Source organism: Buteo buteo, chromosome 9, assembly GCF_964188355.1.
Source record: "Buteo buteo chromosome 9, bButBut1.hap1.1, whole genome shotgun sequence".
NCBI lineage: Eukaryota > Metazoa > Chordata > Aves > Accipitriformes > Accipitridae > Buteo > Buteo buteo.
Genome location: NC_134179.1, coordinates 30,854,340 through 30,998,518, shown reverse-complemented (window position 1 = coordinate 30,998,518; position 144,179 = coordinate 30,854,340). Strand labels below are relative to the sequence as shown.

At 41.2% G+C, this 144,179-nt stretch overlaps 1 protein-coding gene across 1 annotated transcript; it reads right to left on the bottom strand.

The window, feature by feature from the left end:
- Positions 1-23,630: 23,630 nt before the first annotated feature.
- CNKSR3 (CNKSR family member 3) lies at positions 23,631-86,721 on the bottom strand. The gene is made up of 13 exons (XM_075035962.1): positions 86,494-86,721; positions 55,475-55,638; positions 47,965-48,167; positions 46,552-46,639; positions 43,664-43,705; positions 41,695-41,814; positions 35,368-35,427; positions 32,545-32,613; positions 31,640-31,786; positions 29,711-29,835; positions 27,055-27,263; positions 26,487-26,576; positions 23,631-24,946 (listed from the first exon to the last, which is right to left on the bottom strand). Exons 1-13 carry the CDS (start codon positions 86,543-86,545, stop codon positions 24,648-24,650), a joined length of 1,668 nt encoding a protein of 555 aa, XP_074892063.1. The 5' UTR covers positions 86,546-86,721; the 3' UTR covers positions 23,631-24,647.
- Between the last annotated feature and the right edge of the window lie 57,458 nt (positions 86,722-144,179).

Genomic DNA, 144,179 nt, shown 5'->3' with positions numbered 1-144,179 from the left:
CTCCAAACAGATCAAAGAGGTGACTAAAAGTCTTAACAGAAAATCAAAATTCATTCTGGACAGAGAAATATCCAACCAGAGGTTTTTCTCAGTGCTAATTTGCACACTTAAGTTTTTCGTGTTCTTCATTAAGTACAGTTCAGATGAATTCTCTGCAGACACAGGAACCCCATCAAGCAGAGGTAATTTCAAGAACTGAATAACTGGTAGTGACAACCACCATGCACTACTGAATGATCCACAGCCACTGAATTGTTAAGAGATTGACAGCAGGGAAGATAGTCAAGCTGTAGAAGAGCACTAATTTACAATTCAAGGGCTTTCCATTCCCCCATTTTCTTTGCAGTGCTGAGCAAACTTGGCTTACCTCCATCTCAGTTCCCCAAATCACCCAAGGAAAGTGACAGCAGTTCTCTCCTGCAGATGGAACCGTCGTGAAGAGCAGACAAAAGTCCACTAAAAGCTATAGGGAACTTTGGCTCCCCAGCTGTGGGGACTGCAGTCCCCACGTACCACCCAAAACAAGTATTTGTTATTAGACGCCAGTCAAGATCAATCTACCTTATTAATAGCAGCAGTTAGCCTTTTAACCAGAGGAACTAAAAACATGCAAAGACTACTAATTGCTGACCAGTCACGATTTTAAATTAATAAAGCTGGTGACAATACCATAGCTACAATGACATAGAAGTCAGTTCTCCGTGGGAGAACCGGAGGCACCCTCTCACAGAAACACCTCTGGTCCAGGTGCTACCAGCACTCCAGTTCCCAGGAGCTGCCACATAACATTAATGCTGACGCATTCTTGACAGTCATTTTCCTTAGGGTTATATACAGCGTCCGCTTATGATCTCCAACAGCAGAGCCTAAGGATAGAACTGAACTTGCTAAACATACCAATTCTTCTCCTGTAGCAAGAGTTCCCAACACCAAGCCTCCAGCTTGCAGGCACTTACAGGATAAACTCATACTTCCTTTCCAGAGAAGCCAGGTGATAGAGCTGAACCTGTATGCTCAATTCTAGTTTCACAATGTGGTCTCAAGAAAACACTTGCTTTTACCCCCTCTATTTAAAAGTTTCAGACATTGCTAGACAATAAGGGATTTTCCCCAGCTTACATAATGCTTTCCCTTCTCCTCCTCTTCCCTCACATCCTCCAAGCCAGTGAAGAAGAGGACATGCACAAAGCCCCAAGAAGTCTGCAGGAGGAAGAGCAGTGGTCCTTGCTACATTCTTGTCAGTCATGCTACCGGCCTCCCAGACCTCACCAGGAGATGAGGCGAGCACTGGACTTTCTCTACCACGTGGGGATGCTCCACATCAGAGACAATTACACCTCTGCTCAGTGATTCTCTTCAGAGAGACAGAAGGAAAAGACAGCTCCAGACAAACATACACAGTTGCTTTGCTTGCTTTCTTCAGACCTAGTGACATCCCCTTTTTCTACTCTTCACTTCAAAGGAATGTATTTTACCTGCTGTCCTTACTCCAGCTCCAGGAACACCTGGGTCCGAGAAGCAACAGATCTTTCTGGGCAGCTACTTTTTCCAAGCCTCCAGCAGCCCAGCTGCAGCTGAGTTTAAGTTGCAAGTGTGACAACCGAGCAGAGAGAGAAGCTCTGAGAGTTTGCTCTGGCGTAGGCCAAGGGTGGGAGGACTGACATACTAATGCCTGTATAAGGTCTTGTGACAACCAGCAGTTATCTCGGTGGTTTTACAAGTATCAGTTGTATTTACTCTAACTGAAGCGTTGCTGTCTGCAAAAGAAATTCAGGTTTCCTATGGCTGCTTCCCAATTCAACATTCATGAAACAGCCAACACCCTTGGTCAGGATCAAGGCCTCATCATGGTAGATATTAGGTAGATAAAGAAGATGACATCACCCTGTCTCAAAGACTTGGCAAAGATAAAGAGGGAGTAAGATGATGGCAACATTCCTGGAAAGGGAAAAATCAAATCCAGCCATGCCCCCTGTTGGCCTCTATCAAAATAATGATTATGTGTAAATGTATGCATACACGTAAATAAAAATCAAGACTCAAACTCAGAGCCGGGAAGTTGTTTAGCTGAAGCCTGCAAACTCCTGCCTGTAATAATCCTCCTGCCTTCTGATTAGAGCCAAAAAAAGGGTTTAGTGTTTTTCTTCTTCTCTAATCTAATACTATTTGTAAATGGATTTTTCCTCCCGCCTATCTTTCCAGTTGGTTTTATTTATGTAGACATGCCAGTGTGGTAAATTTCAGACCTATAATTTGTGGCTTCCTGACTTGGGGATGGTTCTGAAGTAGTTCTCATGTGGCAGTTCCTCCAGCTAAATATTTACACACGTATACACTGTGCATAGCTTTTACTTATGTGCATGAGCAAGGGTTCTGCATGCTTCACATAATTTTTCAGAGTCTACATGTGTTTCCGATCATGACAACACATTGAAAATATGTGCCTACAAAACACATTTTAAATGTATTTATACAAAACAGTATGTGCTTACCCTTGAGGTGTTTTCTATATATAGAAAAGCTGAAGATTAGACTTCCTGTTCTCATTCTTTCCCTTCAAGTTCTTCTCTTGTTATTCATTGTATCCAGGTTCCCATTACAACTTGGCTACACATTATTTTTCACTGGCATGGAATCAATTCAAATGTGAATTCTGACAATACACATGTACATGATAATGCATGAGACTATCCCCCAAAAAGACATCTGGGCTTTCACATTTCAGTCAGTTCAACAACAATGATGATGCAAGAATGAGCATCATTCTCCTGCTCAACATCTACTGAGAGACCACAGCTTACAAGTCTTCCAATGTATCAAAAAGAAGTATAGTTATAAATGATTACCAATGTTCATTGCCATGATATTTAACATATACATACTTTAAATCTCTTTTCTTCAAAAAAAAAAAAATTATAATAAATTCAATCTTGTCTACCAGAGTAGTTTTAAACAGTCATTTAGTTTCAAAGCCCTTTTTCTTTGGTTGTTTTAGCTTGTGGATGAGGCCAAACAAGTCATTCTCAGTTTTATTCCTGACGGCAAGCCTGAAGGCATTTATTAGAAGTCTCACACACGAACCTTGCAATAAGCTACATGCATTATCAAATGTTAGTCACCCTGTTGACCCCAAATAGGAAATATAAGAGCCATGGCTAGTTCTTGATTGCCTCACAGTTTTGAAAATATTCACTCTTATAAGACTTTGTAATATGAGAGTTAAGCATTACTTTCTCTACCATGACTTCCCTTTTCCTACTGCCAAGATGCAAGACTGCAGGCAGGCTGTAGCAGCCCTGGGACCTGGGCTCACAACTTACAAGTTCCCAGTTAACAGCTATTCACCTCTGGGATAGCCTTCCCCTGCCTATGAAATACAAAATACACATGACCACAGCCTGAAGACAGTAACACATTAAAATAGATGAGATTGAACAAAAGGACTCTGGGTATTTCATAGCCTTTGGACTAATCTTATAAACTCAAGCAGTCCTCTAAGTCAACAGTGCTACATAAATGTATTCACATGCTGATAAACGCTTGCAGGACCAGGGCCTAAATTAAGTGCTTTCTACAGACTTCACTATTATCTGGATTTACAGAAGATGATCTATTCGACTTATGTATGTTCTTTTTTCATCATCATTATCTTGAATGGATTTTTATTTATGTACATGACTGGACAGTCAGTGCTTTGTATGAATACCCGTATTCATCCACAGAGGACAATAAATCATCTTTCTCCCACTGCAAAAGTTTGTCAGGGAGCAGAGAGAAACCCACACAGCTCAGCTAGGCAGTTAAATGTCACAAATAACAAATAGGAAGCCATGGAAGCAAACAGTTTCTGAAGGACTTGTACACCAGGCTGTTATACATGAGCTGCTTGTCACACTGTTACAAACAAGTCAATTTGTAGGATTCAGAATCTTTTCACAAGGTATTTGAGATAAAACAAAAGAGAGGGCTGAGCAGACCAGAAAATCCAACCAGCGCTAGTCACCACTGACAACTCCTCAGTAGCCCAGCTAGCTGGATATTTACTGTTGTGCTCTCCTACAGCAAAGTCATACAGAAAAAAGCCTGACTGCCCAACCAGTCTGACTGCAAGTGCCATCTGCTCACAGTGGTATTAGAAAAAAATGTTAAATAATACAGCAACAAAACATTTTCAGAAATTCCAGATGAGGGCTGGCCCTTTGCATGGATCTATTTGAAATAAGTCTGGAGAAAGTGATATGAGAATATGCTGGATAAATAATACACATTTCAGTAGCCAGTGTCTGCAGATTCACATAAAGTTCCCACCTTGGCCAAAACCAGCAGAGACTGATGTACGGTCTGCCAGGGTTACCAACACAAGATGCTGCTGCAGTTTGCAGAAAACCACCAGATCTCTCCAGCTGTACCTCTAATGGACTCATATGCTCTGGGAAGGGGGCAGGGTGAGGAGGCTCCAGCAGGTGAGCACCAAAGAATATTGCATCCAAGAGAAAGACCTTTCTCAAACAGACCTCCTGACTAAGGCCACAGGCACAAACGCCTCAGGGTGCCAATGCTGGGAAGTCACTTGTTGCCAGCCTCAGAGGTACCACTGTGCCTGCTTTCACCTTGCACGATGATAGTGCTGTGTGGATAGAGTCTGCAAACATCAAACGTGCTTTGGTGCAGGGTATCTTCTTCCTTGCTGTAATCTATAGTCCTCCTCAGGGGTCTTCAGCAACACCCAGTGCTCCTGGCACAGCAGGATAATCAGACAGACACCCCAGCTCCTCCAGCCATGGTCCAGTCCCTACCACGGCAAAGAGGAGGCACCATTCTTCCTCCACCTCCACCCTCGTGAGCAGGACCCGGCACTGCTGCAGCTCTTTCCTGCACTAGGAGGAGTCCAGTAGAGAACCACAGATATGGGGAGGACAACCAGCTCACTCAGGAGCTTTCTTGCAGCCCGTTGGTCCCAAAACAAACTCTGAACTACACCCTCTCTCACCCATCAAGTATCTCTTCCTAAAGAAAATGCTGGACCCAGGACCTGCTGATAGGGTGATTGGGAAGAGGAAGGTACTGATGAGGAACCATTTTGGGCAGCAAGGAGGCAGAAAGGCACACGATGGCATGTTTAGGAGAGAAAGGCTTAAGCATGTCCTGAATGCCCAAGTCTTCTTGACAAGTGTCCCTGTGCTGGCTGTGTGTCCCTCCCAGCTGTGCTACAGGCTCCTAGCACCAGTCAGATATCAAAGAGGCAGAGACTGAAGGTAAAAATAAATAAATAACCCAGTCTCAAGCCAGAAGCCATTTGGGGCAAGTGTTTTGTTCCCTGAAACATTTACCATGTTTGAGTCTTGTTTTAAACTGGGAAGGGAAATTTAGACCACTGTTTTATCCAAATTTTATCCAAATCTGCAAATTCACAGGAAAACTAAAACAGGAATTTTAAGTTAAAGTCTCTGCTAATAAAACCAAGCACAACTTTAATCTGGTTTCTCCCCTTCTGGCAAACCCACAATTTGATGCAGTCTCTAGTATTACAAATTTAATCCAGAATAATCCACTTTTTCTGTTCATTCTGATGGGGGTTTCTCGAGAAAATAAATGCATCTTTAAAACAAAAGGAATTGAAATAAAACATTTTTTTAAAAAGGTTAAGTGGCGCCTGATAGTCTACAACCTGTCGAGTTAAGCAAACAAGGAGGGGGAGAAACCTTACCTTGTAAATAAAGCAATTACAAATCTAGTTTCTACAATCTGGAATGAAGCCAGGATCTAAGTGTGAAGGATTGAGAGGAAAATCTGTTGTAAATTCCTTCAAGTGAAAGTCCCTATTTAAAAGGCAGAGAACACCAGTTTTAGAAAGGTCATGAAGTCACAGCAGTTTTTTCAAAGCACAACTCTAAATGTCAGTTTGACCTCTTTTTAAAGGCAGACAGACACAGCTGCACTTAGAGTATAACCCTTATACTAGAAAGAGCAATGATTAGCAAGATGTTTTGCACTGAACTTTGTGTAGACAACCATAAAAAAATTTAAATACCTACTCAGTAGGCATCACAACCTCAATGACTGTGAAAATTTATTGTATATTCTCAGTTTAAAGAAAAAAAAAAACCAAACCAAAAGCAAGAGAAATATACCTCCTGTACAGGCAGAAAATTGCACATGAACTGCATCATTAAAGCTTTCACCTGAGCCTGGTTTTACCCCTTTTCTAGGTAAGGGGACTTGCTGTAGGGACAGTAAAATGTGGCAACTGGCAGACCCCTGTGCCTTGACTGTAGTTTGTAAGTCTAGGCTCTTTGGAAAGGATTGCAGCAAAGGTGAAAGAGTGACTCTGAAATACAGAGCTGACAAGTCCTGCCATTCCACCTCTGATAAACATTATATAAGAGTAGTTTAAATTCAGGCAAGATTCAAAATTACATGGGTATATATACATGTACCCACAGACATAGGCACATGAAAAAGCACTCAAAGCTCAGGCAAATTACACTGAAACTAGGAAGCCAGACTGGAAGATTCACTTTACATTAAGCCTTTACTTTTTATTCATAAATTAAACAGGCTGCGGGTGTTGTGACTAACTGGCAGACGGTAAATTGAGGCACTACATGGTGTTTACCATGGGGTAAACTGTTGCTTCTCCTGATTTTTAATTGGAGGTTAATTGAACTCTGGCTCACTCCACTATAAAGTCCTGACACTAAAAACAAAAAGACAAGGAATAGTTTCATGAATGTATTCCCATAGTCCATCAAACATTCATCACTTACACTGCCCAGATATACTGTCACAGGTGATAAACACACACATATCAATAACAATAGTCTGATATTCTGCACCATTCCTCATCACAGAGGTACCTAATCCTGCTTTCCAAGGGAAGCAAAAGCATAGGGTGCAACCACGTTCAAGAACGTGAAAGATCTGACTCTAACTTTCCAAAGCCTTCCTGAACATGTAGAGCATAACACAATACCTTGATCCTGGCCCTCCATTTCTATTCACCTTACATGCAATTGTACACACATGCAAAAGCAACTACGAAGTAGATATAAAATGACCTAGCAACATTTGATGCACATCTCCTATGTAATACCAGAAAGCCTAGTGGCAGATGCTCCAGCGTTACTCCCAGTCAGGATGCTAGCAGATCACCCCCAAAAAAAACCTTTGCAAGAAAGAAGGGTCCTGGCAGAAAAGTGGTAGTAAATCCTAGAACAAAACTGCTATAGCACCATAGGACATGTAGGGAGACTCAAACAGCAACCAGCTGGCAAAGCTGCCACATTTTAGGCAGTACCTATCCAAGCATCCCCAACCTACTGGGAGTTGCACTGTGGCTCAAGCAGAGACGGAGACACAGATATCTCATTTGTAGCTTTCTGCATACTTTGAAAAACAGAGATTATTAGTTATTGTTTTTTAGCTTATCAGATTGTTATTCTTTTGCATTGCTACTTTGCTATGTATATTATTCCCCCCTCCCCAAAAAACACAGCACTTACAGGTTGTTCCCACTAATAAATTACCTATTTGATATGTTTATATAGGCTCTCTTCCATAGTACGAGTCATGTTGAAATTGCCCTAATTAAAATATCTCCATTTATTTGCATGACTAATCAGTAGTTATCAGTAACATGACACTTTATAGCTTCAAAGCACTTTAATTGCATATAAATGGATTATCTGAAAACTTGCCCAAGAATATATCTTGGAATCTGATGCACAGACTCAGCTATTGCTTTCTAAAATAACTACTGGCTTTACATGTGCATTGAATCACAGTAAGGGTAATAGTGACAGGCCTGAAGAAGCGTATGTGTTACTTACAGAAAGAATGAATAGTCCATAGAAGAGGTAAGACAGCAGACCAGAGAGTGTTCAGTAATGACATGGAAAAGCAGATGGCTCAGTCCTTTGAGTGGTACAAAAGACACAGTCTATCCCACTTCCCACCATGCTTTTTGCTGAAGAAAGCTGTCATACTTTTGTGCAAATGAAGTCCCACATCTCTAAAATTTCTTGCAAGAGAATTGCCACCATTCTTCCACTTCCTCCTCTTTGGAGCTTTCTACAGACTTGCATGCCAAAATATTCAGGGCATCTGGTGCTGCTTTCTGGAGACTCTGACCACTGACGACTTGCACTGTGTGGGAAATTAATTTCTCAGTGTAACGTCATCACTGTGTCTCCCCACAAAGCTCTTGATTGAAAGAAGATGAGGGTAGGTACTTTTTGCTTCACAGCTTGTTTTAACAAGGAACTTGTATACAGAAACAAGCTACTTCCATAAGCACTGAGCTCCCCTGCCTGCCCGCAATTTGTCTTCTTTTTTAAAAATTAAGGATTACAATAGGAACGGGGTGGGAAGGGAGGGAGGTCTTTCAACTCTATCATATCAAAGGAAGCAATATAAAAGAGTAGATTTTGTAAATCTGTTGGTTTGGTTTTCAAAGACTAAAATATCTTTTAGAGCTATCAATATGCTTTCCCTTGAAAGCTCAGAAGTGTAGTGCCATCCCTAACACTTTCCTTTTGTTAAGGGGGAAAAAAAATGCATAGTTCTTTAAAATAACTAACTATGTTTTTCCAATGTTCTGCAAGTGCCTTGACTGAAGGAATGACAATAATAATTGCAGAAGATGATGACTTTATTTTAGATAACTACAAAACTGCAAAAGTACTGATTTTGTATGTTACTGCTCCCTGTCCTTTTTTCCAGTATGGTGCCACTGAACTGAATCTTCTCATGCATTCATTCAATTGCTTCAGGCTCCTTTAAACCTCAAAACTTCACTATGGTTATAGTGATTTAAAATGCGTATGGTGGCTGTTATCCAGAATGACCTGAAAGCGCTTGATGAACTCTACCAGGATGCAATTATATACAGCCTACTCACATCTCTGCAGATTCATAAGGGTGGAAAGAGACATCAGGAGATCATTAAGTCTGTCCCTCCCAGCAGGATCAATTATACTTGGGCTATTCCTGACAGAGACTGCCTAACCTGTTCTTAAAGACATCAAATAATGGAGGTCCCACAGCTTCCTTCAGCAGCCTAAACCAGTGCTTAACTCTCCTTGACATTAGGTTTTTCTACCAACTTCAAGCTCCATGCTGTAATTTAAGCCTATTGTCTCTTGTCCTATAAAAATCTGTCCTATAAATTTCTTACATAAATCTTTATCACGTTTGTTCTTATGACACCAATTCAGTCACCTCTTCTTAAGACTATGCAACATAATTTTATTTAATATTTCCTCAAAGGCCAATGCTTTCTAAACAAAGAGCCCTATAAGGGGGCTGTTGCCTCCCCATTAGAACTACCTGCTGTGCTGAGTACTTCAGGTTGTGTGACAGGCACTGCCAGCCCTAAGATGACAGTCACCAAAAGGAATGGACATACCCCCCTAGCACAGTCAATGAAAGACTCTCTCAAAGACCCTGCTGAGAACAAGAGCCCCGCCCCTTTTTTCTGTTCTGTGTTGGTTAGAAATACAAGCAATTTACCATCATTTCCCAGGCAGGTTATTATTCATACTGACACAGTCACAGAGTTTGATATAGACTCAGAAGAGGATTTGAATGTCTGCTGGTTGTGTCCCTCTTCAGCTTTGGGGGGGGGGGGGGGGAGGGGCGGGGAGAGTCAAGCCAACAAGAAGATCTCTGAGCAAAGCTTCTTTGTGTTGTTTTTTCCATGCTGCTGCTCTTCAGGCCTTTTGAACTGTATTATTACTATTTAGTACAAAAGTGCCTAGAGCCCAATTAAATCACTGACCCAGCACACTCAGGAAGTTACAACTGTAAGAAATGGCTTGCTACAAAAAACCCTACAATCTAAATAGATAAGACAGACTGTAATAAAGGGATAGAGCATAAAAACCAGTTAACTTGTTTGCCAGTGTCAATGTAAACAAAATACCCCACAGAAAACTAGATACATCCTATATGTGGAAAACTAAAGATGTAGCTGCAGGGAGTGCATGGGGGTTGTCTGCAAAACTACTGCTCCCCCCCAACCCTATCACCTGGGTGTCCCACTCCTTAGCTGGGAGATTTTCTAGCATTAAACAGCCCCTCGTTACCGTTGAGCCTAGGTAGGTAGACATGTAAATTAAGTTTTAAGTTTACAACATGGGCAGCATAAGAGGTAAGTTGAATTACCATTTTCTGGCTCGTGGCTGAGAGGCACCAAATCTCAGTTCACCTCCAGATTTCAAGAGGGGAGCAGGAGACACAGAAGCCACCCAGTCAAGGATCCTCAGCCCTAGCACAACTCCCATGTCCTCCCCATGAAGCACTGCTTGAAACATAACTTATACTAAGAAAATCATGCCTGAAAAGTGTATAAAGCATTATTACTTTAAAATAAAAACACTTTATAACCTAGTTGTAATATATATATTGCCTCTTCAATCTTCTGAATATAGTTTTAACTTACCACAAATCTAGAGATCTCTCAGGAAAATCATAAAGTTTGCACATATGAACCAAGAGGGCTCCCCCCCCACGGAGACTCCTTCCTGTCTTCCTTTTCTTCCCCCACCCCGAATACAGGAAGAGAGATCACCAGCTGCCTGCTGAAGAAAACAACCACCGAATAGTGTGCATCATTCAGATGGCTTGGATGATTCAGCTTTTCCACGTGAACTTTACTGAAATTGCACACAAATGGTGCTTTGTGCATTTCTGAATCAAACGCGTAATTAATAGTCCAAGTGCATATCAACACAATTTCTGTTTGAAGAACAACTTTTCCTCTAAAATGCAGCAGTGTATCTGTTACCTTACAAGAGCTCCAGTTCTCAAACCTATTAATAATTACATCTACCTGTGCTTATATACTGCAGTATCTCCAGCCTTTAAAAATCCATTTTATATTGTTTTCAAAGGTTGCACCAGTGAAAAGAGGATCTAGTGACGAGCTCATCATTTTGAAAGCCACCTGATGTGATGTGCATTGGGTTTAGAGTGGGAGGGATGGAAAGGAACAGAAAAGCCAGATGTTGCAAACAGTCTGCTCTCCCAGATAGAGCAGCACAATAAGCAGCAGCTTGATCTTAAATGTGCCAAAGTTACCTGCAGCCACATTTTGAAAGTTCAAGATATTCTCATTGTCTAGAAACTTGCAGAAGAAAAATACTAAAAGTTTCCAGACAGTAGGCTGAGAGAAAAAAAACACACACAAATGCAAAACTCACACATGTTTACTTGGTGTCTTTTCGGCTTAGCACTGCTCAAAGATGAAGGAATAGTGCCTGTTTTTACTTCTCTAATTTCCTTGGCCTTTTCTCATTTGTTCAAAAGTTCTCTTGAATCCTCTTCATCAACAGGATCCAATTTTCATTTCACCCCTGCAGCCATAAATCAGAAACAGCTCTAATAAACCAAATAGATTTGACACAAAAAGTAAAAAGAAGAACCAGACCTAGTGCTGCCTTGGCCAGAACCTCTTGCTAGGCAAGCCCCGTTTCCTTAGTGGGAGAAACACTTATTTATCCTAGAGTAGCAGCACAGGCATGTCAAACACAACTCTGCCTTCTGCAGGCGCACAAGTGTGGCAATGTAGAAACTGCCCAAGGTGCTCAGCAAGGGCAGCCAAACTGGAGCCATCTAGAGGAACACACAACTGTTGCCTAAGCGCACGTGCAGCACCCGTGCCACCACAGGCCACCTTGCTTAAGCAAAGGGAAAAGGTGGCAACAGATTGAATGGACTGGTCATCACTGGAAGTCGCTTGAGACCTAGAGGAAAATAACAGAAACGTTGCTTGGCCTGGTGCTTTGATCAACAGAAGGAAGCGCTTGGGGTCACCTAGTGTGCCCCTTTCCATTAGGGCACCACCTGGGATTTTGTCTTATGGGTGTAAGTTAGGAAAGAGTAATGGAAAGCAACCAGAGAACCACGCATCTCTTCTTCCACTATTGGCTTTTGTTTCTGTGCTTTTATAGTTGACTTCCACTTCATTTTAAGATGTAGACTTGTTATGCATGTCCTACCAGAAGAGCTTGTATCAAACTAGTCAGACTGGTGCAGATCTCACCTTGCAGCTCCTGCCCTGACACAACAGTGCCAGACTCACCCACCCTTGCCAAGATGTCTCCGATCACACCCAGCTACATGAGCAGCAAGCACTGTGAGAGACCAGAGGGTACCTGAAATCTTCTGCATTTTGAAAACATGTCAAATACTTCATTAGAAACTAGACAAAAAATCTACATTTGCAGGAGTGAGCTATGGGAGATGTCATGTTTTTTGGTTACCAGGGGTGGTTCAGGTTTTCTGAACTTCAAATTTCTGGTGATGGCTTTTTCATTCCTTGTTATTTCTTGATAGCAACAGGAGTACTTCTCCTCACAGCTTCCCATCACACTCGCCCCTCTTTCATCAAACACGGGGAAAACAAGTCATGATACTGAAAGCTGAACCTCTTCCATCTCCTCCTAGAGGCTTTATTCCCCACACACAGACCACATCCATTCCAAGCACAACAGCAAACTCCAGTCAGTAGCAAGTCAAATGGATTTCTTGTGGCCAGGGTCACCCATGCATGCGCACCCCTGGGTGTCTGCCTCAGTGCCTCACTTCAGTCTCTCCCAGACAACCCCAGCTTACTTGCCCACTTTGCTTTAATAAAGGCCTTTCTGTACAGCACTCGGTGAATCATGCCTGTGCCATACAAGGAGCTCATACACTGCCAAACCTTTTTTGGTTTTTAAATAATGGCTCCCTCACATTATCTGCGCGTTAACACCGTGCTGCAGGACACATCATCCCCTGTTCCCACACTTTCACAGGAAAACAAGCTTTGCAAATCAAAGAATAACTCGTGTATCTCATCACATTAGCCTTTTATCCTGGTTTTTAGTTTTCTAGTCCCACATTCATTTGCTATTCAAGTATACTCATAAGCTAGTTCTGACCTACAGCTCATTGGGACCACAGTCACAGCAATCAAGTGCAGGTTATTCACCCAGGACACCACACAGCCAATGTAGACCAGGTTTATGACCCAGCATAGCACACCAGCCTCTCCCTCTCTCCCTGATAACAGGGAGTGAGTCTCACCTGGCTCCCAGCTCACAAAACAGCCACAGTGGGGGAGGAAGGAAATCCCCTACTTGACTACAGGGCAGCAGGAAGATGTCAGTGTGGATACCTTTAGTAACAATCCAGCCCATCCCTGAAAAAAAGCCACAGAGCAGCCCCCAAGTGACAGCAGGAAAGGGGGCCACAGAGCTCACCAGTGGCCTGCTGCTTCAAGGGTTAATGCCCAGCCACACTGACACCATCCCAGGCAAGCCTTCCCACTGGGAAACAGTTAGGTGCACTCGATCCTAAACATTTGTACTTCCTGCCTTTGAGTTTATTACTTCTAAAAAAAAAAAAAAAAAAAGAAGAAAAAAAAAAACCAAAACCAAAACCAACACCCCCCCCAAAAAAAAGCCACAAACAAACAAACTAAACCACCTGAACAATTACTCATGTCTTCTGCAACCAAAAACTTTCTAAATTTGTATTTTGAGAGCTGAATCAGAGGCCTGTCATTCAGCTCCTGAGCAGGAGGAAGAGAAGAGAGGGACTGCTGGTTTAGCTGCTGGGCTCCCCCTTGTCTTCTTGTCCCTCCGTCCTCCTGAGAGAATGCACAGGCGGCAGGAGAGGGGCATGCAGGAAAGGGCAGGACGCCTGTGTGGTAGGTCCGCACCCATCTCTCCAACAGGACCTGTGAATCTAGTTACAAAACTCAGAGCAAGGAGAAAAAAAAAACCAGACCTTTCTTCCTCTCTAGTGATAACAAGCTGATGCAGTCAGAGCTAAAGGGCCAAGGACTGCTTAGGGTGGTCTAAACAGCTTCAACACAGAGTCCAAGCCAACAGTTTACTAAGCAGAGAGGAATTCTTATGTGAATCCAGAGCTTGGAAATAGTGTCTTGCCGGCAGTGCTATTTTTACTGGAAAATGCTGGCCAAAACTATCTCGGACAACAAAACAAACTAGATTATGCTATAAATATTAAAAGCTCTATAGCTGTTTGTTTGTGCAATAAATTCCTGGAAAGTCCCTTGGCCTTAATGTAGGGAGGAGAAGGTCAGAGGGGAAGAAGGAAGTAGGGAAAGGGAAATAATTCATTTGGGGGATCATTTATTTTTTTCTCATCCTACTTACTTATAGCAACTTACACCAACTTCCCACCAGAAATAAACAGTCAAGAGCTGTGCCAGAAGAAATTAAGACTTCTGCACATTCAATGGGACGTTTGGTGGGCTTGGGGAAGACTGTCTCAGCTAGAGTTGCATTATGCTTAAGAAAGCCTTTATGCAAGTTCTATGGAGAGAAATGTAAACACCACAGTTGCTCTACAAGAATCTACAATACCTGAACTATAGCCCTCACTTCCTACTATCATGTAATAAAATCAAATAAATCACCTGAGATGCAGCCACTACAGTTTGGCTGATCATTTCACCTGGGTGAAAGTCCTTAGTTTCATTATTATTTATCATCATTCATGAAGTTCTCATTCGTAAGGTAGAAAGAGGGTTTCTTGTGTTCTATTTGTTTTGGGTTTTTGCTTGTTTTTTACAGTTTACAGACAAAAATTCACAGCCCATTTGTGACTACTTGGTATTATTAACATTTTCACTGGAAATGTGAGGATTTCATTAGAAGCATTTGCACTAGAAATAGCTAATGGGGGATGGAAGAGGGAAACAGGTTAGTAAGTAGCACTGAGAAGCATGCAATTACTTGGAAAAACCATTAAATACATATATCGGTTTAGACTGTGGCATTTATTATGGCTCTCAGTAAATATTTTCTGAACAAAAAAAGCCTTTAAGCGAAGGTCACAAGGGTTTGAGGCTTATTACCTGCAAAGCCACCCCCAGAGTACATGAAAATGCACGGCGGCTGAGCACCAGCAGCAAGCACAGCCCACTGCTTCATGAGGCTCTCATCAGGTTTGTTACACAGGTACATTTCAACAGCTCCTACTCTGGCCTATCCATACTGAGGGAGGGCTACAGTTACAGGGGAAAAAACCCAACCCCACACAACCGACCAAAAAAAAAAAACCCAAACCACAAAACCCACACCAAACAAGCAGCTAAGCCACTTTGCTGAAAGTGGCACTGTGAATTGGACTTGGTTGTCCTCTGATTCTTTGGCTGCGGCCTAGCTGCCAAACTGCCACGATGTGGGGTGAACATTCAGCCTCACCAGAGACCAGGAACCAAACAGAAACTGCAATCACAAACTGACCCCAAGGATTCTCCCTGGAAATCAGCACTGTCCAGCATTTGTTTGATGGTTAATTCCTCTGTCTCCATACCCAGTTAACAAATCACATAATCTCCTAAGAAAAGACATCATTGGCCCCTCCCAAAACAATATAGCAGGTTAACTCCATAACCACTTAAGGGGGAAAGTCAGTGGCTTACATCATCCTGAGCAACTGAGGTGGCCACACAGAGAGGTTTAAAAAGAAATGTTTATATCTATTCTATGTCATGCTAAAACAAACACATTTCTCCCACTGGCAGGAACTGGAGAACACCCAAAGGTCTGGGTTTTTTTCCTCCACCAAATATGTAATCCTCATTTTTCTTCCTCCTGGCAAACTATGTGCAACAGACAACTCCTGCCTGTTTCATAGTTAGTATGTATAAAAAAATCCCAACTCTAAGTGATATCAGCCCAGCAATATTGTTTTTAAATTTGACTTTCCACTTCTGGACTGAGTCCAGAGTAACCCAAATTAACTAAGCTTTTGGACCACTGCATGAGGCCCTGTAGGAATGACACAATCTCACCAGCAGTTACCAACTATCACAAAAGAAGGCAAAACTGATGGTTATGCACTTGCCAGAAAGCTGGGTTCACATTGTGCAGGCAACAGGATAAAGAGGGGTTACTATTTTAAACTGATGCAGCAGCAGCATAGGCAGTAGAATTTGGTGAAATTATATATTGACAGCAGCTCCTAACTGCTTTTGTCATGCATCTTACAGCTCAAGTGCCATGCGTGGAACTATATATAACTACTTTGAGTGACTGCCCTTGTTTCATATTCCAGCACCACACAAATGTAGCAGTAGAAACAAATGAGCATGTAGCACTTGCGTGGGTTGTTTTCTCTGCAGAGTTACTGCTGCACAGCTGAAATGGTGTTCAGCTCAACACAACACAGACCCATACATTCAGCTTAGCCCAGCCCCTCTTTCTTCATTCTCCGAACTGAATGTTTTTGGAGTGCTCTTACTACATTTTAGTTTAAGTCGATGGCTTTCTTGAGAGCTCTTGTCCGCTATAAAACCTGGCAGCCTGCAAAATGACAAAAGCATTTCTGTGTGATAGCCATGAAGAGTGTGTGCTCCATAACCACAGCATGTGCAAAGGAAAACTCAGACTAAAGAGAGGAAAGAAGCCACAGTTGTACATCAGGACAAAGTCAGTTTACTCCAAAGGACCCAACATTTCTTCCCAATTGGACACAAGCATTTATAACACATGCTCTGAGATGGTGCACTAGGACGTACAGTGGAAGTCAGGGGAAGGACTACTTAGATAAGTGCAGAAACCACAAGCACAAGCCAGCACCCACCCTCCTCCAAGATACCAATCCTGCTGGCAAAGGCATTTCTGAGAATGCACGCACACAAGAGTCTTGCTGCCCAGATCATGCGTAAGAGACTCCAAAAATTGACTGATGAATGCAGAAAAGATCCTGAGGAAGTAAAATCTCCAAAAAAGGTTTGAGCTGAATTTATCATCAAGGTCCAAGTTAAAGCCTGATGAAGGGTTTAACTTGGTTTATGCAGGATGTGGCTGCAGGTATACAGCAGTTTATGAAGACTGCCTGTTGGCAATGTAATAAAACAGGATATAAGGTTTGGACAAAAAAATTATTTTTACAAAAAGAAAAATCTTTATCCTCTTCAACTATAAAGCCAGTCTTCACCATCTGTTTCTGGGTTTGGCTAAGTTTTAGATTTTTTTTTTTTTTCCCCCCTCTTTCTGTTCAATGAGCACCCAGCTTATGGAATATGTTGTTTTTAAAACAAGCCCTACTTAAGAGAAAGAAAAGGTTATCAGTTCATTGATTAGTATAAAATTAGTATAATACTCACAGTACTCTGTCCACCTCTGTTGGTCATCTAGAATTCAAACACTGATTAATTTCATTATCCATAATATTAGAGGAAACATTGCTTGAAGAATTGCCCTGAACTCTGTCTCTACAAGCCATTAGTATTCATTTATATATCTTATTTCCTCTTGCACATTACCATCTACAATAGTATTTTCTCTCAATGGTTATGTAAGGGAACACCCAAGGTATTGGCTTACAAATACTCTACACACTAAAATAGAAGCCTACTCAATATTTCTGAAGTGCATATTCCTGAAACCTCACTATACATATATGCAAGAGTACCAAATATTCTTTTTTTTATTTTTGTGGGGTTTACAGCCTTTTCCAATTAACTGTGTTGTTTTGCCACTGTGACGGAGTATTCAGAGTATTGTGGAGTACTGTACCACGGCAGGATGTCTGGATACGCATGTTGTACTCATTAGGGAAGTCAACCTAGGCATAGTTTTTGTTATAACAGATACATGTACCTTCAATACCAAGAGACGAGCCAAGTTTCTGCGTAATAGCAGTTTCTAACTTGTTACCTACATTTTTCTCAGATTAAGCCAGAAAGATATTGCCCGTGATTTATTCCTAGATCTGTGGGCCTTTGGTTTTTTTTAACCCCTAAGCTATAGAACACCCTCTATATTCATTATACACAGTAAGAAATTAAGCTATCAACATCTTTCAAATTTAACCTCTTGGACAAAGAAAATGCACTAGTTTTTGGGAGTTCAGACTTTTCAGATGTTTCCCCTTAATTTTCAATTAGTATGGTACGAAGAGAAGTAGCAAAAGACATGGATAGGAGAAATTATTCCACAAACACAAGACAGATTTCACCCTCTCCGAATGAGATTAAAATGCAAAAGGAACAATCTGAAAAAGTTGAATTTTTAACTCTTCTCCATACATTATAACTTCTAACAGGAGCTGTTACTGTAAAGAAGAAAAATAACCACAGCTGGCAACATTGTGACATGCACCACTATAGGTCTTCCTTGCATTTTAAACCATTCTCCCAAACCAACAGCAGCATTTCTGCCAAATGGTAACGATAGTGGTAAATATCTGTGCCATGTTGCTATTTGCTAAACATCAGCTGGTTAATATTACACATTGTGCATAGAGAAACCTGGGGGTTTTAATCTCTATTCTTTGCTAGGGAAGAGACATCATGTAGGGAAGCAAACCATCTAAAGTCCAAGTGCTTTTCATAGAACAGTGTAAAAGTTGCCTTTAAAGATCTGTTTTCTACCAGTTCCTTGCAACTTTATTTCTCTTCCCACACCGGTACTTGCATTTTCCCTCTCATTTGTTCATGCAGTAAGAGACTTCAGTGCTTCTTTGAAAGAAAATATAGGATTTTATTAGCTGCCGCTACACAGCTGCAGCAGCTTATTCAACCGATTGCATTATCATCCAGTGGCAACAGTAAACTTGGTCTCTAAACAACACCAAGCCCCTCTGCAGATCAGGGCCTGACTCCCCCATTTAATCCATCAGTTCTCTTGGAAAAACCTTTCTAGTATTATTAACATTTTGTAACAAATATAAAGGAAAAGCAAGAAGAACTACACACTTCCTTCTTTAGTAAAAAAAATATATATATATATCATTTGGACATTATTTCTGCATACCTGAGCCAAGAAACACCCTTGCTTAGTGGTCACCTCTTAGAGCCACATACAACCACTCCACATAGCAAGAGGCTCCACATAATGGAAGAGAGAAGCTTTGGTGTGACACACATAGGCAAAGCAGCTGCCGGAAAGTCCTTGAAGATAAGTGAGGCTCCTGCTGCTAGGGTTACCCATACTGCTTAAGATTAATCTTGATCAGAGGAGGCCTATGGAGCAGCTGTCCTCCCTCAAAATACCTGGGCTGCAGGTGGCTATGGAATTACAGCCTTCCCCAAGTTCTCCAGACCTCCTCCCTGCTCCATGCAGGAAGAGAAGGGAAGTAACAGTCCCCTTGAACTTGACATAATTTATGAGCATATGTCTCCCATAGATACTCCCTTCTTCCTTGCTCTCAGGAAAAGGGACAAAATGGGTCAATTAAAACTCATTTTCACTTTGAATCAAGATTTCTAGAGTGAATGATGACTGCATAACCATAAAGCCCAACAGCAGTTGATAAAAATTTATATCAGAGGAGAATCTTGCAGCCAATACCTTAACAGCTACCCCTGTGTAGCAAGATCAGATCAGGTCTTTAAAAACATGCAGACATTTGGAGGAAGGTCAAGTTACATATGTTAGAGAGCTATACAGCCAAAGGAAAAAGGGGTCTGGTGTTTAATTCACCTTATCAAGTGCTTGAAGTTACAGCTATCTATTTTATTGTTCTTTTAAGTTTTCTTGATGCATTTGCTTTTCAGTAATCAATGTCACTAGCATAGGAAGCAAAAAGCTCTAGATTATAGATATTGAAAAGAGTAGTCTGCTCCTAAGTCTGCTCCCAAGTCTTTCAACTACACTTATCTCCTCATGTTTCAAAAAAACAGAGATATGGCCACATTTTAGGTGACTGTTAAACTACTTGTTCTCATAAGTGAAGTCACTGCATTAAAGAGTTGTGAGAGGTAGAGGGGCAGAGGAAGAGCACATACATCCAATATCTACAATTCACACTGCAACCCAAAATAGCCTGTTACAATTGAGAACAGCTTTTGGAGCTTTTCCATCTGATAATCAAAGAGGGGAAAAAAAACCCTCTGCCAAGGCCAATAAAATGCCAGCTTCCCAGAGAAAGACTCCTACATACCATACATTACATAAAAAGATTTGCAGCATAGTGAGCAGTAAGCAGTATCTGCAGACAAGAGTATCAAGAAGTCAAGGTAGCTTACCTGAGCACACAGCAAGTTCACAGTAGTAAGGTTGTGGCTTTTGCAACAAAAACAGGTATATTGTGTTCTGCTATATTTATACTGCATGCATACACTCCAATGGCCAAAAGTCCATCAATAATCACAGAATCATTTAAGTTGGGAAAGACCTTTACGATAGAGTCCAACTGTAAACCTAACACTGCCAAGTCCACCACTAAACCATGTCTCTAAGTGCCATGTCTACAGATTGTCATGGTTTAAGCCCAGCCGGCAACAAACCGCCACGAGGCCACTTGCTCGCTCCTCAGGACTCCTCACTCTTCCCCTGCTCCAGCTTGGGGTCCCTCCCACAGAAGACAGCCCTCCACAGACTTCTCCAACATAAGTCCTTCTGACAGGCTGCAGTCCTTCATGAACTGCTCCAGCGTGGGTCCTTTCCACAGGCCACAGTCCTTCAGGCACAGACGGCTCCAGCGCGGGCTTTCCCATGGAGTCACGGCCATCCTGGGGGGCATCGCCCTGCTCTGGCGTGGGCTCCTCCCAGGGCTGCAGGTGGGCATCTGCTCCCCTCTGCTCCCCTCCAGGGGCTGCAGGAGGACAGCCCGCCATCTCAGCACGGGCTGCAGGGGCATTCCCTCCTCCGGCACACCTCCTCCCCCTCCTCCTTCACTGACCTTTGTATCTGCATAGGGGTTACTTTAACATTCCACTCCGTTCTCCACTGCAGGTTTTTACTTTAACTACGTTGCCGCAGAGGCGCTACCACTGTCGCTGATGGGCTCAGCTTTGGCCAGAGGTGGGTCCGACTCGGAGCCAGGGAAGCTTCTAGCTGCTTCTCACAGGAGCCACCCCTGCAGCCCCTCCCCCACTGCCACACCCCCACCACACAAACCCAATACACATGTCTTTTGAGTACCTCCAGGGATGGTGACTCAAACACTTCCCTGGGCAGCCTGTTCCAATGCTTGACAACCTTTTCAGTGAAGAAATTTTTCCTAATACCCAAGCTAAACCTCCCCTGGCACAATTGGAGGCTGTTTCCTCTTGTCCTATCGCTTCTTACTTGGGAGAAGAGACCGACCCCCACCTCACTACAACCTCCTTTCAGGTAGCTGTAGAGAGCGATAAGGTCTCCCCTCAGCCTCCTCTTCTCCAGACTAAACAGCCCCTGTTCCCTCAGCCGCTCCTTACAGGACTTGTGTTCTGGACTCTTCACCAGCTTCGTTGCTCTTCTTTGGATGTGCTTAGGGACCTCAGTGTCTTTCCGGTAGTGAGGGGCCCAAAACTGAACACAGCACTCGAGGTGCGGCCTCACCAGTGCCCAGTACAGGGGAACAATCACCTCCCTGCTCCTGCTGGCCACACTATTTCTGATGCAGGCCAGGATGCTATTGGCCTTCTTGGCCACCTGGGCACACTGCTGGCTCATATTCAACCAGCACCCCCAGGTCCTTTTCTGCCTGGCAGCTTTCCAGCCACTCTTCCCCAAGCCTGTAGCACTGCATGGGGTTGCTGTGACCCAAGAGCAGGACCCGGCACTTGGCCTTGTTGAACCTCATACAACTGGCCTCGGCCCATCGATCCAGCCTGTCCAGATCCCTCTGTAGAGCCTCCCCACCCTCGAGCAGATCAACACTCCTGCCCAACTCAGTGTCATCTACAAACAATGGATAAAGCTCAAGAGGGGCAAAAAAACCCCAACATTTTTTGCCTTTTTGATTGAGAAACCATGCATGAATGCATTTTCAATTATCTTTGCTGAATTACAGTGGAAACTCAGCTGCATTAGACAAAGTTTTGCCAGTAGGTTGAGAGAGGTGATCCTTTCCCTCTACTCAGCATTTGTGGGGCCACACCTGGGGTACTGGGTCCAGTCCTGGGCCCCCCAGTACAAGAGAGACATGGATATACTGGAAAGAGTCCAACAAAGGGACACCAAGATGAGGTGCTGAGAGGCCTGGGCCTGTTCATCCTGGAGGGGGGTGCAAAGAAGATTGAGCCAGGCTCTTTTCAGTGGTGCCCAGTGTCAGGACCAGAGGCAATGGGCACAAACTGAAACACAGGAGGAACACTCTGAACGACAGGAAATACTTCTTTATTGTGAGGGTGACCGGGCACTGGCACAGGTTGTCCAGGGAGGTTGTGCAGTTTCCATCCTTGGAGGTACTAAAAAACTGTCTAGACATGGTCCTGGGCAACTGACTCTGCTTGAGCAGTGGGGTTGGACGAGATGACCTCCAGAGGTCCCTTCCAAGCTCAACCATTCTGTGATTCTGAAAAACTGCAATACCACTCCTGGTAATTTCCAGAAAACTACCTCTGTTTCCCCTATTTGTAAGAGTCAGGCAACTCTTTCCCCTGACAATCAACTACTGGATATCCTCATGACTAACAAAAGGCCAAATTCAGTACCTTAACTCAGCATGGTTAGGAAATTGGGGCATGGAGAGGGTGAACATGGAGAGGACATCTGTTGGTTGGGTGGTTGTTTGGGGTTTTTTTGTCAGGGCTGGGAGGCAGGAGGATTAGCTTGTATTTACACAACAAGGCAGATTTTCAAAGTTTCCTTCTGCTTAAGTGCTTACAAATTTCCTCATAGCTGCCATGATTTAAAGCTACCTGTTAAATTAGGGCAAGCTTATTTCACTACTCTTAAATGAAACTTCAAGACAATTAACCAAAAAAAGGAAGCAAACTTTTCAGTGTCTGAAAAACGTGCCCAGCTGCACCCCAAAGAAACCAAGTACATCCATAGTTTTTTCCAGATCAGTATGCATGATACTTCCCCTTTCATTTTTAAACCATGGAAAATAGGTCATTAAAGATGAACAAAAGTTCCATTTTAAAGTCGTTTAGACAACATCCTCTGAATTTAATCTAGTTCAGTAACTGTGATTTACTTTAAAACAGTTCAGTCGATTTGGGGCTGGGCTATACTACACCACAGTGCCTACGACATGGCAGTTTCAGCCTTCTTCTCACAGGTATGACCAAACTGGTCTAGGGTTCAACTGCACTGCAGCTGTGTTTGGCCACATCTCTAGTGCAGACTGCCATCTCAGGGGGGGGAGAAGAGTGGCACAAGACACACATAATATAATCTGCTTTCTGATCAGAACAGTCCAAACTAGCCCACTCCTAAATCATCAGTGGGTCATAATCAAAGATAATTAATTGAGAACTGAATTTAGCACCCTGTCTCTGCAGGGCTGTAGCACAATTTCATAAGCTTGTTGCAGCAGAATGGTCACATTTTCAGAGACAGAATTATGGTGTGTTTTTAACACTTCTGTTATGACATATGATTCCTGCCCCAGTCCAAAGTGCAAACTAGCATTTAACCTCCCTCTTTCCCCACCAATTATTAAATACAAATTCTTCTTCTTTTCAGCAGGACCAAAGGAGTAAAGGCTGTTAGCAATGTATCACCTATGAAAATAGTCAGTCTTATAATTAGCAGGGAATACAGAAGACTTTCTTTTCATTTGGCTAATCTGTACCCAGCAGCACAGACAGGAAGGTACAAACTGTATCTGTTTAAGTGTAAAAAATATATACAACTATATTTAACATTTAAATTACTTTAAACACAACTGTTTGCGTGCTAACAATCTTATTTACATTCAATTTTAAACAATACCTCTTTAATATCCTCTTCTTTTGTTAAACAAGTTTTATTTTCCTCCCAAAATACCCAAGGCTACTTTAGAATTCTGGAGGGGGGAAAATTTGAGCTATATAGAAAATAGCAAGGTGTCTTACAACTATAATGTATCATAGCACATATTTTTCCATAAAAACAACACATTATTCAAAAACTGAACCACTGTAAATGTTCTTGTAAGTCCAAGAGGACTGTCTTTAAAAGCTTACTTTGGTTAACAGCAAATCATTCTTAAACAATTAAGGAAAAAAAAATATATTCTTTCACCACCTCTACAGATGCATTTCCTTGGCACGTTGTAGCAATCCATATATATTTACGGATGAGTACTGCAGTTGTTCAGCATTATTTGTACTGTGATTTCAATAAAATGGATTATATATCAGCTTGGATTGATTTATAATTAAATTAGTCCAACTTCCTAAGATCTCTGAATAAGAGAACTCTCTTCCTAAGACTTCCTAAGATCTCTGGATATCAGAGAAAGAACAACTCTACTACTTCTTCCTCACAAGGTTGATCTCATGCAGTACTTGAACAGCATCACTAAGTTGCATGAAACTGCTGCTTCCCTGCTTATCTTTCCTGGTCAGGAGAGTAACACAGCTTTTGCTGAGCTCTACATACTTTGACACCCAGCCAGTCACACCAGCCTCTGATCTTTCAGACAACTGAAGTGCCACTGGACTTTATGGTAACACAATGATTTCCTCTGAGCCATTATGCATATTTCAGGTCATGTGTGACCTCTCTATCACTGAAATTTTAATCATTTCCAGGGGAATAAATGCCCTCAGCTTTTGGCTAGGAAGAACTTGATCTTTACCTTTCTCCCCTCCTTGCACTATGAAACCCTCTGATCCATCAAAAATCACAAACAAAAAGGCAAATATGTAAGATTCTCCAGGAAAAGAACACCGCATTAGTCACTGTGCATCAGTGAAGCTGAAAAGTTGAGAAGTCCGACCGATGAGCAAAGGCACTTGGTAACAGTCCTGTGAACAACAGTCAATGAGTCAACAATTTCAGTCTCGTGATCCAACTGACCAGCAGTGAGGGCTCTGCGGAGGAAGATTTTGTGGATGACGTAACAGAGGATTTTTTAGCACCTTCCTCTTGAAAAGGAATTGTTGCACTGTTGTGGAGGTCTGTATTCATAAAACACCTGCTGCCTCGAATATAATCCATTCCCCTCACTAAATGCTTGTCAGACACAGGCCTTGAGAGGGGGTGTTGTGAGGCAGGGCTTTCTTCAATGATTGGGGGTATCCTTTCATTACTGAAGTACCTGCAGAGGGCATCTTCACCTGTATGAACAGGAGGAGGATAACCAATTATTGCTGAACCCTCCATGAATATTTTCTGATTTTATAAAAAGATTCTGGTTATATTTCAAATTACCTAGATTTTGATTACCTTTCATAACACACCTAGACATAAGCAGCTGTCAATAGATTTATGGCTATTTGCATCTTAAATATTTTTTTTTAAGCAACACAAAGAACAACAAAATAAATTAACACACAGAGAGGATACCTTTTGACTGTTAAATTCCAGATTCACACACACCAAAACTGCTAGTACAGACTACCTTCAGGCAAATCATTATCATGAGCGAGACGTAACAAACCTTCTCGTAACATGTCATTCAAGATGCTGATAGAGCAGAGTTGAATCCATGTTTATGTGAATGTAACTCATGACTAACTTAAAAGCTACAAATATTACTCCGGACAACAGAAATTAATTTTGCAGATAAAGGTATAAGCAATTCTCTGGGTTTGACCACTGATTTGTGATTCTTTCTCTGTTTTTACTCCTCCTTAGACACCTGACCATGGCAGCTGCTGCTAGAAACATCCCCCGGGCTAGACAGGCCTCTGTTCTGACCCAATACAGCTTACATAAAAGCCTGCTGCACTTAAGTACACTTCAAGTGTTAATAAAAGCCAACACAAAACCAAAAGCAAAACCAACTAAAAACCATACACACAAAAACCAGCCCTGCCACCTGGTGATCGTTTTGTTAGACTTGTTACTTAGCTTGTTTCTAATATCCCTCCAGGTTAATGCTTCTTGTTATCAGCTTCTATTTTTGCATTAAAATAATAGAATCCAGCTTCTATTTTCCCTAGAATTCCACATTAGCTTTCATAACTGATTTCAAGAATAAACTAAATAGTCAACCTTTCTTATTTCCCATTCCCATTCTAATAACCCATTCTAACAGGACTCAGTCTTTCAGAAGCAAAAAGGGCAGGAGGGAGAGAAGGGCAGTAGGGGAAGGAAAAAAAGCGACCCAACCTAACACACAATGTTACAAGCTTCTGTCTCTCTCCCATTCTGTGATATCTGCAGAATATGTTGTTTTCTAACAGCAGTCACAGCAAAAAGCAACTCCTAAAAGGCCCTACATTTTACTTTTGGGAACAAGCTTTCTTCTACAACAGCCTCCACAGTGAGCTAAATAAACAGACTTATCCAAAAAGTAGGTTTATTATCAATATTATATGCAGAAGAAAGGGAAGGGTGATAAGAGCAAAATCATAAACCTGTGCTATAAAGAGACAAGTACAGATCTGCCCTAGTCATTCTAGCCTACTTTTAACACTCACAAGAATTCTAAGACAGGACAACAAAAGTTTGAGCCCCAACACTGAATAGCCTCACAAATTTCACAACTACCATCTGGCATTCCTGCTAAACCCAACAATTGTCATCTTTGATCAGTTCAGCAATATGCAAACACTAATCCTCCATTCCCGATTTAAACACTTCCATCCAGTTTGCCCAAAGGAAATTTTGGAGAGGAAGGGAAGAGAGAGAGGGACAAGATGAAAACCTTGCCTTTTCTCCCTGGTGCTCGTGGCCTAGAGAAGGGTTCTGCAGCTCCTATCCAGCTCCCATCAGCAGGCATTGACAAAGGACGAGGTTTTCCTAAAGGCAACATAGAAGGTTATGAGGAATTACATTCAGTTTAGGAAAACAATTTTTAAATTGATACTTTTTACAATTAAACAAAGGGAGAGATACAGAAATAAAGAATTAAAATTGCAGGAAAAAAAATATTTCAAGATACTTCCACTGGTGAAATATAAGAAAGCAATGTGCTGAGATTGAACAGCCACACTCTTGCTCATTTACAGCAGCAGTGGACATAATGACCAAAAGTAATAACCAAAACACACATGGAAATGGCCAACCATAGAAGCAGAGCCCAGCTGAATGATATTCATTAAAGAAATTACAGCATTTAAGTTAAATAATTTCAGATGTGGAATTTCATTCACATTCACAATTTGCACAAACTGCCCTTAATATCCACCAAGTCTAATGAGCAGTTTTCTAACACAAATTATTCCAACTCACCAAACCATTTATCCTAACAGCAATAACAAAAGAGGAATGAACTTACCATAGGACTGTGTTTTTTCCCTCATCTTGGCTGGTAGGACATTTGCTTCTATGGGATACCCAGGCAACTGATCTGAATCAGCAATAGTAAACCTTCGCCGTCGACTCTCCTGATCCAGAAAAGAATTGGGAGACTCGGCACCCTTGGACCCAGGTGGTGGCTGACTGGGTTTGTTGCCTCCTCCATATACAAAACTCCCCTTTTCATCTCTGAAAGGACATTTCGCTTCAGTTAGCTTAAGAGTTTCATGCTACAGACATGAGTAGGTTTGAAAGACACTTCTAGCACCCAGTCATGCTCCTGACAGCTGGCATTGGGCTGCAAACAAGCTGAATAAAAAACAAGTCAGGTGATGGAAGGCTTAGTTATAAATATATTTACCAAGGAGAAAATAGAGGTACCCCCCCATGCTAATTCACTTTTAATGAGCCAGTAATTTAACACACAGAGAAGTTTAGAGTTATCACCCCTGAAAGAGCTTTTGAGAAATGCAACCTTCCTGCCCTGAGCATATCAAAGCTCCTGATTCACTGCCTGTTCAGTGCAGTTGTAACAGAAGAGTGCATACATAGATTCATCCATCTTTGTGTAATGGCAACACCTATCGCCTCCATCTGAGGGACTGTGCTTCTCAGTCATTTTAAGAGCCCAATAACTGCCACTGAATATTCATCACCTTCTCTCTCTCCATCCAAAAGTGAGACCCCCTTGAGAGTTTCAGTAATAAATTCATAGTGTATATACATATGATTGAGCAATTTCTGCAGAAGTCCCTTCCCTCATTCCAAAGGCCAGGAACAGCCATTTTTAGAACTAGTCCTTGTGAGTACTATTGGGAAAAAAGCTACCCTCCAAGTTAAGATTTGCCTGGGGTTTATTTCCTCTTCCTTGTACATGCTACAATCTTACTGCTTGAGGCAACCATCAGCCAAGTCAGGCATAAAAGTACACAGCTGACTAAGCACATACACAGTATTCACAACAGCCCCCCAGCCAGCACATGCCACTTTCTTTTTCCAGCTCTCCATCAAGAACAATGCTAGAGCTCAGTAAATGGGAAGGAGCTATTTATGGAGATTCAGGGACCTAAAATTGCACAGAAGTGTTACACCACAACCGTATGTACGCAGAGGACTCTCCTACAACACCACCATGTGGAGACTGTGCCATGGGAAGGGAAACCAGCCACTGCTCTCTGCCTCCCCAGTGTGGACCAGGGAAGATCCATGCCAGGAAGGGAAGAGAACGGGATGATTCGGGGGGCGGGGGGGGGGGGGAATAACCACACAAATGCCTCACAGTTTAAAGAGAAGAGCAAAACATACAGAGGTGAAATTAAATAGTCAAACAGAAGGCAAAAAGAACTGCCCTTCTCCTCTTCCTGGCTGCCACAGCTTCCCACATTTGCTTTCTTTGAAAGTCAAAGTCAAGAAGCTTTCCCTTTTCTACACATCATCCAGGACAAGTTTTACAGCTTGCGTTGCTACTTCCTTCCTTATCAACAGGGATTCAGGTCTAAAGGCATCTGAAGCTAGATATAATTTTATGACTCTAGGAAAGATAAACAAACTGAGCACATGCACATAATTCACCTTGTGCTTGAAATATAACGATTTAAAGAAAAGACCAAAGCATTCTAAACTCAGCTGCTAAATCTATATGCTTGGTTTTATGCCGAGATATTTGATTTTTTTTAATTTTTTTATTTTTTAAAGAACTGAGCACACAAACATGAAAAACAGGGAAAAAATAGATCAAGGTGGATCCAACTTCAGTAAAAAGACCCTACCTTGGAGAAACCCTCTCCCCCCACCCCAGCACTGCCCTAAAGACTGCCACTAATACAACCTCTGTCTCTGTATCAGGCCTTACATGACAGTAGGCAAGCTCTCCTCCCATATGAGTCCTCCAGCAAAAGGTCAGAGTTTCTGTGCTGGGCTATCTACATGTAACCTAAAGTGTCAGGACAGGCCAGGAAGCATGCCTTGCCTGAAAACTCTTTGTCCATCATCTTCCCAGGTCAGCTGGCAGGGTTCTGGCATGAGTCAACATGGACTTGAGAACAAACAAAAGCTAACTATACCATACACCCACCCTCACCCCCCCGTCCTGCCTTTTGTGTACATAGGTCTGCATTTTTGTAGCTTACACCACAGGATAAAAGAAGTGGAATGAGTTGACTCTCCCTTCCCTTCAGTGGGAACATTGCTGGTTTATACAACTTGCAAGTTTGACAATTTAAAACAAGTTCTTTTCTATCCCAACTCCCACAACAGTTACTTAACTTGCTTAAAAAAAAAAAAGTGGAAAAAGTTACAGACAAAAATGACTTCTTTCTATGTGCAGTCAGATTTAAACAAAATCAAAAACATAACTGCACAACAAAACCAGGGACGACATCTGTACGTGTTTTGGGAACAACTCTGATCAATGTGCCACATAATAATCTTCTAATAATAAAATCTATTATGATCCTGGTAGTTCATGCATTTTAGCATTAGCTTGAGCAATCCTATACATTTAAGCAACTAGAAGAAAGTCTGCAAGATCTGCAATTTCCTCAGGCTAATCTGCACAGAGCTTTAATAGCAAGCCAGCTCAGAAACAAGTGTAATAAAGGAGTTTTTTGTTCAATAGTGCGTGTTTATTTGCATACCGAGGAGAATACGGAACAGCTGGTGGAGGTGGTATGTACAGATCCAAAATGGCTGGCTTCTCTTTTTTCAGTGAGGTATCCATGATGCTTTCTGGTGACTGGGTTGAAGTTGGCAGAGGACTGGTCTGAAAAGTTAGACAGCTATCAAACATCTGAACATTGATCTATCATTCACAGAAAGATAATTCAATAATCAATAGTACCACTTCATCCCCTAGTGAACTACTATTTCTATGCTTAATAAACCCATTAAAAACTCTTAACATTTGTATTTTTCTCCACCTCTAGTTTTGGCTAGCTTTGCAGTCCCTCCTACAGAAATCCTATCATGGGTAATGCATTGCTCAAGAATATTTTGCTCTTTCCAGTTCCATTTTTCCTGCAAATTCCATAGACAGAAAAAGCAACAAACACCCTTCTTCTATTTTTAGATCCATTAAAAGAATGCAATTTGTTAAATACCGATACGATCTGCAACACTTACAAAGCCAGCTCACGCTACCCTTATTCCATACAGACCAATGCCTGAGGCATGGGCAGGAAATATGATAAAGTTAACTTCATATTGCATCCAGGGGTATAACTAGAGTAATAGAAGCAAAGGAAAAATATATTTGGTATTGCTCATCTGAGCAAGTTTGCCATTTTGCTCTTTGTGGCTCAATTCTATGTCCCCAGCATCTTGCCAGGTTCCTGTCTGCCTCTAGGAGAGAAAAGGCTTGAAGGACCCTTTCACCTTTGTCAGGCAAGAGGACTGCACTCTCCCCTTTTTGTCAAAGACCTGCCCAGGCTTTCACTCTGGCCACTCAGTTAATGGCACCCCTGCACAAGCATCTGCCTTTTACTGGTCAGTATGTTGGCACCCAGAACTGTCAACAGGCTTCTCCAGTCACTCCTTCCCCCAAGGAAACACTGTTTGGCACAGCCTATATCCCAGCCCACCTCAGCTATTCATACTGGTAACACAGTCCTTGCTTTGGGTAACCCTGGAAAATTCATGAGGTGGCAGCTTTTTTTCCTTAGGCTCTGATTAAATAACAGGCACAATGCCACACACACACAATAAAAAAAAAAAAGACACAGGCATTAGTGAAAGGAAGGATGAAAAAGGAGTCAAGTGTGCATCTTCTACCCAGTTTGAGAGAAATCTGCCTGCATCAAGACTTGCAGTAGCCACTGGCATTTCACAGGTTGATAAGTTATCCTCACATCCGTAGGGAGACCTGTGTCAGAACAGGAATGGGAATGGGAACTCTCCTTGGTCTTCTTTATTTCAGGTAATCAGTTTAGATTCAGTTAGGTTATTTCCTCCTGTAAGAATTAAACCCTAAGCTTCCTAATACAAGCCATTCCTCAACATGGTTATTTAAGAGTTATTAACATCACTTTGTCTGCTCAATACCCAATCTGTGAATTGCCCAACAACCGAATCTTACTTAAACAAGTAGTTTAAATACCTTCTTGAAAAACACTCCCTTTCCCACCCTTCACCAGACTAAAAAGAGGGCAAATATATGGAATAATCTAACTTATTTCAGCAAAAACTTATTACTCTGCTAAGTAGAGGAAGCATTTATTACTCCATGCGGATGAATTCCATGCACATGAACGGTTTCAGCAGTTTTGCCTCAGGTAAGTTCTCAAAGTGGCACACAGACTGATTAAAATGTTCAACACACCTAGTCCCTTTGTGTATCAAGAGAACATTATCTGGGTTTTTTAAAAAAAAGAAAAAAAAGAAAAAAAAAGAAAAAGGCAAGAACATTTTCTCTTATCTAGGAACCAGAAGAGGACAACCATTTCAACTAAACTTCCTTGACCTATACTTAAACATGAGTGCACCTGGGAGCACTTCTGGTATTTCTTTTTTTCAGATTGCAACCAAGGCATTCCCAGCCTGACATGACAGTTGAGCCAGCAGACTCTCACCTGCACCAGGGGTGGTTTCCAGCGCAGGTTCTTTAGTGGAGCAGGAGTGAAATGGAAAGAGCCAGTAGGACGTTTCTTAAGCAGCAGCCTGACTCCAGCCGGATTCTCTCGCAACTTTGCCACCAGATTTTTTAGTTGCCATCCAACCTAGAAGAGAATAAAAAGACATCTTTATTTAGCATGCCTCTTCTGAAAGCAAACAAACAAGAAAAAACCCAAATCCCCCATGTCAAACTGTCTGTTTTAACATGAACCTAAAGAGAAAAGAGATCAAAAAACCCAGAATGAAGAAAAAAAAATTGGAAAGCTCCATTTTCGGAAGGGTCTTCTTTGTTTTGTTTCAAAGAAAGAGCTCTACTTAGGCTGTAAATTAAAACACTGAGATATCAAGCAGTGCTCTTTATACCTCAGCTCCAGTCCTAGAAGGATGCATGGATGTGTTCAAATTGAGTAATACAGGCATTCAGAGTGAACTACTTTTGTCATTTTTCTTTCTCACATTGAAAGGCGTTGCTTACCTGTGCTAAGCAAAAATATAATCATTTTATCTAAGTTCCCATATGCAAACGATTTGACAAATACTTGGGTTTTTTTTAAAGCTATTTTTATCTGCATTTCAGTAGATTGTAACAATGCATTTTAAAACAGGCCTTAAATACAACATGAAGTATTTTAATATGATGCATACAGCATTTAAACATTAAATATTGCATATTTATTTTATCAAAATATTGTGAAGAATAATATTTGTCTTGAAAACAAAATCTTAAAAAGCCTCAAAGATTTCAACAGGAAAACACCAGAACTGACTCCTGACCCCTTCCATTCAGACATTCAGAACCTGTGGGGAGCGAGCTTTGCAGAGCAAGCATAAGGGAAGGTTGGTAAGGCTGTTTGTTACTGACCACAGTTTGCCGATTAACCTGGATCACTTCATCACCAGCATGAATCTTCTGAGATCGATCAGCAGGGGACTGCAAAGAGGAAAACAGGAGGCATGTGCTTCAGCAGGTTTTCTTCCCTCCCATTACAACCCTCACCAACCTATGTCAAAGGTTGTATCTATAATGAAGAGCATTGGTGAAAGTTTTTGCACAGCTAGATCACACATTACGTCTGTTGATGACTTGTGAAATTCAACTTATGATTATTTTTAATACTGGGAAACTACAGGGAAAGGGAGAAGGCATAGCCTACATCTGTCACAGGCCAAATTGTACTTAAGTCATGGGACAGTGTCCACTATCCTTTTACCTCCCATTTGTACTGTAGTTTCAGATAGCAGTGGGAAAGGAATGAAGAAAAGACTTCTGTCCTAACACAGCAACTATCTTAAACTTCACTTCCAAATAAATGTATGCTGATTTAAAAAAAAATACACTAAGATTTTGAAGGTACAGAACAAAGGACCAAAACCCCTCCAACTCACAAAATAGGGCCATTGCACTTTCCCTTTTTGTTTCCTAATGTAAGTAAGAGCTACCAACTTCAATGTGAAATTACCTGCCTGCATCATCAAGGTCAACAGATAAAAATATATGCTTGCACAGCTACTTGTGTGCATAGACAGGTATTTTTCAAATACCTATCTAATAATAATACACCTTAAAATACAATTTTCTTGGAACAAAAACCAAGCTCTGGGGAACCATTAGCAAGGAACAGCTAAATGTGTCAATATTTATTTAGATTTTTCTATGGCTGGTGCCATGCACCAGCTATCGCTGCAGTTATTAAAAGTGTTCTCGCTGTTATAACACACCAACTCTCACCAACCTTGACAACAGCCAAAGCACACAGGCATACTGCCTTGGTATATTGCACCCCTGTCACACGACAACTTCTCCTCCCATTCCCCCCACCCCATGAGTGGCAGCAGGCCAGCTCTTCCTAGTGACTCCAGAGCTAAGCACTTGGATTAAGAACTCCCTTCTTGTCATCACACCTTCAGAGCTCAAGTAACTTTTTTATTCAAAGAAACTGTAGGAATAAACAGTGCAACAAGGGAAGAAAACATGGGGGAATTTGTGGGAGGCTCCAGCTATCATGAGTAACCCCATTTCTTCATTGTCTTCTCACTTCCTCTGAGAGGAAATGCCTCCGTGGAAGGCTACATATATGAGTCAACCAAGGTCATGAAAAATTGCTGGGCCAAAGTCAAGTTTGCGAAAAACAAAGCTTATTTCAAGCTGTCCTTTGGGCAATCAACAGCCCGTCTGGGGGAGGATAGGGGACCCTTGCACAGAGGAGTCCTACAGTAAGTGCCAGCTAGCACAGCAGACACTGCAATTGTGTCGTGAGAACAAAGGAAAGAACAAAGTTTAGATCTAGGCCAACGTGACATGGGAAGTCACAAGTAGGACAGCACAACTCAGGAATCCTCTTGGCTGACTAGTATCAAATGCATGGACTTCCCCAGTCCTTCCAATGTACAGTACTGTTAATTTTGGGGTGCAATTCCACTGCATTCCAACACACTGACTTCTGGGGATAGCTGCTACAATACCATTCCAAACCTAGCAAGAAAATTTAGCTAAGACCCAGCCTGGGTCATCTAAATGATCCCACACCACCAGAAAAACAACAGTTGTTTGCAGATCTCTCAGTCACTTGTCAAGATTTGTTGCTCCAAAGCAAAGAGCTTCCCCAAAGAAAGAACCAGTGTTGACGAAAAAGCAGACATTCAGGTTAACGCTCAAAGCTATAGAAGCAGCACAGCCCCACTCCTGGCCTCCAAAATGAGATCTATATGCACAGGTAGCTTATCAGCAGTCAACATTACATTCTTTCACATTTATCGGATGTTGAAATTGCTGTCAAAGTGAACTTAGTCTCTGGAACTTAGTTCCAGATCCTATACAGTTCTGCCAGGGCAATAACATAAAAGCTATAAAAGCTTTCAGTTTTCACTCTGAACTGCAAGCACAGATTTCCACCCCCTCTTCCCTGGCCCCTGGACTTGGCAGGGGTACAACTAGAACCACTGATTCTTTCCTGTTCACACACACACAAAAAAAAAATCCAAGCTCCTCCGCTCTTCTTTCTTTCAGTCACTGCTCCTGTAGAGCAGCATGTCTGACAAAACCACAGCATCACCCACCAGCCTCAGCTGCAGGCCAGAGGTCCACTGCAATGACTGCCCAGAAGCCTTTAATAAAGTCTGAGCTACAAAGAACTCACAGTGTAAGAATAAAACAAGCAACCATCTGCAGCGTAAGATACAGTTGCCTATCATGCCAACCATTTCCTTCCAGCAGACCACTCAAAGTCTTACTTCTCTGCAGTCTTTTTACTCTGTGAGGTAATTTCGTCACTGGACAGCTCATTGATTTCATTACTCATTACTGACTTTAGCACACTACCACCTAAATGTTCCTATTAGGGGAGATTGCCTTTGCCAGTGGAGAGCAAGTATGTTCAAGACTTAGTTAAGCAAGATACCATAAGCACTCAGAACAGCAGATACAATAACTTATTAAAGCAACTATTTTAATGCCAAGCATTTCAACTAACTCATGTACTTGCAGAAACTGGTTTAATTAGACTAACAGTGAAACATGCAGACAAAATATTTACAAATTGTGGATAAAGAAATGATGCATCACACAGTATTTAAAGCAGTAATATCATGAAAGTCATATGTAAAACAGGAAGTAGTAGTAAAAAAGTCAAACTCAATCAAAGCTACTGTCAGATAGCCTGAAATAATTTACATTTACTTCACTTACGTTTTCTGTAGTTCCAGTAATTACATGTAATCCATCATAAGTTGATTTGATGTACATTCCCTAAATGTAAGTACAAAATGAAAAACAAGTTTAAAGGCAAAAAAATGCATAACTTATCTGATTAAACAACTGTTGGCAACAGACACAAAACATTATTAAGAACACTTAACAATTCACATATTTTCCCTAGAAAAGTGTGTGGTCTAATATTACAACATTCTAAACCTCTTCACAGATCACTTTTACTGTAATTAATTATAATATTTATAATTACTTAAACCACCTAATGTATGGAATGCAATTTAGAAACACTCTCTGGTTGGTAACACCAAACACTGCTGGTTTCACTGCCTTGTTGGTCTTTGGTCTTGAACAAAAGTTTATTTCCTTACTGCTGGTCTGCACTAGAGAATTACAGGTTTTACTAGATGGCCACCAGCTCTCTCCATACAAAGCACACTTACACAGGTGGGCTACAAATATTGCCTACATGTTCTTTTACAATTTCTCTTGGTAAGCCAATACACAGACTGGCTTGTAACCACAGTGCTGACACAAGCAATAAAAGCTCTAGCAGAACTAAGTATTTGTGGCTGTGTATTTTAATGCTGAGTGTAAATGCAAGGACAAACTCGGATGAAGTGAGTGTTGACCATATGAACACCAAATTAAAAAATCACCAACTGACTATTAACTAATAATTGCATGATTTCCCCACAAGAGGTGACCAGTAAGTTGGTTTCATCATTTATGAATAAATACATCTCAACTTTTCCCACCTACGTCTGTTGTTAGAAGCACTCACACTGAGCTGTACAGAACTGGATGTTATTCAGGAGTCGTAGGCACCTTATCTGCCTAAAGTTACGACACTTGCTTAGAAGTACAAGGAAAAACACCTGATTTTTTTGACCCTTCCTCTTCAGCCAAATCCCTTCCCCATTTGCCTGCCCGTATCCAATTGTGTGCACCTACCTCCTCATTCTTTACTTAGTCCAAGTTAGGCTGACTCTGCTTTGTTGTAGCTTGTGCATTAACAAAGAGGTTCCCATAATTTCAGGAATGCATGACTGATTCAGTCAAATCCAGCGGTCTAAGTAAAACTATACAGCACAGTAAGACTGTAAAGCTTCCTCTAAAAGTGTTCACCTCTTCTGCTTTCAGAGCCAGGGTGGAAGGAGGGAGCAAATACATGTGGCACTTTAGAGTTTAAATTCCCTCCAATTCATTCTAACATGTCTATTCCCCAGCTAGAAAATCCACCAAGATTTCAAACTCAGTTTCTCATAACCAGCACTCAGCTAAGCAGCATCAACTGAATTAATTAGATCCAGTAACGTTACACAGCCACCAAACATTTAAAAGGATTTTTCCTATTCCTGCTAACAGCAGACCTCAAAAATCCTCATATTCTTCTCAGTCTTGCTATAAACACACATAAAAATGTGTCTTTCAAAACACAAACATCATTTCTCATCACCTTCTCTGTCCCCCAGGCCCCCCTAGAAAAACAGCTGGTTAAAGTAACCTGCAAAAATAAAACGACTGATTTCAAACATCTGTAAATTCTCCAATATCCTGGTTAAGACACAAATCTGCAACAATTTATCATCAAAAATTATATTTAGGATTATCATGGTTTAACCCCAACCAAGGACCACACAGCTGTTCACTCACTTCCCACACGGTGGGATGAGGGAGAGAATCAGAAGGGTAAAAGTGAGAAGACTTGTGGGTTGAGATAAAGACAGTTTAAAGAGAGGTAAAGCAAAAGCTGTGCACACAAGCAAAGCAAAACCAGGAATTCATTCACCCCTTCCCATGGGCAGGCAGGTGTTCAGCCATCTCCAGGACAGCAGGGCTCCATCACACGTAACGGGTACTTGGGAAGACAGACACCATAACTCCAAACATCCCTGCCTTCCTTCTTCTTCCCCCAGCTTTATAGGTTGAGCATGATGTCATATGGCATGGAATATCCCTTGGGTCAGTTGGGGTCAGCTGTCCCAGCTGTGTCCCCTCCCAGCTTCTTGTGCCCCCCCAACCTGCTCACTGGCAGGGTGGGTCGAGAAGCAGCAAAGGCCTTGGCTCTGGGTAAGGACCGCTCAGCAGTAACAAAAACATCCCTGAGTTATCAACACTGTTTTCAGCACAAATCCAAAACATAGCCCCATACCAGCTACTATGAAGAAAATTAACCCTAGCCCAGCCAAAAACAGGACAATATCCACTCCTTACTCTATACCATTTATGTCATGCCCAGGTCCTACACTTTCCAGTACATCCCAGTTAATCACCTTTCCTGTCTCTTCATATATACATACAGATATCATTCCCTTAGTCTATGGGCCATCCCACTAAAATATCCATTGAGTTCATTTAGTCCATGACTTTGGGCTCCATCTGTCGTAACAGTCTTTCAGGGCAGGAAAGATGGTGTGTGGTGTCAGACTGCTGCGTGCTGAAGCCAGTTCTGGTTCCATCACCACTGTGCTTGTCCAGTTCCATCATCACTGCACTCTGCTTGGTTTCATCAAAGTTCATTCTTCATTAACCTAGGTGATTTTTACTGTAATACCCTTGATATGGCATACAACTACCACAGAAGTGATGATATACATTGTTATATACCAATTAACATCATACAATTTAATTCATTGGCTATTCTCGCACAAAATCAAATCCCCTGGGGGTATACATCAGACTTCCTCATCCTCCCTTATTACCCACCAATTGTACCCAGGTTCTTGAGCAAAAGCAATCCTGCCAATGGGTTTGCCTTTGCCTGAGGCAGGAATAACACAGACTGTCTTCCCTAGTGTAATTTCTATGTGCACTACAGGGGCTTTATCCCCTTCTACCATCCATGCCACCATCCATGAGGCAGTATAAAGTATTGGCCATTTTTCTCATTCAGCAATGTCTAAAGCCAGCTGGATGTCTTTCACCTCTGCAAACTGACTTGATTCGCCTTCTCCTTCAGCGGTTTCTGCAACTTGTCATAAGGGAATCCGTACTGCCACCTTCCACCTCCGATGCTTTCCTACAATATGGCAGGACCCATCAGTAAACAGGGCATATTACTTCTCATTTTCTGGTAATTTATTATACAGTGAGGCCTCTTCAGCATGCATCACCTCCTCTGGTGACTCTCCAAAGTCTTTGCCTTCTGGCCAGTCCATGATCACTTCCAAGATTCCTGGACAACTGGGGTTTTCTATTTGAGCTTGTTATGTGGAGTAAGTGGGTCACACTGATCACACAGCATCAGCTGTATAATGTGTAGAGGAGACCCTCCATTTGAACATCCAGCCCAGCACCAGCAAGTGGGGTGCTAATAGGAGCTGTGCCTCAGTACCAACCACTTTCGAGGCAGCTCGAACCCCTTCATATGCTGCCAGTATCTTTTTCAGTTGGAGTATAGCTGGCCTCGAGTCCTCTGTATCCCTAACTCCAGAACCACAGGGGTGAACCTCAGTTCTCCCCAGGTGCTTTCTGCCAGAGACTCCAGGTAGGGCCATTCTCCCCAGCTGCAGTATAGAGCACATTTTTAACATCTTGCCCTGCCCAGACAGGCCCAAGGGTTACTGCATGAACTTAATTTGTTCAAAGGCTTGTCATTGCTCAGGGCCCCATTTGAAATCATTCCTCTCTGGGTAACTTGATAGAGAGGGCTTACAATCAGATTATAATTTGGAACGTGCATTCTCCAAAAACCCACAATGCCTAAGAAAGCCTGTGTTTCCTTTTTATTAGTTGGTGGAGACATAGCTGCTATTTTGTTGATCACATCTACTGGGATCTGATGACATCCATCTTGCCATTTTATTTCTAAAAACTGGATCTCCCATGCAGGTCCCTTGACCTTACTTTTTTTTTTTATGGCAAAAGCAGCCTTCAGAAGGATTTGAACTATTTTCTTCCCTTTCTCAAAAACTTCTCCTGCTGTGTTGCTCCATATGATGATGTCATCAATGTATTGCAGGTGTTCTGGCACCCTGTTCCATTGCAGTCTGGATCAGTCCATAGCAATCACTGAGACTGTGTTTCTACCCCTGGGGCAGTTGATTCCAGGTGTATTGGACACCCCTCCAAGTGAAAGCCAACAGTGGCTGGCAGTCTGCTGCCAAAAGGATTGAGAAAAACACATTAGCAATATCAATTGTGGCATACCACTTGGCTGCCTTTGACTCCAGTTCATATTGAAGTTCTAGCATGTCTGGCACAGCAGCACTCAGCCACAGCGTGACTTTATTCAGGCCATGATAGTCTACTGTTGGCCTCCATTCTCCATTAGACTTTTGCACTGTCCATATGGGGCTGTTGAAGGGTGAGCAAGTCTTGCTGATCACTCCTTGGGTCTCCAGTTGGTCAATCAGCTCATGGATGGGAATTGGGGAGAGTCGGTTGGTGTGATATCGCTGCTGGTGCACCGCTGTGGTAGCAATTGGCACCTGTTGTTCTTCAACCCTCAGCAATGCCACAATTGAAGGGTCCTCCGAAAGACCAAGCAAGGTAGACAGCTGCTTAGTTTCCTCCGTCTCCACAGCAGCTATACCAAAAGCCCACCATACCCCTTTGGGTCCTTGAAATACCCTCTCCTGAGACAATCTACGCCAGGATGCACAGAGCCTCTGGGCCAGTCACAATGGGGTGTTTTTGCCACTCTTTCCCAGCTAGACTTACTTCAGCCTCCAATACAGTTAGCTGTTGGGATCCCCCTGTCACACCAGAAATAAAAATGGTTTCTGCCCCTTTATAGCTTGATGGCATTAGGGTACACTGTGTACCGGTGTCCACTAGAGCCTTATACTCCAGTGCATCTGGCATGCCAGGCCATCAGATCCACACAGTCCAGTAAAACTGGTTGTCCCTCTCCTCCACCTGGCTGGAGGCAGGGCCCCTCTAGTATTGGTCATAGGATTCTCTACTCACTCCTTGTAAAAACAGATTAGAATTCCTTTCCATAGGATAATAAGCAAGATCAACCCTTCCACTCTGCCTGGTGAACTGCCAACTGGAGACTGGAGCAGCAATTTTCCTGGAGGTTACCCCCATTTGTGATTGGTTTTCCTTGCAATTCATGTACCTGTGCCTCTAGGGTCAAGGTAGATTTTCCACCCCACTTCATGTCCTTTCTGTGGTCCCACAGGTAAAACCATAGGGTACTCTGTGGTGTGTACCCTCTATATCCTCTCTCTTGAGCAGAAGAATGCTTACTCATAATAGCTGAGATACCAGTCTGTAGAAGTGGGGAGTAGGACCTATCCTCTTTGAGTTGCTGGAGCTCCTGGAACTGTTTTTCCAAATAGGTTTTCGGACTTTTGGGGCAGTTTTTCCATAACTGAGATGCAGGCCCATAGGGAGGAAGAGAGATTTTCTTCATATCTTGCTAGAGTTGGAGAGCCATTTCGTCCACTGTCAGTGCCTCTTCATCTTTTCAGGCCAGTACTGCCAATAAGTTGGCATATAATGATGGTGCGCTCCATACAAATTTCTACCACACAGGTCTTGTGCATTGGACTTCATCTTGACCTGTGGGTACCTGCGCATTGTCTGGGTTATAATAAATCATCTGTAGCATGGCTAATTCCCTCATGTACTGGATACCTCTCTCCATGGTGGTCCACTTGCCTAGATGACATGTAACATTTTCCTTGAAGGGATACCTTACCCTCACACTTGACAGGAATCGCCTCCAGAGGCTGAGGATTTGTGTCCCTTTTCCAATTGCTTTGTCAATGCCCCCTTCCCTAGAAAGTGATCCCAGCTGCTTGGCTTCCCTACCCTCTAATTCCAGGCTACTAGCCACATTATCCCAGCACTGGAACAGCCAGATGATAATGTGCTCACCTGGACAACTGCTGAAATTTTTTTGCATATCCTGTAGCTCACTCAGGGATAGGGATCAAATGGTTACCTCTTACTCTGCCTCTTCCTCCTGTTCTTGTGATGGCCCTGCTCCATCCTCCTTTACTAAACAAGCTGACTTTCGTGTCCATTTCTTCTTGTGTATAGGGGCGACTGATACTGGCACTGGTTGATTCTCTGGTTCAGCTGCATCACCCATCACCAGGATCTGAGTAGCCACAGTGCTTGTCAAAACCAGGACAGGGATCAAACCTATTAACATGCACACCCATCTCTGGCAGCTGCTCCAGCACACTGCCTAACAATTAACTTTCAGAGTTCCTCTCCATGCCTCTTTCTGCTCCCCATAGGATATTACTGGTTTTGAAATATCTTGCTATACTCACACATGCAGTGGCTCACAAGACTACCTATTAAACACTGGGGACATCAGGACACTCCAGAATCAGTTCTTACCAGGCCTTCCCCAGGTTTAATGTTGGTTAAATGAACCTCCTCCAGACACGCACACTGGCTCATCAATGGATCTGTAGTTGATCGGATGGCTTTATCACAAATGCCATTTAAAGTCTTGGCCTACAATGAGAACATACAAAAAACAGCTACAAAACTTCTCTCCAGGCTTTTTCCTCTTTCAGTTTTCAAAAACATAAAGGAAATGAGTTCTAAAACTTGGTCCACTAATAAAGCATAGTTAAGAATCACCGAAATAGAAGATTCATTTGTACAAATTTATTCTACAGCCCATTTATTTTCTTACTGTAGCCTAGTACAAACAACCTGTTTCCATTAGTGCCACCTCATCATTGCTAACAGATGTCAACACATCCTCTGTTTAAAAAAATAAACACAAGGTATAGCAGAAAAATTGGGTTTGGGGTTTGTTTACTTTAACGAAAATATAACCCATTAAAGTATTGAAACATTTTGATAATCAATTGACAGTTCTTCATACTGTTCTTTATTTCTGGTATGAGAATAAAATTGGCCAAGTGTCAGAAAAAGTGAGGTGCTAGCCACTGACTTATCTGCACAAAGCTTTATGGCATAAGGTATGACATCTAGCACTTAAGCGTTTCAGCATTACTTGTCTGCACTGTGCCTCTGAACTGACCTCTTCTGGAATGCTTACACAGGCAAGGTTCATATTTCCTTTTGACCAAAACATACTGATCCTAAGCCAATGTTATAACTAAAGGCGAATTCTGACTTTGTGTGCGCGTCAGTGAAGTCAGAGGCAGAATGGCTTTGTCTTGTAGAACTTTTAACTAGCAGAATGGCTAATTAATCAGAAAAAAAAAAATCTGTGCCCTCCCTACACTCACAAATTTCATTAATGCCCCACAGTGTGTTTTGGGTCTTGACACTAACTGAAGCAATACTGAAACTCGAAGTAGGTTACAAAAGCTTAAAGGAGAGGCGAGGGAGGATTGGTAGACAGCACAGTAGTTAGTTATACACAATTTGGGAAGGAGCAACGTAAGCCACCTTTCTGCAAGGGGTTTGAATCCTTCAGTCAAAGTAGACATAGGTAATTACAGGATGGGGGAACCCGTCTCGTAGGAATATATTTGTTTGGATTACAATGGACCCTGGAAACAATAGTTCCAACATTTTTTGTTTGTTTTACATCAGATTTATAGAGCAGCAATAAAATAAATCAAAACAATGCCTAAGTGTGAATGTGAGGAACTGCTCAAACAAGGGAACTCCAAACAACAATACCTACTTCCAGAGTGGGTGTGCACAAATGGAAAAAGAAAGATGCAAAAAACTCCCTTTTACGTGGTCTCATTATTTATGTACAAAATTATTTTTAGTTATTGTGCTACTAAATTCCTAAGCATCTATGAGCTAGCGGAAGGCCTTATCAAAGAGCACAGCCTGGTTCATGTCAAAAGCAGGAAGCGATGATTAACTGTTACAAAATATAAAAAGCATTCCATTACGCTCCTCATTTGGTCACAGGGCTGCTTCAAACAACCCTGAAAACTCAAGCTCATGTACAAAGACAGAACTTCAGTTCTGTGGCAAGGCAGTTCTTTTATATGAAGAAGCTTAATTAGCCTTATTAAGGCACTAAATGCACATCACAGGCATAATTGGTTTATTTAACCTACGATCATTCTACAGTACTCCCCTGCCTTGAAAATTTGAGGTCTAAGTTCTCTTGAAAAAATAGCTGTGCAATGAAACTTTAAGGAATACCTGACTCCATGCTATTAGACACACTACCTATCTGTTCAAATTTCATTGATTTCCTTTACAGTAAAGAATATTCACAAAATGGCCCATAACAATGTTTACTTGCATGATATGCTTGTATGTATTGGATTGGAAAGCTGTTGCGAGTACCGTCAGCATAGAAGCCACTGAAATAAATGTGAATGCAGGCAGCTGAGTTTCAACAGAAATGTGTACTTACTACAGCCTGAACTTTATCTTCCATTTCAGCGACAGTGCAGTCCTAAAAACAAAACAAGAACAAAAGCCCTACATTAACCAATAAACATGTAAACACATCATCTCTGAAAACTCTGCAGAACTGCCACTTTAACCTCAAACTGAAATAGAGTTATTCATGCTGCAGGGATTAATCAGATTAGTTTCACCCAGTAGGGCTCAAATGTACTGTTAAACAACTATTTTCTGGCCCTGGTAGAAAGCAATAATAAACCTTGATAACTAAGAGAACATGGGATTCAATTACAGGCAGCAGACTCCTCCAGAGAAGCAGAACCCTGCACAATAAAACTAGACTCTCAGAAGGCCAGGCACACGAGTTTGCCTTACACTGATAAACCCTGACTCAGGTGCTCCTCTGTCCCAGGCATCAAAACGAATCTAAAACATATTGTTAAGAATAGAATGAAAAGTGATTTTTTTAAAAATATGCTATCAATTCCTGACACTCCTGAGGGCCAGAGGACTACACACAAAGCATTATTTACACAGCCCAGGTACCAAAATTCTTTGGACTGAAACAAGTTCATGTAACAAACTACAGAAGTTGTCATTGTTTTCTGCAAGGCAAGAAGAGCTGAACTACAGAACGGTATTAGATTCTCAAACTAAAAAGTTAAAACAGCAAGTAGATAATGAAACAAGATTTACAATATCTATAGGGAGAAAACCCCCAAACCCTAAGGATTTAAATAAGCTCAAATTCCAAGATATTTGCCCTTGACATCTCAAACTGCATAACTACCATACAATGCCCAAGAGATGCATCCAGGAGCTGTGAATTGAAGCTGTTCTGTATTTCTGATCATCCTCAACAGTGCTTCTGTTCCCTCCTACCTCTATTCTGTGCTTTTAAATACAGAAGTCCAAAAAACCATACAGTCGTCCAGATACAACCACACCAGGCATATATAAAACAGCTCAGCTATGTTCTCTGTTGTAATGACCACCAAGAACTGAGGTCACACTTTTTTACATTCTGTCAAAGGCTTCAAGACATTACTACAAAGTTTAGACTCCATCATAGTGCATCAGCACAATTTTTCTCTGCATGAATCAATAGTGACTGTCACCTATCATCATGCAGCCCAGTTGCTCAGTATTGCAAAGTCCTTCTGCTCCTCTTCATTTCTACTTACACTAATTATTTTAAGCTTAAAGTTTGCCATAAAACTTTAAGAAACAGTGGAGTAAACTCTGTTCTTTGTATCTATATAGCTGTCATTAAAGTCAACTGGAATCTTACTGCATTCCTACCTTGCTTTATTATTCACCCACTTTTACACATTGTTTATGATTATGCAAAGCAGCATTGGTTCCACAAGAGCCACTCTGGTCTCTTCTCCACTATGACAACTGACCATTTATTCCTACACTCTATTGCCTAATAAGAAATACTTCTGAAGTCTAAAAACTCACCTGAAGATTCTTCAATTGTATTTCTCTTTTCCACACCAGTGGACTCCTTTGGACCATTCTAATGTATCTGCAGTGTCCCAGAACAAAATAGTGCTGATTCTTCCCCCATTAATGCTTGCTCTCTTATGCACTAATCCCATGTTTTATTATAGCTCATATCAAATTGGCAGAGAAGTACTCTGATGCTTTTTAGTAGGCTTGGGTTGTATTTGCCAACTTCCATTCCCCTGCCATCAAAGGCCAATTTAACTGACAGATTAGACACCGTTTTTAGTAGTTTTATTAATATAGTTCAGCAATCTCATAACTCAGTTCCTGTAGCACTCTTGGGTGAACACCATCTGCTACTAGAAATGCTTACTGTTCTACTTCACAGTCTGCAAATCTGTAGCTGTAAACCACTGACTTTCTGCAATTGCACACACAGTGCGCAAACAAGAAGGGCATTCAGCAGCAAGTTCAAACGGGTGCACCTTTGAACTTACAATATCCAGACGCTATCCTTTCACAATGATCCAACTGATATAATTGTATATCATCATAGCGTGACAACTCGCAGGATGTTGCTGTCCTTTGACATCATCCCCTCAAAACAGGGAGAGAATCACCCACGTCACAGGACATGGTCCTTCAGAGTTCAAACAATATATGGCCACGGACTAACGGCTACGAGCAAGTTCAGCAGGAACTGAAGCGTGCACACAATGCTTCACAGCCAAAGCAGTGGCATGCTGTCAGAACAGTTTCAAAGAGAGGCAGTATTATTCAGAGAGTGAAGTGATGTCATTTGCCAAGATTGCCACAGCTACTACATGTCCATTTAGCTAATACCGATACAAGCACTCATCACACAGCTGATAAATGGTAAGTTTTGAACAAAACAGTGTGGTCTCACACTACTGGCAGAAAAAGCCTGGCTAGTGGGATTTGTGTTGTAAGGTGGCAGCTCCTTCAATTACATGCCGCATTTCCCATCTGATGGCTAAAACACTCTCTATGGGACAAGACCTAAGGAGTCTGCAAGCATAGCTATAATAACCAATGGAGTCATATTTTTGTTTAGAGTTAGCACTGATAACTGTTTTTCAACATGTTTGGAACTTGAAAATCTTCAGATGCAGACCAACTATTTCAAAAACTAACCCTCTTTCCATTAAAGCTCAAGAAAATACGAATAGCCTTTAAACCACAGTCACTTAAAATACAGCTAGCAATCACAAAATTGGAAATTAAGGGGCGGGGAACAGAGGGACAGACACAACAACTCAGAAAAATGGACAACTGAAACTGACTTTCATGGACCTTCAAAGTTTCAATTCCAAGTTTCAAGTCCTTCCAATTAGCACTCTGTGCACAGCGAGCACATTAATTTCCCAAACACCCCCTTTCCTTCCCTTTTGGAAAGCAAAGAGGAAAAAGAAATCAGCCGACCTTCTGAACAGTAGTAGTGAGATCCAAGCAGAGCTGAATGATTCTGTTCTTCATTGAAGAAAAGTCAGCAATACCTGTAAATGGGGTCCTGCAACAAGAGAAAATTCCCCTTAGATCAAAGGGACCAGTCTTCTCCCATCCTACCTTATCAGTGACAAATTACACACAAGAGCAAGAGCTGAAACTCTGACATCCACACAAGCATGAGGATACAGTATTACAATATAAATATTCCTCACTGCATAGTCCTGCTCTGTCCTTGCACCAAAACTGGTGAACGTCTAGCCCTGTGGTAAGCAAGTTTGGAGGGCAAAACCAGAAGAAATGGACAATTTTCCAAACTACAGTTCTCTCAGCTGCATGCTCAAGTCAGATCATACTGACTGTGTTGTAAAAATCACAGGCTTGTGTTTGCCAGTGAGTGGATTTCTAACTTCCAAGTCTTTGATTAGAGAGATTCTCTAAAAGAAGAAAAATGGATTTTCACATTTCACACAGAGCTGCAGTGAGTCTCAGTCTTAGAGAAAGATCGTTATAGGTAGTGCTGCTTTAGAGCCTATAGTGCCTCACCTCAGACCCTCCAGGTAGCTGAAAGAGCTAGAAGGGGGGGGGGGTGGGGGGGTGGTGGAAATAACCCCAGCAGGTTTGGAAATGGACAAGCCATCTTGCTGACAGTGAGTTGCAGAAGAAATTTAGGGTGAGCTGCCAACAACAGGGTGAGAGGAGAGGACCAGGTGAGAGGCACAAGCTGTTAACAGCACTGCCTGGACACGGAACCAACTCCTTGCTGGAGAACAGGAATATTAACGGATAAAAGCGCTCCTTGCTTGCTGGTCCCCATGCAGCTCTCTTCCTAACCTTCCTTCTCAGGAAAGCTGGCAAGGGGCTTGAGAATTTATGTTCATCTGTTATCATGGACAGCACCCCTGCCAGCACCCGACCCGCTCTGTTGCCTGTTTGCTTCCGCTGCAGCTGTCACAAAACAACTCGGGGTCTTGCTGGGTGGGGGGAGTCTCTCCCACTGCTCAATTTCCAAATCACAGAGCTGAGGCCACAATTTCAGCAGAACATTAAAAATTCTTTTAGAAAAGGACCTGCCAATGACAAGCAATTTAGAAGGTAGGAAAGGGAGAGGAGGAAGTCACATGTATGACAAACTGATTTGAACAGGAAGACTCCTTTTATAAATTCCAGTTTGGATACAATGTTAACAGTTTCACTGGTTTAAGCAAGAGCAGAAGCACAAGAGTAGATACCCTAGACCAAGTTTTTTCACTAGAGGCCTTCTGGCACCACCAAAAAAGGGGTGAGCAAGATCAAGAAGATCTTTACACCCAAGCATCTAGAAATTGCCCTACAAGGAAGTGCAATTCATTACAGCAGTAAATTAGATTACAAAGATTTTATTCTTACCTGTCCAACCATGCAAGCAAGGCTTTAGCAGCACCAATAAGCTCTACCACAGAAGTAAGGAATTCATTGGGGGGCTTGCGAGAGGTATTTCCATCATAATTTGAACTTTTCCTACGGCTGCTGATGTAATTTTGCAGATTGTTGGATGATGCTCGCAGCTTGAGAACCAGGTTCTTCATATTGTCTGTTTCAAGGCCATAGTTCTGCAAAGAATGTTATTAAGCTTCATAAATCTCCCTATTGAGTCATCCTATTTATTATACCACAAGTTACAAACTCATATGGGGATGAAAGGTCTGAGGATTTGCCCAATTTTTTTTTTCCTGCTTTTTGCAAAAATGCCTTCTAAGATTTGTTCTACACTACAGCCACCAAAGAATACTTTTTTGGGTGCCAAACCCCTCTAATTTCTGACATCAATGACACCTGAGGACACTTTTCAATCCAAATGAAGTCCCAATGTCCTATCGGATGTCATTTACCTTTAAAATGTAGTTGGAGTAACAGGATTGTGTTGTTTTTCTTTTCATTAAAGGAAAGCAAATGTTTTTCCTTAAAATGTTTCCTATACTGTGGTACATAAACACTGAAATAATATTTCATTCACAACTAAAGATAAGTTTAATCTGGCAAGAGATAAAAACATCAACAGGAAGCAAATGTAATTTCACAGTCAAAAGCTGGAATAAATACTTGGATCACAAGTTTTCAGTAACTGTGCTCCTTGATTACAGCAGGGCAATTATTTACAAGTTTGAGGAGTGCATTAACACTATACATAGATAATTAAAATCATTCTTAGACATTGTATTTTTTATTCAACAGCATATTTATAAAAATTTTTTAAACCTTAAAAATCTAAGTCCTGCCTGTAACTTCAACTTCATACATTCAAATACAACCCATGTTCTGTAATATTAAAATCCTGTTGTTTTAAGCAACATGTTGATCACCTCATTCCAAACACATCAGAAATGCTATACTGTATCTGTTCTGAAGGCAACTCAATCTTGTAATCAAGATTTTCTTCTTTTTGCTGTCATTTTTGCAAATGTGTGAATTACGTAGCAATATGTTGCCGAGTATCTTTGCTTTTGTGTTATCCCACCTTGCAAAACCTGTGGGTATCTTCTGAAATTTAAGTGCCAGGCAATGCTTTTAGGGTGAAAATTCCTACTTTTAAAAACAAACAAAAAACCACAACTACACCAAAGCAAAACAAAAAAAACCCACCACCAAAACAAAAACAAAACAAAAAACCACTACCCACAAATACAAAAAAACCTGTCTTTCTCTATTCTTTTGCTGCTGCAGATTCTGCTACCAACCTCCAGGTTCCACAGTTTAGTCAGCTATACTATCTACTCTTTCTCCTTTCCCCCTCAAAGAACTAAAGCAACTAGAGCAAATCTTAATTCCCTTCAATTCCACATTTCCAGGGGTTCCCAGTACCTCGATTCAGGATCACAGCCAGCTCACCCAGGCTGCAGGGGAGCTCAGGAGGTCTCAGTCCAAACTCCTGTTCACAGCAGGCTCAGCTGTGAGCCCAGACCAGCTTGTTCTGGGCTTTATCCAGGCAGGTCTTGAAAACCTCTTAAGGACAGACTGCACAACCCTTCTGGGCAACCTGATCCACCGTCTGACTGTCCTCAGAGTAAGAAAGCGTCTCCTTATACCCAGCCTGAACCTCTCATTTCAACTTCTGCCCAAAGTCCCTCATCCTGCTGCCATGCACCACCACGAACAGCCCAGCTCTGTCATCCTGCCGACCGTGTTGCCCCCCACTGTAGGTGCTAGGGACCCGCTGTTAGGCCTCCCTGAAGCCGTCTCTTGCCCAGGCTGAAGAAGTCCTAGTCCCTCAGCCTCTCCTCACAGGTGAGTACTCCAGCCCTGACCAACCTGGTAGTCCTCCACTGAGCTTGCTCTGGTTTGTCTTTCCTGTACTTGGGCACAGGGGCACAAGTAGACTAATGAGTGCCAAGTAAAGGGCAATAATCACTTCCCTCCCTCTCCTGGCCATGCTCCCATTAATGCAGCCCAGGATGCTGCAGACTTGTTTGCTACCAGGGCACACTGCTGGCTTGTGGGTCTATTCCCTCCACAGTCAAGCATCCATAAAACAAGCTGGAATATCTTGGATTAAGTCATTTACAAAAGATTAAACAGAACCTTCACCCCAAAGAAACAAAGCAGTGTAAGGAGAGGTTTCAGCTACTCAGCTACCTTTAAAATACCTACCACTTCCTATGGATAACATCCCAATGGGTGTAAGTTACACAAGGGCCTCCCTCCTCCCCCTGAGGGCTCTTGGCAAGGAAGTACCCTTAAAGTCCAGCCAGGAGTAGGGGTTGAGAGGATATATCCAATTTAAAAAATGCCACTGTTGCAACAGCAAAGCTTATCCTTAAATTTTCCAGGATGACAGAGAGGGAAAGATTTGGATTACTAAACAATGTTAAAGTACTCACACACCGTCATGTGTGAACTTACCACCTTTTAATTTTAGGAGAAAAAACAAAACAAAACAAAACCCCACCACAAACCAAGAGCGTCATTCAGATGCATTTCTTGCAGTAGTTTTCTCCTCCTCACAGGACATTGCATATTAGTCTATTGTTGGAGGAATACTTTTTCACCAACAGGTCTGGGTGTGAGGTAAGTTCCTGTGACCACAAGAATTTGAAAGTAGCCATGTGCCTGAAATCTCCTCCTTTAAAAGTGGAACTCGAGGACCCTGACCCCTTCTTCCATAAAGGGGCAGAAAATACAAAAGATTTTTTTCTGTACAGTGGTATAACCACCTATTCACTCTGGTCAGAGCTTCAGGGAGTCTTCATATATTTAAGTATCTCCAGGTTTTTTCTTTCTGTCATTCAGTTGCAAAAATTGTGCCCACCACCTGTGGGTGTCTGTGATGAGAGATGGCTCCAGCATTTAAGAGGACACATGTTGATATACCAGGTCAGATTTTGGCTTTGGCCCCAAAACATTCACACACTCCTTATCACACCTCTTTCACCTTATTTATACAGCAGGTCAGTCCAGACTGACTTTTCCAGTTCAGCTAGTTTTTAAATAATTTTGTTAAGTAGTTCTCAGTTTTGAGGTGGACTTCAGCAACACAGGTGTTGCCTCTGGAGATACAGGGGCTCCAGCTTATGACTGCAACTGGTTTCCCCAACAGCCTATCAAGAGCACATCACAGCCAAGCTCTCCAGTCACTGCATTAAGCTTTCCTACAGCTTCCCCCAGTCACTCTACAGAGTGCACCTGAGGTATCTAAACCAGCAGAGTTTGTGCTCTAGGAAAAGTCCTGGCTAAGCACTGTGCCTATCCAGCACAACGGGGAGCATGCAACTCTTCAGTACAGGCGACCGAATTCTCCAACCACCGATCAGCCCAGAGGGATGAACTTCCCCAGAACACAGGGTCATCACAACACACCACCTCAGGGTCAGGTGAATGCAAGTACAAAAGATCACTAATCAGAGGACAAGAGAGAAGGCAGGCAGCAGCTGACTTGGATTAATTTAACTTGTCATGGAGCTATAGCCCCAGTTCAGGACAGATAAGAATGTTTATAGCATGGCAGCACACCAAAGAGCCTTCACAGCAACACACAGTTGAAGTGCAAAACTTAGCAGGCTTTTTTTAAAATATTTCTACAGGACTGAGGCTACAATATTTAACAGTATTATTTATGCAACCAAAAGGTTTTAGATGTTGCTCGTGAACCAAAAAACATTACATTTTCCTACCGCTCCTGATTTAAAACATCAAAGGTGCTTTCATCAAAACACAGGCTGAAGCCAGCAGTCAAGAGCACCCCACGTCAAACATTCCCAGGTTGTTACTCATTAACCTGGGGAGCCACACACAGGGCTGCAGCAAGAGACAGCACACACACGTGCACAAGAGTGCGCATGCACACAAGAACACACTCTTTCCAAACTCCATTACATTTAATGAGAAAAGTTACACTGACCAAATAATTGCTCATGGTCAGGCAGGCAACGTAAAATTAAAAAAAAAAAAAGTGTGGCTAACTGAAGTCAAAAGAGCACAGCAGTTGTATCAGAGCTGACTTGGGCTGATTCAGAGCTCTGCTACTGCCCAGGGGCAGCATTACCTTCCCCTTCACAGCCATGTTCACATGCCACAGTGTAATGAGCTGGATCTGCTGGCTGATCCAACTGCAAACCAGCTCTGGGAAAAAAAAAAAAAATGAAGAAAAACAGACTGCTTTCTCAAAAGCTGATCCAACTCACTGCATGCCTATATAAACACTAGAGTAAACACAAGGTACTGTCACAGTCACCCATTCTTGCTCTCTCCCTTTTACCAGAAATGCAACCTGAAGAATCCTTTGGAGTTCCAGATTTCCTAATAAACAGCACTAAATCTAAGTTGAGACCTCTAGAAAACTGAAATCTTATGAGGTGGTGCATAAACATGGTGCTTTTGACAAAGATTAGCCACAAAGGATAAGTCTTCATGTATGCATGTTCTATTTTATGTTATGATGTTACATTTTGTTGCACTGCAAATATGCTGGCAGAACATTACTACCAGTGAAATTATCAAAGGCACAATACTAAAAACTATGTTCTTTTTGTTTTGTGGTTTGGGTTTTTTTCAGATTGCTTAAAACTAGTATCTCTTCATTCTAACCTCAAGAAAAATCAGCTGCTTTTTTGCTTTCAAACTCTCCCATCATACAACATAGGTAAAGATTCAGAAATCTAATCCAAAGAACACATTAAAAGTCAAAATATTTGCATATAGCTTCCTGTTAATACTTTCATTGTTTTATATTTATTAAGTCCAAACAGGCTAGTCTACTCATCAGGGAATGGTAAATATTCTGTATTCACCACCACTCTAGATGCTTTTTGTCCCAATTACTTGGCTGAGAAAGCTTATTTTCTGGCTCCCTGCCCCTGCTTTTGTCATCTTGCACAAGTTTAAAAAGCATATTTTTGTATGTTTGTTCCCCCCTCCCCCAAATACTTCAGTCAACTAAGAAACGTCTTCTTCCCTTCCCTTTTCTCCCCCAAGTAAATATTGTCATCGACAAGAAAATAGATGCACTCAAGTTGATGGGTTTTTTCCCCTCTGGGGAATTCAGTTTCTTTGCTATGTCCTCTAAATTTCTTAAATAAGTCTTCAACACCTGTTCAAAAATTCTATTAGACCAGCTCAAGAGCAACAGAAATGTGTGCCCACAGGAAACCTTCACTTTTTATCCCTGTCCACACTTTCTCCCACTGCCTCTTCAGCTGCAGCTTTGTTGTCCCTGCAGCCACTGCTAGAAGCTGATCAGGGAACACTGCCTCATCACCACAGCAGCAGAGAAAGATGCATTCATTTCTCTTTCATCTATACTGGTTCTAGAGTTCACTTACTGCTGCAAACACCATAACTTGCAGACATATTTTCAGCTTGGCAATGTAGCTGCCAAAGAGGGCTCTACCCCCATAAAATCATTAAAAAAAAAAAAAGGTGTATTTGGTGGTCTACCTTCACACTGTATTTTTACAACTGATCTGCTGAAGCTGGAAAAAAGGTTTGTACCACCAAAAACCCCCCTCAGCCCTTCCCTCCACCCTCCCCCCCCGCCCCCCCCCAAGAACAGCAACTTTCAAAGCCTGACCTCAGTCTGGCCCAGCCAATGCCACATTTCCACAATGTAAGCTAAAAACATGGGGGGGGAGAGAAAAAAAAAATCCCAAAACAGTTCATTACTTTTTAATTCAAGGCCCCAAAAGTTAGGGAAATGTCACTATATATACACACACACAAAAAAAACATCCACTAAATGATATCAATACACAGACCCACTTTCAAAGAACTCATACAAGTGGAATAGGGAAACCTTTATTCCTCCACACAAAAAGAAGACACACAAAATAAAAAATTGGCTGTCACTAGAAATTAAAACACACCATTCCCTCGGGGGGGGGGGGGGGGCAGGGAATCAACAGTGGTTTTCTACAACAAACCTAAAAACTCAAGGCAAGAGGCATCAAAGTGACAAAGGGTATACCTAAAACACAGGAATTCTTCCTCCACCTCTTAAAAGGGAACAATGACATTTCAGCTGCAATATGTGAACTCTAATGCATAATGCTCTAGCTTGAGCTGCATTTCACAACGGATTTCCAGAAATGAGTGTGAGGTCAAAACTTTTGTCTACAAAGGAAATTAGAAGGAAATTGTAGGAGATAGAACACAGCTTTAGGTTCTGGCAGTCATCCAGCTTTGTTCATTTTATTCTAATATTTTAAAAAGTAAGAAGAAAAAAAGTGCCTTTGGGGGTTGCCACATCCATTACTTCGGTCCAGACTGGATACAGCACATGTACATTTACTAACTCACCAGACACCTTCACTTGCCTGACAGATTATCCCTTCCTGCAACGTGAACTGCATTTCAGGCTAATTATGTTCTTCTAATAGATTTTCAAGTTAAATGTTAAAAATTTTTGATAGGTCAAATACTGAAGAGGAAATAAAAAATTTTTCAAATATAAGAGCAACATTTTGGGAAAGATTTCAGATTGTATGAAGTCATTTCATTAAATACACTTCTTCCAGTAGAGGCTATCTAATTTGCTCCTGGTTAAGGAGAACAAATGATCCCTGTAGCACCTCTCTGCAGCAAATAAAGCACACACATCACACAGGCAATAAAGACTCTCCATTTTAAGAAGAGTATGCTCAGTGCTGCAAGTCTTGCCTAATGAAGGGAAAGCGGGCCAGTGCTGGCCGAGGGATCATTGGGCAGCCTTTCCCACCCCTTCTCCCTGATGTAATCATATATACCTCTGGCACCCATATGCTGCATTACATCAAACATGTCTTCAAGACTGTGTCCAAACTACAGCTTTTAAATAAAGCCTGCACTAGCAAAACAATCCAAAATATATTTATTCTTTTCAGAGTGTGTTTGTTTTAAAAGTATCTGTACAGTTATATATCAGGACTAAGACAGAGGAACAGCTTAAGTTCTGAATCCAATGCGAGTTGAACTCGACTGTAACTGAGTTAGCAAAACATTCCTCATTTCAAGAACATTTTCTTCACTTTGTACGTAGACTACAGAATTGTTCTAAACCCATTTCAACTGATGTGAGGAACCATTAGCAGCAGCTGTCATTTCAACAGTACGTCTTCTATCTTCTATGACAAATTCACTCTACTCAATAGCCATTTTAATCACCCTGTTCACTAACAAAAGCCACAAGATTTAACAATGCTACTCAGACAACTTCTTTCTTTAGAAGTGTAACCAAACGATTTAGCCTTGCCCCTTATCAGGAAAAAGTTAAAGTGCTAGTAACACAAAACTTGCGAGAATTAAACAAATTCTTACTGTTTTCTTTTACAGCGATGTGTAAATGTGTAACAGAAAGCAAGAGACATGGGTATTCTATCAGACTCGCCTTAGTTATTCACCCAAAAGAGCACTTTAAGAAATTCTTTGCGCATCTGTTCACCACTTAACTAACCAGTGCACACAGGAGATCCACAGCCTCTAGAACCAGCTCCTGGTGTCCAATCCGTGAGACACCCAAGTCTTCAAGGTCCTGGTGAGAAATCTGTAACAGCTGTTCACCATTTATCTTCTCCCGTTCAAATTTATGGACATACTGCTGCAGGCAATCATCCAGGCCTACCAAAACACAAGAGAGAGAAAGGGATGTGATTATAAATTTCTATCTTTTCTTCCCCTTCCTCCTGATTAAAAACAAACAAACAAAAAACCACACACAAACCAAACCACACACCAAAAAAAACCCCATGCAACAAAAAACAAACCCTGCAAAAGGCATAAATTGCAAGTTCATACAATACACCATGCCAAATTATGAAAGAAACTTGCAGCGCAACTGAAGTTGTACCACGGGGTCACAGAAACAGAGCACACAGGCTATGTGGGTCTTTGGGTCACCTAAGAGAATGCACAACCCTCCTGCTCCTTGTGGATCAAGCTCAGCAGTTAAGAATGTCCCCTTGGTTCTGCATAGGCAAAGATATCAGGAAGCACACGTAGACTCAGCTATCAGGGTAACCCAAAACCCTGAAGGGCAACCAAAACGACAACAATAAAAAACAACAACTGACCAAAAAAAGGAATACAAACAAGGAAAGAACAAAGATCTTCCCCAAGGCCTAGTTAAACAAACAAATAAAAGCACAAAAACCCACAGTTCCGCATCCACTTTTATATAAAGGACTGAATGAATGATGAGAGGAAAATGGAACAATCAAAGGCAAAGCAATCAAAATGAAGTTTGGCTCAAGTCTCATTATTCCCTTGATTTATGAGACCCTGCAGCTTCCTGAATCAGCCATTCCTTCCCCTTGCTAAGGATTAATAGCACACACAAATAAGAAATCTAATTCGCTTTTGTATCTATGAGGTATTTTTAAAATAGAGTATTTTGCCCCAGCAACATCCTCAAAATCCTCACTTTAAATTGTGATTCCATGATGCTGTTCTCTACAGTATCTTTTCCGCAGTGGTTACAGAAAGGATTTCTGGTTTTCATTTTGTTTTATTTAACTAAACTTCATGTGTTAATCCTGTTTTCTTGTCTATTCTGCTCATTTCCTCTGTTCTTAAAGATCCTGTGAGCAGCAACAACCTGGGGAAAAAATTTGGATGGATGTGTTATTTTAAAGATGATGCAGTGCTCCTGATGCCCTGTTCCACTTCAACACATTGACTAGAGAAAAAGAAACAGATCCAATTAAATACGTTTTGTAGAAATACACCACCTTCACTGAAAGTAGTGGACAAGCAAAAATTCAGATTAAACGTTTGACATCTACTTTGTAGCATCCACAACAGCTACATTGTTTGACCCTTCCGTTTTAAAAACATTGAACCTTTAGCTGTATAAAGGATGTTTATCCACTATGCTGGCTCAAAAGGAAGCCATTCAGATGGACGGGATGTCGAATGCTGCAGATGAGAAACACGAACAGCATCCTGAACTACATGGAAACAAGAGCCAGAAGACCAGCACTCAGTTCCACTCATGGAACCACAGTAGCAGCCTGGAAAACAAGCACTCCTGGCACATCCTACTGCCAAGAAAACATTTGAGACAAATCACAAGGGGGGGTCTCGGAGTCACGTGAAACATACTCATTTCATAACAGCAGCATGAGCAGTCACTGCTGCCTTGCAGTGTCTGGTCACAGCAGATCTGCAGATGATGGACTCTCGAAGGTACAACCTTGCTTAACACACATCACTTGCCTTTATAATGCTCACTCAGGAATTAGGAAGGACAAGCACCCTGGCACTTAACAGTGACCTCTTTCCATGACTCAGGAAGCTTAATTATTGTACTACATCAAAATCTGGCTGAACAAGCTTGACTCCTCCACGTACAAAGCTACCAGTGTGCACAGCTTGATTTTTAAGCATAATTATGAATGGGAAAACCTGCATGCAAGATGAGCAGAGTCTCCCAGGGCTACAGTTGTTTGGGGGGCACTCTTGTTTCTTCCCATCTGTCTTGGCAAGGCCGCATAAATTTTGAAAATTGAGCCCAGTGTTCTCTTTCCCACAGGCACCAAATTCTCCCTTAGGCTATACAAACTCTTTTCCCAGGAAAAATAATAAAAAGATCTGGCCTTCATTGTTTAACAATTTATTTTTTCAAAACAAATTCTCAACCAAGGCTGACATACAGCACACATATTTGGCATTCCCAATTTTTAATGCTGTCTTGCAGACCACTGTTTCCCACCATTTGCCATTGTAAGCCCATAGTTTCCATTACAAATTACACAAACACCTAAAATAAAACACTATTCAGCATGCAATGAAGTTTTTATATAAGGGTTTTGGATGTAGTGTTGCTTTTGCCTACTAACCTTTCAGTGTGGTGACTTAACTTTCTAGATCCTCATTCTATGCCAAAACATGAGACTCACAAATGTATATATCTCCCCCAAGAAATACAACTACGGCTTTCAGCTTGTCTGTGCTTGCTTTTTTTAATTCATGTTTGTCTGTTCTTGAAGGTCTATTACAACTTGAACAGCTACCTCCAAAATATTTTTTTAATAAGAGTCCTTAAAAACAATACTTCCACAATCACACCATAAGACTATATTTTATAAAACAAAATATTACAAAATCACACAAAAGATAATTCAAAACAGTCAACACAGAGGCACAGCCGCTCAGCTAAAAAGGTATTTTAAGATTAAGTGACCAAAACTATGCAAAGCAGGAAGTGAAGACAGACCCACACACTCATGGCAAGCATTCACTAATGGTTTAAGATGAGCTTACTAACATTAGTGTTGTTATTTTTACTAAGAAACATATGGAAAAATCTTAAACTTTTTAATTGAGATTGCAACCACATTTACAGCCTATTGTTTAATTTTCCATCATATGAATGAAATGTTTAAACATCATATGCAAACCAAAAAATTCCTATTTCTCCAAGAGGGAAAAGAAAAGGGAGGAAAACAGGACTCAGAACTGTTCAATAAAATAAACAAAATAATATTTAAGTTTTAAAAGTCAGCATTCAAACACCACTGGTAATCCAAATGAATTGCTCATTTTTTCCTTCTTTCGAACATCTCAGTTCCTTCTATGTATTTTTTCTGTGAACTTCAGAGCCTCACATAGACTTTGTATTGACCATTACCAAAGTTTGGATATTTTTGAGAAACTTACACAACTTAAAAAGTATAAAAAGCAGCCTACATTACTCAGAAAGAGGCTTTCTTACATGCCAGGTCATTTTCAACTGTGCAATATTAGCAGGTTCAAGCAAGAAAATTGTTTTCTCTATTTTCAAAGAAATAGAGTTATGGCTCTGACATTGGAAAAGATATGTGTTTATTTCCTTTACCCACTGAAAAGCCCTTCTGAAGTCTAATCTATTTATTTTTATGCTCAAAGTGTATTTAAAAAGCATTTGTCTCAAATGCCTGTGAGAAATCTTTATATTATTCCTTGCACATATATAAAAACCATGCATAAAAAGAGAACATCCTTCCTACATACATCATGAGGGAAGATGGAAATAGAAATAGCAATTACAGAATGTTACCCAAATTTTACAACAAAAGTAGCAGTGATGGGGGGGTGTTGCAGAACAAGATAGGGACCCACACATCACTAGTCTAATTAGCATTACTCATATCATGAAATCCCTTCTGAGGAACTGCAGCGTAACTCGAACAAACCTCCCTCCCAAATTTTGGCAGGTGTAGAGATGTGCAACAGATCCTAAGAACTGTCTAGACTTTTCTGTCTAAAATAACCTTTCATCACCATGCAAAGCACCCCAGAAGACATTCAATACCTTGCATTCACGCAAAAACATTAGGACAGGACTTACACTTACAGATTTGCACTGATACCAATCTCAGTCTGTTTCCAAGATTAAGAAAGTTATTTTGAATAAGAATTGAGGGAAAAAAAAACAACTTTGAGAGGGTTAAGGGGGAGGCTTGGGTCTAAGCCATAACTATCAGTTTACTATTCAGAGAGATTAGCATTTCTACAGTTGATGGATGTCAGCCATTCAGCAATGGCATATCTGACTCTCAAAGTACTAGAGACGTGTGCTTTATAAGTAGAGTTATTAAATAGTTTCATGCTTTTTGTTCAACTTTTGTGCCACACGTTACCAAACAATTTACCTACCATAAAGCAATAAAAACAGTTAACAGGTCCAAAAACCAGCTGACTTGCCACCTCTTCTTTCCTCCCACCATCCCATTCTTCCTCACTCTCTTCTTGTAAGAGACCACAGAGTCTATATACTCCAACGGGGAGGGGGTTGGGAGGGGAGCGAGGAAGGGGAAGGGGACATAGAGCATGGAACTGTGGAAGGAACAGGGAGGGGGAACTGGAACATGACAGGGATCATTTACCATTAGTTCAGGAACTTGAAAAGATTCTCAGGATAACTCGTAAAATGCTGAAGCTGACACAAGGAAGCAGAAGGAGCACAAGCCACTTGAACAGAGGAAGAACTCATAAGTACCAGACCTTGTCCTTCACATAGCACCACCATGGGGGTCTCTGCTCACTGTCTTAAGGAAGTACAGCCTTATTATGAACGTGTACTCACCTTCTCTCTGTTGGGTGACTCTAGCAGACTGGCAGCACCTGGTATCTCAGGGTAGCACCGAGGTTCAACTACAACCCCCAACCTGTTGAGGGGCTTGCTTGGACAGCTGGCTAGGTGGGACTGCCAAAGCCTTTTTTGCTTCATCACCTTAAGAAACACCCATTTAAATGTTGTAAGAATCTGACCTTCCCACCTAAGAAAGTAACTCTTATTCTGGTCTCCCCTTCAAGGCCTATTCAGTTGCCACTTTTAGTCTGTAAAGACTCCTTGCACACATCAACTTCAATCCATCCTCCCAACCTTTAAAAGATCATCAGTTCTAGGAGAATCTTTGACATACCCCATGGTATGTGCCATTAGACGATCATTTATATTCCGTATCATTTTACAACTGTTATTGTGATAGCTTCCTCCCTTCATTTCCTCCATCTGTTTCCAGGACTGGAAGAAATTAATAAAAGAAAAAGCAGGAGGGAATCAAGGCAGTAAACGAACTCTAGAAAGAGAAAAGAGCTACTTCATAAGTGGGTGAATGAGCACCTGAGAAGGCAAACGAAAATAAGGACAAAGGGTCTGCAAGACAGCTGTGAGAAGCTAAAGCAGCTCAGTAGGACAGGTACAGGGTGAAAAATAACAAATTGAAAAGTTCAAGGAGAAAGAAAACAAATGCACAGTTTTTTTTAATATAGAACACAGTGCGAAGGTTGTTCCACTGTAACACCAGGGGTGCCATTCTCCTCCTGCAGTGTTACAGACAAACAGAGCCAGGGATGACTTTAACAAAGCAATTCAAGGTCCTTTAAAAGGATGATAAAAAAAATAAATCTAGAGGAGTCAGTGGAAACTTAATTCAGTAATAATTTGAGCTTAAGTAAGAACTGACTTTCTAGGACCCACATGCCCAATTGTTTCTTAGCTACCATGATCATTTTAGCATTTATCTTTCCATAAGTTTTCAAACAAAAGTTTAGTTGTCAGTTGGTGAAAGCCACTTATAGGGGCCAGAAAAGGGCTCAAAGGCCTTAGTTTGCCACGAAAAAATAAAAGCCTTCAAGAGATCTTTGAATTACTATCTAGTGTACAAAGGTTAAAAAACTTCCTCATTCAACTTTTTTAATCCGAGTAGTTTCACAATCACTTATAACACTGCCACCATCTGAAGTATCATTCACTTTAAAAACAAACAAACAAAAAAAACCCCAAACACAGAATTGAAGAGCAAGAGCTGCTTATTATCAGAATCACAAAATGTCTCCTGCATAAACCAGCTTATTTATAAAATAAGTTCTCCTCAGGTAGTCAATAGTCAAGAGGTAAGCAACTCCTCCACATTTCTGTTTAATCACCTGCATCCTAACCAAGCAGGGACGGCCTGGTGCCTCACCAGGCACTAGGTCTAGCTTTGCTGAGGACAGGCATTGCCTAGGACAGCCCGAACCATACAGAAGTTTCTTGTCTGCCCCCCGCTTTGTATAAGGATAGAACCAGACAAATTGCTGGCCTCTGCCTGCCAGCAGGGATGCAAAGGGCAGCTCTCTCATGAAGGTCACAGCAGGACAGAGGGAAAGGGTGAAGCCTTCAACTTTGATAATGAGTGCTTTACTGTCCCCTCTGTAATCCCCTCTGACTGACAGTTGCACAGAGAGCCTTTTGCAACATGTTCCTATTTTCAGTATTTTCAACTAACATATTTAGCCTGGAAAAACAGACTACATACACATGCGTTCACACTACCTCAAAATAAATCCATTCATTCCATTCAAATCCATCCATAAATCCTTTAGCTTCTTTTGAATGCAAAACTGAAAGCTTTGCCTTGTAATAAAAGAACTGCTAGGTAAATTTGGGTTGTAAACCACGCTGACCACAAGGGCTATGAAGACTATGTTTAACCTTTAGCTGCTCCATATAGATGCAATCTCAGATTGACAGCCTTCCGCTGTGCTATACTTTTTACCAGTCCTTCCCACAAGGCCATGGATTGAGACCATTCCAGCAGTATCCATTATCATATTCCAGACCATAAATTTGAGGACAACTATAAGCTTCAACACTTCACAGGGTAAATCATGAAGTATGTTAAGGAAGAGTCAAAACAGCTTTTGTCCACATGCTTGCTGAACCCTTCCTGGAGCTCCAGCAGGTTTGCAAAGCAAGAGCTCTCTCTACAAAGGCCAGAAAAAAAACCACTCAGATCTCCCTTACAACATATTTTCAGGAAACTAAGGAGACATGGAGTAAGTAAGAGTGGAGTTTTCACAGAAGAAAAGATTGTAGGGAGGAAGACACAATAAAGGCCTATAAAGCTAGAAGTGGCATAGAAAAACAGAAAGAGCACTGATTATGCATCATTTCTTCCAATAGAAGAATTAGGGAGAGCCAATGAAGCTAGCATGTAACAGGTCCGAACAAGCAATAAAAGAGTGATTCTTCACACAGCAGTATGCAATGAATGTTCAACATCCATTCGGGTTCAGGGGAAGGTGAAAAGGTTCATGAAAAAAAATGCCACAGAAGTCATGTCTGACTCTGAAAGACTCAAACAGAAATGGTTAAAGGCTTTAGGAAGCCTACAGAAGGAAACACACGATATGCCATTTTTCCTACAGTCCTCATTAACATATCTCTTTTTGGCAAACATTTGGAATGAGACACTGAGCTAGACGGCACAGGACACAGGACTTCCACAGTTATGCCACACACAGCACTAAAATGTAGATGGCAGCTTCCTTCTAATTACTTTTATCCTAAGACTTAAGAAAGTTGTTCTATCTTCACTAGTGAAAGCTACTATTGGTGTTAGTGTTTACAGTAATAGTGACAAGAGATTTTCCCAAAAATACAAAAACTCTATGTAGAGATATAGAAGGCAGAGAGGGAGGGTAATGAAGGAAAAGGCTAAACACCAATACTGAATTGGGATATCAATTTGTACCAAAGATATAAATCAAAGCTTTTACAGACTGGTAAAAAAACCACAGCAAAAATAGACCCTAGTAATACCAGGAAATAGATCACAGTGAATCACACAGCTGCTCTTGTGGGTTGTAATCCAGTTTGAGATGTTAACAGTGAGTGGGAAATTGCAAGAGTGAATTAATTTAGAAATTGTACCTTCAGTTGACAATGAGTGAACTTACATCAGGACTGCAAAAATATATTTGACATGAGTGAGTGGTAGCATACCAAAAACTGAGATAAAAGCTGTTCTATAATAAATGAAAAGTTAATGGTATTTAACTCCAAAAGCATTTCAGCTAAAACTCAGAAGTTGAGTTTTCTTTCTTTTTTATAGCTCTTTTTCAGGGAACTCATAGAAAAAATTGGGGTGGGGGAAGAGAAATGTATTTCTGCTATTTTCCATAAGGGGTTTCCTAGTATGATGATGACATAGCTTTAATGCTTCAAGTTAAAGGCAAAATTAAAATGTAATGCTATAGAAATTGAAAAGTGAATTGTGCTGGCATGCCACATTTCTAAGGAAAAAAAAAAAACCAACCAAAAAACAGGACACAGGATAGTGACATACAGGTTTAATCAGAAAGATATCTCTTTTATAAAGAGATACAAGCATGAAGACATAGTTCCAATCACCCTTTACTACACTGAAAAAGAGATCACTGCCACAATGACAGAGAAACAGAAATTAAAGCCTTTTTCAATTTGACAGGGCATTCCCTCTAGACATGAAAAAGTAGAGTATACCAGGAAACAAACAAACAAAAAACCAAAAAAAAACCCCAATAAAACAAACCAGAAAAAACCACAAAAATCTATTGTATTACATTCCACCAATTTGAAGGCAGGTGGGTCAGAATACACATGTAGTGATGTTTTTCACCCACAGAGCTGCACTGGACAGCTGTGCACAGCTGTGGGCCCCTACTGCACATACTCGGCCATAACCTAGTGGGGCTTTGCTGACATCACACTCTCTAATGCCATCCACTTCCCTGAGAGAACGTGGACTCCACCTCTGAATATTGGGCCATTAAGTATCATTTGGCTTCTAGGGTTGATATTTTGACTCACCTGGAAGGAAGAGGGAAGAGATAAGAGACACCCTTGTTCAGGGCTTACCATACAGCCCCAGGCAGCTAGACTCTGCCATGTCACCCCATACACCCATCTTGGGAAAAAGGGTTTCCAAGAAGGAATAATAAGAACCACAAACAAGGGCTTATATTCAAGACCTCAAACACCTGGGAGCATGGTGTCTTGCTGGCAGCATTTCAGCTGTAACTCTTCACTAATCCCAGCCACTACCAGAACAGGACTGCCGACCAGAGAAAGATGAAGAAAAGAAGAAAACTAATGCACAACATTTTTTTCCTGCTGACTTTGGTGTACATTCTCTGTCTGCATCAGGGATTAACTTCCATGTGATAAAGTAGCTTCACACAATACAAGTCATGCTTTAGTTTTCTCTTTTAAGAATCATCTACATCACTTACTGACCAGCTACGCTTGGCAAAAGCAATCTTTCCATGCTTTAACAGATTTTGTTTGGCAAACTAAATAAATGAGATGGACGCAGAGCATATCCATATGTTCTTTGCAGATAGACCTGGCACTCTAAGTTTCAACAGAACATGCGATGAAAGCCAACATTTAGCAAATGCATGCAAAACTCATTAAAATAGAGAACACACCTGCCCTAGGCAGACAAGCCCAAATAGCTTCCTAGCCAATACCACAAGATGTCTTCAGGGACACTGCTGACAACATCCTCCCCGACTTCACAGTAAAAACAATATCCTACTTGTGGCAAGATGCAAGTCACATTCATCCCCTGGGAATACTGCAGCATAAGCAAGGCAACATGAACCAAATAAACCTGTAACAATGCACTTTTATTTAATCAACATTTATTGCTCAAGTAGCACCTAAGAACTACTATAAACTCTGAACTGAAACAAGAAAACATCTCTTTGCCCAATATATTAACACATGCAAAAGCTGTGCCTATTTTTCTGTTGGTTGCATTTAAAATAGGTGTAATTAAATGGGTTTAGAATGGCTCTCTACTGACACAGAAGCACTTCCAGCAAGTATGCCCCAGATTTTGTTGTTCTTTTCACCCTAAGCTTTTACCATTATATCTAGCAATCAACTTATCCCCCCCAGAAAAATTATTTTAAACCGACAGAGCTTGGCTCTAGATACTGTACTAAACTACTGCAATGGCAGAAAAATTCACATCTAATTGTTACTAAAAAAGATTGTTCTTGAACTAATTCATTCAAACTCTTTTGACAGCCATAGTGTCCAGTGAACATAGCCTAGTGTTTGCTACAACCTAATAAAAACATTTTGCTGGCGAAGACATAACTGCCAGTGTCAGCAAGTATGGAGATTTTAGCATGGTGAAAGAATAATCACTCAATATGACTTTAATGTCACATGCATGCATTAGGGGACGCAAGAAAAATAACTAAATGGCTGTGGTGAAAAAGACGGAACAGGATTTAAAAAGTCTAAAACCACTGCCAGCTCTTTCCTACACCCTAGAAAATTCTCTTTTTTTGTCACTTGCAACTGATATCCGTAACTATTAAAAGGTGTTGCTTAAACAGGGCATCAAGAGAAGGTAGCTACTTTGTTACACTAGTGTAGAGTGGCTTCAATAATTCCACTCAAGCAATGAGTGTAGAACTGTTCCACATACACCAGGACAAATTTATGTGTCCTACAAGCTATTAAGGACATAAAACGCCTTCCTCGTGTACTGTGTCAAAATTCTGACAATGAAACTTTCACCAAAGTTTAAATATGGGGACTCTGTTCTAACCCTGGGCTTGAAAATCTCACTCCTCTTGGATGCTCAGAAGTTGTTTCCCAATGCACATGGGCTCAAAGAACCACCAAGTCTCTCCAGCAGAAAATAAAAGCAAGTAGTTAAATCAAAAGTAAAAAGCAGAGAAAACCAGATGATTCCAGTATTCCTTTTTCTCACCCCACTAAGCCTTTTTCTTCATACTAAGTACACTTTAAGATATGCTAGCCAATATGTTTTAATTATACTCAAACAGAAATTTGCAGCTTCTGTAGTCAAGGTAGGTCTGGTTTTCCCTCTCACTGAAAAGTTAACTGTTTGTTACATTGATGCAAACCACACCTTTGCCTAGGCACAGCCAGGTTTTGGCAGGAATGAAAGCAGAGTGGTATCTGGCCACTGAAAACTGCAGCTGAGAAGCATCTACAGACAAGATCTTTGTCCCTCCCTCCATACAGTGCTAGTATCTGGAGGGAGTCAATCCACTTCACCACATGCCCTCTTCTGTACAGAGCACATGGGATGACTACCTCAGAAACGAACCACCCATGGGCATACCACAGCATTTGTCTCTTCTGCAGCTAGGTGGCAACAAGAACTGAGGTAGGAGACCAATAGCCATTTCATCTTCAGGCTGGTCCAACACCCTGACTCACTCTCTCAGTAAGGAGGCCACACGCAGGAGGACAACGTGACCTCAGAATTCATTTCAATGCATCCCAGGCAGCACACAGAGACACATAGCTGGTTACTGCCAACCCACTTTGGATAAAAGTGAGGAAAAGCTCCCCCGTACCACCAGAGACAGGTTTGTCCCAGCCACTTAACATCAACATCTTGACAGGAGAAGGCAAGCTGCACGGAGACCTGTGCCTCAACCACTGCAATAGCACCTTTATAAGCTCAACATCAGCAGCAGCTTCAGCTAGTACAATGGGCTGTAAATTGGGAAAATATGTAGGAGGACACATCCTTATCTGCCATCTTTGATGCAGAATTACTGCAGAGAACAAGGGCAGAAAATTTCAGGGGGATGGGAGATAAACGGCAGAATGTGGCACAACTATGCCCAGCAGAGCTCATCTGTCGGAGACCTGACTTGTACGTCCTCAGACCCCAACACTGCTCCTCACTGGACCGGCTGTGGACCCCACTTAAAGAGGTGTATTTCCTCACACCCATTAACAGCTCCAAAGAGAAGCCCAAAAGAAATCTTATTTCTGCTACTAACAGATACAGATGTTTTCACTAAGTCAATGCAGCCACAGAGAAACACGTTTCCCAGAGTTTTCCAACTCACACAACCATGCTGAATTTGTTGGGTGGTTTCTTTTTTATACCACTGTTCTAACACACACTTTTTACAGGAGAACCTCTACTCACAACGAGCTTTTAAAACACTTTACCATTTCACTTACAGAAGTACAATAGCACTGAACCTAAAATAGTCTCCATGCTAGCTGTGGAGTCATCCACAAGATTACGGGAACCAGATTATTTTTTTTTTTAATGGAGAAAAAATTAATTTTGTTTTATTGTTCTAGGGAAATACATATTGCAGCTTAATCCATAGCAGGAATATGGAATCATTTAAGTCCCCAGAGGCAAAGACTCTGGAAGCTGTGGAAATTACAGAATTAGGATACAGTCTATAAATCATGTTGTATGGCTGAAGACCACCTCTCTAGTCTCATTCTTCCCATTGTCCATCCCACTCCTCTCTCCAACATCCCCAATCCCCTTCGTTCCCACCCGCACCATACTACCACCCCCTTGCCAGAAAACATTAAAGGTCCTATCCATAGCAAAAGTGACAAAGTGCCAAAGTAGAGGTGATGAGGGGCCCCATCAGGTGCTCTGCCTGTGTCTGAGCACCCTCTGGGAGGCACACAAGTGCACCAGAGAAATGCTGCACATAGCAGGCTGGACAAGCTCTGTGTTGTGGACCAACATACACCAACCCTGAGACACTATTGTACCACCTGGCAGCAAATGACACCATGTGAGGCACAGGTTTGGGAAATATACTGTGTAGGTGCCATATTAGAGGAACCAGAGAGATGTCGCAGGACAGTACTTGGCTTAATGAATGGGATGGATGTTGGACAAGAGGCAGTGAATGCCACAAAACCTAGAAGACAGTGAGGAATACAGTGCAGTGTGGGGTTGAGGATTGCACAGCTAGCACATTAATACATGGTCCTACAAGGTATAGCTGACAATCCTATTTGTCCCTCTAAGTATTTGCTGGGGCAGGGGAGGCAGGCACGGAGGAAAAGATGTTACATAGATGGAGGTGGTCTCTGTACTGTCAGTACTTGACATAACAATAAAGTCCCTCCTGCATGACACTGCTCTTGCGATATCCCCAAATACAAAATATTCAAGACACACCAAGTGCATTTACTGCCTAAGTGTTCAAAACTGGCTATGCTGTGTCACATCAGTGTCCCAGGGTGCTGGTCCGACTGGCCTTCTAGGATCCAGATGTTACTACCATCAGTCCTTTTGTATAGTATTGCTTAAAGCAAAGCAACATTTCACTTCTTACCTAGGGGTATGTTGTTTGGCAGGTTTCACTCCATCCCTCACATCTCCTTGCTCCAGTTTTCCAAGAAGCAGCCATATGAAGTTAAACTTACCAAGAGGCAGGTCCCTATCACTGTACTTTTCTAACTCGCCTAACTTTGTTATTACTATACTTTAAAGTAATTCACAACCAAATTTAAAAACAATTTTCACAACAGCACCAGACACAGGAGCACTCCTGGACAATTTAATGAGCTATTCCCCTTATAACATCTTGTAATTTCAATTGTAATGTTAATGCATTCCCAGTAACACACAGTTTACATCAGCGCCATCACAAGATGAAACTTCAAGGTGTCAAAAATTCAAAGCTGTCTTTATGAGGAAATGTTTCTGCTTCACAGAGAGTTAACCGCAGTAAAATACAGCCACATGTATTTCCACCTGAATTATTTTTTGCCTACTGACACTTCAAAGCAATGCTTCTTCAGTTCATTATTCTCATGCATTTAACAACTCTCTTTGTCTACCTAGCATTGCTGATTTCTTATGTATAGTCAACTTTTCCTCATACTGAGTTTTTTTTGCTATGCCACTATCCTTTTTTTTTTTTTTTAAAAAAAAAAAACAATGTTACTTTCAAAGCTTGTTTTAGCAAAATATCTTTTTCTTTGTATGTTAACTTTTTTCATTAGGGTTGGCTTTCATACCAAACAAATTAATCAATTTTAAAAAAATCACCATTCCCATGCTCATCTCAGTTAAGCACAAATTCAACAGCTGAAAGGACAGGAACTTGTAGAGAAAAGTAACCCTTATACACAGCAAAAACAGGCAGATACCTGCTAAAGACTGACAAGCCACTCATGAAGAAAATATCTGTTAACCCAGTGGCTGATTCACCTTGTAAGGACCATAGCTCTCCCTCATCCAAAATACTACTACTTTCAATTTCAGTTATATCAAACTCCATATCAGCCACACCTACAGCTGTACAGTAACCAAGGGGGAAAGTTGTCTAAATCAGATTTTAAATAAGACTAAATAGTTAACATTTGTGAAAGTGATAAACTAATCGCTTCACAGCCCTACTTCTAAGAGAGTATTAAGTGGACAATCTCCCCTTAAGGCTTTGAGTTTGTGTTTGCAAAACAGATGCATGAAGGGATAAAAATCCCATAAATGGTTTGCATTCTTAATGTCTGACACAATTCAGTCCTTGGGGAGCACACTACGTGTGTACATGTGTGTATGTGGAGATTGCATGCAATCTTTTACAATGAGGCCCTGATCCTGAACCTGTAATATTACTTTAAGCACCAAAAATAACACAGCAGCAGAACTGTAGGTTAAGAGCAGTGATCAAAATGTCACCTACTAAATTTTGCATCACTATGATAGGTTTGTGATCCTGCTTCCCAGCAAATCCAGTTGCTCTTCCCTACTTTTCTTAATTGCTCTTTTTATAAATAAACAAACCAACCCCACAGGTACTTCTTGTACACTGATGTTGATGATTCAGAGCATAATGCAGTTTCCTGAATGTAGATCCTGCTTTAGCTACCTCAAGTACACAGTCACAAGGATAGAGCTATTTAGCTTGAAACCAACAACAGGAGATATCTGTTAACAATAAAATCACACAGACAAAAAACCCTCTTCGACGTAATGTACCTAGCCTGGGTTACAAAGACACACGAGAGAAACTGCAAGAGCAGGGGAGGGATAACTGCACTTATTCTTAACGCAGTAGTTAATCACAAAGAATGAAATCGATCCCCAACTCTGAAACAGGTGAAAAACAGGCTAGAAACAAACAGATGCAAATACTGTCCTAAAAACAGTGGGTGCAAAAATGATTGCACCTGGTTTTCAAATCCAATATGGTCCCCTCCGCAATTTCTATTTCTAGGGTCACCTAGACATTCATTTCTTATTTTTCTTCTGCTCCTCTATTTACCTTTCAAGTAACATTAAGTTTTCAAAAAAAAAAATCAAACATCCAGTGGGCGCTCAGAGGTTTTATGCTGTCTACCACCGGCTACTACAAACTTCAGTGTTTTTTGCAAATCTGTAGAAAGAGTAGAAATAATGAGGAGTAATAAATGCAAAGTTTCATGTCACACTGAGTGCTTTATGTAGCTCTGTGACTAACGTACTTGAAGAGAAGAATGGGGTAGAAAGAAGAACTAAGCTATATTTTACGAGCACTGTAAAATTCTCAAAGCTTTGCTGGTCCTTGAAATACAGATTTGGAAGCGTAGCCACTTTATTCTAACAAATACTTTGTCTTCAACATAACTTCCCAGAGCAAAACCAAAATATGGTATGCTCTCCCATTCTGCTGATCTGTCAAAGGAATTATAATTACCTTAATCACAGAACAGACTTACTAGAGCTATGAATTCAAAACACGTAAGAGGTTACAAAATTCCTTTAAAAGTTTACAATTTATTTTTTCTCCCCCTCTCCCTTTCCCATCTTTAATTTAAAAGTTGCATCATTTTTTTTGAAGTGCCATCTGATGGGTATAAAGACTGTGTGAAACTGAAAGGCATGGAAACTTGGAAGCATGGACACTTAGAAGCAGTTTGCCCACTAATAAAAGATACACTTGATCCAGAAAAGATACATTAAATAGATAATAAATAAGAGTAAATGGATAATACATAATAAATAGATAAAAAGATACATTTGATCTAGAAATATCATAAGTTTTATTCAAATACAGTTATTTGTTTTAACTTAAAGCTGCCTGAGCAGCCTCTCTCCTGGGTGCATACTTTATCTCAAGTATTACAGAGCCTTATTTCCAAGCTACCTAAAGAGATCAAATACCCTCTTCAAGCTAGAGCTTATTTCCACAGCTTGGACTTCTGGAAGTTGATCTGCCTCATGGTTAGTACTGTGCAGCAATCTCCAGCTAGTGATCAAATTTTCAAACTTCCAGATCATAAGTAATTCCTCACTGTGCCCAAGGATGTATTTGGAAATGTAAATTCAGAATTAATACTTCAGTGTGCTACTTCATAAGGAGAGCGGGAACATACAACCAGGTTGATCCTCTTCGACCCCTGAGAGTACTCCTATTTGTTAACTATGTGGCAATGAACTTTTAAGACGGTGCTTTATGGAAGCCTGTTTGATCACTGTTCATCTTTGTTCTTCACTTACAGGCACTGTAGTGACCTTATTTACACCCAAGTTAATCATTAGGTCTTACAGAGTGTGGGGAACAGTGGGGGAAGGTAAGGGGTGGGAAGGGGTGAGGCAAAGGAGGGTTTCTTCTCTGAATTAAAGGCATTAGTGATTTTTAGAAGTTTTCAAAATGACAGCAAAGAAACAGTGTCTCATACAGATACTCTCTCTTTATGCAGACTTGGCTTCACATCCCCAAACCGAGACTGCTACTGAGAGGATAGCACCATCCCTGTGCGTGCTCTCTACCAAAACTTCCAGAAAACTCACCAGCTTCAGCAGTGCCCTCTGCACAAGTAACGGAGACCCGTAAGCAGAAAACTGTGAAGTACCAACTTATTTCCAAACTGTCACCACAGAGGCTACCATGTACTCCTGTCTTCTGCTTACCATTAGCTGGAAAAGAATGAGGGCTCCCCACCCAAGGGGTAAAGCAGTTCATCAAAACATTTGCTGCTCTTTGTCACTTCTATAAGCATCTTTGTTACTGAGGAAAAAAGTACCAAACCCTCTGAAAACTGTTATAAAACAGCCAGGAGACAGTGAGGATGGGACAAAATACCACCTGGGAAAGAAGATCACGTAACAGGAAAATACTGGGAATAAAGGGGAATACAGCCACAAGAGAAAAGATAGGGAGAAATTACTACTGAAAATTTCCATGAGAAATTCACCAAACAGAGACCATTTAACTGACCTTTAAACAGTCACACTGCTTCAACTACAGTAAGCACACAAATTTTTTGCATTATTTTCCTATCTAAGGGTTTATTTCAAATTGACAGAAGTAGCAGTATCTCGAAAGCAAGCAATCCACAGGAGAGCATTATGGGCATGTAATAACAGGGCAACATAGAAGTCTTCTTATCCCCAAGTTACTCACTCTAGACATCCCACCCCGCTCACGTGAAATAAGACAGACGTTTCTTTTACTCCCAAGGTTTTCAATTCCGATAGATATAAAACTGTCATCAACCTCTTGGTCTGCAGACACTAAACTTCAACTGTTTCCCCCTCTCACGCACACACGCACTAATCCTGCTGAAAGATACTGGAATGAGAGCCACAGAAACCAAAAACATGCATTTACTTGCAGACCACAGCTGAGAGCAGCAGCTCACACCCTCTTCCTAGAGGGGGAGCTGGCCAAGCCTGGGGAGTTTTGAGACAGAGGAGACAGGCCAGACCCTCACTCAGCCACACTCTCCATCTCCATGCCAAAACCTCCAGCAAAGGAAGCCTTTAGAGAAAACTGCACAGCAAAGCTCCCTGGCAAAGCAACAACCCAACTTAAAAAACAACTAACCAATTCCACTCGGAGACAAAAATCAAAACTTCAGCCCACTTTATGCAGAGTTAGACTTCCACCAGCCCATACATCCCATCACCAAGACTCTGCCCATCTCCTTTACTGTTGCTAACAACTTCTTCAAAACAGCATAGATAAATACTCTTCCAAAGAAATAAAATGGAAGCAAGTATGAACACAAAATTCAATCACATGCAATATTAATATTAATCACAGTGACTACAGGCAACACAAAAGCACTGTCCCCTTTGAAGCATACTTCCTAAGGTGACTCCACGACTTGTCAACTTTAATAGGTGAGGCCTCTTCCATGGGGAAAATAGGTCAACATCTTTGCAGTAAGAGTAATTCTTATACTCCTTATCAAGTTAAAAAAGAAAAAAAAAAAAAAGCCTTTGCTGACCCTAAAAATAAATACCATCCTTCAACAGATCAAGCATAAAGTAATTTCACTCTCTAAAAGCAGTAACAGTACACTCTACATTACTTGTTTGTGTCTCTAGCACATGAAGGCTCTGTGCTTGACAACTTTATGTGGTTAATATGGCCCAACAACCCCCTGCCTTAGGGCCTTCATCACAAACATGCAATTAAGAGCTTGCTTTTTAAAAGTTTCAAGGTATTTGTGGTTGAAGGAGTAGTTCATTAGTCACAAGAGCTCCTTTTCTTGAACTCTGGTAATTAACACTCTGATGCCTGTTCCCACAGTGGAAACAAGAGGGAACATTGCAAAACTGCCTGCCTCTTGGCTCCCAAGAAGAAATGGTGTGATCCCTTTAATTTGGTTTGGCTGCCTTCTCACACCACCATGTGGAACTGTTTTGGCTGATTGCAGCAAGGTCCATTACTCACATCTGCCTCTCCTTTGTGTATGCACCCTTGCAAACACTCTGATTACTGTTACACCCATGAGCTAGTCAGGGAGCAGTTTGCTGTAAGGCAACAGCTGATGTAGTTGCCAGATAGCCAGCCTTTTAGAGGACAACTTCCTACACTGTTACAAAACATTTATGACTAGCACCTTACAGTCTCACAGTCACCAGGGAGGCACAAGTACAGGCACATGAGAATCACCAGCCATCAGCACCTGCTAATCACATTAATATGTCATAGCAAGCTGAATGACATTAACAGAAAAATGCTGATGGTACATACTTCTTCCCATCAAGGACAGATCCCCAGGAGTCACTACTGGATTATCCTAGGAGACACTGTCATTACCTGGATGCATACATTACTTCATGTTAAAAATTCCCACAACATTTACATCAGGAATTCTAGCTTCTTAAAAGTTATTGTTTGCATTATTTTATAGAGCACATCAGAGCCCCTTCCATGAACCAGGACACGCAAGGAGCCTCAAGACCAAAGAACAGAAATCCCAACTCCTGTCCAAAGGGAGCTTGAAACAGAGAGAGGAACAGAAGATAAGGAATGACACTCCACCCCACTGGACAGGCGATCATTTCACTGCACTAGCCATTGTCCTTCACTTGCAAAGGGCTGGGAAGATTGATGCCATCACAGCTGACAGCTTTGAGTAGAGCTTTGCAGCAATGTGAAAAGGATCAGAAACCTTAAAGGTGTTCAGGTAAAGTAACCACTCAGTTCCCAAGAACAGATGAGGGAAGATCTTTTCCAAGCTAAATGATTCTATGATTCTGTGAGTCTAAGATGTGCAGAGCAAGGCTGGAAGGCCTGTCCACAAAGTTCTCAGAGTGAAAGCAGCCAGCATACATTTGAAGTAATAAAGGCAACAGCAGAAAGGGGAGAAGAAAAGACCGAAACAGCACTCCTAGCTAGACAAAAAAAAAAAAAGCCACACCAAAATTTTGCAGCAGCAAAACGTGCCAATAAACATTGTCCCAGCGACAGGGGAGACCTGTCTTGAGGCACCCAATACAATAGGTGTTTTAAAGCATATCACTGAAGCATTTCAGCTTCCTTTGAACTGACTGTGTCAAAAAACAAGGTTTATCAACTGCGCAGTCAATCACCAAATCTCTCAGCTTCCCCATATTTTTATAATTACTTTAAACACCTAAAGCAATTCCTTCAAACAATTAGCTGCCTGACACATTTTCATTATTCCATGTCATCTTACAGCCCCAGTTATGTGTGCAGTGATGATGCTACTTCCTAAAATAGCAGAGACCTCACCAGAGTTCAAGTGCAACACCCCAGCTGTAAGAAAGACAAAGCCATCCAAGATCAACAGTGGCAAAGCTGACCTAGGGCTCTGTCTGAATCATACACAAGTCCAAAATACCATCAACCTGACCAGGAGCCCTACCTCCTTCCTAGATGTAAAGTGGAGCAGAGGAGGGCAGGAAAGAGCCCAATATCTATCTCAGCCACTCCATCTGACATCCCCATAAAGTCTTTTTTTATGATTATGAAGAGGCAAGAGCATAAGCAGATATTCCAGTCTCTTAGTAGGGTAGCGACAAGATATTTCTGACCCTCTGCTGAAGCTCCAAACAAGTCTGATACTTTTAAGACACAGCAAAGCACCATCAGATATTTGTAGGGAAGTCAGTCAATTCAATTGATGGCTACTTGCTTCTTTCTCACAGCATCTCAAGCTAAATTGGGGTTTGTTTGGTTTAGGTTTTTCTGGAAAGATGTTACAGAATACAACTTTATTGGTGCAGCTTCCAGGGAGTGCATAATTCCTAGGTGCCAGAAGCATCTCTAGGCAGGGCCCTCACATATATGGCTAACAAAACTGCTAGGGGGATGCTGCAGACAGAATGAAAAATACTTTAGATATTAATAAAAAACTAGTCTTCAAAAGTTAACAGATTTTTGAGAACACCCAGTGACAGAGAGGAATATTAAAGAGCAAAATATATTTCAGTAAAGCCACAAGAGATAATTAACTAAGTTTCCAACTATCATTTCAAAACACTCTTAATCCTTGGAAAACCGAGGATGACACTGGACAATAAAATTACATGCATTATGCTCAGTTATACATGGGTTAGAAACCACACAGTCCATTCAGTATTCTGCAGCAACCAAGCCATGTTAATTTGAGCAAAACTTGCAAGCGTGCATACAAACTGACAATCTGGGAAATGAGTACTTCTGTGAATGACAGCTCAACAAAAGTCTCCAGGCATGCCTAACATGAGACAGACTCTACCGGGAGCTCGAACTCCTCTCCAGATACACTGCCCTGAGAAAGCCAGTACTAATCTTACTACACTAAAAGCTGACATACAGTGTTGCTAGCAGTACTATGGCCACATTCCAGTGTCCAGCTGTCAATTGCCCTGTTTCAAGAGACAATTTTATACAACAGAAATGCCCACTAGTTTGGAACCTAGGCACTGTGATGTGGTCTAAGGAGACAAAATATTAAACAGCTTCTCAAAATATTCAAGACTAGCTACTTCAAAGGTTTGGTTCCAGCAACATCAATGGAAAAAAATCATTTTCCAACTGGTTTCCCATCAGGGATAGCACCATAAGATAGGAGGGTTTCTGCTGTAGAAAGAAACTAAAGTAGCCCCAGAAGATTGCTCCAAGTGTTTCTAATTACACCACAGCAATCTAAAAAGTATCATCTACCCCAATATAATTACAATTGTTAGATGCTGCCTTTTTGTGCAATAGCATGTGGTGCTGCTCATCTTTCTACATAGCTTTACAAGGTAATCCACCAATCAAAGGCACTGCACTGGAGACATACAAAGTAGAAAGGACAGAATAGGTCAGTTATTATCACACTTGCATCTGCTATGACTCTAACATGCAGTATTTTAAGAACTCTGTGTTAAAATACACCATATTTTTCATTAGATGCTGTATAGTACAAGATATAATTACAGCTCTCCCATATACAGATCACACTGATTACATTCCACAACTCTTTTGTATATCAGATGCCTACTGACTAGCAGTATTCCAACAACTCTAAATGCAGCCGTGGTCTATTTTCTTAAGCAAGCATACACATAATTTTTAAATGAGGATGCCCCCTCATTTCTTGTCATGAGCCGTTCTCAGGTAACCGATGGAGAAAGGAGGATCTGCTAGATACAACGTTGAACCAGGGCCTGCAAGTTTTCTTCCCCTGCTGCAGACATCATGGGATTAACCTGGTTGGAGACTGACATGCTTGAACTCCCAGGATACTCAATGGAGACCTACTCAGTAATCAATGGAGCCCAGAGCATGATCCAACTAGCCCCAAAACAGACACTGAGTGCAAGATCTGCTGAGCCACTTTCTAGGCTTCGGTGACTATAACAGGAATATAGACATCTAAATTAATCATGTCTTAATCCTGAGAGCCCCCACTGCCAGCTAGTACCTGCTATGGAACCACAGCAGCCACCTCAGTCCATTTTAATGCTCCAGCTTCAGCACTACTGCAAACCCACACCTACCCTCCCAAATAAGCAATGAATCTTATTCTTGGTCAAATGCCAATATTACATGTTCCTTCAAGACTACCATTAAATCCTAATCATAACTGAGGGCAAACTGTGTTCCTAACTTTTTTTTTAATGAAGTGATATCTAACACATGTTATTGTGAGATACAACCAAAACCAGCAAGAAGTAAGTGTTATTGGCAGGTTTGATTTCCAAGTTCTTGTTTTGATCACGTATGGATTTATTTATCTAGTGTTATTGTCTGAAATAGTGTGAATGATGTATAGTTAGAGAAAAGATGAAAGATTGTTTTTAAATACAAGGAAATAACTATGATGCTTTTATGTTTACACAGAGACTACAAATTTTAAAGAAAAAAAAATTTAAGCACACAGAATTTATAGCACATTTTTCTTTTGTCTTCTCTTTCTTCTGAAGTTTCCATTACAGCTTGCATTAGAAATGCCAACAATTACTAGGTTTTCTGTTTTGCCATAGTCCTTTTAAAATTCTGTTTGCTGAAGCTAACGCAATACAAAGGGCAAGAATCCTACACCTTGCAAAGGATGGGCGAGTGAAGCAATGAATATGCACCACCATTAGAACTACTCAGAAAAGAAAAACAAAAACCAAAAAACACTCATGTCAGAGAAGGCATCTGCATTTCACTAGGCTCCCACTTTTCCTCTACAATACTCTCCCCAGCACAGCTCCATCCTCTGGTCCCTGCACACGTTTTTCAGTCCACATTCTTCAGGCATGTCTGAACTTGTTCTTATAGCCCTCCTTCCTCAGGGGATGTCCTACATAGGAGGAGGAAAAAAAAAAAAAAAAAAGTCTTCAACCCTTACTGTTCCCTTCTCCCTCCCCACCCCCACAGCCAAGCACACATCTTCTCAGCAATGCAGGGCTAACATACCTGCTCAGGTACAGCTTTCTGCCTGCTGCAGCAGTGGGATAGCAGCCAACTCAAAATTAAATTTTCAAGGCACTGAAGTTACGATATTGCTGTTCCAATGAAACAGACTGGTAGATTTTCATTCTTCTATTTACATGTCCACCTGTCACCGAAGGGTTGTCTTTTGGCCAACACTGCAAGGACACAGCTCTTTCACAATGCTAGTTCAGGAGGAGGAAAAAAGTACTGCCAAGACCTGAAGCTCAGAACAAAGCATCTTTGGAACAAGCAATAGCAGTAATATCACAACAGAAGGCAGAAATACTCTCTTATTAGAGAAGGGTCTTTTACAAGCTACAAAAGCTAGAAAGCCCAACAGAAGCCCTTAACCAGCCTGCCTCACTGCCCCGCTACACTCGTAATATACCCAAAGGAGGGAATACCTTGAGCCCTTCCCTTCTGTTCTGGCTAGGAAAGCATCTGTACCAGACAAGATATCTTTTATTAATGACAAAATGGGCATATTGCAAAGCTTTTCATAATGCATTCACCCAGCAAACTTCATTCCAGTAATACAAGACTCTCTGGGATAACGAAAGATATTAATGATAAAAGGATGGCAACCTAAGCAACATACCTTTTGCACACACAAGAGACATAAGGATCATTAGCCTAGAAGCGTGTACCAACACTTGCTTTAGCAGAAGCCTTAGCCCTTGATGAGCACCAATTAAGTTTCAAATGGAGTTCTTTCCTTTGATCAAGGAGGAAGATAAGATCACATTTATGCCACAGAGCTTTGATTGCAACAGCACACCAGCCACTTTGCTTACCTACACCTAACTACTAGTATAAGAAACAGTCCAAAAAAATAAAGAGGTTTTGTCACTACAGTGACAAAGAACTGTCCTCATGTAAAAGGGTATCAGAGAAGCACGTACAAGAAACTACATGAACTCAGCACTGATGCAATATTATAACATAATTTGGCCAGATACCGAATGCATGCCTGTAGACCAATGTTACGGAGGTCAGTGATTTGATCTCAACAAATGAAACACAGATGCTTGGTTTCATCCAGCATGTGTGATGTTTGATGAAAATTAGCTATATTTTGTAATATCATAAATATCTATTTTAATAGGTAATGAATGTTTAAAGCCAGTGAAACAGATGAGGCTGAATCAGTGTACCTCCCGCAGATCCTCCAAGCTGTGAAATGTTATTGCTTGTGCTCCAAAAAGATGGGGGCGGGCATATGCAAACCTGCAGGCAATTTCCTCATGCAAAGGAAGCGTGGCCCAGGGATCTGAATGACAGCCTTAGACTCCAAAGTCATCTCACTCTGGTAATGAGAGCCCAAATGACAAAAGGACTGTATACCCTGCCTAACATCAGACAGAGACCCACAGTCAAACAGCATTTTTATTTGAATTTCCTAGCTCTTACTGCAGCCCTGTGGACAAACACACTATGATCTGCGAGCAATCCCACAACCACAAGAACCCGTGTCCTGAAGAACTACTGTAAATATGCGAGAGGTTGCTATAGAGGCTCCAGCTCCATTAACTCCTGTCCACCCTTCCTTTCCTCCCCCCAAGCTAGCCTTGAAAACGTCAGTACCCCACCACCTCCTTCTTTTGACAGGACTGATATTTGGGATATGTGGAAGACCGAACAAGGAGACACTGCAGAAACACCATCCCTCTAGGTAGGCGAGGCCTGACTGCGCAACGTTGTTGGGAAAACGCAAGGTACAAATTAAGGCCAATATCATTGCTTTTATGGAAAAAACCAGTGGTAATCAGCTTTTCCCACCTTTTTTTTTTTTTTTTCACAGAGCCACTGTTTGGACTTATTCATTAACATACCTCCTGTGTGAAGCTTCCCTCCATTAACATACCTCCTGTGTGAAGCTTCCCTGTAAGTGAAAATCTTGTCCTAAGACGATGTAGCAAACCAAAAACTGAGCAGTCTTGCCACTTGTTCTGCAATCCCTAACTGTCACTAGTCATCATTTGTTTGATGTACCTGGAAGAAGCTCATCTGTTAGAGCATGACTTAAACCAGGTGATCCAGAAGTTTAGATTTAAGAAATCAAAAGGACAGAACAAACAGCACCCAAAAAACCCCCACATACTTTTGAATACTTGCTGACAGGCTGTACGCACACATCACTCGTAACTGCAGTTCGCCTAGTAGCATGTGTTGGATAAGCACCTTTGTCAGGGTCTTTCACTTAAGAAAATAAAACATCATGACAAATTTCAACATGCATTTTATCCAGTGCCCTGTACTTTGTCTTCCCTTAGCTCTTGCAGCATGCTAGACAGTGTACAGACAGAGAGGGGCATGATCCTTGGCCAAGAGGATTTATGTGCTGAAAACATGGGGTCCCAGACGGAAGTGCAAGGAATGAACACATAACAAGAGTTATGAAAATCTGACACACACACAACTTCTCATCAAAAATGAGGCTTTTCCTACAGAAGTATCCGACAGATACAAATGACTTCCTGTCACTCAAGGAAAATCTTTAAAGGAACAAGGAAAAAAGCAACCGACCCACTGGCCAATCTCTGCATCTTCTACTGAGCAGTTAGAAGAAATTTCTCTTAAGTATACCACCTTACAACTTTAGTTGGTTAATACTGAGCAAGCATCTTTGCTCTTAACACGACTACCTATGTTCAGGTACTACCTAAATATACCTCATATACCTGAAGTTCATTGTCAGAGTTTCACCACATTCCTCTACAAAGGTTCCAATCAACTTTCCACTAATGCCTATTGTGATTTTAGCACTTTAAGTGTCACTTTTCCAGGCATTATGCTGACAGCATTCAAGTTTCAGACTTTCTGATGTTTGGTTAAAATAGTTTGAACAGCAACTTAATGGCAAACAAACAGAGCTGGCTGTGAACATGAAAAGCTTGGGGCGGGGCAAATTAAAAAAAAAAAAAAATCACAGAACCCACAAGCAGCTCAAGAAAGTGCAACAGCAAAAAACCACGAAAACACGATCTAGTCACATGAACACAGAGGCTAACTTTGGTTTATTTTTTTCATACACATTCACTGATCTTAGCAACAATGAATGAATAATTTTAAGACTGCAGTAGTACAAACTCATTGTGCAACATTTTAATCTGTTTCAACCCACAAATAAACAGAGGTATTTAGTATATTCACCTTTTGCTAGTAAAACATTCTGGGCCAGCTATATTCAGAATTTCAGCCGAGATCTGCAAAGAGTGGTTTTTCAATGTCATTTTCTGACCTATTTAACAAATACTCTATAACGCTATTTTTTAAGTAACCAGGTAAACAGTTGAAAGAGATTCTTCTGCAGCCCCAGTTATGGGCAACTCTCTATTCTTCTTCACTGAAGGCAAACTACTCTGTCTCCAAAAATAACCAGGGTTGTCTTAGTGTTAGATTTTTGCAAATAATTTGAACACAACAGCATTCACCTGAGAGTAGCTAAAAGGAAAGGAAGGCTAAAAAAATAACTCCAGTGTCATGTATTACCCATAACTGTTTCTAAAAGCCAGCTATAGTTTGCAGCTCCCAGAGCACACAGTTAACTTGACTGACCTTGTTGAAATCTCCCTGGGTAAGCAAGATAGCTCTAAAAAAAGAACATCAGGCCCTCACGATTAATTGCTAACTATTAATAAATTAGGATATTTCTCCCTCTTCTCCCAGGCATACCTATAAATAAACGTAGTTGCCCGAAAGCTTTACCAGGAATGGAAATCAGAGTATTTCATGATATAACAGGCATAGGAATAAGCGATATCCATGAACTACCGAGGAAGGGAATAACAGAACCTGGAGTGCAATAAAGAGACCAAAGCAAACGCTTGATCCCCAGCTAACCAAGTCTACAGCTACAGGGACAAAGGCCAAATTGTAATGGAGCCTCACAACAACGGAGGCTTCTAACCACAAGCATGTCAAACTGTCTTTACCATGTAAAATTTGGCTTGAAGTCACAACTCACATAAGTATGTGAGGCCTGGGGGCAGGGGGAAAAGACAGATCAGGCTACAGCAAACAAAGAGAAGGCACATCAATGTTCTCTAATAAGACAGTGACATTTCTCACACAGGAGGCTCTACCCCATATGCAGCTTTCTTCCCCCTCGCATCTTTTGAGGAATGACCTTAGCTGTGGGGTTTTCAGTAGCCAGGGGCTTCCGAGACCATAGAAAATTTCTCCACATCATCAGATCACTCAATTTCCTTCAAATTGTTCCTACATCAGTAAAATTAAGACACTTTGGGGCTGGATATTTCTCCATATGAACAGCCCTATGGAACTAAACAGGTTATTGCTGGTTTCTGCACCCAGGATAGCCCAGAAGACTGCAAGCCCACAATCAAACCCCACAATCAAACAAATACCAGCAACATACTCCAGATGCGCTACAACTTCCATGGCCATAAACCTGTCCCACAATAACCTGAATAACTGCAGGGATCCCTACTGAGGGGCTCTGGGGGAATTCAGTCTCACATGCACACAAGGGAGTGCCAAGAGATACAGGTGAGGACTTTGAGCCCAGAAGCATCTTAGCCTGCACAGGAGCAAGCCTGCAGGTCAACTGCCACACCATCCAGATGTTAGTTTATACCCCAAGGATCAACTCACAAAAAAAAAAAAAAAAACCACACACCAAAAAAAAACAACAAAAAAAAACACACACAAAAAAACCCCACACAAAAACAAAACACCTCCAAACAAATGAAAAGAAAAAAAACAAACATGTTTTCTCAGTATAGTCAGGAAAACAGTACATGCTATATATTTCAAAGAGCATAAACTCCATGTCAACCCTCCCACAAGTCAAATCAACACAGCATCCTAGCCAAAGAAGTACCTTTTCAAGGATGAATATAGCCCCTAAATATTATCTGAATTTGTATCGTGCTGCAAGAAAAACATATAACTACACCATCACTTCTTCTAGACAGAAATTGAGGAGGTGCTTATAAAAATATCAGATACAGTTTTCAAACACTGATGCTGTAGCTAAAAAGTCATCACATCCTTGGTCGAAGCTTGAGAAACATCTCACCTACACAGAAAATTGCTAGCAAGTAAAAGCGCAACTTCCTCAGCAGCTTTGGTTTAACTAGACCTTATTAGCTACATAGCCTGCTACTGTCAGTACAGCACTGTCTGCCAGAAAAAACACCCTTGTTCGCAAAAAATAGCAGCATTCTAGTCTGAATTAGCAGGAGAACACAAGCAACTGCGTTTTGTATCAGCTGTTGTTGGTAACAATGAACAGAGCACTTTTTATTTAAAACCCAACTACAAAAATCTAAAAATACTTATGTTCAGCTTACTAATTCTTGATAGGTTCTATTTTAAATTCTAGATAAATGCTATTTACAGTATTTACCTAGGAGTGAACAGCTCAAAATGACAGAGCAAAACCCTTCAGGATAACAACTGTTAAAAAAAAAGTTAGTTCAAAAGCCACTTCACAAAAAAAAAAAAAAAGCATGTTCACCAAGAGCAAATAAGCTAACTGTCCAGCAGTGGTCACACAGCTTACTTTTGGACTTTGTTTTTGGGGGTTTGTTTCATGGAACACGGGGAAGTTTCTATGCTTCTTTTGGTTTGGAAAAGTTATTTAAAAATTTAAAAAATCAATTTATAGGTGTTTGACTGTAAAAAGATTTGGAAGGAAAAAAAAGGTTCCTGGAAAAATATTCTCATTTTTACATTGAATATTAAAATGGATTAAATCAGACCACTTATCATGAAAAAATGTAGAGAGTAGCAGAGATATTTTTATCGTTGTACAATAAGCATGCATCATTATCTGCAAAACAATCTCCCCACTGAGAGCTGGCATCTCCCATCACAGTTATTTATGTCATTCTAGAATACATCTCCATGGCACCACAGCACTAACTAGAGGCAGCAGATATCACCAGCTTGACCAGTTCAGTGAAGATCATGCTATCACCCTCCCTAGATGGCATGTGTAAGAAAACAAATGGCACAAGCTCCCCTCCAATCACTTGTTTTATAAAACTAACCTTTAGAATTAAATATAATATTCATAAGGTAAAATACAAATATTGGTCTTTGGTCAAACATAAAATCCAGTGGTTGTGAACTACACAGTAAATAACCATTTCAGATTAAAAAAAATCTATGAAATATTGTGCTAATAAGGCTGTTAGCTAGCTATTACAATGTCAATTTTAATGTGCAGAGATGAAAGCGTAACCATAAAGAAAAATTTTCCACATCTCATTTCTTTATTACAGTCTTGTCATGCAGGGAGTGACATAAAATGACGCTGTGCACCAAAGAGGTCAAAAGCTTACCTAGAAACTGAAAAACAACAGCAGAAACAAAAGTCACCAGCAGTCTTTAATTTATTCCTTTGCATTTCAAAGGACACGTGTTTGCATTAGTCAGAAGATCCACCTCCCAACTACAGCCAGCCCTCAAATTATTCTGCATAACACTAATTGAGGGTCCAGCTAAAGAGTTCTCTGTTCAAGGAACCTGCGAGTAAAATAAATTATGCAAGAAAGCAAGCCAAGCATGCCTAAGTATAATAAAGCCTTTTAAAATGATTAGCAGGTTTACTCTTTAATCTGGCAAGGTAACAAACTTTCAGCGCCCAAGAGAAAAAACACAATGAAGGAAAAGCATTATATAAATATTCCACATGCCAAAGCAAAAAGCTTATTTCATTGGAACAATGCACTCCTGTTTCAACCAATACCAATCTGGAAAAAAAAAAAAGAGCTCTTTCTCTGGAAGTTATTTGTATGTTAACGCATAACTTCACAGCACGTTTGCCTGGAATCCTCTTCTCACAAAGGCTGCTTGGACGGTCCCTCACTGGCACCGGCCCCTCCATGCACATGTTCACGCTCAGGAGGGCTGGGAGTATCCATCTCGCACCGTATGAAAACATGAGCCTGCTTTCCAAATTTGCCTCAGCCTTGGGCCGAACTACTGCCAAGCGCTGACCGCAGGCACGCAGTCTAATCGGCATGATGGTCCTGAGACAGAGGGGTAATGGCTGCTGCAAGTAAACGCTGCTCCTAATCCAGGGAAACTTTCTCCTCCGAAAACATTCCTAACTTCGCATCAACTTCAACGCCAGCAAAGCCTGCGAAAATACTTTACGTAACGAAAGACAATCACGCTAAAGCGTAGCCCTACGAGAAGACAGAAGTGCATTTCCTAAGTCATAAGTCCCTCACCTAACTCCTAGCTATCTCCCTTTTGATTTATTCCCCGCAGAGCGGCAACTGCGAGAGCAACATCCCCATCGGCGTTCAGAAACCACGCGCAGGGTCCGACCAGAGTTGACAAAACTGAGCCTTAACCGGCCTTCAAGGAAAAACCCGAAGACGCCCAAGGCTGCAGAGGTCCCCCGGGGCAGGAACGCGGCACCTGGCGGGCACCACCCGCCGCCCGCTCCCTCCCCACCTTCTCTTCTCCCAGTCTCCCACCACGGAGCCGCCCGGAGCCGGACGGAGCTTCCCTTCACCCGCCAGTCCCGCTGAGGCTTTCCGCGGCTCTGCCGACATCGTGAGCAAACCTCGGAGCGGAGTAGGAAGTTTTGATAGGCGGGAGAGGGCGAGAAACAAGCGGGCACACACGGGAGGTGCCGGACGGACGGACAGACGGACGGACGGGCGAAGGGGCTGCTGTTCAGCTCTCCGAGCGGGAGCCCGGCGTTTTAATCCCATCACCGTCAAGCAGGATTAAGAGTTCTTGCTTACTTGAGCTAGTTCGTAAAGTTTCTGCTTAACTTACAAAACTGGAGTTTTCTCGACCGGCGAGTGGCTTTTGCTCGGAAAGCTGGAAGTTAACTTCCACCGATCAACTACCTGCCTGAAGGAGAACAGCCACTGCTACCTCAGCGCAGGCACGCCGACCCCAGGAGAAGGGGACCGAGCCCTGAGGAGACCCCACTGCACGTATCTGCACCCCGAGCCAGCCCGCTGCAAAACTCACCTTCCCCACGTCCAAAAAAACCAAACCAAAACAAAAACCAAAAAATAAAACCCACAACGCGACGTACGCCCAAGCGCACCACCAGGTACGGCGATAAGTCGGGAGGGAAGGTAACAAGCAACCCCCAAGCAGCACACGCCGGGACGGCCACGGAGCCGGGGCCGAGGCGCTGGCAAAGGCCCCGCTCGCCCCACCGGGGAGCCCGGCTCCGGGAAGAGAAGCCGCGGCCGGCGGCGGGTCACCCCCGAGCCCGACGCCGGCAAGTTCCCGCGGCGCAAACCCGGTCGGACCGGCTCCCTCTCTCACCCTTCGTCCAGTCCACCACTTGCTTGGGGCTCCACCTGGTTACCGGCTCCATGGCGGGCACAACCCCCCGCGGGAGACCGCAACCGGGCTCGTCCGGACGCGAACTCGCTTCCCCTCTCAAGTTCCCATCCCGGCAGCACCGCTCCGGGGCCGTCCCCCTCTACCACAGCCTGGCTCCTCCCACCGGCCGCCGACCGGCCCCGCCCCGCTGTCGCTCCGCCCCCAAGGTGCCGTACCCCGGGCGGGGGCCGGGCCGGGCGCAGCCGTTAACGGCCGGTTCCGCCCCGCAAGGGCGGAACCGGCCGTTAACGGCTGCGCCCGGCCCGGCCCCCGCTTCGCTTGAGGCTTTCATTTCATTACTGTGGGCCACATCCAGCCTCGACTGCCGTGGGTGTAAGTCTGCCGTGGGAGGTACCCGAGCCCACCCTACGAGACCCCTCAGGCGTGTCACGTCTGAGAGCCACCGCTCTGGGGACCCCGCGGTGACGCAAAGCTCGCTTTTCTTCAAAGCGAGGTGCAGTTTTAACTCTCCTAGGTGTGAAGACCAGCCTGGGAAATTTAGAGAATCCAGGCAGGGAGCAAGCGAACAGAAGTTACTACTAGAAGCAGGAATTGCTACGAGTCACATCACCCCTGCTGTCCTGTTAACGTTGCTTAATTTGCGCTCGGTGACTAATGCGATTTTTTTTCGTTAAACCAACATATTTTGGAGGCCCAGGGTTTCCACGTACGCCAGGGAGGGAGGGCGCACTGCTGAGGTGGCTCTGTGTCCAGTGACACCACGGTGAGGAAAGGGAAGGAGCGACGGACGTACGGGACTTTTCCCTTTGCACGGGGGTGGGCCGCCAGGCAGACGGGCGGCAATTCGGGAGCCACCCGGCATCCTGCCCTGGGAAGTGGCGACCTGCCCGTGGGGTGGAGCGGCAGCCGGGTTCTTTACCCCGCTTCGGTGGCGGCTCTGTGTGAGTCATTTTAGCAGCAACTGCAGACTGCCTTCAACCGCACTTGTCCCAGTATTGGCATTTGGGTTTTTTGTTTCTGAATCCTGCACTTAAAAGAGTCCTTGGGTGTGGAGGCTGTTTCACCATAATAGATTACTTCTGTTTTGCTGTTCTCAATTGGGAGCTACATTAAGCCGTCAGCTATACCTCAGGCTCGCGTTCCTCGGAGGCAATGTGTCACTTGTGTCCTGGCCACCTCCTGAAGCCCATGTAAGCCCCTACTGAGCATCTACTCAGAGGTTTAAGTGCTGACCTACAAAACTGTGTGCCCAGCATACCACCTTCCACCATTCCTTGCTACTGAACACGCAACTCAGCCTACAACCACATTTCCAATAATAAAGCACAAGGAGACGTGGAGAAACCAGGCATTTTTACTGCGTGCATCACTTAGGCAATCTGGTTCAGCAGCAAATTCCAGCCCAAAGCCCTTTTGTAACATGCACAAAGGTCTCACTGCTCCTCTTCCTCACTGAGGAAGAGCAGAGTGAACTCTGCTGTGACAGAAAAACTGGGAAATTTTAACTTGGCAACATTAGAGACCGGGTAAGCAGCTGGGATTTCAAACTGTCCGGTATCCCACTGTTTTCATCGGCTCCCATCTCCATCCATCTGTTATCCCTAGTCATGTATTTGAAATGTAGGCTCTTTGGGACAGGGGCTGTCAGTTCTGTGCGTGACTGTGCTGTGCCCAGCTGTGCAGTGCCCAGCTTTCCCACCACAGCACAAACAGCTGCCTTCTTGCACATGCTGCAGCAGACCCCTGCCGCAGAGTCAAGAAGCGATACTTCACAAGTTCTAGTTTGGGGAATTAGTAGTTTAAAAAATGGTCTTTTGCATGTATACCTAAAAATTAGTAATTTGTTCCTTCTTTTTGTTACATGGTCGTTGAAGGCTTCTTGATTATGAGGTCAACTCATTCTAGCTATTTATTTATTTGCTTTTTAGTTTGTGAAGTATCAAGCCTGTCGGTTAACCTCTCTGCCTATCTGAAAGATTAAAATTCAGTTCACCACAGCTTTAATATTGCTGCAAATTTTCCTGATTCCCCATTGAATCGTGTGCCATTCACACTTAAAGAACAACAAAACAGCAGCTCTCCCCCCTTGCAGAGGCCTGAGTAAACAGACGGGCCTTGCTATGTGCCCTGCTAATGGTTTCACAAGGGTTAATGTAACAGTGCTTCTGTCTTAACTACACAGATGCTTCCCAAGGTTGCAGGCAGGAAAGCAAATGTCTCTCCCTGTTGGTGTTTGGAGCATTCATCTGCTGTCATCCTTCTCTGTCACACATCTTGGGCCGGTCCCTCTGTCTGATTTGGATAAGATGAGCACCATATTTTGTGACTAAGGCATGCAGAGCTGGTCACTTGCTAGCAGATTGCCAATCTGATAAATCCATTATTCACTCTTGGTATTTTTTGTAATTTTCAAAATTACAAATCTATTTATTTTTTTATTTTTTAAGCAGGATGACATCGCAGTGACACTCTGTTCTTTTATTACATGATGTCCCACAACATCGCCTGCTTTACAGCCTACTCTGAACAAATGAAATGGGGCTGACAGGGGAAGGCGGCATGTCTCCAGTTTCTCAAAGGGTTTCATAACTACGTTGCTTACCTGTGCTACTCTTTTCAAGCCCATATTGCCACTGTTCTTTTGAGTTAATTTTTCTCATGATTGCATCATCTCAATCTCGTCTTTTTGTGAGATGAGATTAGCTAGCAGTCAATTGGCATGTTGCAATTAGAAGTTCTGTTTGTAGAATAAGGCATTTTTGTTCAAAAAATACTCACTGCCAAAAGAAATTTAAAAACAAAACGAAACAAAACAACTCTGTCTGATTTCCAGTAATGCCAAATCAAAAAATAACACTGCCCCTTTGCATGTCTTCAGATACTCTGTGGGTTAGTTCATGAGCTTTGTGCCAGGATGGAGTATTAGGAAAGATGTCAGTTCCCTTTCCCAGCTTGCAGCCTTGTGTGGAATTCATTGCTGTGGCAAGGACCAGACTATCACCTCTCCAGAAGTGCACATTTTTTATTTGTTATAATTTTCCAGCATTAAAAGTGATTTGATTTGAGAAGGAGATAGAGAGCAATTGTTTGCTAATTCCCCACTTTCTTTGTTTTCTTTCTTTTTATTTCCCCTTGCAGACTAGGTTTTCAAAGGGACATCAAGTTAGTTTGCATGGGCAGTCTGGAACACCCAGCTCAGTGTGGACCAGGTTCATGGTTCCACAGTCATGGACACAAAACCATGCACTTCCCTATCACCCCACAGCAAAGACTTAAAACATAGTCATAAACCCACAGCTGCACCCCTGTCACGCTGGCAGAGGAAGCTACACAGTGTTTGTCACCTTCAGGTTTCTACCCTGGCAGCTGGTCAGCAGGAGGGCAGGTAATTCTTTGTAACAGAAAGTCTGCTGGAATAAATTATCCTTTCAAAAAAAAGAGTACTTGAATCACTGGGAAGGCTTAGCGTCATTTTAGCAGCTATGTTGGCTCTAGTCTGGCTTAATACTGGATTTACCATGTTATCTAAACACAGTCTGATTGACCCTGCCTCTTAGGCCATAGTTTTCAATACCAAATCTGTGTGCTCCCAGCTCACCGGCTTGGATCTGAGTCACACGTGGTAGGTAGATGATCACATTTCTGACAAAGAAGCTGAAGTGTACAACAAGGGTTGTGTTCAAATTTTAAGCTGGCATCAGGAGGGCAGGCAATGGTTGATCTAGCCCAAAGACCTGCTGGTACAGAAAGAACACAACAAATTCATTGAACAGTTTAGAGTTTAGTGGGTTTGGACCAGGTTATCACTTTACATCATGTGGCTGCTTGTGTCCCCTGACCACTGCATCACAGTCTGGCCATTACCAGACTTACTACCAGCTACCAGAGCTATGTAGTAGGTGCCTTCGCGTAATGCAGATTTGCAGAGGCAGCAGCAGCTCTGCACAGCTGTGGAGCTCTCTGCCTGTGGGGATGCAGGTTTGAGCCTTAAGCCTCTCTTTGGGTAACTGCTGTTACTCATCTCTAGAGCGATGAATAAACAAGTGTTTAACCAAAGGTCATACGCCAAGTTTAAAAAGTGTGTTTTCTGTTCAGGGCCACAAAAAGTGGCCACAGAAAGTTATTCTTCTTACTGATTTGAATTTTTTAGAGGGGTGAGTATATTGCAATTTGTATCTTTGAGTGGAAGGTTGTTTATCCTGTTTGGCAAAGTGTTGTCTAAGAAGGTTTCCACGTATTTCAGCACATGATTAGTGAAAGGCTTACAGATTTATGTATTTAATACTCACAGTTGAAAGCTGTGAAAATTGACAAATTTAAAGTATCATGAACAAAAGCCAGTATATGGGTAGAAAATCCAGTTTGCTTCTATTGACAATCCACAGACGATCACTAGGAAATAGTCATTACCTGATCTTTTGTCACTCATAATGTTTCAGAGTCCATCACTACTACTGTCACTACAAAAAAATTAGGATTTACCTATGATTTTCCAAGCACTACCTTATTCACACACACGGTCCACAGAAGTCAGTAGGACTTTTTGCACAATAGCAAGAGAATTTTACCCTACCTAGCTAGAATTTAGAGCTTCCTGGTAAGGTCAGTGATCAATTAAAGTTTATTTGGAAATTGCAACAAGTAGATTAACTGAGTCACAGTGAATCAGGTTCAGAACTGGGTTTGGTTCTATAAGCATGTAATTAAAAAAATTCACACTAATGGGAAACTTGTTGCACAAGAATCAGCATCCTACTTCTCCCCTTGATAATGGAATGGTTAGTGATGGATCTCTTCTCTACATGACAGTGTGGGAGATCTTGGTGTAGCCTGTCGAGAGAAATAGGTCTGCTTAGTCCTTCTTTGAATACAGTCTATTCAAAGACAGTCTTTGTGAGCTGGATGGGGTAAGAGGATAGCCTGAGGGTCTTCCTGGCTTGAGCACTTACTTTGGAAAAACAACATCCTGACCATGCTTTCCCTGTGCCCTAGAGAGAACCAACTGACCAAGGTGTACTGTCATTTCATGTAATATTCTCATGAATTCAGAACAATTTTGATAAAGCAATTACATTTTCAGTAAAACAAAAATAGTAATTTTGGATCAGACCAACTATATAAAAAGTCTTCCCTTAAATGAAATACTGGTTGCCAAGAAAAGCAAACATCAGCAAGGTGTGAATTCCGGCCCCAGTGTTCATGCCAGTTACCTTGGTGACCTGGATCAAATCATTTAATCTCTGTATTTCCATCTTCTCACCACTCAAAGGTTAATAATCTCACATTGATGAGAATACCCTGTTTTTCTTTATCCAGTATATTCTTTCCTTTCTAAATAACTGAAATGTCTATAGAAATAAAAATAATTTGCTAACTCCAGTTAATGGAAAGATTTCTAAGCTTTGAAATATTTCTCGGTACAAAGGAGTGAGAAATAAATAGTTGATAAAGAGATGGATGCAAAATGCTCCTAATGATTTTACTTAATTCATTTAATTTCATGTGTATCTATAGTTGGCCATAGTACAACACATATTGAATAACAAGGGCTATGGTTATGGCTGGTTTATCAGTAACCAAAGTAAGTTAGGCAGACCTACATAAATCAATGGCTCTATCAAACTTCTTGTAGATTTATTATTTTTTTCCCATTATAAGGTTCCTGCACTACTTATTTCCTAAGGATAGAGATGTATTGGAACCTGTACTTGGATTGTCCCTATTTTCTTCCATTCAGCTTTAAAACAACCTACACAAAGTTCCTAGTTAGGTGAAAGTTGCCACTGCCTGCTGCTATAGGTGTATATATATGTCTACATATAAATATATGTGTGTATATATGTACACTGATGACACTGTGGTAAGCTGAGCTAAGCATAAAAAGGTCTTCTTGTGAAGTTTATACTCAAAGCAAAATCCTCTAAACTCTATTGTGTATTATTTTTCCTTCAAGAGTGCAGAAATAGGACCTGAATTGCCATATATTTACATTTTTAATCCACTAGGCAATTTTAGTAAGTGAGTCTCAGATCACTGCACAGAAATCTTTTCCTCCACTGCACCTTGTGCTGAGGTAGCATATTTTAGAAAAGGATCACAAACCTGTTTTGCAAAATATAAATTTGTTATAAATATATAGTTAACAGAAATTGGATTATAAATTTATTTTGGCCTACCTCAGGTCCGTTTACCTGGCTATGAAACTATCTGACTCTCACGTAAATGGAGCGGAAAAGTGATTTGTGTAAAATTACAAAACTCACCAATATCATTGCTTAAAGAGAAACCTAAAGTCAAATGGCAGCCTTTTTGTATATAGAAACAGGGAGACGATTTTACCTGGTCCTTGTTTCCCTGCCCAAATGGCACACAAGAAGAAAGATTTGTCCTGAACGCACCCCATCAGTCAGTTTGATCAGATACAGAAGAATTACGTTCCCAAATGGAAAACAACTGCTGGGAGTTTAACACTAACAAAGAGAAGGTGATGCTGGTAGAGCGGGGAAAGCACTTTGCAAAATTAGCAAGAGCAGCATCTGCCCCATCTGCTGCGGATGTTTGTCCAGCAGGCATTACCAAAGACACACGGAGGTGGACTCGGACCCAATCCTGCCTGGCGCCTGGAGGGGCAGAGAGGGTGAGATGTGGCGTGGTGCTGTACCCCCGGCAGGTGAAGCAGACACGGCACAGCCGAGCCCCCGGTGCGAGAGCAGAGGAGGCAGAGGTACCCTTCGGCTCCCTTCAAGCACCACGCTGCTCCTGGCTGAGGAAGCGTGGGGAGCGAGGCTGCGATGGCAGGCGTTGCGGAGGAGAAGGGTCACCAGAACAGATGGGATGTCCCCACCACTTCTGAAGCCACACGCAGATGGTGGAAACCTCCTCCTGCTGGAGGGGGACATGTGGACCAAAGCAGGGAAGACTGTCTCTTGTGTATCAGAGATGGCACCAGCACAACCAGTCCCACGTTTGTCTGGAAACTTACTCAAAATAAGGTGTAAGACATACAAATTTACTGATGGAAAACTAGAGCTACTCCTGCATGGAGCATGCTGATAGTCCTTTGTATATTGTGTTTAAAGACCCTGATTCAAGAAGCCTATGTTCTGCCTAAATCCCTCTAACTCCTCCTCCCCCTCTTACTTAAGTCTTCAGACATCAGGAAACAACAGCCAAAGGGATTTAAAGCCAGGCTGGCTGAATGTGCACAAGCAGCAGTGGAACCCTGAGCTAGAAACAGGTTTTTGAAAAGCTGTATGGCCTTAAGCAGAAGACAGAATTTCTTGCTCTCTTTTGCAGTCTCCCTCTTGCTTCATCATTTTAAAGGAAGTTAGATATGCAAGTATTTTAATTCAGCCATGTTTTTTAATAGCAGACTGAAGCGTAAGAAAGGTGCATTAACTCTACCTGTTAGAGCTTTACTTGCAAATAGAATTTATTTTTTGGAAGGGGAAAAGAGTAACAGGAAATAAACAAATTATTTGAATATTTGCTTAGCTTTAAAAATAATACCTAAAATCTAAGCGGAAGGCTTGGTTGGGCTTTTTTGTTTTGTACTAGTTGTCATGTATTTAAATGTTTTAAGTAGAATTGGCTGCAGTATCACAACTGGTCACTGTAGCCAAGAAAATCAACCCAATCAGGAATCAAAAGACCCCATTACCTTTAGCAACAGTTTCTCTAGAAAGCTGGAAAGCAAGCTATGGTTGTAGTATCTTCTATAGCATTCTCAAATCTTCAGATCTTAAAACATGCTGCAAACATTAATAAGCAGTCTCACAAAATACCTGTGGTCTTGTGGTTAAGACAGCCCAACTCAATTTCAAAAGAACGAGGTTCAAAGCCTTGCTCTGTCACAGCCAGCTCATGCAAGACTAAGAAAGACTCTGATCCTGAAGTGCTTTAAATTTAAGCATGACCGTAATTCGGTTAAATTCAGTGGGAAGAACGTGCTTAAATGTTTTCAGATTAAGGGGATTTAAGGGTACCTTTGGGTCAAAGTCCAAACAACCCTCCTGCAGCTGCTAACAGCCTCACCTCCGACTGTCCACTGGAACACCTGAGGAGCTTCCAAAAAATAATTTCATGTACTCCCCCGCAGAGGGAGGATCTGTGGCAGAGGGTCTGCTGGAAGAAGCAGAGCAGGGGCAGGAGGGACAGCAATAATATCTTAAAACACGATTGTTTAACTACTGCTGCAGCTGCCTTGGCACATGTCTGCCCAGGCCCTCGGTCCAGGCTTGGCTGAGCTCTAGAGAGCAACGACTATCTATCTTTTGACCGAGGCCTTTTCTGGGTTCAGGTGCTAACTTTTTTCCCTTCCCTGTGGCACGTGGGGATCCAGAATTAAGAGGCATATTCAGAGTAGGTCTGATCAAACCAGTTGGGTGAAAACGCTGGGGCTCCATCTACCAGGTGGGTGAGCCACAGCCTCACCCAGGCTGTGGGGCATCTCAGTTCAGCTCCCCCCTCTGCCCCACAGGATTTCAGTTTGCTTCCCGAGGCCATTTCTAGCTATAGGTTTCACATCCCCAGTCTAGCCCTAGCAATGTTTCTTAGTGGACTGGCTCAGCTAGTTCTTTCAAAGCTTTTTAGATTTTGCAGCTTATACTCTTTACGTGGCCAGCTCTCCTCACGTGCTGCCTGTGTAATCTGAGGAGAAAGCAAATGCCTTGGCTCTGTGGCACTTGCTCTTGCAGCAAGTGCTGTTGGTACTGGCAAAGTACCACTATTATAAAACACTGCTTGAAAATGAAATGGTAAATCACGCTTAACAGAATGCTTTGTATATTACAGCTTTTTTATCATCATTGCTGAGAAGTTTATACCTGTCATTCCTTCATCAAGGAGCAGCATTGAAATATTTTTTGTACATTCATCACAAGCTTTTTCCTTTAATAAATTACTACATTAAGTGTAACGCTTCCTTAGACTGTATATTACTCTTGCTTCTGCAGAGAGTTGACTCATTGGTTGTGTTGAGCCCAGGATGCAAAGAGAAGCCCCAGGAGAGAGAAGCTTGAAGGAATGGAGAGGAAAAGGGGGTCATTTAATCCTCTGAAAATACAGCTTTGCAAAGACCAAAGAGTAGGTCTGTCATTTGAATCAGTGACTGCTCTGGGAGCAATAAAAGTCACAAACAAATGTTGGTACCGCAAGTGTTGGAAGACCTTATAAATCATGTGAGAAAGGTTAAAGCAATTATCTGAAGTACAATAGTCCTTCTTGAAACATACTGATCTTCAAAAATAGGTTTACAGCCTCCCTTCTGGACAATAATTTTCATAGCAGAAGTCTGGCAAAAAAACATTGGAAACCACATTCAATAAGTATTCTTTGTCTCCACTGCAAGGATAGTTATGTTTCCTTTCCTCTGCTTTCAGGACTTTTTCCCCAAAATTTGATAATTTAATTAGAAAGTGTAGCAACAGGCAAGGAGCTTTCAGGACTTTTTCCTCAAAATTTGATAATTTAATTAGAAAGTGTAGCAACAGGCAAGAGTTCACCAGACTGGAACTGCAAGTTTCTGCAAGAATCATGTCTACAGTGGTCTTTCAGCGTAAAAGAGCACTTTGGTCACCTCTTCCTCAGTAACAGCATCCTAAACATGAAACTGGAAGACTTGAGAAACTACAAAAAAAAGATTGCAGGGCATATAAAGATTTGAACATAACCAAAAAAAAAAGCATGGAAACAGCTTTAAAATGGTGGATTCAGTGGACAGAAATTAGGCCAACACATCAAATATACATTGTTTATTGTTGATGCCTGAGGCCACAAAATTATTTGGAGTCTTTGGCTTTCTGTGTGTACAAGATGACGGCAGAAGCCAGACAATGGACTGATGTTTATTCTTTCAAACCCAGCCACCAGATGAGTGGGGTTGTTGTTTTTAAATATTTAGTGTTTTGTTGGAAGGCTGGCATCTCTCACATGCTCCTTGAAAGAGAAACAGCACCACAAAGACCCGGCGAGAGTTCAAAATCCTCATTCGGCCGTCAATTATCCATCCCTCCTACACAGACAGAGCTGTATTTGCAACTTATTAGTTTGGGGCCTACTTTTTTTATTGTGGTTTTGGTTTAGTTTATGGCACTATATATTTTTGGCATTTGTTCTTCGATTTTCAAGTGATTTTCATGGTCATGGGAGGATGTAGAGACCAAAAGCTCTGACAGAGCAAGGCACAGAAAGTTATAGTGTGCTGAGCACATCGGCATAAGGACAATTGCTTGTAAGGACCTCTGCTCATGTTTTCCCAGAACGACTTACCTTTTCAAGAAAGCAGGGGGGAATTGGCCCAGCCACCAGGAGATGCTTGTTTTAATACCAAGTCCTGTGTGACCATCTGAGCGTCAGTACTCAAAACAAGTCCAAGAGAACGACTGCTCTCACTTATGGTCGGCCTCGCTTAGTGGCTCCCCTCCCTTTCTGTAGTCACAGGGGGAGATCGCCAGAGGGCAAATGTGTTCGGCTGGGAAGGGGGTGGGATGAATTCCTCCTCCACCAATTTGTATGCAGAGTGCCTGTCAACCATTAGCAAGATTTGATCACGTAAGTCCTTCCAGTGATCTTGAAATACTTCCCTTTAATGCACAGCTTGATTTGGGACATTTTCTGATGGTTTCAAGGGAGGACTAAGGAGGCTTTGCTCAAATTTGTTCAAGAAGAAAGAGAAACCGGGGTTCCTCTAAGCTCTTGTGTTGTTTATTTTGCCCCCCATGGCTGCAGATGGAAAGAGTGGGCAGATATCTCAAAGCTGAACACCTTCAGGTCCCCTGGGACCAAATTGGGCATAATTTGAACCATGACCGGAAAAAGATGCTACAAGATTTTAACACCACAAGTAGAAAGGGCAGACTTTCATGCAGGACTCCCAGTGGATTTCTAGGGTGAATTCTGGCTCTGGATGCCAGGAGCAGCTTCTCCACTCAATGACCCTTAGCATGATCAGCATTTGCCCTGTAAAGGCCTAATCAACACAAACATGAATGAGATTCTTCATTTTCTGCCTACAGAAGGTTTGTAGGAAGCCTGCCTCCTTTGGATCCCTGGCAATTTCTTCTGCAGTGTTTGTGTCAATACACAAACCCTTTCTTAATGAAAAAGGTGAACGCATATACTGCACGTGAAAGCGATCAACAGAAACCTTTTTTCCTGAAAAAGTAGGGGAGAGCCAGGCAGCACTGTGCATGCTTTGTTTATGTTGTGAAAGGAGCAAAATTCAATGGAAAAATAAAATATATATCCCAAAGGCTTCATGACTCCCTTTTCATTCAGTGTTACTGTACTGGAAAATTCTTTTATATAGCAGTATTTTACTATCTTTTGACAAAATTCTAGCTTTATTATGATCAGTTGCAGGGGTTTTATTGCAGTACTATATGTTTGGTAACTCAAGCTGTAGTTGAGGCTGCTGGTATACATTTGAACAAAATGGGTTTAGAAATGGACTACTTGCCTGGTGAGGCTTGAGTCTTTTTTCTATCTTTGTGTGCAATTATCTACTAATAGGCACAGTTTTACAGTACTGTATATTTGGCTTTTATCACTATGTCCTCTGTTTACTGTCAGTTGAATCATGGATTTTCCCCACTGGTTTTCTTGTTTGGAAGACCTATGCTTTAAAAAAAAAGAAAAAGGCAACTAAGTGTGATCCAGAGCAATGCAAGTTTGCCAATTTTGCTGAAGCTGCTGATTCAATAAGGTCTTTCAACATTTGTAAATTTAGGGGTGTGACCAATGGGGCTATTTTTGAAACAGTACCACTACTCATATGTTTAAAGTTACACTTGTGTTTAAGTACTTTGTGGAATCAAACCTCAATGCTGTGGGCTAAGCTGAGATGACTCATTTAAGGGAAAAAATCATATATGTGAAAAAATATTCCCACTTCCTGATAAGTCATCAAATAGCTGCTTTTATTAAAATTCCAAAGATGAGCTTCTCTTAGTTGACTATACCATTGTAAGTCAGGAAGCACAAACCTCGGTAATATCATTAATATGTGATTTAAGAGGATTCAACCCCATAAGCAGCAATAAAAAATAGTCATGTAAATAGGAGATACTTTGTTAGCTTCTTAAGGAAAATCCCTCTAATGCAAAACAGAGCTGATCAATGCATTTAGCTAACTTCAAGTAAAGAAACAATTCTGAAAATGTAGGTTCATGGTTTTAAGTAATGCAGAAGGCCAAGCAGAGAGTACTGGTGCCAGATAGTTTGCCCCTAAGTCCACAAATTTTGTGAGCATAGTGTAGTGTTGGGTGTTAAGTGTTAAACATCCTGAAACCTTCATCAGCAGTTTGTCCATCGGCAGGCAAATTTTCCAGATGGTCTTTGGATGATCAATTATGTTGCTCCTAATTGCAAGTTCCTCCTCTATGCCTCTCCTTCCCTGCTGCTTCAATGTGAAGCAAGGTAAAGTCTTCAACCATTAAGCAGCTGGCACAACTTGTGTAAACAATTCTTAGAACTGTATTTGAGAATGTTTACAAAATTGGTAAGGCTCAAGTGGGCATTTTACTTTTCATATTTGTTTTTCTACACAAAATATGTCAGAAACAAAAACAAGTAGTGCGTCCTCAGCTCCTTCTGATTCCATATGTTTTTTTCATGAATGCCATTTACAACAGGTAGCTCTTCCAAACTTTGTAGCTGCAGGAACAACAATTGCAGATGAACAACAGCAACAACACCAAAAAAAAAAAAAAAACAAAACCAAAAACAACAACAAAAAATTCCATGTTTAAGTAATACTGTCTTCCTCTGCCAAGTAAACCAAAGTCTCTAATGGCTGCAATTTGGAGCTATTTTTTACAGATCTCTGTAAAAAAAAGTACAGAAATGCATTCATGGAGCTAGTGGGATTTTGCATTACATTTATCAATTTTTCTTATGGCAGCAGAACAATAAGACTTTATTTCTTTTTTGCCATCATGAGTTCTTTATACTTTTTTTACCTTTTAAAATCATGCTTCAGAAGATTTGCTTATAAATGAAGGAATGAGGTCTTTAGGATAATTGTTGCCATATTTAACTGTTCAATCCAACAGAAATAAGATTAGGCCTCAGATGAGTCTTCCCCTGGATACATACTACTACATTCAATTTTCCCATAGTCTCTGAAAACATGTAGTGCTCTTGGGTTTATACAGACAGTTTTGAGACATCACACGCGTGGTTTATGGCAACTTCTGTGTAGACTCTTTGGGGTATACAGACCCCTGTTAAGACTCTGCTGGGTATACAGACTCTTGTTAAAATACTAAGCAGTTACTATTTCTAAAGATCAATGGTCTTATTTGGATCTTTTAAAATTAATGAAGCCACATTTGGTGCTAATCTCAGATATCCCATGTTGGTCTTATTCTTTTCCAAAGTCTGTTGAATCTTAGTCAAAGTTTTAAGTACTGACTGTGACATTTGCTGTCACAATTTGTGACATTGTGTACATCTCCATTCTTCAAATGCTGAAGTAAGGATATTTCATAGTAGTCTCTGTTGATGCAGAAGAATGTTTTGTACAGGAAATCAGTGAAAGATCTCTCACTGACTTCAGTACAAATAAAATTAGATTCAGCGTTTTGCACTTCAAAAGGTAGTTATAGATAAATAACCAAGTTATTAAGAGTTTATCATTTGAACTAAATGGAGTCTCTGAATCTTTTGGGAAACATCCCTCTTCAGCTGTTATTGGTTAATTATCTTTACGGATTTCCCACTTATTTATGATGTTCCCCATTTAACTTCTTAGTCTTCTGATAACTGGCTAATAGTTGACATTAAAGGCTTCCAAATCTATTGAGATTTTGGTTTCATTTTGCAAGTGATGTATTGCTTTTGTGGTTTAACTGTGCTACAGAGTTTGCTTAAAACAGGAGGTGGGAATAATTACCTGAAGTCTTATTGGTGGCTTCAGCAGTGACTTGGCAGATCTTTTTTAGGAGGTTTAGGTAAGTGACTGCATCTCTAACCAGGCAGTTCTTGTGCAGTCCTGATACATTCTGCTTGTCCAGAAGTCTGCAAAAGGATTGATCTGGTTTTATTTGTCTGAATATCTGCCTTTTTACACACTTGTGGGAAGGAAAAAGAAAGAACTTGAGGCAGCCAAATGTTCCAATGAGTCAGTCAGGGCAAGCAATACATATTCGATCTGTACTCAGCTTTGAGGAGCCAGATGAACTTATTTTAATTTTTAAAATATTTTCTCCATACACGTTAATAACCCATTAAACTTCACTTATTCCTCTTCCTTCAATATGACTCACAATTCCATAACCATTTTACTTTTGCAACCTGCAGCTTGGAAAGATTTTAACAGCATAACCGTTCCTGATTTTTGTGGGCTGGTGTTACATTCATTACTCCGAGCTATGTGCCAACAGTGTACTCGGGCTGATACAGACAATAGCCTAAGGTTAACCTGCGCCTCAAGGAGCTCATCTTCTAGCCAGACCAAGGTAACCACCAAACTGCAAGCACCTGCCTAGCACTGTGGCGGAGAAATCACGTTTTCCTGCAAGTGGCGGTGTTCAGAGAAGAAGGCAGGATTGTTTAGTTTTAGTTAGCAGTACACTGGAGCTGGTACTGGCCTTGCAACACTCGTGTTTTAGGGAAGGAACTGAAGGCTCAAGGGAGCGGCCCTCGCTGTAGGAGGGTATTCTGACTGCCAGGGACAGCGCGGTGGAGGAATGGAGAAACTCCAGGGAAAGAAGCTGCCAGGCCCAACATGTCAAAGAGTAGAAAAGCAAAGAGCATAAATAAAACCACAGATACTGCATAGGAAAGTAATAATACACAACAGGGTACACGGACAGTTAGCCCGCAATGCCTACTTTTTGGCAACTTAAACTTCCATGTCTCCCAATAGCCACCCTTTGTCCCTCAAATCCCAAGGAATGAGATAATGTAAAAGTTAGTCCCCAGAAAGACTCAACTGATGTACATAAGACTCATGTATATAAGGAGTGAGCAAAATAGCCATTTGGATTACATCCCATATTTCTGGAAATATGTGGAAAAAATTCTACAGAGAAAGAAAGGAAAAGAAGCAAAAGGAGAGTTTGCTTTTTGATAGAGCAGATAATACAAATTAGATATTTGTCATGATCTTTGGCTATTTGTCTATATTCAGTTCTTTCTCAAAGGTCATTTTGTCATACTGGGCTCAGCAATCCTGTGAAATATAATTAACTCTGTCATTTGATGTAAGACAGAATGTGGTCCAAATTTAAATGGAAAGATAATGGCTTTTATCCATTTTTTTCTCCCAAAATGCTTCAGCAGTGTTGTCATAGATCAAAATCTGTGCTGCCAAATAAATACATGGAATTCCTCATGCTAGTGGAAACTGAGCAGCCAAATTCTCATGCAACAAGTTGAGTTGGACATCTGTATCACATGTATATTAGCAGAGAAGAAAGAAGACTCATGTATATCACAATGTCACGTGTGTTTTAGCAGAGAAGAAAGAGGACTCTTGTTCATCTGTTTTATCAGGACGTTACAAACATGAAGACCATCTGCTGAAACCAATCCTTTTAGCTGAACAGCAACTTTATTTTTTGTTACTAAAAGATTTTTCAAATGCATTATTGCAAAAGACACTTTGAGGTCTCACTGACATTAATGGAAGTCTGGTTTCACAAGGAAAGTTAAAAATATAATGTTGACCTTATCAGGAAAAGCTAAGCAGGAGGAATATTTTCCTTTCACTGAATTACATCGTGATACTGTATTTTGATTTGTCTTTGCATAGACTTTCATCTGAGGAGCTCAAGGAAGTTCACAAATAACTAAGCGAGTCTCAGAGAGTAGAAAAAGTGATAAACATTGACTGATTTGCACACAGTCATTCAAAAATCCATAGCAGAGAAAGGCCCAGAGCTCACATCTTCTGGCTGCAGCAACAGCCATGCTGCTGATTCAGCAGCACACTTAAGATCATGCCTGTCTTAAGCATGCAGGTTCGTTTTGAGCATCTGAGCACTACTCAGGTGCTCAAAGCAGAGAACATACCTAGGCACATTTCTGAATCATGATCTAACTTTGTTTGCTAGGCAGCTTGGTGAAGCTTGCCCTACATCTGACTTCTGTACCCATTCACTCAGCAAACAAAAAAGCGTCAGGCTCTGGCTTGCCACATCCAAACACAGCAATCACTGCAAGAGATCGAAGAAGAGAAATAATCTTTATTTCACAAGAGTGGCCACCATCTGCAGAGGAATACAGGTAAGATGGTTTAAATTCGGATGTTGAAATGCATCTTAGCCCTAGCTCAAGCCTTATTTGTTTGTGTGCACTGGAGCAGCCCAGGCACAAGCACTCAGGCTGCACGGCAACTCGGCAGCAGAGAAGATAAGCTCCAATAGAAAGGTGCAGTGCACAGCAGGTGGGGGGACAAGGTGGGGAAACAGACTGATTCGGTGCAAGGCACGTGTCAGAGACTCAAATGATGACTGGAAGCTTGGAAACTAGTGGTAGTGTCAATACCAGAAGCGCCCGGCCCAAGGTGCTCTGTAGGTCTCATACAATTAAAAAAATTAATATTAGATGGAATAAATAGTGTTATAGATTTCTAGCATCCTATAAAACTGTCTTGTTTTAAACTTCAGTCTAAACCTTCTACTTTTGTTTTGTTTTTATCAAAATAATGTTTCAACAGTGATATATGCCACACAGTTCATTTAAATCAAAGAGACTAGTTGGCAGTGGAACCTGTGGAGATCAGTTTCTTATGTCTCTGTATGACATGTGATTTATTTCCTTCTGTAACAAAGTGCAGTGTCTGATCAGAGTGTTTCCAAATTGCCATCGTCTGTCTCCCATGTGGCATTTTCTAGTGACTGGTATTACAATCGAGCTCATTTATAGAAACTGCCCTCAATAGGGGCACAAATTTTCCTCTACTGCACCAAATAACTTCAATAAGCTGTTGCATCTTGGTGAGAAGTTTATAACATAGAGTTGCATTTTCAAAAGTTCTTAGTTGTCTTGGTCTATATTTTATTTTCAAACATCTGCCAAAAATAGGTTTGTTTTTTTCTAAGCAATATCTGGAGTAAATTCAAGCAAGTCTCTGCTCCTATGACCTTACAACACTGCACTATAACACTAATAAAACGCATTTTAAAAAAAATTCTCTGTGTTCTGTTAAGCACTGCCTATTTACAAGAACAAGCTAATTTTGTGAAGAAAAAGCAGGGCTTTGCATGTCATAGAAGACTTACTTTAAAACTTATTCTATTACATGGATCAGTTTGCACCCTTTTCCATCAACAAATAATTGAAAAATTTCATCAGCCAATTTGTTCTGGATTTGTAAGCCCTAGGGAACTAGATTTCAAGGGGAAAAAAGAGATAATGAAAGTAAGTAATATTACAGATTACACTGAGCCAGGTCTGTTTCCACTCTGCTTCTAGATCTGCAAGTTGAGGGGAAAGTAGAAAGATCCTTTATTTAATAATTAGTTAAGTCCTAATTAGTTTCAGAAGCCTAGGCAAGGGAGTAAACTAAAATCCTAGCTACGGATGAATTACGTGGACATTTTCCCTAAGGTTACTAACAAACAGGAGTAAGCATTGCAGAAAGTGTTTCATTTGTGTGATGTAGGTAGAAGACACAGGAAAGCTTCCAAGTGCTCAAGAAAGTACCCACTCATATCTGCAATCATCATAGCTATAGTAATGTTACTATAATAATGCTACTACTCCTGTACTAACAGTGTTGGCAATACATTCTATTATGCCTTGAAAAGGCAGTTATTATGCTTACCTGGAAAAGACCTGACTGCACCCTGTAGCAAGGAAGTCAGAACATACCCCAACATACCCTATAAAGCATCAAGACACAGGAATAGAAGACAAGGTAAATGCATCCATCTTTGAACTAACCTGAAGACAGCGATAACAAAATATATACTGATCTACCTTTGGGTAGCAGTATGTTCATACAAAGGGCACATCAACCAGGCTGGCATAAGGAATTAGGAGAAGAGTAGTCCTCTCTTCACAACAGCTGGAAAGGAAAAGCCACGCTGACATAGTAGTTTAGAGAGTTAAAAGCTTTAGCCCATTAGACCCTGATGGTACAGTCAGGTCAGCACTGTTTTTACTGTCAAGTAAAATCGTGCCCACATAACTTCTGCTTCTGGGAAGGAAGAAATATTTGCATTTGTTTATCTTTGCACTAAGAGGCAAAAATTCCCATGAAAGCCATGAATGACTTGATGACTGACTTCTGCAGCAAGAAAGCCTAACTGTGAAGCCAAATGTGTTCCACAAATATGTTTATTCTTCCAGGTCCATCCTGATTCCATTTTGCATTATTCCCTGAGGTGGACAAAACTCTAAAGCTTGAAAGTAAAATTAGGGTCAGAGTAGTACACAGTCATTCCCATATTGATCCAAGTTTCACAGCATGGAAATCCCAGCTGGTTTGAAAGTGAGCTGGAAATATTATGAGAACAGATTGTTTTCTGACTGTTGAGTGTGTTTGTTTTATCTCCCTGGGGAGAATGTGGGTTCCCTAAGCCACACTCTGCATTTAGACTCTCTACCAGGAAGCCCTAGAGAGGAAATTCTAAATCATAGCTTTCTACACGCTGTATTTGACAGCTGGGTCTTGGAAACTTGCAGTGTCTCTGCTGCTCTCCCAGCTGAAGCCGACAGGATTTCTACAAAGGATTCAATGGATTTCTTACTGCGCCCAATGAAGATGTTACTAATACCAGTTATGATGGAGAATTCTTATCCAAAGCATTCTCCTTTGTTTCTCTTTTACGAACAGAAAAAAAACCACCCAGCTTATTCCAGGAAGAAAGAGCATAATGGCATTGATACAGGTTCATGTATACCTGACCAGACCAGGTGTAGAGATGAAAGGCTTTAGATAGACACTATTATTTCCCTCAGTGATTTTGCATCCTTTCTTTATGTTCTTCACTAAATACAATAAAACTTGGCAATATTTTAGCTTAACACCTTCCCTTCAGCAGTTTTAAAGAAACAAAGATTTTTTTTTTCTTTTCTGTTTTTAAAGGGACTTTGGCTAAATCAAACACAAAATTCCAATTAACTTAGAAGTGGTCTGACATGTCATCTCAGCTTTCAGCATGTCGAGAGAGAAGACTCGATGTTCACTGGCCACCTCAACAAACTACTGCCCTGTAGTCTGTTTTGTCACATGATTTGATCTCTGAAAACTCACATTTTTAGGCAGCATATTTTCCTGCCCTTCTTTATAAGATGTGTATACCAAGAGGCCCTGCTTCTCCTCTAGGATTGTGTAATTTTCTGAACTACTTACAAAAAAACAGGAGCATGACCTACTGCATCTGCTGGAGAATACTGAACGATAATTACATACATCAGTATAATCATCAAGCAACATCACCTATTTTAAAGGTAAGCCAAGCTTAGTCACAGCTGGAGATGAGAGATGGGAAAGGTAAAAGTTGGAGGTAAGAAAGAAGATTTCAGGGCATAAATTGCTTCACCTGAGCTCATTTCTCCCCTTGAGCAAGGTGAAGGTTGACATTTGGAGTGGGGCTGCCGTTCTGGACATCTTTGGTGTTCTTCTGAAAAACCTGGACATCCACAGCATGACCTGCCGCAGCCGAGCGTCCTATGGAGCCACAGGAGCTTTCCCATGGATCACCATGCAGCACACGCATCCCCAGTGAGATGTAGGCTGGGGTTTTACCTGACAGCTGTTGCCGTGTGATCTTCTGTATTTCTTCTTGTGGGAAAGAAAGGTCTGTGCGTCCTATTTGTGGCAGAATTCTCATTTATTTGAGCACAGATGAAAAGCTGAATGAAGCTAGGCTGTGTTTAGGAACATTAATGTAACATGAAAATCAATCAATGAAAACATACAGGAGTCAACTTTTACTTAGGCTAGTTTGAAGTTAGTGAATAGATCAAAGCAGTTAAAACAAAAATAATGACTTACAAAGACTAATGATAGAGAATAAGAACCTGTACAAAAACAAACAAAACACCTGCCTGAACTTGAGGGTGGCAAGGGAATTATCCACAATGAAACATATTTCCTGAAACATGTTTACATGAAAATTGCTTGGTGGTTGGGAGCACAAAGTAATTAGCTGAAAAATTACTAGACGGGTGAGGTTAGATGATCTGTTTGTCTACTCAGCGTTTTAGGGCCAATGCGATGGAAGCAGAGAAAGGGAAAGAAGGGCACTGTAGGTAAAAAAAAAAGGAGCAAAGGACACATTTGTTTATTTGCCAGTCAGTAATAGTACCCCATACAGCTACAGTGCTGAAATTATTAGAGCTGATCAAGGTTCTCTCACTGTTATGCCTTTCCTACAGAAAATGCAGTTCCCATAAAGCTGTTAGTTTCCAGAGGAAATTTATTTTTAAATATCATTTTCTGGTAAAAACAGTGTTTTGAGTTGTTGAATTGACTCGGGATGTTTCATGTTAAGTCAGCTAAATTGTTTTTCCTTCCTATGGCCAATTGCCTCATATGAGCTCTAGACAAAGCACCTTGCTGTCTTAGGGATGGGCTGGGCATTGTGGTTTTACAACATACCCAGTGATGCAAAACAGCCATTACCTGACTCTGTGACACGGTGCATCATAGTATCCACTTGAACAGAGTTTGTAATGAGAGGTATAACTTAACCAGAAAGCTTGGCCTTTAAAATAGAATGAATGTTGACTACCATGAGGCAAACACAAGCTTCAGCTGCACCAGTGTTGGTTATGTACTGCACTGAGTGTTTGTGGGCTGGAGTATTACAGGAACTATGATCAGAGCACTAGCAACACTCAGAAAAAAAGCCACATAAAGTTTCTGAGATTCAAACGCAGGCTGTCACATATGACAGTAATGCTCACATAAGTCTGTCCTTTCAAGGCTGGGTTGAAGCTTCGGTCTTGCAAGTTTTTCTAGCAATCAACTTTACACGAGAAAGTGTAATCCTAAAAAGATACATAGAAGCAGCTAACTACTTGTCTGTGGCCCCAGTAAAAGCATTGATGGCATTTTAATGAACATCAGTTGCAGCCTTTTGCATCCCAGGCAACTGCCACACCACGTTCTGGGCAATGCTGGATCCCAGAAGCGCTGCTGTATGCACCCTAGTCTCCTGGAGTGTCATAAGTTTACAAACACCAGAGCAATTTCAGGCAATGTCACAACAGGATAAATAACACACACAGAGTGTGTGATACCGATGGAATTTCCTCTCTTCCAGATACTGCTTTTAAGGCCCAGCTGTGTGATATTTACTGACATGGAAAGAGACTTTCCTTTGCATATCATGCCCTGCCTACAACTAGTCTAGTCTTTATTATAGGAACATATGCACTATTCTTACATTCTTTACCATACGGTTCCTCTGCTCTTACATCGAAGTGTGTGTTTGGCAAAACATCACAAGGTGACAGCAAGTCTTCTTCATCCACTGGTGACCACACTGTCAGCACTTTTTCCAGCAACCACCCTGGAAACAGGATCCTTTCCCCATGTCCTGATTTCAGCTGGGATAGAGTTAATTTCCTTTCTAATAGCTGGTATAGTGCTGTGTTTTGGATTCAGTATGAGAAGAATGCTGATAACACACTGATGTTTTCAGTTGTTGCTAAGTTGTGTTTAGGCTTAATCAAGGATTTTTCAGCTTCTCATGCCCAGCCAGCGAGAAGGCTGGAGGGGCACAAGAAGTTGGGAGGGGACACAGTCAGGGCAGCTGACCCAAAGTGGCCAACGGTGTATTCCATACCATGGGATGTCATGCCCAGTATATAAACTGGGGGGAGTTGGCCTGGGTGGGGGAGCTCAGGAACTAAGTGGGCACTGGTTGGCGGGTGGCAAGAAATTGCCGTGTGCATCACTTGTTTTGTATATTCCAATCCTTTTATTATTACTGTCATTTTATTATTGTTGTTGTTATCATTATTAGTTTCTTCCTTTCTGTTCTACTAAACTGTTCTTATCTCAACCCGTGAGTTTTACCTTTTTTTTTTCCCAATTCTCTCCCCCATCCCACCGGGTTGGGGGGAGTGAGTGAGCGGCTGCATGGTGCTTAGTTGCTGGCTGGGGTTAAACCACGAGACCCTCCTATTTTTGGCCATTTCCAAATGCAATTGCAGTCTGCTTGGAAACCCAGTGGCTCTGGCTGCAAGAGGTAATCTCAGTGAAAATACATTTTCCGGTTGCATTGTCTTTCTGAAGAACAGTCAGCATTGCTGCAGCTTAGCTAGAAAAAATGAAACTTAATGAAGCCCTGCTTCAGGAAACAAGTATGTGCCTAAATTCCACTTACTTAAACTTAAAGCCTTCATATTACCCTTGAAGGGAAACTTTTCCTGAGCAGGGGTTTGATACTTTAACCAACTTACATTGTTGAACTGGGTTAATAGGCTGTATGGAGTCCATGCAGATGACTGTAGGCTGTGAGTTTAACACCCTTTCACCATAAAGGAGATCTTAGAAGGTGATCTCCTTCATCACTATTCATGGGTATTTGCCCCCATTATCATAATGCCATGTGTAGGCAGAGTGCATAGTTAAAGAAAAATAAACAAATGAAATTGCCAACCGCTGGCAAATGCCCAAAGCCGTGCCACCATCTGCCTACCCTACCCACTGATAAAATAAATTCCTGGCATTCTGCCTGGACTCAGGAATGCTAAATTAAATAAGTATTCCTGGTTGTGCACACTGAAAATCAGAAAATCTGGACCCTAATGGGAAAAAAAGAGGAAATGAGTCAACATCCCAGGGACTTTCCACTAAGAACCTTCTGTTGCTGGCACCTGGAAATTCAAATCTGGGGAGTAAGCCTAAAATCATCCCAGGAAATATTGCTGGCTAGCCCAGGTCATCTGAAAAGGAGAGCCCTGAGTCCCTGAGACTGACCCCCAAAAAAGGTTGGAACACCTTTCCTGGAGGAAATCAGTTAGACACAGGGACACTCAGTAGTTTACGTCAGTAAGAGCACCTGAGGATTAAAGCAGATTAAAGGCCCACTGCAGGAATTTGTGATCCAGCAAGTCTTACATCCCCCTCTAGGTCAAGGCAAACCCCATTAGTGCAATGTGCTGCAGGGCCAGCTCTGGCTCCTTCAGGAGGGGAAGGCTGTGAATGACCTTGTGCATTGCTGTTCTTACCAAACAGACTTTCCATGAGCAGCTACAGGGATCATTCAGAGCCCCAAAAGGCACAAGCAGTCCCTGTTTCTGCATTACTTTCTTCTTTTGATAGCTAAGCATCAAATATGAATGGATCCTCAGAATCATTTTCCTATCCATCTTTCACCCCATCTCTGCTGGTTTACACCACTGTAAGTAAAAGGACAATCAGACTTCACATTTCTATTTCATGTACAATAATCATCATCTAAACAGAAAATGTATTTGATAGATAAAGTGCTCAGCTATCAGCTTTAATTTTGTGCTAAGAGCAACTTTTAAATGTTACCAGGAATGTATGTCAAAGGGGAAGGAACCAAAAATAGCTCTGGATGAAAAAAAAAAAAAAAAAAAAAGAAAAGAAAAAGAAAAGCAGCAGAATAGCTGCTATTCTAACAGCACATGTATGTCTGTTAACCTTAAGGATTTGCCAATAGTAAGGGTGCATGTTTTAACTCGCTATGAAATGAATGTGCCTATGGGCCAGATTTGTATCTTAGTTATAACTATGTAAAGCAGAAATAAATTTCTTTGAAGTTGTTAGACTTATTTTGGTTTTATAGTACTTTGAGATCAAAATCGGAACTGCGTTTTAAATTGAGATGAGCAGAACAATGAAAGAGGCAAAAGATTCAGATGGCAATGAATACAACAAGATCTCTAACATAAAGCTCAAATTTTCTGTGCACAGCGTAATGAAGCAGGGGAACATTGCTGGCTAGATGGTTCATATTACTATGTAATGAAGTTAGTATATAAATTATTGCATGCAGACACAGATGCTCTCACACGCTATTTCTTTGGCTTGTATTTTCAAGAGCTTCTTTGCCTTCTTTGTTTTAGGAAGCAAGTAATAAAATACAAAAGTGAATAATATGTATCTAAATAAATACATATTAAATATGTTTGGAAGCATAATGATTATTCTTTAAATCTGTTTTCCTTATTACAGGCTGCCTAGAATAAAGAAGACAAAAAAATACATCTTTCACTTCTTCTGAAAAAAACCCCCAACATTTCCAAAGCTTCTCTGTTCTAGGCAGAACCCAAAGAAATATGTAAACTTCTGACATATGTAAGGGAATGCCTTCAGCTAGCATTTTAAAGCATTTTAGAACATCATGTATGCCTTCTCCTCTTTCCCATAATAATAAATAATGAATAACAGAAAAATACTGATGGTCAGTGAAGCATCCCATGTAATATACTGACTTTGTTAATCTTTTGTGATAAATACAGAAACTAAGACAAACACATAAACAAAGGCTGTAATTAATGATGGGTGAAATGGATTTTGAAGATCTTTTCTGTAATAATAATAATAACAATACATTTATGTACCTAAAAATATCCAAACACAAATTGTTTGTTAACAAAATATACCTCCTAACCTGAAATTATCACTTCTGATTGTTTTGCTTTTTTAGAAAGAATTAACTGAGATGCTGAACAAGAATATTTCTAGTTGATTTAATGGGATCTGAATATGTGCAGTCCTCTGAAAGTCAGGCTTACTCTGCTAAGGAAGTATGGACTCAGAAAAGCATCTTTCCCTCCTGATAAATGTACCTGACTCCTAGACAAGTAACTTTTCACTCAGCTTCCCAAACAAGAAGCCTGTCATACAGAATTAATGACACCACAAATGCAGTGATGTCCCATACCTAGTGCATATGAAGGATCCTTTTCTGCATGTCACTTTGTGAATTCCCAGTGCAAATTTGGGTGGGTTTAAAAAAAAAAATCTATTAAGGATATACAAAACCACCCCAGCAACAGGGTGGTTGTACAAACAGCTGCTGAAACCTTATGTTCTGCCAGGAAACTTCTTTTGGTGGGGACACTCACTAGTTTGGAGAAACTTGACCACAAAATGTGTATTGTTTTGAAAAGTTCATATTTCTGCTGTTCACATGCAACGAGCCATGGCACACACTGTTCATTAGGAAACATCTGTCTATGGGTTTTCACAGTTGCAAGCATTTTAAAGCATAATAATGATTCTGACAGTAGATAGCTTTGAAACAGTTATATGCAGGCAGGTTTTTAAAACTAAATAAAAGTCACACGGAAAATTCATGTCACTGATGAAAGGTCAACATGCTGATGTACAGGAAGACAGAGAGGAACATCTAGTCCAGTAATTACTATGCAATGTTTCTTTGACTTTGAAGGCCAGAAAGGTAATTCTGTGTGGCAAAGTTCCACCTCTATTTTACAGGGGAAAAAAAAAAGAAAAGAAATAATATGCTCTTAGAAAAGGCAAATAATTTGCAGCAAGATGTTTTTTCTATCATTGGCCTAGACAGTTTTGATCCAGAAAGGATATAGAAAGAATGGTAATTATACAGTCCAATTCTTTTTGCATCAGTTGTACAGCATTTACACATCCTGTGTGAATTTGAGTCAGTGAAAACTCACTTTGGGGTAACAGCATTTCAGTTGTAATAAAGATCTGAGTTCCCAAGACTGTATTTGAAGGGAGGACACTTACTCCAGAGTCTAATACAAAGAAACTAGGTTTTGGAACAAATGTTTCTTGGGCTCTAGGCACGGGGATGCTAAACCCAAAAAGTGAATGGAAAAGGAATTCTTCTGTTTCAGTGTGTGACACATACAGCAGAGCAAAAATTCAGCTTCATCTGGTAGTCAGACATTGAAATTAGAAAACCGATCAGCAGAGTCCCCAGTTTTTAACTGCACACGGGGTGTGTGAGACTTGTAACACTATCACCTACTCCTCAGCTCACAATCCCGTTAATGGAAACAGACTTCAGTTCTAAAAAGTGCTAAATATTTATTTCAGATGCTCAGATTTTTTTCTGGAGTAAGTGGTGGTCCAAAGCATACAGCACTTCATGGGCCTGAATCTTTAAATAAAAGCTTCCTCCAGCCTAACAAGTAGAAGTTATGCATCTGATATTACTATCATGAATGATACTTCCACCTGGAAGAAGTCATCATAGAAGAGCTGTGTAATATATAATAGGAATAATATCTCTTACTAAAAAAAATATTTATTTTATGCACCAAGAAAATCCAGTGCAACCCATCTGTGTGACTTATGTTAGATATATACAATAGACATCCATGCTAATCAAATATAGCAAAGAAAATATTCATTCTTTCTTCATTCTCAAAGGTTACATTTCTGTCAGAGAATCAAACTGAGTTACAGCATTCTACTGCCTTCATCCCTATTATTCCTTTATACATTCTTGGAGATTTTCAATCGTCTCCATAAGAAATATCAAAGCAGAGATCATTAGCAAAGATAATTTGATGATGCAGTATTATTTCTGCAAGGAAGACCAGCTAATCTGTTTACAGTAGGAGTGATACAGCTGCACAGCAGCAACTGCACAGGACAGGCACAAGCAGAGTCAGAGGAGGGATTATACCGCTCTGGAGCCACCTGATACAGAGAGGTCTGACCGTGTAGAGTGAGAATATAAAATTTACTACAATGGCCTATTTCATACTTACAACTGAACTTTGTCTGTAGTAATAATCTCCATGGTATTAATGCCAAAACAGAGTGATGGACAATTGGGACAGTCAAAAAAACAGGATGTTGGGGTGCCATGAATGCATCTCTCTCACAGTCTAGGCATGATCTTGATCATTTGGAAAAGCTTTGAATCTCGGAAGCAAATTGTCAAAGTGCAAGAATCTTGTTAAAGTAGTTCAGTGTTGACAGTCAAAGGGAAAGAGCAACAGTTCTTCAAAACCCAAAACCACCACACTGGCAAACCAATCATTGCCAAGCTTTTACCTCCTGCTACCCCTTTCCCAAGTAAGATGTAGCAGGAGAAACATGAGAACCCCAGGACAGTGACAGGGCAGGTTTGGGGATACATACGTTTTTCAAAAACATCCATGAATGTTGTAATGTCTGCTCTGCCAACACATGGTTCTTACAGTAGCTGCTAACTGTGGAATATCTGCTTCCATGTTTTACTGATGCTGTCACAACCACACAAGGACATACAGAAGATTCATTCCTATTCTTTACACTAGTGTTGTCAAAGATTTTGTCCCCAAAGAGGCTGTAGAGTTGCATTAAAATCTTCAGAAATCAAATAAGCTGAAATAGCAACATACTTACCTGAGAAGCTCATCAGCTTGAGATATTTCAGTTTGAATTCTTTCCCTATCATGTCAGAGTGCTTGCAGGCAATCTCCCAGATGAAACGCTGTGGGTAAGTGTTGCACATCTAGAGGGGGTTGCAGCCTCTAAGCCATATAACACTGCCATGAAGGTCGACCTCTGCTATAGGCACACTGATAGTCTGTGCACAGCCAGAAGTTTCCACAACTAGATTTCATTGTTCTTTCTCTCCTGGCTGCTGAGTAATTTCTTAACATATCAGATTTTCTTGAAATACAAGTACTGGATGACAATAAAATACAGATCAGGTAGATGCAATATTTAGACAGATGCTAAAACATCTTATTGTGCATTGGAAGACCATAGCAAGTACTGGCATTCTTTCTCATTTACTAGGACACATATTACCATTTGAGGGGAATATATCTTTTCATCCCCAAAGGGTTCCAAAACAAACAAAACACCATTGAAACGTAGTTGCCCTGAGGTTGTAAGGCAGCATCAGCACATACCAAACAAAACAAGAGAAAAGGTGGGAAGGAACATAAGACATTATTATAGTTTTTTCTCCCTAAAACTATTTATTTGAATCCTTACATATAAACCAAACTGAATTTTAAACTTGAACCTTACCTGGAAGATTCCCAGCCATCACATCTTTCTCAAAAAGCTAAAAGGCCAGGTCAACCATACTGGAGGAAATACAGAGCAAATACATTATAGCCTAAAATTCAAGCCCCAGAAGTTTAGCTAGATTAAAAAATTGTTCTTACATCTAGGGACCTTCATTAATGTAGACATCTGATGTAGACATACAGTAGCACATACTGGTGTTTGCTCAGTGCAGTTGACCTCTTCGTAAGCCCTGTAAAACTTTGACACCTGTTTGGTCCTGAGTGAATCCAGTTCAATGAGGACAATACAATATTCTGCCCCCCTGAAATACACACATCTTACTTCCCTGGTGTTTGTTAAGAGTTCATGGGAGAAGAAGACTCTTAGGTATACAATGAATTAGAATAAGACAAAATCATAAAGGGAACTTTCTAACAAGATTATTTTAAAGATAATTCACCATCTGGTTTTAAGTTTACAGCACTGCAACTCAGGAAAAATGCATTTTCATTGTTTTTACGTGGAATAGCTCAAACTGGTAAGCATCCAAAATTCAGCAGGAATTTAGTTGTTGTAGGTAGAATGCCTATGAGTAGAATGGCCAATGAATGAGGGTAATTATTTCCACTTATAATATACTTCTAATTCATTAACTCAAAAGAAAATATAAACTATATTTGAAATAAAAATAAAAGTATAACCTTAGTTTATACTATTTACTTTAAACATATGGCAATGCAATAATCTAGTGAACAAAAGAAAGTAAAAATAATGGAATCTAATTCTGCTTTTATACCTTTTCCTAACCTTAATGACTATATTCTTATTCAGTGTCTCTGCTATGAGCTGTGATATTCCTCTAAGCCAAAACCAAACTCCTCCTGTCCTTTTGCTGGAATTTAATGTTTAGAAATAAATGTTCTTAATCCTTAAGGATTTGTAGAACTAGCTGTCATTTTAATCCACTGTGATGCAACTTGCCTAGTACATGAATAAATTTCACCCATTTCTTTCTAGGTGAAACAAAATCTAGTGACTGTCACATGGGAAAGGAATCACTGCATACTTCTGCTGCAAGAAAATTCAGGCATGGATGAACCAACCACCTCTTGCTATCTTTTCCTACATACAGCAAAAAGGACAGTGCCAGTGCAAGCAGGTTTGTCAGTAGCCAAACCCTGAACACAGACTTCTTTTTAAGACTTTTCTAGCAATTGTAAGGATCAAGCAATAGTTAGACTACTGCACCCTGCACAGATAAGCACTGGCTTTCACCAGAAGATCAACACAGGATGCAGAAACAGAAGCCCAGTGTCTCTATGTCCCCACTTACAAAGGGGTACTGCACTGACACATCACCCATTGTATCTGCTGTGGCTTCTCTGAAGCATTCTCATACAATTCCCACTGAAAAAAAAATGTTATCTGTGTCACCACATAGATTAAAATTGATTTTTATATTTCTCATCATTACATTAATCTGTTTTGTTAGTGAAATTAAATGGATTGGGAAGCTGCCACATTTTATGTATTTGTGGCACAGGGAGCTAGATGCTGTTCTCAGTTCTGTCACTTGATTTTGAGCAACTCACAGAGTCACTGTCCCAGTTCTTGCAGGCATCAAATCATGACAATAAGAATTACCTGTCTGACAAGAAAGTTGTGAAATGCTTTTCATTAAAGTTTGTAAGAAGGTTTTAGAATTTCATACAGAAATTCTATAGACCGATTTTCCAGGTCAATATTATTACAGCATCAGAGTAATTCTCCTTTGCAGAACCTGTCTAATCAGTAGACAGGCAAAAAATGACATCCAGATGTTTACAGTCACGTTGGAGGCGTGAGAGGATGATACAAACAGGAAGGGTTTTGCCCTTGCCCTTTCAAATTATGATGCTACAGCATTGTTCCTCGTCTCGCTCACTGAGGGGAAAGCCTGCCTGTGGAAGCAAAGGAAGCAATAAGAAACAGTAAATTCCTCCCTTGGCTCTATGTGTGAGAACAATTGAGTGTCCTTTCATTATACAGTGAAACTGTTCAGCCCAAGGACTCAGGAAGAGCCCGGAAAATTTAGGTTAAAAAAGTAACAGTTGTCTGTGATATGAGCTTCTTTTCGCACTTCCAAACACTGGCTGAATTATATATCCCTTCATGGGAGAAGCAGAGAAGCTCTAGTTATTCCCTGTACAACTTTCTCGTGTTGCTACTTGAGTTTGTTGCACAACAAAGGTTTTCCGTGTTGAGAAGGTCACAGGTTCTTCACACACTTGTTCCATGTCCAAGCCAAGTCTTTGGGTTCAGTGACTGCAGAGGACTATAACCCTTTCAAAGCAATGAGACACTTGCAGGTAAAAAAGGAGAGCAGCTTAATTTGGGAGTGCCGTGCTTGAGCCCAAGGTCTCTGCACACCCTGCAGAGTTAGCTATCCCGTTCCCTGTGTTCTGCTGCAGGGAACAGGTGAGAAAAAATGGATCCATTCACAACCTGGCAGTCGAGGCCTATTTCCTCAGCCCTAGCCAAAATCCTCAGCTGAATGTAAATACTAGGATTTGACTCTTTCTATATTAATTAATTTTTCTTGTCTTTTAACCCTGCAAGTGTCACAGCACAATTAGAAGGATAAGCTCAGAAAATGCTATTATGGTCTTGTTCTTAAATGCAATTTCCATCCGTGCCTCTCTTTTTTTTAAAGGGATTTGTAAACCATGTCATCTGTCAATGATAACGGGCCAATGGAAGAAGCCGGGAACTGAGATTTGGATGATCAGTTTTCCTTATCAGAACTGCCAACCATGGGGTGTGTCTGACTCAGCAGTGCCCTTCAGCTCCTTGCATTTCTGTTTGATTTGGTTATTCAGATGGCAAGTTTGCTGGAGATATTGTAAGTATGAACACCATTGAACACAATACGGTCTTCACTAGCATCTTCAGGAAATACTGTGTAATACATAGTAATTCTTTTGATAGCAGTTCCCAAATCCCACCTAAAGAAACAGACAGAAGACCCTCTATTGGATATAAGAGTATATCGCTTCAGTTAGGATGATCTGAGTGAATATGATTTTTGCATTCCTTTTCTGGGGGTCCAGCAAGGAAAAAAAGAGAATTATTAGATAGCTGGAGGGTGGGAATAAAAGAAAATCCTTTTCTTCCTAATAGAAACATAATATCAAGAATAGCACCCTTGAATCCTGTCTTCCACCTTCTGTCACTCAAAGAGGTATCTAGAGTGGCACAGGCCACTGCCACTAGACAGGAAGTAAAATAGAGCCTCTCACAACTAACTCAATATTATGAAAATATGAAGAGGCTACCTCAGCTTGTTCATGTTCTGCCCCTCTAAGATGCATTAAGAAAATCAGTCTCAATAAAACTGACTAGATTTTCAAAGGTGAACAACTAATGAACTGGTAATTTCATTGCACTCAATCCCCTTCTCATCTGTCAGTGAAAGGACAGGATGTCGCTAATTCCTATAACTAACACGACTACTTGTGCAAGTGCAGGCTTTATGGACTGTGCAAATAGAAACAAAGAACCTGCAATAGCCAAGATAAAAACAAGTCATAGGATGAATCAGATTGGTGGCTGTGGGAATGGATTTCAGGGCTTTTATGAAGCTATGTGACCTGGCAGAAGCCCAGGTGGGGTGAGGGAGGAACTGAGATAGAGAAGATTTGATTGAGGAAGACATCAATGACACGTCTAGTATTATGTATGAAAGTGGGAGAGGTTGGAAGTAGATTTTTAGAGTCATCGTCACAAAGGTGGCAGCTAAATCTATGGGAATAACTGAAGTAATCTCATTTATTCATTTATCTACCCACACACATACACACCCTTGCTGACTTCCTAATTGACGTTGTGGCCAGAGAAGAAACACTGAATTCAAAGAGAGGCTATTTGTATTTTATTTCTGATCCAGCTGGACCCAAGAGGTGCCAGGAATCTTGTGAGAAAGGCTCCTTTCAAAAAGAAATTGAGCTGTTATTTCAGGCAGTGTGAATTATGGTTGTCTGAAACCTCCAGTAATTCGAAAAATACTTTTTTGGTCATTAAGGCAGCATGGTGACTTAGCATGATAATGTGCTATACTATCAGAGAGAGAATTTTTTAATAATTCCTGTACTGTGATGTTTTAAAATACCAAAAAAAGGTGAGTTATTGCATGAAGAGAAAACTGCCGAATAATTTTTTTTCCTTTTGAATTTGCATTTTTTCCCAGGCATCTTTTTACACCTTACCCTTTCCATCAACACAACTTTCCCCACCTTGAAAAGACCCCTGGTTCTACGCTGTGCTCTCTTTAATAAATGTGGAGGGGCAGGAGGTACCGTGGCTAGCTCTGAGCTGGCTCTGTGCTGGCCAGCCAGCCACCACTCACGTTGCTATTAGTCAATGGACACCCTTATGCTGCAGCCTTTTCCTCAGTGGGGACACCCCTCTGGGTCTTATTCCACTCTCCAAGCACCTATTTTCCTGAAATATGCAGGAGCTTCATACCTCTAAGATCATTATGTCTTTTTCCAAAGAAACTGAAATGGTTCAAAAGTTTTAGAAGGCCATTGACAAATATAGGAAAAAAAAAAAAAAAAGGAAATAGTTGTATTGAATTTGGAAGCCTTGAGTTTAAATTTCCCACCCAGTTTATGACTTTAGTTTAAAAAATATATTAACATGTAGTTCTTAAGAAAAACAAAATTCGGTTACATCACTTTTTTACTGAAATGTAGTTCACGCTCTTCACAAGTCCCAGGTAGCTACACCATAACACAATGCCTATGCCATGCCTTCAGGACACATAACCAAGCAGTAGTGCTGTTTGATTTCAATGTTAGTTTAACTGATATGGTCTATTTTTTTCTGTGAGGTAGGTATGCACATTAAATAAAAAAAATGGGCCATGCTGTTGTGGGTGAAGTCACTCGTCCTTCTTGCCTAATAATTTGCACTTGTCAATCTCTAGTGTGATCTGCTTTAGATGAAGTCAAGTCCTCTTCTACCCTGCTAATGCCAGAAGTGCAGTGATATGTGTAAGCAAGGGAGTACTCATTCCCTGTCCATCACCGAGGACTGATTTGACATCCAAAAGGGTCAGCTCGAGCATTTCATTCTCTCAAGACTTGATAAAGGTAATTGAATAAAATGCTCGGGTTTATTTTCATACCTTCTCAAGGACTATATTTTATTTAAAAGATTTCCACATTTAGCACTAGAGGATAACTAGAAGCATCTGATACAGCGTCATCGTTATTGCCACTGGAGCAGGGAATGGCTGTTAGGCTACAAATAATAAAGGCGGCTGTCTAGCTGGCATGGGTCTGGGAACGCACCAGGTTTTTATCTCTCGTGAACACTTCTGGTACCTTGTGCTAGGTTATTGTATTTGTTCTTTTCTTACAGAGTGAATGTAGTACTACTCCAGCACCAGTGGGTTTCCCAGGAGCTGGGTGTCCCCATGGGGGCAGCCAGGCAGGGGCTGGCAGCCAGGACCCATCCCATGGCCCCAGCCAGGAGCAAGTACCCAGGGGCACCATGGCAGCCCCAGCTCTGGGCATTGGGCACCTCCACGGGAAGGGGATGGGCTGAGACCAGACGGGAAAGCAGGTTCTGTGAGCAATTTGGTAGAATTCAACTGCAATGTTGGTAACCCTGCCAAATGGCTTAAAGTATGAACTGTTTTCTATATTATTATTATTATTATTATTATTATCATCTTACACTTTGCAAATAGTGGATGAAGATGCACAGAAATACATTTTTCTGCTTTTACAAGTTCACCATATTTGTCCATTTACAAATGCAGTCTCCTGTAGCATTCACTGCATAAAACCTCCAGCTTCTTACCACAGAGTCAGTTTTCATAACAGGTTTCTTTTCAAGAAGTTCTCCATGCTTGATTAGCTGGAGTCCTTACCGAGCTTACAACACCCAGTTTGTTGCCATTATTCTCTCCAGAAGATTCTCCCAAATTTGCTCCTTTTGGAGGAACAGAGGATCTAATTAAAAACAAGCTTTGCCAAATTATTCAGCTGGGCATTTTGACCCAGAATAGTTACTATGTAATTTGTACCTATCTTAAGCTATCAAAATGTACAGGGAATTACACATAGAAAAAAAAGTCTAAAACGTTTCTGCCTTGTTAATGTCTGTTACTGAGTATAGAACCAGAAAAAGTAAATTACTTGTTCCTAACTTGCAGGGTTAACATAGCCCGTGTCAATATATTCTGATCCAAAGATCCTTGCTCTTAGATCTCCTGCAGCTGCTTTCATTAAAAATCTCAATATTTATGCTCTGGGAGGTGGCGAAGTGAAGTCTTGCTTAAAAGCAGCAATGTAAACAGCATTATACCTCCCTTCAGCAGGAACTATTCGCACACCTGTCTTTTTTGGAAGAGTTTCAGTTTGATATTTTTATTTCCCTATGCTTGTGAACTCAGTAGGTTAAGGACTCTTTTTTTTTTTTCCTTTTTGATACATGTGCCAGCTACACCTTTCGTATAATCCTTACTTGATCTGAGGGTGGGCATATCTAATCACAGGAGTGTTTGAGGACCTCAGGGTATAGTGAATATTTTGCATGCCCAACCTACTTCCACTGTGCTAGCTGCTGTTATCTTAGGCGTAACTCTTACCTCAGACTTGCCAAGTATTAGGTATGTGACATGACACATATTTCCCACAATGTCTTGCTCTTCCTCACTGAACTTAATATCTCACTCAACCGTGGGAAATATTTCTTTGTGCAGTGGTACATGGAGAACAGCAGTGAATATCACAAAATTGGCAATTCCCATTGCCTGGAGTCTCGACATTTCACTATAGCACAAGTACGTTTGACTCACTGCAGTTTGCATTGTCCCTCCAGGATTTGCAGGTGTCTGTACGTGCTCCCCAATACGTCCTTGTAGATGAAGGTGCAGCACAAATTGTGGGGTGAGGCTGTTGGCCCATTCTACCATCCCTGAATCTCCATGGTAAACCAGGGAGTCACAAATTGCAATAGATTTTATTAAAAAATGCTTTCAGCAACCAAGTTTCTCCTGGCAGCACAGTTAAGTCCTACCATCAGTGCAAAGGCAGGGTCCCTCCTTCTGGGGGACAGCTTGGAGCCACCCAATAGCTGAAAGGTCTCTGAGTCTTCTCAGGCTCTTGGCGCTTCCCACCGTCACTAATGTTGGTGCAGTTCAAGTACAGGCAGGGACAGGGACAGTGCTAGTGCAATAATAATACACTTGAGTATTTCATAAAGGTTGTGACATGTCTTTTGTAATATATTTTCAAGCTTCCATAAAGACAGCAGGGCATAAACATGCTTCGCCATTAACATTGAACCCTAGAAACAAAACATTTATAGAGCAAACAGTCCTGTAGCACACGGCTAAATCCCACCAATGTCACATCTGTTGACAGAAAGAATGGAGCATGTCAGTTCCCTGGAAATGGAATTCTTTCCTCTGTGGTGTGATAGATGCTTGAAGACCAGGAGAACCTCTGTGCCTTAGAGCTGGAGTTGTAGGAAGGCACTTTCTCTCCCTGCCCTGCAGATGCTTTCCTACACCTTTGTTAGTTACCTAATCTTATGGTAAAGGATTATTGCAGTTAATATGCAGTAATCTCATTAATCTATATTTAAAAACACTACAGGATCAGCAATAGGTTTAATATATTGCAATATTTGTAGTATGTCCCAAATTTTTCCCATACTGGTCAAAATCCCTACATTAGCGAGTGACATAAATGGGGTTTTGGAGATCATCCTTATGGCAGATGCACAGGCCAGGCACAAACTGAAGATGGAAAATCTCACTGCAGGGGACTGTTTTCTAACCAGGTTGGATTAATATCTAAAATGCTCTAGATTCTGTCACTGAAAATGTCATAATGAAGCATAACCACACTTAGATCATTACAGCGTGGATATACTTACAACATACAATTCTGTTACTTAGCAGGCATGAAAGAAGAACTGTGTTCAAGTGGTGACTTGCCCGTCTAGACAACCTATTGGCAATATTTTAAGCCAAGCACTGGAAACCATCTGAACTTGGTCTATGTTACTGATTCCAGTGCTAACACAACTGGAATATTAGCTGACATTATGGTGGGGAGCTTCCAGGGGGGGAAAAAGCTATTGCTGGCATAATCCTTAGTCTAGGAGTGAATTTAATTTGCTAGAAAAATACTATTTCTCATAACCCTTGTGAGACAATGAATAGCAGCTCTTATATGCCAGCTGTGACATACTGTTGTGGTAAATCCAGTAAACCTAATCAGTTTTCTGGGAACTTTCTCACATAGAATAACTAATTCCTGAAGATTTATCTTCTGATGACTAGTGTACCTTATAAATAATAATAAAAAATTAAAATTGGTTTACCTCTAAAGTGACAAGGGAAAAAATTAAATATGTATATAAGTAATTGCTTTAAATTATATTCCTGCAACCCTTATTTTGCTGTATTTTTTTCTGTACAGAGAAATGAAATAAATAAATAAATACCAAAAAATGAAATGTCACTGACATGGTTATCCCAGTGGTATCTGATAGAAAGAGAATTTGAAATTGGCAAACAGAAAACTTTCATTAGAAGCATCTGCTCAGATTAACTGTTAGGTCTACTATTGCATACATAATGTTTTGTTTACATTTTATTTCAGAAATGGTTTTTAAAATGATTGACAGAGAAGTTTCCTGACACAAGGAGGGAAGGAAGCCTTTTAAAAACTGTTACTGTCTGCCATAAAATTAATATTAAATAATTAAATATATCATTTAGCTATCAGGCCATTACCACAACAAATTTAGTCCACCGCAGTCTGTAAAGGACATCTACAAAGAATGGGAGAATGGTATCTTCCTCCAGTTACCAATAATAGTTTCAGGGCATCAATAAATTCTGAAAGAAAAATTCTGTACTGCACTGATTTGGGACTATACATTATAAATTGTAAAGTGAGAAACATTTAATATATAAATAATATCTAATGCATAAATATATACAAACACGTGAACATACATGCACATTCACATGCACACATACCAAGTACCTCTCATCACTAATAACTGGGAAGAATATTTGAAAAGAGCTTGATTCAACCACTGCATGTCTCCAGTCTTATGCCACATGAGATTCTCTTATATAAGCATGAGACCCCTGTATTAGAGTGGAATTGCATAGAAGTGACTCGTCCAAAGTGCTTAAATCACTACAGCTTTGCTACAGGATGGTAGATAATGTTTGGGCAATCAGAAAGCCAAAATGGTTGTGCAGTTGCTCAGAAGCAGGGAAGCAAAAAATGGAGATCAGGATATCTCAGCTCTTCAAGAAATGTATTCCTTATTTTACTTTTAGGTGCTTTTAAAAAATAGCAAGTCTGTTAACTTACCTGAATCTTAAATACATGCTCAGCATAATACGTAAGCTGTATGCTGACCTGCACAGGGAAGCTGTCCTGACATGAAACGTGCGCATCACAAGATACTGAGGAAGGGCATCTTCTTTCTCTGTTGGAAAGATAAACTGATTTTTGATCATTTGAAGATAAATTGTTAGTTGATAGCATTTTAAAAAATCCCTGTTCTTTCCTGAGGCGGGATCCTTTAAGAATCAGCCTTTCCTGATCACCATATAGAGTAGATTTCAATTCCATGTTCAGTTTCTAGAAAAGCAATTTCTTAGAAACAATAATATAAATAATGTTGTTATTTGTTGTTTCTGTCATTATTTTCTTCTTTTTTTTAAATCAACATGAAAATAATGTCCATACATAAAAATTATGGTTTTCTAGGACCAGCACTTTCCCTGTCACTTTTCTGGTAAGAATTATTTTCTCCTCAGACAAATTACATCACCTTATAAAAGATTTGAAATGCCAGCAGATTCCTGAGCAACAGCAAAAAAAAAAAGTAGTATTAGAAGCTATTTCTTTAGAACCAGAGGGCAACCAGGAGCTAATATTCAACAGTGTTACCTTAGGGTACAAATTTTAGTTACATTTTAGTAGGAAAGCCAGCTGTAAAAAATAGATTAAAACATCATATTCCAACACCTACAAATTTCAGCTCGAAGAAGCTCATTACTTAAAGCTTTCCTTCAGAAACTGAACCTGAAATAAGCCCATGGTCCTGCAACGCCCTCCATTCCCCCATGCCCAAACACTGCTCTGAGGTTCCAATCAATCAGGCACACTAACTTTGGCATAGAGCAATTGTTGTCTGCAAGTCAATGTATGCGATCATCTCTCTCAGCCAAAAATTGTTATTCTGATGGTTTTTTCTTCTTAAACTTATTTGTTCTTAGAGTGTTACTATGTACCCAATGGGCCTTAATTGCCACTGGGGCTCAAGGAGATTCTGAGCATCCCCTAACACCTCAGTAAAGTAGGCGTTTTCAGACTTTCAAAGGTCCAAGGATGGAAGTATGACAGTAAAAATCATGTTTCAAGCATTTCCAGTGTCACAACTTGAGGAAAGTAGCGACTGTGAATGTCACAAAACCCAACTGTTTTTTAATAGTATGCATACAGAATTAACAACTATATAAGGAACACTAAAATGCCTGAGATTCTCAAATAACAGTTTTCATACACTCTGTGCCCAAAACTGAACAATGAAAAAAATAATAATGAAAAGGAAGTAAATATACTGCATTCATTTACTACTGGAATATAAAAAGAATATTTATTTTCATAACCTGGCATTAACACTTGAAAACCAAAAGTGTAAGCAATGAAAATACACCAAGAACAATGAAAAGATAAAAAGAATGAAAAGGCAAATGTTGAAAAAAATGAATCCTGCTTTTCTTTTTAATAACTGAAGTAAGGTTTTAGTATGGGTGAAGCATTCCCTCCACAAATTTATGAGCCAAATATCCAAGGAAACTATGTAAGAGAAGAACAAAGAAAACAGATCCTTAATCATCTGTTAAACATAAAACTGGTTGTGGGACCTCAAATGTAGTATCTCACCAGTAATATGCTATATGCCCATAGTGTTTCTCAGTGATGTAAAGTATCTTGGTTTAGCTGTGGACTCTCTGTTTCTACTTCCTTCACACATCATGTTTGGTTATCATACCAAATAAACAGGGCAGAAAATACAAGACTTACTGTTTCCTTTTATAAATTCAGAAACATTTCTAAACTTTGTTCCTCCAGATTTCTGTCCCAAAGCTTCACAGGACTAGGTAGGCATTTCAACAAAAATTTAATGAACCTTCCTTTTCTTCAGTTCAGGCTTGTTTATTTTAAGCCACAACCTCTGACCTGTTTGCTTCGCAATGTGTGGAAGTTACAATCATCAAAGCAGTTTCAGCAATACCTGCATGAGTTTCCAGACCTAATTTCTTCATGTGGAGGAAATGGTATGTTTTCTTTTAGCAAGTGCCTTTTTTGTACTACAGTTAGGTTTATTTGTGCAGTGATTAGGGATGGCACCCTTTCTGCCTAATCAAAGAGGAGATGTTTCTTTTCAGTTCCTGTGCTTACCAGTGATGGGCAAAAGCATGGCAGTCAAATACCCAGAATTAGAGGCTACACCTATCACTAATGTGAATGTCTTTTAGAGAAACCTTAAATACAGAAGGCTGATTTTTATCTTGTAAACACCTGTGAGTAATTCCATGCTCCTTGGTGACTGTGATTCAGTACTGCTCTTCTTGCTGTGGTCCTACTGGTGTCGGTGCTGCGTGAGTGGAAATGCTACTCACTAAGGATTTCCCAGGCACAGCTGCGGTAGCAAACTTGCACAGACCTTTCACAGACCTGAAGGACTGTACAAAGACAGAGTTCAACTGGCTGTTGCATTTAAGTGGATGTAAGTGGAAAGAAACTCAGTTTCAGGAAGTTTTGGCGTTTACATGGTGGTTTTTACACTAAGATAAGCTTTTCCACCTACTCTTAAAAGTAAGAGAAGTTTCCTCTTTTTTCTTACATAGCTGGGTTGAATAAGAAAAATGTGTACTGTTTTGTGTGTATCGTGTAGGTCTCATTTTCTCTGAGATATCTTATTCTTGATGAGCACCAGAAGCTAAAATGCAGCAAAACTGTTAATAGAAATTAAGTAAGAAAGAAGGGGCAATGTGAGTGCCTCTGAAGAAAAGAGGTCTCCTCCAGGCTTGCTACTCTCAGGCAGACAGCGCTGGTGCTTCTTCAGGCCAAGACCTGAGGTCAGGGTGTATTTTACACATTAAAGATGCTGGCTTGGCAAGGAGGAGGGATGAGCTGCCACTAATAGCGAGCAGAGAGGAGCTCTGGGCAATCAGGCAGCGTAACAGGTAGCAGGCTTCCCCACCAAGCTGGAGCAGAGCCAGACCTACAAGCAGGTCAAGCTAAGCTATGGCTCTTTGCCGTTTAGGCTGCTTCTTCAGATGGTCCTTTGGCAAGTAAAGATGACTTTGTTTTGGAGAAGCTGTTTTCTGAGTCACTTTAATTAACTGCTGTCACAACAGAGATAAAGGGTGTGTATGTGCCAAATCCAGTTAGTCCTGTTGAGTTAACCCTGCTGGTAAACAAGCAAGCTGAAGCCTTGAGATGTAATCTGAAAGTGGGAGCATGCATGATAACCCCGAGAGGGACGAGATAGCCAGACTCATCTGTCTCCCAAAGGGTGCTGTAATGGGAGACAAAAACAGTCACCTTTCTGGATGACCACAACTGCACTAGGGAAAAGAGGAGAGACCTCTTGCTATATCTTTAGGCAGGAGAAGAAAAAAAGTGTTTCCTCTTCCTAAAAGGTGGGAAGTTGAAGAGAAGGCTATGTCTTTTCCTATCAGCTAGAAAAGGAAGTCATGAAGAGGTGTTCATCTGGCACTTGGTTATTAAAATGACAATCCCTTGTGATTACATCATGGATTATTGTCCTAGAAAAGAAGCTTTTGCAGTTGTCAGTGACACAGGGAGCGTGAGGAGGAATCAGCATGGTGCTAACCAACACATTACACAATGGGCAGGGCCAGGTGGCACAAGAAGGCAGAAAGCCTCTGGCTGGCTCCACTGCTACCACCTTTTAGAATTTGCTGGGTTTGCCTTGAAATAAAAAAAAAAATGTCTTGCAAAGATGAAGTCAAGACTGACTACTCCAGAGAGCACATTTTGTTGTATGTGGTCCACAGGGACAAGCCACATTATTTCTCTCTTCATCTTATCCTGGTACCTTTTTCTGTCCCATTCGTGACACATACTTGGGTTTTCCCAGGACCTGAGAACTCTGTACAGGATGGTTGGACCATTGGAGCCCTTCGAAGCATATGCAGATTAATTCTTCCAAGCAGTGGTACAAGGAGTGCCAAGACCTTTGCCATCTCCATGGAAATCAGTGACATGCATGAATGCTTGACATCTCTCCCAAGGAGGCTGATGCCCCCGCTTCAACATCTTCATTTACAGAAAGGATGCTGGTGGCTTTCAGCCAGCTCTGCCCCTCCTAAACACTGCTTAATCCCATGGAAAATTTAGTCTCCTCATCTGGGACAGAAACTGCATGAAACTTTTCAGTTGTGTAGGCAAAATTCAATTTGGCAACCCCAAGTGGGAGGGACCAAAGCTACTTTTGTGGGAAGAGAAGAGGGGTGGGGAAAGACACAGAAAACACAGGGAAACTAGAGGGAAACTAGGGAAAGGAAACTAGGGGAGAACCTCAGAAAGCCAGGATTGCTGCCGCTGCTGTCACAGAAGTTTTGGAGAGGCTGGATTGGGGTTAGCCCTTTTGGCATTATTGCTTCACTAGACCCCCTGATATTTTGCCTGGACAGTGGCAGTGCCAGCCTGGCTTTCAGGTCTCTGTGCCAGGCACAGTACCCCAGCAGTGCACAAATGCAGCTGCCTCATTTGCCCTTGCTGGCCCCCTTTTACCGCAGCACCTGCCAGCATGTTCCTTGCTGCTGATTTTCCTTTTTTTTTAAGGAAATAATAATAACTAGATTTCAGGAGCTGGGGCTTTTAGAAGATGATAGCATGACATTTACAACAAAGCCTAGTATGTTGGCAATTTCACTTAGACCATAGACTTAATCCTATGCAGATGGTTCCTAGTGGGCCCAACAAGAGATTTTCTTTGATCCAGCTTTTGGGAAGGGTTAAAACTTTTTGTTTGCAAAATGACATTAATTATAAATGTTGATTAGTGCTGCTAATTGTCACTGAACTGCCATATGTAACTATATCCAAACATCAGTCTCTAATTGTCCAAACCTATGCTTCTGCAAATTTGCGTTGTTTTGCTAATTGAGCTTTGTCTTTACTTGGCTGAAACTTGTTGTGACTGGAACTGTTACTCTGTGGTTGTACAGAAGCCAAAATATGGAGGCTTGATTCCAGCTGGGAACTATAATTGATATTATTATCTACAATGCAAATAATTATAACTCAGTGTACTTCCTCTTCAGTAGGTTTTTCTTGGCAGGACGATTTGACCCTTACTGTTGAATTATTCATTGTCTCCCCACTTAAAATATATGGTCCACTTCTTTATTCCACTAACATGGCAGTCTATTCAAGAGCTTAACCAAATAAGGCCCAGTTCATGTACATTTTGAACCTGTATAAAGCTCCCCTCCTCTTCATCAAGACCTGCATAATATCAAAAAAATGCCTCTCTTGTCAAATTTTGTAAACAGATAGCAAACAAGGTATTAACAAATCAGTTAATTATATGAAGATTGCAAATTGGGTATAATTTGCCAGTGAACCTACTGTAATCTGGATGCAAACAGACTGTAAGCGAAGTACAAACAAGTAATAAACCTACTTGCTAGGTATAAACAAACTTGAGGTGAACAGACTACAAATTAGGCAAAAAAGAGAAGCACACACTGGTTACAGGCTGAGTACCAGCTGTAAGATGATGTGCTCGCCTACGCGTTTGCGGGAGCATTTGTCTCAGCAGTTCTCTTCCACCACCAGCAGAGTTCAGAGACTGGGTTGCAGACTGCTCCTTCAGGGTGAGCTTCATTCTTCCCAGTACAGAGAGACAGCATTGCCGCTTTTGTACGGAGATGGGCTCTCAGTCATTGGGAAAGGAAATGTTCTCAAGAAAAATGGCCATCGACAGTGCTACAAAACTTTCTTCTCTAAGCAACACTGGCTTCACCAAAACCAGTAAAATTTGCTGAAAACTAACCAGGTTTTCTATTAACTGTAGCTGGTCTCTCCACAGGGGAGGAGGTGACCTCAATACAGTGTTGCAAATGCCTGTAAAATGGACTTTCTGCTTCCAGGGGCTGAGTTTTATCTGTAGGAATCTGTCTAATGCATTACTGAAGGGCATTTGCCTGCAATTTTATTTCCAGTGAAACAGAGATTAACTTCTGTAATTTTCTTACATTGCCTATGGACAGACTGGGGAAGGAGAAGAAGGGCTCCTGTTCCACTACATGAGAGATATTTTGCCGGCTCTTTTTGTTTCCAGTTGCTAAATCATATAGCTAAACTACATTTATGTTATAGCACATACTATATTACATCATATTATATTATATTACTTTCATGTATTAAGAACTAAAATGTACCACTAACTCTTTACAGGGAAGCCACCACTCTTTTAGCCATAGGGATGTTACATGATTGAAAATGAGTTGGGCTGCCACACTGATGAAGGTAGGAAACACTCAGGGGGACAGCGTCCTGCAGCTGAGAAAGCATGTGGAGAGCAGTTCAGTGGATATTCCTACCATCAGCCCACAGCAGAGGCTGAGGGAGAATTTGGCAGGGTAACCTTAGTCGTCTCCTGACTGCAAGCCCCTCACATTCCAGAGAGCCCAGTCCCAATTCTCCTGTCTCACAGACTCTGCCTCCAGCTTCTTGTGTCCCAGAGTGCCCAAGAGATCAAATATCCCCATTGCTTTTTCTTCAGAACCTCCCAGTATTTCCCAAGCTGAATATCCAGCCTCCCACACCTTTTTCTCAATGTTCCTCCCATACACAACCTTGCCATTATCAAAACTCTTTGCTCTTCTTAACTCTCTTCTCGAACCCACCCCACTCTAAGCTTACTATGGACCCCATACATCTTATATCAGGCCCCTTTCCTCTTGCTGCTCTAATGCCCTCCCACTTTTCAGCTCCCCAACTCCTGCTTCAGTTCTGCTTTTTCTCTGACCTGCTGTCCTCAATCCTGCCTCAAAGCACCTCTCATCTGCAACCCCTTCTCCCCCCACAACCTGAGGCATTCCTATTTCTCTCAATCCCTAGGTCTTTCTGTCCTGTTGTAAGGCTTCCAGCTGGAGCATCTACATCTGCTGTACATGGATGAGGTGTTCATCTTCAACCTGTTATATTACCCCTAGCCATTAGCACCTGCCTCCTACCTCCTATCTATTTGAGAACAGCCTGGTACTCCCAAACTTGCTTTGCCTGGGTCAGGCTGTCAAGATATAATAAATAAATAGCAGGCAGGCACTCAAACATTAATTATTTACCCCAATGGGACATAAAGGATACAAAAGGAGGATCTGTCTGAGAAAAAAAAACAGTTAATGGTAGCCACAGGAATGTGGGGATAATGGCTCCCTTCATCACATATAGTCTGCATGTTGAAGTGAAGTAGGGCCCCCTGAGGTATATGCTTCAGGGAAAGAAGACAGTTGAGAAAAATAGCTTCTGGTTATATACTAGTATGTACTAACTTCTAGTATGCTGGCAAGTCAGAAGCTACACTCAGCCTTGTTTGGGCAATACCAGCTCTGAAAGGATCAGTGTCCGGGCAAGGGTTTGCTTCTGCATTTCTTTTCTGTTACACTAAGACATCCTTGCCCTCAAAAGCCTTCTCCTGTGATGGTCAACAGGAGATAAATGTAAGGCAAGAAAGGTAAACGCTCTGGGGACTTTCTTCCCTCTGCCATTCCAGGCATTAGTGCAGTGCCTTCCTTGAGCCCTTTTACTTTCACAGGAGAGCCCAAAGAAGTAATGCTCATGTTACCCTTTTGTGGCTGACCTTGAGGTTTCTGTTTGCAGGTTTCCCTCTTTTCTTGGCCAGGAGAGTTTTCCTCATTCCTTTTTCTTCAATAACTGACCTGCCCTGCCAAGTGCTGGACATTTGTGGGCAAAGAAAGCTGAGGACCCTAACAACAGCACGCCCAGAATGTCTTCCCGAGAGCTTTACTAAGACAAAGGTTTTGCTGACATTACTGAGCTGGTGGTAAATATCACCTGTGCATACTGCAAATTTCTCATCAAGCTAGAGCTTTTACACTCATAACTACAAAGAAAGAGTGGCAATTAGCTTTGCAGAGTGCTTTTAGTGCCATGTGCTAAGCCAACATATGCACACCCAGTTAGGTTTTAAGTCTTATTGGATCATTAAGCCCAGCTATTAGAGCATCTAATACCAATGGTTATGCAACAGAAAATAATTGTTATTGTTGTTAGAATATTTCTCCTGCAAAGACATCATCTGGATCTTTTCTTCTGCAGCAGTGTGAGTGCTGATCAGGCCTGCAGAAGTGGCAGAAAGCAATAGGCAAGCATTTCAGCAGTTTGCAGGCAAGATCAAGGTTCAGAAGGTCTTCATGGGACACATCGAGAAAGTGAATAAATGAAAATCCTCAATTTCCATGTCTAAATTCTGTCACATGAAATCCCGTAGTTCTCCCATGGATCCACCGTCATTGCTGTCAATCTTTAGTTAATGAATCTTTAAAATTAATCTTCTGTAACTAATCATTTCAATGAATAATGAGGTAATCGTGCTACTGAAAAATACCAAGGCACCTGGAACTGGCAGAACGTTTTGAAGCAGAATTTTAAACTTTACTAGAGCCTGTTGAACAGGAAGAAACAGTCCAAAGACAAAGCAGCTTAGAGAAACACAACACGTATATCCATTGGGAATGTTATGCTCCATCCCAGTCTCATTTCATCTTACTCCTGAATAAATGTTTTGAGAGTGAGGAAAAGGCATTAGAAGTTTAGGGGTGGTTTGAGATACCACAACACTAACAGACACAGGGACTGAACAGCACTCTGGAATACAAGTGCCATGTTTCCTTCATAATAATCTCACTCAGTCTGTGTTTGAGCACCCTTAGACCATGATGATTTCATACCCCTCAGCCCACAGCAATCTGCATTAACAACTTAAGAACACATTTCATCCCAGTTGTACAAAGACACTAAATAAAAATGCATAAGGGGAGCACTTAAAGCAAATTGACAAATAGCTTGGGGTGAGAACAGCCTAACCCCCAGGAATGAGAGCCAGGAACAAGAAGCACTTTCTCTTACAAGGGTTTTGGCTGGAAAGGCAGAAGCAGAGAGTGTTCTTCCTCTAGTAATCATTTCAGCTCTAGTCTCTCAACCTTGACCGCAGAAGAAAGGGCAATGAGTGAAAAATCAAGCCAATCTATTTCTCCATTGGTAAATGACTTACTCATTAATGTTATAGTGGAAATATCTGAGATTGTTTACAAATCTCCAGCCCTACAGATTAGAGTTTTTAAAAAAACAGGTTCCATTTTCTAAAAGAAGCACAGTTTTGTGGCATTTGGCCAACATTTTCAAGATTAGGTGCCTGATGGTAAACCCTTAATACCAGGGGCCTGGTTTTCAGAGCTGCTGATTGTCACACAAACCTCACCTGTGTCTGTAGTTTGCTATGCCTCCTGCCATTCCTGGAAATCAGACTGCTTATCTGTATACATCAACATTGAATGTGGGTCTCTGACCCAGGGCACGTGAGTTTGAAGGGGTTTTTCTCATGGCTTCATGCCTGAAAAATCCAAGGATGGGAACCAGGTGTACCTTTCTCCTCCACAGGTATGTTCATTCCCTGACGTTGCTAGTTTGCTCCCCAAGCTTATTGAAAATGGACCTGCAGTTCTGTAGTTAGTGAAATGTAAAGAAGGTGCCACAAACCTACCAAGGGCTCCAGCCATCCAAAACACATGCCACATGAGTGCTTGAATATTTGGAGCTGCTTTGCAAAAGCAAACAGTAATACAATGCAATTAACAATGGAAGGTATTAGCTACCACTCTCAGACTTTGAGAGTAGCTGGCCCCCAGAGCTCCTGAACTTCATCAGCCATTTAAATAAGCACAGAAACATTTCCTTTACAGCTACTGTATATAGAAGAACTCCAGGCTTTCAGTGTATGCATGCAGCTGTGATCTCCTGCATCCATAGTATTGTCTCTGTCACAGACTACGTTTGTGCAACTGCTCACAAAGTCTTCATTCTGTTCAAAGGTTTTCCTTTATGACTGAATCCTGTTTTTCAGGATTTTTGTAGCACATATTTATGATAACATACATCTCTTGTGCATCTTTTCATCCCCTTGACCTATTGCATTTTGTTCACCATAATATCAATAATCGGCATTAGTTCAGGTTGTTTTCTTCCTCCCTTTCATACGTTCTTCACAGCCTATCCTTACCAGAGTGGCTCAAGGGAGCCATTGTCTCCCAGAAAATGCAGCCAGGCTGTGCAAACAAGTGGGTTTGGGGGAATCACCCTGCACAAACTCTGAAATTGACTGCAGCTAGTAGTTTCATACTGTAATGATGATTAACACCTGGCTTCTTGTCTCGAAACAAGCACAGCAATGCCTGCAGGCAGTACAATCTACTAGCACCTACCTTCACTCTATTCTCATACAGAAAAGCAGGGTTTGGATGCTCAGAAACATCTGTTGCAAAATATTCTTGGGACTTCATGCAACAGAGCATGTCTCTAAGTTAATATGTATTAAAATGACAGAGACTTAGAAACCATAAAGTATATTTCTCAGTCAAATAAATATTTCCTTAACTGAGCAGTTAACAAATGCAGTCATAAGAAAGCCTTCATGAGACAGCTATCCCATAAAGACTTCCCCTCTTCCTTGGGATTCCAATCTTTTTCAACACTGAATACCTATGAGATGGTATTAAGACTTTTATAACTGGTTGGCACTTGTGTGGAGCATTGTGTGTTATTTATATACATGTGAATTTTTTGTGAAGAAACAGATACAGTTGAGGAAAGTTCAGTGCTGTTACAGTGGTGTAAGAGACTAGCTTAAAATTAACAAACACTTTGAAAAGATAAAATTATGCAAGTACAAAGCACTCTGTAAACATCTTTTAATCCTCAGATATTCCTGTGCCAGTTTCCCCTCCCCGTTTTATAAACCAGGCTGTCCAAGGCCACACAACAAGTCAATAGCTGAGCCAAGATAGACTTTCAATGCTTGAATTCCAGTCCTGAAGCCCAAATGTTTCTCTCTTTTTTATAGCTCACCTCTCTTTCCACACTGTGAGTACTACTCAAATCCCTCCTTTTACTGAAGAACATGAAAGAAAATGTTACTGAAGCCCTTTGACATGTCTGCCTTGCAAGTCCAGTCCTGGGCTGCCAAGGAGCTTTGCAGAACCCAGAGCTTTAGAGTTTTGCAGTCACTATAGTTCAAAGTAACTTTAATCCCAGCAGACTTCAGATGTTAGTTTCTATTGCCATATCCCATACTGGTACTTAGATTCATACAAATTCTATCCCTTTAGCAACAATTTTATGTTGTCTGTAGACTTGTTGGGAGACAAGCAATGGTAGGAAGAACAGACTCTCAAGAACACAAGTAAGCAGTAAAACTAATAAAACTGCCAGAGGGACAGCTACAGCATTTCCTAGGTTGGACATATGTCTAGGTCCACAGTCATGCTGTTATCTTCAAAGACGAAGTAACATGATTGTTTGTATTCCTTCATCGTAGCAACAGCTTGCTTTCCTTGCAGCCTGGCAATGGCATCTCGCATCCTCCCTGTCTGTAAAACACATCCCTGCCCCTAGCATTCTGCTGGGGAAGAATTCTGCTTTCCTGATTGATTGCCAGCCAAGACTGCTCAGATGCAAGTGAGGGTGATTCAAGCTTTTGGATAAACAGTCTTAAGTTCCTGCATACCTGAATTCGAGCCAGATTCCTGCAGTAGCATAGCTCACTAGAGCTAGCTACCATCTCTAGATCCCAAAGAGCATTTGAACTAAGCTCTCTTGAAAGAATGTCGGTGTTGAAGTACATCATTAGTCCAAATAGTGGTGAACAATCTCCAACTTTGAATCTTTGGTAACAGATAGTAAGGCTGCACACTTCTTGTCTGCATTTATAATATAGACTTGTTTTTAATATACTTTGTCCTACTCCATGTATCAATGGCACATATTTTGATAAATGAAAAGCATTAACATGCTGCCTTTTGATGAATTACCTGGCTTTTTTACTAAATCATCTGTCTAGTTTCAGTTTAGCCTGTATATCAAAGACTCCTTTAATTCTAACCACAGAAGCACAGAAATAAAGAGGATGATTGCTTTTGTTACACTTGGAAGGGATCACAAGCTCTATCAGGTCCCTAGCATATTTGCTGCATTTCCTTCCTCCACTGTTCTTTTCCCCTTTTTCCTCAAAGACGATTTGAAGTACACTTATTGCATACCTCAGATAGCCAGGGGGAAATTCATTTGCACTCCTTCTACAGTTCCAAGCTAGAAAATTTTTTTCAAGATCTATGAGTAGGACATTTTTTCAAGAGGAAACTCTTTTACAGGGCAGAGAACCCACCATGCTTGGTGTGATCTTTGTTGTACAAGCACAACACAAGAAAACCCTGCAGAGCCCGAGAAAGTGGCGTGGCAAATACAGGAGACTGGAAGTGGGCATTCAGCTAGATCTGGGTTTGTCCAAAGCTTTCTGAAAGACTTACAAGTGAAAGGCAATGCAAGGCAAGGACAAGTATGCTGACAGGAGCTTCTTAGATGGTATTTGCATTAGACAGTTAAGGATTTTGCTTTATGTTTCAAAACAGGCTGTTCAGAGCTGGGAGTTTCAAAGGCCATCACGGCTGGCTGTCAAAAGTCAGTAAAATGAAGACTCAGTGTTATCATCAGACTTGTAGGACCTTCTGCCATTCTTCTGAAGATTTTGTGACCTCACTTTAAAAATTTACCACCTTTGTGGCACTGTACTGTGGCAGTTGACAGAGCGGGGTATGAGAATGGTGTCTATGAGTCTGCTCAACTCTCAACAGATTGTGAGGTTTTTCCAAAATAGTTTGTGCTTCTTTTCCCCTTGTTTCCATTTGCCTGTGAGTAACATACTTGAAGGTTAGTAACTTCAGAATACATTTACCTGAAGGGGGAGACAGGTTTTCAAACATACTGGGGTGATCCTCCCTACAGGTGCACAAACTGCACTTACACATGTGTATCTATCTCATAGGGAAAACTTATGCACCTACATCACTGCTGTAGCTTTGTCAGCTCCTGGAGCCAAAGCAAGTCTTTTGGACAGCATGAGATTTAAAAAAAAAAAAAAAAAAAAAAGTAATGTATTTATTCTCAAATGACGTTGTTTATTATTATAGGAGATAATTTATTTAAAACGAGAAACTATTCAAGAGTGGCATGAGAGGGGAGTCACTTCCAGTGTTAATGTTGAAGGAGGACTGGCAACTAGAAGGCCATTTAATAAAACATGGAAACATCACAGCGTTTGAGATATCTTCTTCTCTTTTGCTGTTGAATGACCAACAAAAACACGGGAAGTGACTCACTATCACTGAAACTAAACAGAAGATTCATACATGTGTTAATACTTTGTTCAGTTATGAGAAGTGTTTAGTTATAAATTATTCAGGAAAAGTTGTTTCCTGACAAAGAAATTGGCCTTTTGTGTTCATAATGTCCTAACAATCCTAACAGATACCACCTGTATGCAGAAGAAGGAATTGAGATCCATAGCTGAAAATTTCATCTGTTGCTATCAATCTACTGAAGAAGGTTGTTCAAAATTATAGTTCTGAAGGTGAAAGAAAATGTCATAAAATCCCAGCAGTTTTGGTGCCTGGGCTGTGCATAAGTACAATTCTTCAAAAAAAAAATCATATCCAAACCTTGTAGCACACAGAAATGTTACCCACTTTCTCAGGTGATTGTGAGGACTTAAAAAATGTCATCAGCAAATCTTCAGCATTCCTTGCAGCAGGTACATCTCAGGCTATGTCAAAATAATTCAAACTCTTCTTAAAATAATACAGGACAGAACATCTAAATTTTATTTCAACTTTAACATAGTCTTTAACTGCACTTGCTAAAAGGCCAGATTTGCATTGAAGTCAGCAGAAATGCAAGATGTGATGAGCATATTCAGCAGTGCAGCATGGGCACCTGAGCAGCATGAAAGGCACTGGTAGCCAAAACAAGCAGGAGACACAGTTGGCAAATCACCACAAGCACTCAGGTGTCCAGGGCCCTGCCTGCCCTAGAGAAACCACGTCAGTGTTCTACCAGCCCATCTCAAGGCCACCTTGGGCCCACGCATGAAAGAGCTTCCATTGGTTGTTGGGGAACCACGATTCACCATGATTCACCATAGGGTCTTAAAGGGGTAGGAAGTGGTTAACGTTAGAATGGGATTAATCTTAGTATAAGCATACTCAGACACTGGCTGGATGCAGCCATCTGCATGCAGGCTGGCAACAGCTGCTCCCACAGCCTGGTCCGTCAGAGCATGCAGAGGACCTTGTGCAAATCAGGAGCATACGCTGAAGTGCTTCTTTCCTTTGCTATTTCTCCACAGGACCTTGGAAGGAAAAGAGGGATGCCAAATACCTCACACTCTCAGCCTCTCAGCCTCCATGAGCCTTTTTTTTTTTTAAAGAAAAAAAAAGAAAAAGCAGGGGTACTATATAGAACAGCTTGAGTTGTAACAGAGGAAGGAACAAATTTGAGATCCCATGGGCAACTCCTGAAAAGACTTGTGTTGGCCCACATCCATCTCCCAAACAACTCAGATTACTTGACCACAAGCTGAAGGACTTTTTTTGTTGTTGTCTGTCAAATTTATTCTTTAAGTTACCATCCTGAAAATCACATATAACAGGATGTAATAAGGTTTCTGGATACGTCTCCAGGATCTCAGTCATTGTCCCCTCTCCCTGAGGAAATCACAACCTCTGATTTTGTTTTTGGTTTCTAAGAGGATGAATTTAAATGTATCACTGAACACAGAGTCTTGTAGCCCTAACTTCACATCCATCCAAGTACCTGAACAAGCTCCATGGACTTTGGTCTTGATAGTATATTTATCTAATATGGGTGAGAGTGAGTTTTACTGTTTGTCTCCAGTAAGAGCTATCCGATTCTTCAACAATATGTCAAAAAACTCACACTCTAGTCATGTTCTTTGACCTCACACATTTAACTAACACAGTAATATTATCTATGTAAATAAGTTACATTTTCAAGTACATGGTATAAATATTCCAATGAGAACAGATTAATAAGTTTTCCAAATAAACTTCTCCCTTTTGTTGAGGCTACAAAACCTTCCTGTGTTTTTACAGATTTAAAATAAAAAAGATTGTCATCTCCTCCATCATCTTGTCTCTCTGCAGATAAAGACTATTTGTACATCAGGTGCATGTTTGCTATGAGAAGAAGTGTTGTAGAAGTTCCCTGCTTTCCTCTCAAGAAAGGTGTTGGAGGTCTGGCACAGGCACCCAGAGCAGCTGTGCAATCTCCATGCAGGAGGTGTCCAAGACTCTGCCAAAAGTAGCCTCAGCTGTTGTGGTGTAATGTTATGACCTAGTTTTTGCATGAAAGGTTGAACTGGGGAGTATCAGAGACCCCTTCCAAGTCTTGAAGATTTACTGTTTTCGCAGTATTAATTTCAGCTGTCCCTGAGGTATGCCCATTACAGCTATGACAGGTGCCCATCACAATGAAAGCCTCATGCAACAGTAATGCTTAGAGATGGGGAAAAACTCATTCTTAGAGTCTAAAGACAGCAAGATAAGACATGACATGACACTGAATGAACTCCTCCATTCTTTCCAACTTCTGCTTTTAAAATGGATTTGTTTCCCTGAAGGAGAAGAAAAATCTGGAAGCGAGACATAGCCAAATTCTTCCTAGCCTCCTTCTGTCCTAACTTCCCAAGGAACTTTGAGAGGACAAACAGTGAAATGCTTTCTCACTTGGCAAGTTCTTCTCATCATTTTCCCTAAGCAGTGCTGCTGCATGTACCCACAATGTCTCTTCCTCTCCTTTCAGGTGGAGATCTCAAATATTCTAGGTTATCATGTGACAGAAGATAAGGCAGCAAATCATGATTCTGACAAGTGAGCAGGAGTGTTCGTCTTCAAAAGTTTTTCTGTCCTTGTTCACAAGTGATGTGGCTGAGCAGACCCCACATGGCAAGCACCCCCAGGCACTGCGAGGAGACTTGTCTGCTCTCAAACAAGAAGGATCATCTGTTTGTTAATTCTCCTCTGCACTTTTTTTAATCAAGCTATTTTCAAAAGGCTTCTTTTACTTTCTTTGACCATCATGTTAAACAAAGTTCTTCACATGAGCAAACTGTCTTATGGAGACAATGTTTTTCACATGGTAAACCCAAATTAAGCATTTAATTCACAGTGAGACATTGAAGCAAATCACCCTGTTTTCTAAAGAGCAGGCAGGAGCTTAAACCATATAGGACAAAAGAAATCCATGGAACAGAGCTTTTTATTTAAGTGCTCCATTTTCAGAATTTGGGCTCTGAAGTTTGGGGTTGTATTTTTCCTTAAATTAAATCTGAAATGCCAAGACATGTTGCACACTGGCTGATGGAAAGTAGTCCAGAACAATTTGTCCTGCTCTACCATACCATGACACATTTTAGCAGTCCTGTGGTTTTTCTTAAAAGCTATCTATAATTAGATCTAAAATACCAATATTAATCCACAAAGCTCTTTGCAGGTATTTAAAAAATACCACAAATCATTATCCTGTATTAGTATGAGCCCAGTTTTGCTACCCATAGTACAAGTTCTGGGTTGCGTAAAAAGCTGCTGCCCCCATGAATGCTACACGTGCAGCTGACCTGGTGGGAAGTTGCAGTGGTTAGAAATGGTGAGCCCTGCATGTGCACCGACCACTGCATTGTCTCACCACCTGACTGTCAGGTAATTTAAGCCCCCTGTTTTATTCCTTTTTTTTACAGAGAATCCTTACCTCTAGATTCATTAGGCAATGCAACTCTGAAAAGGGGGTTTTCACTCGCCTCCAACTATTAGACTGAGTTCTCTGCTAAAATCAAAGGTATCTGGCTGATGCAAATCTGTTTCCTTGAAGAACACAATTTCATTGGGCCAAATGGCATTTAAAAGCATTGCCTAATTCAGCAAAACACCTAAGCACAGCTCCAGGAGCTGCTTCAGGTTTGGGGATCACATGCCACAATGCATACCCCACACCACCCGCTCGGTGGCTGCGGGCCAGTGGCAGAGCTGGCAGGTGGGATTTACATGGTAACACAGTTGCTCCCATTCACATGCCAATAAGTGAGCTCAGAGTCATACTCAGAAGTGATGAAACTTTGACTCCAGCCCTTTCCGACACAGCCATCAGCAGGTATGGAAACACCTTCCCTCCCAACGAGGGAGAGCAGACAGCAAGAGGCAGCAAGCATCTGAACAAGCTTCTCAACTCTTACCAGAGTCCATCAGCAATGATGCTAACTGTTGGCATTACTAGAACAGGTCTTGTGCCCAACATAAGAGTCTTGATTGCTGAACTATATCAAAATAGTGAAATAGGGGCCCTAAGGAACTAAGGGCTAAAAATCAACATAAGTAACCAATTTACTCTTTTTTGAGGAGATGAAAAGAAAACACCATGGCTTATTAATTTTAGAGGTGGACCTGAATTCAAACCTCACATCACAAGAGCAGACCTCGATGAGGACATGCTGTCCAGCCACACAGCCATAGCGTTTAATAAATCCATACGCACAACCATCTCTGGTTGTTACTCCAGGCTGGGATCTGCCTTTGCAGTTAGGATAGCACCTCTAACTCTTTTCTGTCTGGAAATTACTTTGGGTTAGAAATATTTGAAAAGTCAGAAATGCAATCAGCAGAGTAATAATAAAAAAGCATAAGCAAAAGGAAAGGAATAAAAATAAAGTTCTCCTTCTCTGGTATGAAGGAAGGTATCCAGGAGTATTTTTCTCGCTGAAGAAAGGGGTGGGAGATTAGCAGTAAGGAAGGATGCTGACAGCAAATTTAGTACAGACCAGTGCCACAGCATGTTGCTGTCCTCTTCATCCTCCTCCCTCTAGCCTGACTCAACAAGGGCAGCTGCTAATCCTTCCATTTTTAGCACAATGCAAACCTTTCTCTGTTCGCTAATCCATCACCACATCAGCAGCATCAGCTGATGTGTGGCCCCTTTCTCCTACAACTGCAAACCCCAGTAGTCTCTGCCAGCATGCCTGATCCTGTATACATCTCTTGCCCAAAATCCAGTGCCATGAAAGCTTTGTGGTATGAACAAAATACTGCCCCTTGAATGGTGCCTCAGGAGAATTTAGGCAGCCTGAGTTTTAATTTGTTTTCTTTAAAAGGCAGTGTAGTTGAATAAAGCTCAGATTTACAGGACAAAGGGGGAGAAAAAACCCTACTAACACTGTCATTAATCTCACTGTAGTGGAGGAAAGAAATTCCATTTGTGTTCCTAGGGAGGGTCTTTGCTTTATGATCCAGCAAAGGCTGCATGCTACAAGGCCATTTGAACTTGTGCCAAATTCAATAGAGACCCACAGCAGTGGAAAACAAAGTCATTTAATTCTACAATTAACTAAACTTCTACTATAAATTGTAGGGATATATCCTACAATTAAATCCACAGCTTTGGCACTTAGACTCCATATGAATTTGAGTCCACTTAAATTTGTTATAATCAGTGGTAACATGCAAAGCAGGAAAAGCTGTACAGTCCAGCAAAAATAGTCTTTCTTTGGTCTTCATTCACTTTAAGGCTCTTTTGCACCGTTTTGGTGCAGCAGAGGGCTGAATACTGATATAGATTATGCAAGGAAGGACACCTTCATGAAACCAAAGAAGGTACACCTAACACAAGCTGCATGCAATAGTATAATATAAAAGAGGCAGATCCCCTACTTGTTTAAAAAAAACCCAAAAAACGCAAAACAAAAACCCAAACACCACTCTGCACCTCGTGTAAGGAGATTTATATACAAGGCCTCACATCCATTTGTCTGGTCCTGAGAAACTGTGGGACACCTTGAATTAGCTGTTATATAATACATGGCATAAAGCATAGCACATAATTCACTCACAACCGTTTAAAAGCATTTGAATCTTGAAATCCTATGTGATATCAATAACATGTAAAAGGCATTTAACCTTTACAAAGAATGAAATGTACATTTAAAATTAAATTTACTTTTATTCAGGAATAATAGCCTCTGTCCTACATCCAGAATATGGATTGTTCCTACCTCAGCCATCACGTTTTCTCCTGAGGAGAAGGTGAGCAGCTCTCCAGGCAAAAAAATGTCTCCTCTTGTGCTTGCAAACAGCTTGCTCAGAAGCAGCAGGACTAATACTGCTGCTGCACGCATGCAAGGACATGGGCTGTAGACACATCCCTGCACATGCACAAGGTAGTGCAAAGCAATTGGAAGCTGCTTCTGCATCTCCTGCAACCCTTAGAGGAGATGGTCTTAAAAGTGGGACTCGACCTTTGCTACTGGTGGGAATGCATCAAATGGGGCAGATTACTCAGCTTCGGGGACAGCATCATAGTGTGTACCAAAGTGGTTTTATTTAAAAAAAAACAAACAAAAAAACAAACACACAAACCAAAACATCCACCAAGAAAGCATGCGAAAGTGAGAGTTGAATTATATCAACTCTGGGGTGGGACACAGTAGTCAGGAACAAATCTCAGGAGGCAACTTAATAATTGTGCTGGTTTTGGCTGGGATAGAGTTAATTTTCTTCATAGTAGCTGGTATGGGGCTATGTTTTGGATTCGTGCTGAAAACAGTGTTGATAACACAGGGATGTTTTCATTACTGCTGAGCAGTGCTTACACAGAGCCAAGGCCTTTTCTGCTTCTCACCCTACCCCACCAGCGAGCAGGCTGGGGGGCACAAGGACCTGGGAGGGGACACAGCTGGGACAGCTGATCCCGACTGACCAAAGGGATATTCCATACTATAAGACATCATGCTCAGTTATCATGCTCAGTCTATAAAGCTGGGGGAAGAAGAAGGAAGGGGGATGTTCGGAGTTATGGCATTTGTCTTCCCAAATAACTGTTATGCGTGATGGAGCCCTGCTTTCCTGGAGATGGCTGAACACCTGCCTGCCCATGGGAAGTGGGGAATTAATTCCTTGTTTTGCTTTGCTTGTGTGTGGCTTTTGCTTTACCTGTTAAACTGTCTTTATCTCAGCCCACATGGTGCGTAGCTGCCGGCTGAGGTTAAACCACAACAATAATGGAATTGGTTTCTGTATTAGGTCAGAGTTGCTACAAACCTCACCCATCCATGAAGCAGAGTCAGATTTTATATTTTAGTTCAGCTTTATCCAGTAAGCCAAAGGAAAGAGGAATACAGAGGAAGTAGACATAAAAAAAAAATCTGGCTCTTGCTTTGGAAGAAACAGGAAACAAAATTACATTATCTGAGGAACTTCCTACAGCATGATTTTTGCAAGGCAGTCAGATTCAGCTATCAGCAATACAGAACACTGCCCCATTACCTTAGAACAAAAATACTCTTATCACAATTTCACCTTCACAGTCCAGCTTGCTGTGCTAGCAACTGAAAAATAAAAAATAATTCATTGAGAAAGCTCCACAAAAGGGCATAGCAATAATGTAGAGGGTCATGTAGTACAGCAGGTGTTTGCAAATGTGGAATTATATCTACAAGCACGGTACTATCTACTGAGGAGTTTGTACAGTAGAGTTTGCTCCAATATCCTCAGGCTATGTAGAAACTGTAC

What these genes read in the sequence shown, in the direction of transcription:
- CNKSR3 (XM_075035962.1), bottom strand. Translation starts at nt 86,545, where the DNA reads ATGGAGCCGGTAACCAGGTGGAGCCCCAAGCAAGTGGTGGACTGGACG. An exon ending in TTGCTTGCATGGTTGGACAG is followed by an intron (nt 46,640 to 47,964) that starts GTAAGAATAAAA and finishes CTCTTGTTGCAG; the next exon opens with GACCCCATTTACAGGTATTG. An exon ending in GGAAAAAACACAGTCCTATG is followed by an intron (nt 26,577 to 27,054) that starts GTAAGTTCATTC and finishes TGTTGCCTTTAG; the next exon opens with GAAAACCTCGTCCTTTGTCA.